This window comes from Nerophis ophidion, unplaced genomic scaffold (genome assembly GCF_033978795.1).
Source record: "Nerophis ophidion isolate RoL-2023_Sa unplaced genomic scaffold, RoL_Noph_v1.0 HiC_scaffold_175, whole genome shotgun sequence".
NCBI classification, from domain to species: domain Eukaryota; kingdom Metazoa; phylum Chordata; class Actinopteri; order Syngnathiformes; family Syngnathidae; genus Nerophis; species Nerophis ophidion.
Window position 1 is genome coordinate 553 of NW_026907097.1, and position 144,179 is coordinate 144,731.

Genomic DNA, 144,179 nt, shown 5'->3' on the forward strand with positions numbered 1-144,179 from the left:
TTGCTTCACGTGGTCACCTGCACATGTAATTGTTGTATCGTCAGCAAAGAGGATGAACTCCAGCAGTGTTGATACTTGACATATTTTGTTGATATATATAATGAATAGTGTGGGTCCCAGTATGGACCCCTGGGGGACTCCACAGTTATGTTCATGAGTGTAGATTGATGTTGGTCCATCTGAACAATCTGCTGTCTCTCATTTAAGTCGCTCTCCAGCCATTTCCCTGCCAATCCCCTTATGCCGTAGTTTTCCAGTTTATTTACCAAAATCTGGTGGTCAATGGTATCGAAAGCCTTTTGCAGGTCAATAAAAATTCCTATAACAAATGTGTTCTTCTCCATGCCATTAGTAATGTACTCTATTAAGTCAATTAGAGCTAATGAAGTTGACCTATTTTGTCGGAACTCATATTGACAATCAGATAATAATTTGTGCTTTTCAATGAAGCCACAAAGTCTATTATCGAATAATTTTTCCAATATGTTTGATAACTGTGGCAGAAGGGAGATGTGCCAGTAATTTGTGAAGTGGTGTTTGTCTCCAGATTTGAAGATGGGGATGACTTTTCAGAGTTTCATTTGTGAAGGAAATTGTCCAAGTCGAAAAGATGAATTGCAGATGTGTGTGAATGGTTTGATGATTTCTTCTGCTACGTTCCAGACCGTCCTCATGTCGAGGTCATAGATGTCACGTGATGTTTTGTTCTTGTTTTTCTGAATAACCTCCAAGACTTCCTTTTCGACAGTCGGAGTAAGGAACATCGAATAAGGATTTTTTTCAATAAATTCCATGGGCTGTTCATCATTAATTGGGATTTTTTTTTGCCAGCTTAGGCCCAATATTAACAAAAAACATATTGAAGCCGTCAGCAATCATCTTCTTGTCACTTATGATTTGGTCGTTCTCAACAAAAAACTCGGGATAACAAGGACTGTTTGAACCATGCCCAATAATTGTATTTAATACCTTCCAAATTCCCTTTATATCATTTTTCTTTTGGATTAATAGTTTGGTGGTGTATTCTTTCCTGCTTGCTCTTAATATGCTGGTTAATTTATTTTTATATGTTTTGTACTTTTCTTCAGTTTCTATGGTTTGATGCCTAAAAAAAGTCCTAAATAAATAATTGTTCTTTTTGCAAGCGTTCGCAAGCCCTTTGGTTATCCATGGAGTTTTTTTGGAGTTAGTTATAGTGCATTTTTTGATGGGGCAGTGTGTATCATAAAGTCAGAAAAAAATGTCATGAAATAAATTACAAGCTGCATTTATATCTGACGTTTGAAAAACAGAATCCAAGTTTTGTTTCGCTAAATCATTTTTAAGTGCTGGTAATGATCGTTCAGTTGTGGCTCTTTGATAATATTCACTATTTCCAGGTTTGGATGTTTTGCAGTTATTATTGTACACCATGAACACTGGTAAATGATGACTGAGGTCACTCACTAACAAGCCTCCAGTTACAGTCTGATCCACAATGTTACAGAATATGTTGTCAATAAGTGTGGTGCTGTGTGTTGGGATTCCTGTGGCTGGTGTAATCAGTGGGAATAAGCCCATGCAGAACATGCTGTCAATAAATTCTGCGCTGTGTTTGTGTTTATTAGGATTCAAAAGGTTGATATTTAAGTCACCGCATACTATATATTTTTTGTTCCTTTTAAATAATTTTTCCATCCATTCATTAAATATTTTCAAGTCGGATTCTGGTGTTCTATAAACGCAGCTTACAATAATGTGTTTCCTATTTGAAAATGATAATTCCACAGTGACGCATTCAAAGAGTTCCTCAACAGCTAAACACATATCATTTACAATACTACAGTTGATATTTTTGTCCACATACAGAGCCACACCTCCTCCTCTCTTAGTTTTACGGTTGGTGCAAAACATTTCATACCCATTTAATTCAAACTCATTACATGTCTTCTCATTCATCCACGTCTCTGAAATACCTATAATATTAAATGGAGATTTGAATTGACTCAAGTAGTCCTGGATATCATCAAAATGAGAGTATAGACTCCTGCTATTAAAATGTACTAGAGATATGTTATCATCTTGCATAAATGTTTTATCAAATGTGACATCAGTATAATATAAACAATCATTGATGGTCTTTTGAGGAGCATTTCTATCTGGATCCATTCCTCTCATAAATCTTTGTGATTTGCAGTTGATGTGGTCAGAAAAATGGATTGATTCCAAATTTTGGGAGTTCATCAAATCTTCATTCTCCTCTATTTCAGAGGGGAATTCACTATCAGAACTATACATATCGAGTTATTTCAGGAACATGAAAAAAGGAAGAGGGTGTGTGATCAAGGTCAGATAAATGATTCCTTTGTTCATGAAACAATAACAAGAGAAGAGGGCATGTGGTCAAGGACTGTGGGCCACAGACACACAACACAAACATGCACACAACAACTGGACCATTCAAACAAAAACATAAACAAAATCTCATCCACACACAGAGAAAAATACACTCACACATTGCAGGCAATACATAAACACGGAAAAATATATGACTCTTGGCTATATATATATGTAGGTGTGGGAAAAATCACAAGACTACTTCATCTCTACAGAAGTGTTTCATGAGGGGTTCCCTCAATCATCAGGAGATTTTAATGGAAGCATTCACATACAATGGTTTGTATAGGGCACAGAGTGGGTGGGTACAGGCAGGCGTAGGGGCGTGGTGATTGGCTCATGTGTTACCTAGGAGGTGTTTCCGTCTATGGCGGCACGTTGAAATGATTTCACTGCGCTTGTTGAGGGATGACCGATCTGTATGATATATAATAAACAGTTTCTCTTTTAAGCATAGGTTGCATCTTTTATTACCACTGTTGTAAGGTGTGCTGGATGCAAGAATTTGCCATGTTGTTGAATATTCAACATTATTGTCTTTGAGGTTCCAAATGTGCTTGCTGAGTTCTGGAGAATTCCGCAAAGTCTGGTTTCTAAAGGAGGCCTTTTGAATATTCCATCTGGTTTTAAACGCTCCTTCGGTTAATCCTACGTACGTGTCGGATGTGTTAATGTCCTTGCGTGTTACCTTTGCTTGGTAAACCAATGATGTTTGTAAGCACCCTCCGTTGAGAGGGCAATCAGGTTTCTTGCGACAGTTACATTCCTAGGAATGTAACTGTCGCAAGAAACCTGATTACATTCCTAGGAATGTAACTGTTGCAAGAAACCTGATTATTAACTTATTATTATTGCGCTCTATCACGGTATCGAGCACTATCCTCTGGATAATCCAATCAAGATCTATATATATATATATATATATATATATATATTTATATAAACATACATATACACACATATCATATATATATATATATATATATAAACATACATATACACACATATCATATATATATATATATATATATATATATATATAAACATACATATACACACATATCATATATATATATAAACATACATATACACACATATCATATATATATGTATATATTTATATGTATATATATATAACATATGTATGAGGCATAGTAAGTATCACATATTAAATATAGAACAACTTCAAAATGCAAAAATAGTTTTCTAACTAATTCCCTAATCTGCTGGATTGTCAAAAAAGTGTTGTTGGGAGCCTTTGGAGAGTTTGATAGTTGCTCAATAGATGAGAAAGGCTTCAAAGACAGCTTTTCGAGCACTGTACATCGTGGAGAGCAGGGTCGTCTCAGCTTGGCCGTCGCGTCACTGTAGTCACTGTAGTCACTGTAGTCCCTGTAGCCACTGTAATCACTGTAGTCACTGTAGTCACTGTAGTCACTGTAGTCACTGTAATCACTTCAATCACTGTAGTCACTGTGATCACTGTAGTCACTGTAGTCACTGAAATCACTTTAATCACTGTGGTCACTGTAGTCACTGTAGTCACTGTAGTCACTGTAGTCCCTGTAGTCACTGTAATCACTGTAGTCACTGTAGTCACTGTAATCACTTTAATCACTGTAGTCACTGTAATCACTGTAGTCACTGTAGTCACTGAAATCACTTCAATCACTGTAGTCCAAGTAGTCACTGCAATCGCTGTAGTCACTGTAATCACTGTAATCACTGTAGTCACTGTAGTCACTGTAATCACTGTAGTCACTGTAGTCACTGTATTCAAAGGTAATCACTGTAGTCACTGTCACTGCAGTCACTGTAATCACTGTAGTCACTGTAATCGCTGTAATCACTGTAGTCACTATAGTCACTGTGGCCACTGTGATCACTGTAATCACTGTAGTCACTGTAGTCACTGTAATCACTGTAGTCACTGTAGTCACTGTAATCACTGCAGTCACTGTGGTCACTGTAGTCACTGTAATCGCTGTAGTCACTGTCACTGCAGTCACTGTAATCACTGTAGTCACTGTAATCACTGTAATCACTGTAGTCATTGTAGTCACTGCAGTCACTGTAATCACTGTAGTCACTGTAATCACTGTAATCACTGTAGTCACTGTAGTCACTGTGGCCACTGTGATCACTGTAATCACTGTAGTCACTGTAGTCACTGTAATCACTGTGGGCACTGTAATCGCTTTAATCACTGTAGTCACTGTAGTCACTGTAGTCACTGTAGTCACTGTAGTCACTGTAATCACTGTAGGCACTGCAGTCACTGTAGTCACTGTAATCACTGTGGTCACTGTAGTCACTGTAATCACTGCAGTCACTGTAGTCACTGTAGTCACTGTAATCACTGTAGTCACTGTAGTTACTGTAGTCACTGTAATCACTGCAGTCACTGTAGTCACTGTGATCACTGTAGTCACTGTAGTCACTGTGATCACTGCAGTCACTGTAGTCATTGTAGTCACTGCAGTCACTGTAATCACTGTAGTCACTGTAATCACTGTAATCACTGTAGTCACTGTAGTCACTGTAATCACTGCAGTCACTGTAGTCACTGTAGTCACTGTAATCACTGTAGTCACTGTAGTCACTGTAGTCACTGTAATCACTGCAGTCACTGTAGTCACTGTAATCACTGTAGTCACTGTAGTCACTGTGATCACTGCAGTCACTGTAGTCACTGTGATCACTGTAATCACTGTAGTCGCTGTAGTCGCTGTAGTCACTGTAATCACTGTAATCGCTTTAATCACTGTAGTCGCTGTAGTCACTCTAGTCACTATAGTCACTGTAGTCACTGTAGTCACTGTAATCACTGTAGGCACTGCAGTCACTGTAGTCACTGTAATCACTGTAGTCACTGTAGTCACTGTAATCACTGCAGTCACTGTAGTCACTGTAATCACTGTGGTCACTGTGGTCACTGTAGTCACTGTAATCACTGCAGTCACTGTAGTCACTGTAATCACTGTAATCACTGTAGTCACTGTAATCACTGCAGTCACTGTAGTCACTGTAGTCACTGTAATCACTGCAGTCACTGTAATCACTGTAATCACTGTAGTCACTGTAGTCACTGTAGTCATCCAAGATGGTGGCGCCCGGACGGGCTGCGTCCTCGCGGAGCTCCTGCTAAAGATGAAACATTTGGCAGAAATACCGGACAATTCCACAGACTTTATGGCTGGCTCACATCGTGGTCACTCCGTGATCACGTACGACCGCCAGACACTTCTGGATGTGGACATATCGGGCCGTTTTGGACTGATAGACGCGTGCATGCTAAACATGCTAACTAGCATGGGAATACGTCGGCGGCTACATCCAGCGGCCTGTGAAGCAGGGGAGTCTAGTAGCAGCGGGGGCCGTCTACGGAGCAGACGCCAGCGGTGTGATCGGAAACGGGGATGCCGAGCGGGGCTAAAAACAAAGCAGAAGGCTAATCCCCACAGAACACCACTTTCCTCCATCCTGCAGCCAGATTTAAATGGAAAATGCGAGACTACTGGTCTGGGTAAGGAGTCAGTTAAATTAGAACAAGTTTTTTCTGCTTTGAGTGTTTCAGAGTTGGACATGTGTTTTACTGAGGTGGCTAACTATCATGCGTGCAGTTTATCAAAGCAACAAACAAACAATCGGAAAATCCCCGTTACTGAGGTGGCTAACCATGATGCGTGCAGTTTATCAAAGCAACAAACAAACAATCGGAAAATTCCTGTCGTATCAATTCCTAGATATGGTCGTAACTATACTAAATGCACTGGGCATAATAAACACAACATTATTAATATTGCTACTACGGATAATTTGATCAAAAACTCCCTAAAACAGCCCACTACCTATAATATAGGTTTTTTAAACATAAGATCATTGTCTCCTAAAACGTTGTTAGTTAATGATATTATCAGAGACAACAATCTTAACGTCATCGGTCTCAGCGAAACCTGGCTTAAACCAAACGACTTTTTTGCGCTAAATGAGGCATGTCCTCCTAACTTTACACATGCGCATATTGCCCGTCCGCTCAAAAGGGGTGGGGGGGTCGCACTAATATACAACGAAAACTTTAACCTTAGTCCTAACATAAATAATAAATATAAATCGTTTGAGGTGCTTACTATGAGGTCTGTCACACCGCTGCCTCTACACCTGGCTGTTATCTACCGCCCCCCAGGGCCCTATTCGGACTTTATCAATGAATTCTCAGAGTTCGTTGCTGATCTAGTGACACACGCCGATAATATAATCATAATGGGGGACTTTAATATCCATATGAATACCCCATCGGACCCACCGTGCGTAGCGCTCCAGACTGTAATTGATAGCTGTGGTCTCACACAAATAATAAATGAACCCACGCATCGCAACGGTAATACGATAGACCTAGTGCTTGTCAGGGGTATCACCGTCTCCAAAGTTACGATACTCCCGTATACTAAAGTATTGTCCGATCATTACCTTATAAAATTTGAGGTTCAGACGCATGTTTGTCAAACTAATAATAATAATAACTGCTATAGCAGCCGCAACATTAATACGGCCACAACGACAACTCTTGCTGACCTACTGCCCTCGGTTATGGCACCATTCCCAAAATATGTGGGCTCTATTGATAACCTCACTAACAACTTTAACGACACTCTCCGCGAAACCATTGATAACATAGCACCGCTAAAGTTAAAAAAGGCTCCAAAAAAGCGCACCCCGTGGTTTACAGAAGAAACTAGAGCTCAGAAATTATTATGTAGAGAGCTGGAACGCAAATGGCGCACGACTAAACTTGAGGTGCACCATCAAGCATGGAGTGATGGTTTAATAACTTATAAACGCATGCTTACCTTAGCTAAAGTTAATTATTACTCAAATCTCATCCACCGTAATAAAAACGATCCTAAATTTTTGTTTAGTACGGTAGCATCGCTAACCCAACAAGGGACTCCTTCCAGTAGCTCAACCCACTCAGCTGATGACTTTATGCAATTCTTTAGTAAGAAAATTGAAGTCATTAGAAAGGAGATTAAAGACAATGCGTCCTAGCTACAACGGGGTTCTATTAACATTGATACGATGGTATATATGGCGGATACTGCCCTCCAAAATAGTTTCTCTCTTTTTGAGGAAATAACATTAGAGGAATTGTTACAACGTGTAAATGGAATAAAACAGACAACATGCTTACTTGACCCTCTTCCTGGGAAACTGATCAAGGAGCTCTTTGTATTATTAGGTCCATCAGTGCTAAATATTATAAACTTATCACTCTCCTCGGGCACTGTTCCCCTAGCATTCAAAAAAGCGGTTATTCATCCTCTTCTTAAAAGACCTAACCTCGATCCTGACCTCATGGTAAACTACCGACCAGTGTCTCACCTTCCCTTTATTTCAAAAAATTGTTGCGGAGCAGTTAAATGAACACTTAGCGTCTAACAATCTATGTGAAACCTTTCAATCCGGTTTCAGGGCAAATCACTCCACGGAGACAGCCCTCGCAAAAATGACTAATGATCTATTGCTAACGATGGATTCTGATGCGTCATCTATGTTGCTGCTCCTCGATCTTAGCGCTGCTTTCGATACCGTCGATCATAATATTTTATTAGAACGTATCAAAACACGAATTGGTATGTCAGACTTAGCCCTGTCTTGGTTTAACTCTTATCTTACTGATAGGATGCAGTGTGTCTCCCATAACAATGTGACCTCGGACTACGTTAAGGTAACGTGTGGAGTTCCCAAGGGTTCGGTCCTTGGCCCTGCACTCTTCAGCATCTACATGCTGCCGCTAGGTGACATCATACGCAAATACGGTGTTAGCTTTCACTGTTATGCTGATGACACCCAACTCTACATGCCCCTAAAGCTGACCAACACGCCGGATTGTAGTCAGCTGGAGGCGTGTCTTAATGAAATTAAACAATCCGCTAACTTTTTGCAACTCAACGCCAAAAAAATGGAAATGCTGATTATCGGTCCTGCTAGACACCGAACTCTATTTAATAATACAACTCTAACATTTGACAACCAAACAATTAAACAAGGCGACACGGTAAAGAATCTGGGTATTATCTTCGACCCAACTCTCTCCTTTGAGTCACACATTAAAAGCGTTACTAAAACGGCCTTCTTTCATCTCCGTAATATCGCTAAAATTCGCTCCATTCTGTCCACTAAAGACGCTGAGATCATTATCCATGCGTTTGTTACGTCTCGCCTCGACTACTGTAACGTATTATTTTCGGGTCTCCCCATGTCTAGCATTAAAAGATTACAGTTGGTACAAAATGCGGCTGCTAGACTTTTGACAAGAACAAGAAAGTTTGATCACATTACGCCTGTACTGTATATACCTTTATATACATATATACATACATATATACCTATACTGGCTCACCTGCACTGGCTTCCTGTGCACTTAAGATGTGACTTTAAGGTTTTACTACTTACGTATAAAATACTACACGGTCTAGCTCCATCCTATCTTGCCGATTGTATTGTACCATATGTCCCGGCAAGAAATCTGCGTTCAAAGTACTCCGGCTTGTTAGTGATTCCCAAAGCCCAAAAAAAGTCTGCGGGCTATAGAGCGTTTTCCGTTCGGGCTCCAGTACTCTGGAATGCCCTCCCGGTAACAGTTCGAGATGCCACCTCAGTAGAAGCATTTAAGTCTCACCTTAAAACTCATTTGTATACTCTAGCCTTTAAATAGACTCCCTTTTTAGACCAGTTGATCTGCTGTTTCTTTTCTTTTTCTTCTATGTCCCACTCTCCCCTGTGGAGGGGGTCCGGTCCGATCCGATGGCCATGTACTGCTTGCCTGTGTATCGGCTGGGGACATCTCTGCGCTGCTGATCCGCCTCCGCTTGGGATGGTTTCCTGCTGGCTCCGCTGTGAACGGGACTCTCGCTGCTGTGTTGGATCCGCTTTGGACTGGACTCTTGCGACTGTGTTGGATCCATTGTGGATTGAACTTTCACAGTATCATGTTAGACCCGCTCCACATCCATTGCTTTCCTCCTCTCTAAGGTTCTCATAGTCATTATTGTCACCGACGTCCCACTGGGTCATTATTGTCACCGATGTCCCACTGGGTGTGAGTTTTCCTTGCCCTTATGTGGGCCTACCGAGGATGTCGTGGTGGTTTGTGCAGCCCTTTGAGACACTAGTGATTTAGGGCTATATAAGTAAACATTGATTGATTGATTGATAGTAAAAATTTTAATCAAAGGGACCATTTGAAAACACACATGAGAATACACACTGGAGAAAAACCTTTTTCCTGCTCAGAATGTGGTAAAAGTTTCATATTAAATCAAAGTTTAAAAGTACACATGAGAGTACACACTAGAGAAAAACCTTTTTCCTGCTCAGAATGTGGTAAAAGTTTTGTCATAAATCAAAGTTTAAAAGTACACATAAGAACACACACTGGAGAAAAACCTTTTCCCTGCTCAGAATGTGGTAAAAGTTTTGCAATAAATCAAAGTTTAAAAGTACACATGAGAACACACACTAGAGAAAAACCTTTTTCATGTTCAATCTGCGGTAAGGATTTTACTCAAAGGCCGCATTTCAAAGCACACATGAGAATACACACTGTAGAAAACCCTTTTTCATGTTCAATCTGCAGTAAAGATTTTAATCGAAAGGACCATTTCAAAACACACATGAGAATACACACTGGAGAAAAACCTTTTTCCTGCTCAGAATGTGGTAAATGTTTTGTAATAAATCAAAGTTTAAAAGTACATATGAGAACACACACTGGTGAAAAACCTTTTATATGTTCAGTTTGTGGTAAAAGTTGTATAGAAAGACAGCAATTAAAATTACATATGAGAACGCACTCTGGTGAAAAACCTTTTATATGTTCAGTTTGTGGTAAAAGTTGTATAGAAAGACAGCAATTAAAATTACATATGAGAACGCACTCTGGTGAAAAACCATACTCCTGTACAAGCTGCAACAAAAGTTTTCGTCACCTAAAATCTTGTACAGTACACATGAGAAGACACCCAGGAGAGAAAGTGTTGAGTTGCAGTGTGTGTGGTGAAAGATTGTCTTCTAAGTAGCAGTGTAAGAAACACAAGTGTGCTGGTGAGAACAGCAGCAGCAAATGAAACTGCAGGATTTGAAATAAACTGTCCAGACTTTCATTTTGACTTTCTAACAACATCAGCACATATAACATGTGTGACATTGTTGTTTGTGTAACACAATCTTGTTAATATGATTCTAACATTTATAGATTAGACACTTCAGTTTAGTGCTTTTATTTCAGTCAAGTACATGAGTTAATATACACATTTGTGTATTTTAAAATAAACAATAATTTGACTGAAAGGGTGAAAATAAACTACATAAAATATGTTACATACAATAAACATTTTAAGTGTAGATATTTATAATTCAGTTTTGTACTTATTCATAAGTGTTTTATTTAAGTTTTTTTAAACAATGAACTGTTTCATATTTTATTTTGTAATTGTAGATGATTCCATAGATGAACTCCTTTATATGATGTACATATTTGTTTTACATGTGTTCATACCTTTGCTTTTGAGTACACATAAATCCCTCTTAGTTCATATTTACTGGTTCACATCTGAAACGTCTTCTGGACCACTTCTGGAAGCATATTATTATTTACTTTATACATCATTTAAACAATTGTCCCTACTACAATTTAAAAATGTGTGACTTTATGAATCATTTGTTGGGTCTCTATAATCCATTCTATTAACTGTCTTTATTACTCTCTTGTGTAATATGAATATTGTTGTGTGATTGTTTTATATGTATGTCCCCAGACTTCTATGCAATAAACAATGTATGCTTCCACTAAAGTTGGGTACAATAAATGTAGTTAATATTTGCGGGTATGTATTTTGTTCTATTTGTTATCGCAGTCAATTTTGTAAATGTTTTCTTTGTATGTCTTACATGTAGTTTCCAGCTTACTTCATCATGTAGACTAACTCAGCCTGGAGGATGTGTGTAATGTTGAGATGTTTTGGAGATGACTTGGTTTGTTTGGGTGTTGTCAACCTGTCAATTGTTCTATTTAAACTATTAATGTTGTCAGATCTCGCTAGAGAAACAAGCAACCACCTCTATTACTTCTTCTTCTTACTGGCAGTTTGCAGCCATGACTTGAAAGGTTCATTCTGCTATACCTTCAAGGTACTCAAAGGGCTTTGACACTATTTCCACATTCACCCATTCACACACACATTCACACACTGATGGCAGGAGCTGCCATGCAAGGCAATAACCACGACTCATCAGGAGCAAGGGTGAAGTGTCTTGCCCAAGGACACAACGGACGTGACGAGGTTGGTAGAAGGTGGGGATCGAACCAGGAACCCTCAGGTTGCTGGCACGGCCACTCTCCCAACCACGGCAATCCCTTTCAGTGTTTTGTGGAACTAACTGACTTTGTCTTACTTCTCTATTTTTGGAGGTAAAACTCTGGAGCTTTTGAAGTGTATTTCTGGTCTTGTCATCCTGGTCCGGACAGAAGGGCGACACGGCAGAGCGACTGGATCCAAACAGACGTCGGAGACGCTTTACTGAACCAAAACTGGCCTTATTACCAGCGAGCGTCATTTACATAGGACTGCAGTTCCTGGGAGGAGGTCAGGTCAAATATGGAGGACTCCTCTCCCGGAGAAGCCAAAGCATCGTTTTATAAAGAAGCATCAAAGTGCGCTCAGACTAATACAACCGGATGCAAACAGTTATTAACGATGTTCACTCTATTTAATACAGTCTAATAAAGGACACATATGTGTACATGGAGGCACAGATTATGTGATGTAACATTATTCGGTATTAAGAAGGAACCTTTATTTTGAAGGCGAGTTGCTTCTTCCTCTTGTTTCCGGATGTCTGCGTGTGGCAGTCTGACGCTCACTTGTTTACACACGAGACGTATTTACGTGATTCAGCGCTTAAAGTTTGTTGTTTCTTCCACGAAGTGCCTTGGAAACATTGTATGTAAGTCTTGTGTCTTTTATGAGTAACATGAAGACGTTGTGTGTGCGCGTAAATGTAAAAAAATAGTACTGTGTGAAGATAGCTTGTTCTCCTGTTTTAGCTTGTTGCTACTTAGCATTTAGCTTCTTTGCTCGCTAGCTCACTCCTCTAAAGAATGTTTGTGTCTCTCCTCTTCAGTATATCATCTATATTATCCTGTGTTGTTTACAAGCATTCCATATGTACATCTCATTCATTGAGTGTTAGGACTATTTACATACATTTATGAGCACTGTTTACATGCTATTGTATGGGCTGTGTGTGTGTGTGTGTGTGTGTGTGTGTGTGTGTGTGTGTGTGTGTGTGTGTGTGTGTGTGTGTGTGTGTGTGTGTGTGTGTGTGTGTGTGAGTGTGTGTGTGTGTGTGTGTGTGTGAGTGAAAACTTGTTATGCAGCAAAAATGTATGGATATGTTGTTACTTAGTAGTGTTTATTTGACATATATTTTGTGTCTCTTTATACAGTTTTACAAACAAAAAAGATAACCAAAACGAAAACAAAATCAATACAAGAAAAAGAGAAAACAAAGAAAGAAATGACCAATTAGACAAGAAGAAAGGAAAAGTGCATTCTCTGTGAAAATCACTAAAGCTTCTTAAAGATAAAAGGCCTGGACTCTTTCTTCCATTTCCTTGGGATCTTCATGTTAACTATCTGTCAACTTGTTTACGTCACGGACACAGACACGTAGGACGGAATACAGTTGTTTAATTAATACTTATACACTAAACATGTAAAGGAGGAATTGGAAGTCTGGGACACTAAATAAGGCACACTTGGAAGTAATGAAGTTCTTTGTGTGTGCAGTTGCAGCAGAAGTCCACAGGAGGGCGCACGTTCCCTCTTCATTAGTCTGGTTCTCTCTCTCTTTCTCTCTCTCTCTCTCTTTCTCTCTCTTTCTCTCTCTCTCGCTCCCCTCCTCAGTCCTTGTCTAGTTTTATCAGCCAGCCCTATTGGCCATTTTCCTACTTTTTTAACATCAGTCATGTGTCTATCATTATATATATTGTATTGTTTTACAGCCCAGCCCTGTTTTTTTTTTCAAATGACTGTTTTTTAATTGGTTTCGATTTTATGTCTTTTATGTCTAGTGACATTGTTTAATCGCCCAGCTCTATCGTCTTTTTTCCATTTTTTTCTATTTTTTCTATCTATGTGTGATGCTATTAAATTGATATATCGGTGTCAGCCAGCGATCCTTGGTCTGCTTCCGATGGTGCGGAGGCTTGGAGGCGTGTGTGGACTAATGGAGGGGGTGTTTCCACCAGGCGTGTATGGAGGCCTATTTCATTCAGGGGAGGAGCCAGAAATGATGACGTAAGAAGCCCCGTGACCGCTTCGGGAAGCAGTACAGATTTGCCGGGAAATTCGACAAGTTATAAACCGCCCAAGCTCCATCGAAAATGTTGTCTTTTGAGTCTTGTGGTCAGTTGGGAATATGGAGAGAGAATAGAAACAGTTTTTTAAATGCCACTAGAATCAAAGAAGGATGACAAACTGAATCAAAACAACAAACTTGATGTCCATTTCATAAACATTAGATTACTGATTGTTGTTGGTAACGTCAACAAAACTTTGATAGCACAAAGGCTTGCGCGTTGGCCTTTTATTCTACAAGACGTGAGTTCCATTCTTGGCAACGTCAGTTCCCAATTGTGTTTATCAATGGAAAACAATACACTTATTAAAGTAAAGCTTTCCGTATTAATTATTTTTAAGCAGCTACCAGAAATCCATAGCTGAATAATAGAGAGGTTTTGTGAAAAAATAATAATACAAAAGAATTGCCTAAAAGCAAAAATAAAAATGAAATACATCTCCTCTGTTCTGTACATCATTGTCCAAGTGACATTATATTGTCATCTTCCTCTTTATGCCATTTCCTCAAGGTGACAGAAAAACATGATACAACCTGCCTATCATGTGATTCTACCATGTTGGCAAAATACAAACACACAATATATTGACATATATAACACATAAAACATGGAATTAGAAGTGAACAGTACCCATCCCTACCAGCAAGTGTTGTTGTACTGGAAACTAATTTACAAACACAACTTCATCACACACAATACTCCACTATGGAATTGTTCTTATATTAAAATGAGAAACAAATCCATCTTTGAACAGCAATTGTTTGAAAAAGGCATTTGGTCACTGATGCACTTTTTGAATGATAAAAGTATTTTATTATTTGAAGATTTCATTAAGTACGACCTGCAAACAGACAAAATATTTTAAACAATTATAAAGGCATTTGTTCAAAATATTGTAATTCCAGTAAATATATATATATATATATATATATATATATATATATATATTTAAATTCTTTACCATTTCTTCTTTATTGTATTTTCTCTGGAACAAAAAAAAACAAACATAATTTGAAAGTTTCCATTCTTCCAAACGCCAAAGAGTTAATTTAAGTAAAAAAGCCCCGGATTCACAACTTAAAATAATTTTTAAGATATTTTGCAATTGAAGACAACACTTGTTTGTTCTGTGACAGGGAAACAAATTAAACTTTTTTTTTTCATGAATGTATGCAAAGTAAAGCTCTGTGAGATGATGTACAATATTGGCTTTTGCCTGACATTCCAAACTTTGACTGATATTGTTTTGGGGATGTTAAAAAAGAAAGAAAGAAAAAAAAAGGTAAAGAATGTTTAAAACACAATAATGGGGATTTTTTTTTTAACCCACAAATGTATGTTAGTAAAAACAAAACATCCTTCCACAAACAACTCAGCCATTTTCTCTCACTTTTTATTGCATAAACGTACAAGTACATACATATTAAGTTAAAGTATAAAACAATCACAACACAATCATCATATTACAAAAGAGAGTAGTAAAGATGATTAATAAAATGGATTACAGAGACCCAACAAATGATTCATAAAGTCACACATTTTAAAATTGTATAAAAGACAACTGTTCAAATGATGTATAAAGTAAATAATAATATGCTTCCTGAAGTGGTCCAGAAGATGTTTCAGATGTGAACCAGTACATATGTATATCATATAAAAGTGATAATCTATGGGATGATTAATAATTACAAATACAAATATGTCACACTTCAATATTTCATACTATCCAATCTATAAATGTAGAAACATATTAAACAGATTGTTGGACAAACAACAATGTCACACATGTTCGTCAAACTAATAATAATAATAACTGCTATAGCAGCCGCAACATTAATACGGCCACAACGACAACTCTTGCTGACCAACTGCCCTCGGTAATGGCACCATTCCCAAAGTATGTGGGCTCTATTGATAACCTCACTAACAACTTTAACGACGCCCTGCGCGAAACCATTGATAACATAGCACCGCTAAAGTTAAAAAAGGCTCCAAAAAAGCGCACCCCGTGGTTTACAGAAGAAACTAGAGCTCAGAAATTATTATGTAGAAAGCTGGAACGCAAATGGCGCACGACTAAACTTGAAGTGCACCATCAAGCATGGAGTGATGGTTTAATAACTTATAAACGCATGCTTACCTTAGCTAAAGCTAAATATTACTCAAATCTCATCCACCGTAATAAAAACGATCCTAAATTTTTGTTTAGTACGGTAGCATCGCTAACCCAACAAGGGACTCCTTCCAGTAGCTCCACCCACTCAGCTGATGACTTTATGCAATTCTTTAGTAAGAAAATTGAAGTCATTAGAAAGGAGATTAAAGACAATGCGTCCCAGCTACAACGGGGTTCTATTAACACTGACACGATTGTATATACGGCGGATACTGCCCTCCAAAATAGTTTCTCTCGTTTTGAGGAAATAACATTAGAGGAATTGTTACAACGTGTAAATGGAATAAAACAGACAACATGTTTACTTGACCCTCTTCCTGGGAAACTGATCAAGGAGCCTTTTGTATTATTAGGTCCATCAGTGCTAAATATTATAAACTTATCACTCTCCTCGGGCACTGTTCCCCTAGCATTCAAAAAAGCGGTTATTCATCCTCTTCTTAAAAGACCTAACCTCGATCCTGACCTCATGATAAACTACCGACCGGTGTCTCACCTTCCCTTTATTTCAAAAATCCTCGAAAAAATTGTTGCGGAGCAGTTAAATGAACACTTAGCGTCTAACAATCTATGTGAAACCTTTCAATCCGGTTTCAGGGCAAATCACTCTACGGAGACAGCCCTGACAAAAATGACTAATGATCTATTGCTAACGATGGATTCTGATGCATCATCTATGTTGCTGCTCCTCGATCTTAGCGCTGCTTTCGATACTGTCGATCATAATATTTTATTAGAGCGTATCAAAACACGAATTGGTATGTCAGACTTAGCCCTGTCTTGGTTTAACTCTTATCTTACTGATAGGATGCAGTGTGTCTCCCATAACAATGTGACCTCGGACTATGTTAAGGTAACGTGTGGAGTTCCCCAGGGTTCGGTCCTTGGCCCTGCACTCTTCATCATCTACATGCTGCCGCTAGGTGACATCATACGCAAATACGGTATTAGCTTTCACTGCTATGCCCCTAAAGCTGACCAACACGCCGGATTGTAGTCAGCTGGAGGCGTGTCTTAATGAAATTAAACAATGGATGTCCGCTAACTTTTTGCAAAACATAACGCCAAAAAAACGGAAATGCTGATTATCGGTCCTGCTAGACACCGACCTCTATTTAATAATACAACTCTAACATTTGACAACCAAAGAATTAAACAATGCGACTCGGTGAAGTATCTGGGTATTATCTTCGACCCAACTCTCTCCTTTGAGGCACACATTAAAAGCGTTACTAAAACGGCCTTCTTTCATCTCCGTAATATCGCTAAAATTCGCTCCATTCTGTCCACTAAAGACGCTGAGATCATTATCCATGCATTTGTTACGTCTCGCCTCGACTACTGTAACGTACTATTTTGGGGTCTCCCCATGTCTAGCATTAAAAGATTACAGTTGGTACAAAATGCGGCTGCTAGACTTTTGACAAGAACAAGAAAGTTTGATCACATTACGCCTGTACTGTATATACCTTTATATACATATATACATACATATATACCTATACTGTATATACCTTTTTATACATATATACATACATATATACCTATACTGGCTCACCTGCACTGGCTTCCTGTGCACTTAAGATGTGACTTTAAGGTTTTACTACTTACGTATAAAATACTACACGGTCTAGCTCCATCCTATCTTGCCGATTGTATTGTACCATATGTCCCGGCAAGAAATCTGCGTTCAAAAGACTCCGGCTTATTAGTGATTCCCAGAGCCCAAAAAACGTCTGCGGGCTATAGAGCGTTTTCCGTTCGGGCTCCAGTACTCTGGAATGCCCTCCCGGTAACAGTTCGCGATGCCACCTCAGTAGAAGCATTTAAGTCTCACCTTAAAACTCATCTGTATACTCTAGCCTTTAAATAGACTCCCTTTTTAGACCAGTTGATCTGCCGTTTCTTTTCTTTTTCTCCTATGTCCCACTCTCCCTTGTGGAGGGGGTCCGGTCCGATCCGGTGGCCATATACTGCTTGCCTGTGTATCGGCTGGGGACATCTCTGCGCTGCTGACCCGCCTCCGCTTGGGATGTTTTCCTGCTGGCTCCCCTGTGAACGGGACTCTCGCTGCTGTGTTGGATCCGCTTTGGACTGGACTCTTGCGACTGTGTTGGATCCATTATGGATTGAACTTTCACAGTATCATGTTAGACCCGCTCCACATCCATTGCTTTCCTCCTCTCCAAGGTTCTCATAGTCATCATTGTCACCGACGTCCCACTGGGTGTGAGTTTTCCTTGATCGAGAATGTCGTAGTGGTTTCTGTTGTGGTTTGAGACACTAGTGATTTAGGGCTATATAAGTAAACATTGATTGATTGATGTTATATGTGCTGATGTTGTTAGAAAGTCAAAATGAAAGTCTGGACAGTTTATTTCAAATCCTGCAGTTTCATTTGCTGCTGCTGTTCTCACCAGCACACTTGTGTTTCTTACACTGGTACTTAGAAGACAATCTTTCACCACACACAATGCAACTCAACACTTTCTCTCCTGGGTGTCTTCTCATGTGTGCTACAAGGCTTGATCGTCAACAAAAGTTTCTGTTGCAGATTGAACAGGAAAAAGGTTTTTCCCCAGTGTGTGTTCTCATGTGTCCTTTCACATCTGTACTTCTTGTAAAACCTTTACCACATTCTGAGCAAGAAAAAGGTTTTTCCTCCAGTGTGTGTTCTCATGTGTGATTTTAGACGACAATGGTATTTAAAAGTTTTGTGAGAGAGAGAAGATGTGAAGTGAGTGTTGTCAGTGTGACATGTCTTATCATCTTTAGAGTCTTCATCATCAGTGTCAGGAGAGTGTGACGTTGTGTCCTCACTATCTGATAGTGGAGCTAAGAGCTTGTCTGCTTGTGATCCTCCACAGTGGTCTCCATCAGCTTCTGTTGTCATGTGTTGTGTTGAGCTGCTGCTTGGAGGCTCCCCCCCTCCCCTCTCCTCACTTTCACCTTTCACCTCATCATCTTCACTCTTCACAGGGACACCAGTCACTGGGAACTCCTCCAACCATTTAGGCTGACTGATGCCCTCTTCCTCCTCTTCCTCTTTAATGTGCGGCGCCTCTTGGTCCTCTTCTTCCTCTTTAAAGTGAGGGGTCAGTGGGTTCTCTTGCTCCTTAAAGTAAGGAGTCAGTGGGTCCTCCTTGTTATTTTTGATGTGTAAGTTCAGTGGGTCCTCCGCTTGCCCTTTAATGTGAAGGGTCAGTTTAACATTATGGGTCTGTGGCGCCTCATGTTCCTCTTTAATGTGGGGGGGATGTGGCTCCTCTCCTCCCTCTTTGATATGTTGGTAATGTGGTACCTCTTCTTCCTTGTGTATTTGGGGAGACTGTGGTTCCTCCTCCTGCTCACGAGGAAGATGTTCTTCATCGATGTCTGCGGGACAGGAGAAAACAAACATTCTTGAGAAAAGTCCAGCTTTGCTCAGTCACATGAGACATTGTCCTGCACCAACATATGATCTCACAATCTCATCAGTTTCCCCTCACAGCAGTCAGGGTACTTCCAGCTGACACATGAAGAAGACCTTCAGGGGAATGTCTTCCCAGGCCAACATCCAATCCACCTTATTCATATAAAAACATCCTAAGATTCATTCCTGCAATCCATACTAATGTGCTGTTCTCCCTCTGAATAAGTCATACACACACAGGAAATAATGTACCACATGCCAGCCTCCATGCTGTAGTACTAGTGATGAGCTCCCCCTGCTGGTGGACAATAATTTGTGATTTTCACATTCATCTTTAGAGACATGTCTGTTCTAAAAATAGCATGAGCATAGTCAAAATCCATCCATCCATGTATACATTTTCTACCGCTTGTCTCGTTCGGGGTCATGCATGTTGGCCAAAAAAGATGACATCTGTTTTACTTTCATTTAGATAGTGTCACCACAGTTAAACTGGGAAGAAGTAATCAGATTACTGACTACTCCTTCAAAAGATAACTTGTTTACCTTATTAATAATAGTTATATTGAATGAATTTAGTGTGTTTCCAGACACTCAAATTGTGTTACAGTGAGAACTGAGAAGCTACATTTAATTATTATAATAATATTAAGTAGATGAAGAAATTCCTGAAAGAATTGTGTGTGAATGCTCCAATGCTGAAGTTGAACTGAAAGGTTGACAGAATGTAGTATGAATGTAAGAATAGTTTGAATGTTGAAGAGTTTGAATTTCGGGAAAACTGGGATTTTTTAAAGTTCTTAAACCAACATGCTTTTTTGTCCTGACTCAGAGGAATGTTTTGACAATGGACCGGTTGAAATGGGTTGAACAATGTGAAAGGAGTCATTGCACTAAAGAAGGTTGGAAATAAGGTTAGGAAAAAATGTGAATTCCTGGAAATTTGTTGAACGTGGAAAAATGTTTTTTTGAATTTCCAGGATGAATTGAATGTGTTGAAGGAGGAATGGTTTAAAACCAGTGGGAATTGTGGAAATTTGAAAAATGGATAATTAATTTTGAAAGGGAAAATGTCCCTAAAAATGGGGAATTCCAGAAAATACGGGAATATATGAAAGGGAGCACACAATTCTTGAACACACTGAATATTTTGAAGTTGGAACGGTTCTAATCAGATGAAAAATGTGGGCGTTGTGGAACTTTCATTTTATTCCTTTCAATGGGAATTTCATGGAATTTTTTGAGAATTTCGGGGAAAGCGTAAATTTTTTTTAAAATGCTAAAAAAAATGTGAATGTTCTGAATGAGTTAAAATGGTTGGTGTTGGAATTTTTCAAACCGGTTCAGAAATGTTGAAGTCGTAACATTTTTAATTGAGAAATGGTATTATGGAATTCCTGGAACCGGGAATTTTTCTAGTTCAAAAAACAACTTTGTTTTCTGTCCTGATTTAAAGGAATGATTTGACGTTGGAACAGTTGAGGTGGGTTGAAAAGTGTTTTAATTTCAATTTCCAGATTTAGTGGAATATTTTGAAGGTGGAATGGTTTGACTCGGTTGAAAAATGTGGAAATGGTGGAATTTTGAAAAATGGCTGATTCATTTTGAATGGGGAAAAATGTCCCTGAAAACTTAGAATTCTGGGAATTTTTGGAATTGGTCAAGGGAAAGCCCGTGATTAACAAAAAGGCTGGACAGTTTGAAGTTGGAACAGTTTGAATCAGACTTCCTGGAATATTGGGAAAACCTGGAATTTTTTTGTCCTAATTAAGTTGAATGATTTTTCAGGTGGATGGGTTGAAGTGGGTTGAAAAATGTGGTCGACAGAAAAAAGGGTGAAAAAAGGGTTGATTGTTATGAAATAATGATAAAGGTGAATCCACTGTGTACTTAGCCCATTACATACATACACAATCTCCTGGAAAAATACATTTCAGTCTATGCCTGGGCCCCTGGAGACTGAGGCCATATCTATTCCAAATATAATGTTATTGTTATTAATCAAATATAAAGTTAGTAAAGATGTGAGAGTAAAAAGTCAACCAACCTGTTCTGTGTAACACAACTTGATGTTTCTTGAAAACAGCGTCCAGTAGTTGATTGTAATCCTCTTTTGTTCTAGAAAGTTCCGCCTCATATTCTGCTATCGTTCTTTCTAACACTACAAATATGTTTTCAACGGCAGCAGTTAGTCGCTGATCCACCAACGCTCTCAACATTTGTAATGTAGACATTTTCACACAATCACAACACTTTACTCTCACACTTGATCTCTACTTAGCGATGTGTTGATAACTTCTGTGTCTTCTGTTAGCAGCTAACAAGCTAAGCTAACTAGCGAGCTAAGCTAACTAACAAGCAAAGATAGCACGAGAAGCGGCACAGTGCTTCTAGCGCATCGAGACCACTTTATCCTTTACTAAACAATAGTGATGGGTCCGGCAACACAGATGCATCGGCTCATGCGTCGAGCTCGTAGAGCGAAACCTTGTGTCGGTGTGCGTGCCGCCTTTAGAAAGTCACGTGACCAATCATGAGCTGTTTTGGTCACGTGACCGATACGCGAACTGTGTCGCACTGGCACCTGCGCGCCAAACTGTGTTTATAAGGAAGTGCATCTGTCAAGGAGATGCTGCTGCCAACAGAATCGCCGCACTTCTGTCCTTGTTTTTTTTTTTGTCATTTATCGTCGTCGGAGATCATTTCCGCCGTCTGGGAATATTTTGATCATATATCGGAAAAAAAGGTATTTGTGTTCATTTTCTTGTCGTTTCATTAAGTCTCCACTGGAGACTCTCCGGTATTGTCCCGCCCACACAACCATCCTATTAATTACATTAAAACACAACAGTAACTGATTTCTCCGGTAGCTGAGTTGGTAGAGTGAAGGACCACAAGTGTTCATATTGATTCCCATAGGGCGGTTGTTCGAGTCCAGCTCGGCCCCACCTACTTTTTACCATGAATTGCTTAACGTGGACCCCGATTTAAACAAGTTGAAAAACTTATTGGGGTGTTACTATTTAGTGGTAAATGGTACGGAATATGTACTGAACTGTGCAATCTACTAATACATAAAAGTTTCAATCAATCAATCAACAGTGCGTATTCAGAGCGCATGTTAAAAAAAAAATCCCAGTCCACAAGTAGATAGATAGATAGATAGATAGATAGATAGATAGATAGATAGATAGATAGATAGATAGATAGATAGATAGATAGATAGATAGATAGATAGTACTTCATTGATTCCTTCAGGAGAGTTCCTTCAGGAAAATTAAAATTCCAGCAGCAGTGTACAGAGTTGAGATCAATTTAAATATAAGTAAAAAGTAAATAATGGGGGTTTAAATGGAAACAAAAAAGAGAAATATTACAATGAGAATAAAAACTAAAAAGCAACAATGGGAATAACAATATAACAGTAAAATAAGAATATAACAAGACAAAGTAGGCAGTAGTGAGCATGTTATGAAAACGTATTGCACTGTTATTGTTTTGCATCCCCTGTCATATTAGTGCCCCCCGCCCCCCGCCCCAGAGAGGAGTTGTACAGTCTAATGGCGTGTGGGACAAAGGAGTTCTTGAGTCTATTAGTCCTGCACTTGGGATGAAGCAGTCTAGAACTGAACAGGCTCCTCTGGCTGCTGATAACACTATGCAGAGGGTGACTGGCATCATCCAGGATGCTCACTAGTTTGTCCACAGTCCTCTTCTCTGCCACCCTCACCAGTGAGTCCAGTTATATTCCCATTGTAGAACCGGCCCGCCTGATCAGTTTCTCAAGTCTGGAGCTGTCCTTCTTAAGACAGTACAAAACAGCGCCAGGGGGTTGTAAATTCAAAATAACAAAAATAGAATACAAACAAATATATATATATATATAATAAACAAAGTGCAAAGCCATAGGTTCATTCAGATTCATTAAATAACTTAAATGTGGAACACAGCATCATCGTTTTCACAGCTTTTTTGTTGTTAGAGGTAGAGAGTGTTTTAATGTAAAGTTCCAGATCTTTTTTAAAGGCACAAAAGATAGGACGGGTATTAAGAAACTTACATTTATGAATATAAAACTTAGCCAATAAAATAATGAGGTTGCAAAGGTAAAATTCCTTTTCAAATTTGTGTTCATACAGTGTAAAACCAAAAATCACATCTTTAAAGTAAAGCACAAATTTGTCATAAATATTGTCCAGGATGAAGCGACAGATGCCTGCCATAGTGATGGAGTGTTTTCACAAGTATAAAACAAGTGGTTAACAGTCTCTGGGTGCATGTTACAAAACATCAATGTCCTTCTTCTATCTAACCATCACAGTCTTTACAGGGTAATAACCAGGAATGATTTTAAATGATATCTCTTTGACTTTGTTGGGAAGTAAATACCTGTTAGGAAGGGACCACGTTTTGGTCCAACAGATGTCATTTACAACATTATTCCAGAGGGAAATTACATAGGAGACAGACACACAATCATTTTGGAATAAGCTGAGGATTTTTCTGTTATTTTTTTGATCAAAGCAAAGTTTCCCCACAGGAGTGTCAAGTGGATCATTCACAATGTTTACAGCAGAAAGAGGAGGTGTGTAAGCCATGTACAACATAATAATACCTGTTGGAATGTACAACATAATAACACCTGTTGGGATGTACAACATAATAACAGGTGTTGGAATGTACAACATAATAACACCTGTTGGAATGTACAACATAATAACACCTGTTGGAATGTACAACATAATAACAGGTGTTGGAATGTACAACATAATAACACCTGTTGGAATGTACAACATAATAACACCTGTTGGAATGTACAACATAATAACACCTGTTGGAATGTACAACATAATAACAGGTGTTGCAATGTACAACATAATAACACCTGTTGGAATGTACAACATAATAACACCTGTTGGAATGTACAACATAATAACAGGTGTTGGAATGTACAACATAATAACACCTGTTGGAATGTACAACATAATAACACCTGTTGGAATGTACAACATAATAACACCTGTTGGAATGTACAACATAATAACACCTGTTGGAATGTACAACATAATAAAACCTGTTGGAATGTACAACATAATAACACCTGTTGGAATGTACAACATAATAACACCTGTTGGAATGTACAACGTAATAACAGGTGTTGCAATGTACAACATAATAACACCTGTTGGAATGTACAACATAATAGCACCTGTTGGAATGTACAACAAAATAACACCTGTTGGAATGTACAACATAATAACACCTGTTGGAATGTACAAAATAATAACACCTGTTGGAATGTACAACATAATAACACCTGTTGGAATGTACAACATAATAACACCTGTTGGAATGTACAACATAATAACACCTGTTGGAATGTACAACATAACAACACCTGTTGGAATGTACAACATAATAACAGGTGTTGGAATGTACAACATAATAACAGGTGTTGGAATGTACAACATAATAACACCTGTTGGAATGTACAACATAATAACACCTGTTGGAATGTACAACATAACAACACCTGTTGGAATGTACAACATAATAACAGGTGTTGGAATGTACAACATAATAACAGGTGTTGGAATGTACAACATAATAACACCTGTTGGAATGTACAACATAATAACACCTGTTGGAATGTGCAACATAATAACACCTGTTGGAATGTACAACATAATAACACCTGTTGGAATGTACAACATAATAACACCTGTTGGAATGTACAACATAATAACAGGTGTTGGAATGTACAACATAATAACAGGTGTTGGAATGTACAACATAATAACAGGTGTTGGAATGTACAACATAATAACAGGTGTTGGAATGTACAACATAATAACACCTGTTGGAATGTACAACATAATAACACCTGTTGGAATGTACAACATAATAACAGGTGTTGCAATGTACAACATAATAACACCTGTTGGAATGTACAACATAATAACACCTGTTGGAATGTACAACATAATAACATCTGTTGGAATGTACAACATAATAACACCTGTTGGAATGTACAACATAATAACACCTGTTGGAATGTACAACATAATAACACCTGTTGGAATGTACAACATAATAACACCTGTTGGAATGTGCAACATAATAACACCTGTTGGAATGTACAACATAACAACACCTGTTGGAATGTACAACATAATAACAGGTGTTGGAATGTACAACATAATAACAGGTGTTGGAATGTACAACATAATAACACCTGTTGGAATGTACAACATAATAACACCTGTTGGAATGTACAACATAATAACACCTGTTGGAATGTACAACATAATAACACCTGTTGGAATGTACAACATAATAACAGGTGTTGGAATGTACAACATAATAACAGATGTTGGAATGTACAACATAATAACAGGTGTTGGAATGTACAACATAATAACAGGTGTTGGAATGTACAACATAATAACAGGTGTTGGAATGTACAACATAATAACAGGTGTTGGAATGTACAACATAATAACACCTGTTGGAATGTACAACATAATAACAACTGTTGGAATGTACAACATAATAACACCTGTTGGAATGTACAACATAATAACACCTGTTGGAATGTACAACATAATAACACCTGTTGGAATGTACAACATAATAACAGGTGTTGGAATGTACAACATAATAACAGGTGTTGGAATGTACAACATAATAACAGGTGTTGGAATGTACAACATAATAACAGGTGTTGGAATGTACAACATAATAACAGGTGTTGGAATGTACAACATAATAACAGGTGTTGGAATGTACAACATAATAACAGGTGTTGGAATGTACAACATAATAACAGGTGTTGGAATGTACAACATAATAACAGGTGTTGGAATGTACAACATAATAACACCTGTTGGAATGTACAACATAATAACAGGTGTTGGAATGTACAACATAATAACACCTGTTGGAATGTACAACATAATAACACCTGTTGGAATGTACAACATAATAACAGGTGTTGCAATGTACAACATAATAACACCTGTTGGAATGTACAACATAATAACACCTGTTGGAATGTACAACATAATAACAGGTGTTGGAATGTACAACATAATAACAGGTGTTGGAATGTACAACATAATAACAGGTGTTGGAATGTACAACATAATAACAGGTGTTGGAATGTACAACATAATAACAGGTGTTGGAATGTACAACATAATAACAGGTGTTGGAATGTACAACATAATAACACCTGTTGGAATGTACAACATAATAACAGGTGTTGCAATGTACAACATAATAACACCTGTTGGAATGTACAACATAATAACAGGTGTTGGAATGTACAACATAATAACACCTGTTGGAATGTACAACATAATAACACCTGTTGGAATGTACAACATAATAACACCTGTTGGAATGCACAACATAATAACACCTGTTGGAATGTACAACATAATAACACGTGTTGGAATGTACAACATAATAACAGGTGTTGGAATGTACAACATAATAACAGGTGTTGGAATGTACAACATAATAACAGGTGTTGGAATGTACAACATAATAACAGGTGTTGGAATGTACAACATAATAACAGGTGTTGGAATGTACAACATAATAACACCTGTTGGAATGTACAACATAATAACAGGTGTTGGAATGTACAACATGATAACACCTGTTGGAATGTACAACATAATAACAGGTGTTGCAATGTACAACATAATAATACCTGTTGGAATGTACAACATAATAACAGGTGTTGGAATGTACAACATAATAACACCTGTTGGAATGTACAACATAATAACACCTGTTGGAATGTACAACATAATAACAGGTGTTGGAATGTACAACATAATAACACCTATTGGAATGTACAACATAATAACAGGTGTTGGAATGTACAACATAATAACACCTGTTGGAATGTACAACATAATAACAGGTGTTGCAATGTGCAACATAACAGGTGTTGGAATGTACAACATAATAACACCTGTTGGAATGTACAACATAATAACAGGTGTTGGAATGTACAACATAATAACACCTGTTGGAATGTACAACATAATAACACCTGTTGGAATGTACAACATAATAACAGGTGTTGGAATGTACAACATAATAACAGGTGTTGGAATGTACAACATAATAACAGGTGTTGGAATGTACAACATAATAACACCTGTTGGAATGTACAACATAATAACAGGTGTTGCAATGTACAACATAATAACACCTGTTGGAATGTACAACATAATAACAGGTGTTGCAATGTACAACATAATAACAGGTGTTGCAATGTACAACATAATAACAGGTGTTGGAATGTACAACATAATAACACCTGTTGGAATGTACAACATAATAACAGGTGTTGCAATGTACAACATAATAACAGGTGTTGGAATGTACAACATAATAACACCTGTTGGAATGTACAACATAATAACAGGTGTTGCAATGTACAACATAATAACAGGTGTTGGAATGTACAACATAATAACAGGTGTTGCAATGTACAACATGATAACACCTGTTGGAATGTACAACATAATAACAGGTGTTGGAATGTACAACATAATAACACCTGTTGGAATGTACAACATAATAACAGGTGTTGGAATGTACAACATAATAACAGGTGTTGGAATGTACAACATAATAACAGGTGTTGGAATGTACAACATAATAACAGGTGTTGGAATGTACAACATAATAACACCTGTTGGAATGTACAACATAATAACAGGTGTTGGAATGTACAACATAATAACACCTGTTGGAATGTACAACATAATAACAGGTGTTGGAATGTACAACATAATAACAGGTGTTGGAATGTACAACATAATAACAGGTGTTGGAATGTACAACATAATAACACCTGTTGGAATGTACAACATAATAACAGGTGTTGGAATGTACAACATAATAACACCTGTTGGAATGTACAACATAATAACACCTGTTGGAATGTACAACATAATAACAGGTGCTGGAATGTACAACATAATAACAGGTGTTGGAATGTACAACATAATAACAGGTGTTGGAATGTACAACATAATAACAGGTGTTGGAATGTACAACATGATAACACCTGTTGGAATGTACAACATAATAACAGGTGTTGCAATGTACAACATAATAACAGGTGTTGGAATGTACAACATAATAACACCTGTTGGAATGTACAACATAATAACAGGTGTTGCAATGTACAACATAATAACAGGTGTTGGAATGTACAACATAATAACACCTGTTGGAATGTACAACATAATAACAGGTGTTGGAATGTACAACATAATAACACCTGTTGGAATGTACAACATAATAACAGGTGTTGGAATGTACAACATAATAACACCTGTTGGAATGTACAACATAATAACAGGTGTTGCAATGTTTAACATAATAACAGGTATTGGAATGTACAACATAATAACACCTGTTGGAATGTACAACATAATAACAGGTGTTGGAATGTACAACATAATAACACCTGTTGGAATGTACAACATAATAACAGGTGTTGGAATGTACAACATAATAACAGGTGTTGGAATGTACAACATAATAACAGGTGTTGGAATGTACAACATAATAACAGGTGTTGGAATGTACAACATAATAACAGGTGTTGGAATGTACAACATAATAACACCTGTTGGAATGTACAACATAATAACAGGTGTTGCAATGTACAACATAATAACACCTGTTGGAATGTACAACATAATAACAGGTGTTGCAATGTACAACATAATAACAGGTGTTGGAATGTACAACATAATAACACCTGTTGGAATGTACAACATAATAACAGGTGTTGGAATGTACAACATAATAACAGGTGTTGGAATGTACAACATAATAACAGGTGTTGGGATGTACAACATAATAACAGGTGTTGGAATGTACAACATAATAACACCTGTTGGAATGTACAACATAATAACAGGTGTTGGAATGTACAACATAATAACAGGTGTTGGAATGTACAACATAATAACAGGTGTTGGAATGTACAACATAATAACAGGTGTTGGGATGTACAACATAATAACAGGTGTTGGAATGTACAACATAATAACACCTGTTGGAATGTACAACATAATAACAGGTGTTGGAATGTACAACATAATAACAGGTGTTGGAATGTACAACATAATAACACCTGTTGGAATGTACAACATAATAACAGGTGTTGGAATGTACAACATAATAACAGGTGTTGGAATGTACAACATAATAACAGGTGTTGGAATGTACAACATAATAACAGGTGTTGGAATGTACAACATAATAACACGTGTTGGAATGTACAACATAATAACAGGTGTTGGAATGTACAACATAATAACAGGTGTTGGAATGTACAACATAATAACAGGTGTTGGAATGTACAACATAATAACAGGTGATGGAATGGCATCAAATACAATAGCAAATTGTTTGGGAGTCACAGGTATCTTAAATTGGTTGAGAAATTCTTGGTAATTAAAAAGTTGACCTTCCTTATTGAAAAGCTGACTCACTAAAATAATGTTATTGTTAAACCAATTGTTGAGGAAAAGAGATTTCCTTTTGTAACATATGTCTTTATTGTTCCAGATGAAATATTTGGTAGGTGAGAAGTGGTGCTTGTATAAAAGAGAGCATGCTAGAAGGGCTTGTTTGTGGAAGTTTGAGAGTGCAACAGGAATCCTGTCAATGTTAGAATTACACAATAGCAAAAATGTTAGGCCTCCAAGGTTAGAGAATACATGATGAGAAATAAAGTTCCAAATTGAGGTAGGGTCTTTCAGGTAGTGTCTTATCCAATTAATTTTAAAGGTGTTGTTTAGTGTAGTGAAGTCAAGAAAGTTTAGACCACCCTGATTGTAATTGTTCATTATAACTGATTTATTTATATAATGAATTGTGTTTTTCCAAATAAAGTCAACCAGTATTAGTAAATAGCTGCATACGTAAGCCTGGAGATACTTTCTGCTTTGGAAAGAAAGGTTCTGCCTTCTAACGATTTTCTGCTGCCTTCCGTTTACACCGGAAGCTGGGAATGACGTCACAGCCGAGTGGACGAAGAGGCAAAATATTGCCTGCTGTCACAGTTACCATGCTTTTATAACCTGTAATATGTATTTGAACAACAATGTGACATAAAAGAATGTCTTGTTTTTCAAAAATAAATTCAAAGTATATCAAACAAAGCTTTAATGTTGGGGTTCAGTGGCGCCCCCGTGCGACATTCATTGCAATGACAAGAGTGAAAGTGCTAGAAATTGTAGCGATATTACTGCCTGATTCCACGTGTTTTTATTGTTGTTCCTTTTTACTCCTAGATAATCTATTTTCATACAAAACATTAATAAAACATTCAAACATCACAGAACGTGATGTCGCAGGAACTCTGTCATAAAACCAATTGTAAGTCCAGGAAGTGACGTACTCTTCACGCATGCGCGGATCGATCGTTTCGTGAATTTATATCCATTTTTAAAAAGTGTGAAACATTTGCTCTCATACACAAAAGTGTCTTTCTTGAAGTGAAATCCAAATTCTAACATTGTGCTAATGATTTGAATTTATTAATTCAATCTAGGAAGATTGTAAAAAATAAAAAAATACCTTATTATATTTACTGAAATGATTTATGTTTATCATTTATTTATATATATTTTATTGTAATCTTATTCGAAGGGTCTCTCATATTTACTTTTACTTTCTTTAACGGGTTTTGTTTGTAAGAGGATTGGATTTAATGTGATGTTTTTTTTATATTGCTGAGTAAAATATTGAAAAAACATTGACTCATTGTCACACCTATGGATCATGTTTTGTTTTGTCATGTTATGTTTTTGATTTTGGACAATCAGTCACGTTTTGCACTTCCTGGTTTTGTTTGTTTCCATGCCAACCTCATGAGTTTTCACCTGTCACATCCCTGTTCTCAGCCTCACACCTGTTTTCACTAATAGTCACAGCTATTTAAGTCACTCTTTTTCTTGTCTTCGTCCTGGGATCTTCACACTCACACGCACCCTACCCATGCTGTCCAAACCTTTACGCCCTGTCCACAGTTCCATGCCGAGTAAGTTTATATATTTATGCCACAGTGCACTCTTTTGTTTCATGTCTTTAGTCTTGCCATCGTGCTGTTTAAGTTTATAGTTAAATTTTCTTTCATGCCCTTGAGCAGGTGTTTTTGTTTCACGTTTGTACTGTTTAGCCAAGTTTCTGCCTCTTTGTGAGCGCCCTTGGTTTGATTATTTTTGATTAGAGTGTTTAAATAAAAACATGTACCTGAATTCACGCCTGGCTCGTCCTGTAATCCCGCTGCGTCGAAGGAGCACACTCAATCCACGTCAAGGCCTGACACTCATATTGTATTGAAAGTACCTTAATGTGTCTAAACATTGTTTATGTGTGTTTAATTGTTCAATAACAAAATAAAATAAATACTCAGAAGTAGAACTGGTTAGCAAATAAACTCTTATTTTAACAAAAATAATGTTGAAGTCATATTACATGACATTATATAAACATGTATATTAAATATAATTTGAATAGTTGGCAAGTAAACAAAATGCATTTGCCATACCTAATTGTATTATATCAATTATAACTCAACCCCACACTTTACAACATGTATTCACACTTTGTTGTGTGAAAATATTTTACACAAACTTACATTCAATTATAGTAATGATTATAATATAATAAGATATATAACAATGTGTGTTCTGGATGTAAATTAATTCATGGAAAATAAATTGATAAACAATCTTTTTTACCTGGAAACTTATCTCTTTAAGTGTGCAAATAAAGTCTTACGTATTACTTGTATTACATTTGAATAGAACCTTATTGAGCATATTAACAAGATTCTGTTAGAAAATGTGCTGAGTATGAAAAATGTCATTTTGAATTTGCGTACAGGATGTAGAATGACGATGATCTTCACCCACCATAAAACAAAACAGGAAGATTGGAGCATGTGGAAGGAAGTTATGACTGTTATAATTTCCCACCACAAGGGGGCGATGTTGGTGTCGATATCAATGACTAGTCATGATCAGACCCCGACCTAAAGGCCTACTGAAAGCCACTACTAGCCACCACGCAGTCTGATAGTTTATATATCAATGATGAAATATTAACATTGCAACACATGCTAATACAGCCTTTTTAGTTTACTAAATTGCAATTTAAATTTCCCGGGTGTTTTTTCTTGAAAACGTCGCGTAATGATGACGTGTACGCTTGACGTCACAGGCTGTTAGGAAATATGAGCACTGCACACACACACACACACAGCTAAAAGTCGTCCGCTTTAACGGCATAATTACACAGTATTTTGGAGATCTGTGTTGCTGAATCTTTTGCAATTTGTTCAATTGATAATGGAGAAGTCAAAGTAGAAAGATGGAGTTGGGAAGCTTTAGCTTTTAGCCACACAAACACACGGTGATTCCTTGTTTAAAATTCACAGAGGTGAAACTTTACTATGGATCACAGCGAACATGGATCCCGACCCAATGTCAACCAGCAGGTTTCGGTGAGAAAATTGTGGTAAAAAGTCTCTTCTTAGGTCAGCTTGTGCCGCCCATAAAGCAGCCGTCGACTTCCCTGAGACACTGGCGTCAACACACCCGTGAACACACACGTCTGACTATCAGGTACTGTTAGACTCACTAAAACACTAGCAACACAATAGAAAGATAAGGGATTTCCCAGAATTATCCAAGTACATGTGTTTAAAAACATCTGAATCCGTCCCAATGCAATCGCTTTTTTTTTTTTTAACTTATTTTTATTTTTCTTGTCCTTGGTTATTAATATACTCAAACACGAATCTTTCATCATCGCTCAAATTAATGGGGAAATTGTAATTTTCTCGGTCCGAATAGCTATTTTTGTTGGAGGCTCCCATTAAAATCAATGTGAGGATGTGAGGAGCCATCAACATGTGACGTCATCGTCTGCGACTTCCGGTAGTGGCAAGGCTTTTCTCTTAGCAAGCAAAAGTTGCGAACTTTATCGTGGATGTTCTCTACTAAATCCTTTCAGCAAAAATATGGCAATATCGCGAAATGATCAAGTATGACACATCGTTTAGATAAGAAAATCTCATTTCAGTAGGCCTTTAAATATAAATATAAATATATATATATATATAATCCTCCATATTGGCAGCCATAGTGATTCATTTATTCAGCAGAGCAATACAACTTGGATCTGACAAAAAAGTAAACACAAATGCTGTCTTCCTCGCTGATAAAACAGGATAGCAACATTCATCTGCTAGCTCAGGATCGCCCCCACTTCTCAGTGTGGCGAGTTGGAGTACTACAAGAGGCACTCTAATACAGTACTTAAATCTGTATTTTGATAATGATAACGATGATGATGATGTATCTGTGCAAGTGAACAAATGGATCCACAAGGGACAACAACACTTTCCACAGACTACACACACATCATAAACATCAATATTAGAAGCCCAGAACAATATATTTGAAGAAGACTTTAGGAATAAAAGTGAAGATGTGAGGTGAAATAAGTACAAATGCAGCAATAAAAACAAGCAACTCCACTCACGATGGCTCTAAAGTTCAGTGATGTGTTGCTAACTTCAGCCTTTTTCTTCTTTGTTGATGTTTTTCTGTAGTTAACATCCATGATGTAACAATGCTGCTCATCTACTAGAGTCCACATTTTGTTAAATATTTTATTCATTCATACTTTTAATTGGATAATAACATCAATAAAAATACATAGGAAGAAAATGTGTGAAAAAAAACCCCAAGTGAAAATAAAGATGTCCTCTCTTTAACAATGAGAAAATCAAATAAAATAGTAGCATGATACATGATATTCAATACATGCACACAACTTAAAAACTCCAGGATAACATAACAGTAGAAGATGAGAATCACTACATACAACATCAAATATACATTCATATTAAAGGGGCCATTATCACAATTTCAGAAGAGTTAAAACCAATAAAAATCAGTTCCCAGTGGCTTATTTTATTTTTCAAATTTTTTTTCAAAATTTTACCAATCATGGAATATCCCAAAAAAAGGCTTTAGAGTGCCTGATTTTCGCTATCTGTAAATCCACCGTCCATTTTCCTGTGACGTCACATAGTGATGCCAATACAATCAAACTTGGCGGATAGACCAGCAAGATATAGCGACATTAGCTCGGATTCAGATTCGGATTTCAGCGGCTTAAGCGATTCAACAGATTACGCATGTATTGAAACGGAGGGTTGGAGTGTGGAGGCAGATAGCGAAAACAAAATTGAAGAAGAAACTGAAGCTTTTGAGTGAATAGCTATTGAAGCTATTCGGCGATCGCCTTCTAACCAAAGATTGCATCTTTTGACCACTGGAGCAACTTAAATCCGTCGATTGGTAAGTGTTTGTTTGGCATTAAATGTGGGTGGAGGGAAAGGCTGGATGCAAATATAGCCACAAATGTAGATACAGCTAGCCTAAATAGCATGTTAGCATCGATTAGCTGGCAGTCATGCCGCGACCAAATATGTCTGATTAGCACATAAGTCAATAACATCAACAAAACTCACCGTTGTGATTTCATTGACTTTATCGTTGGAAATGCATCTGCTTTGAGTGTTGCAGGATATCCACACATCTCTGTGCCATGTCTGTCATAGCATCGCCGGTAAAATGTGCAGAACAAACGAGGGACTTTCGCATCTTTTGACAATGGTGCAACTTGAATCTGTCGATTGGTATGTGTTTGTTTGGCCTTAAATTTGGGTGGAGAGAAAGGCTGGATGCAAATATAGGTGCAAATGAGGCACAGCGATGCGATATGTACCTACAGCTAGCCTAAATAGCATGTTAGCATCGATTAGCATGCCGTTCTTATCGATGCACATTCCAACTTGAATCCATCCCTGATCGTGTTGTTACACCCTCCGACCACCCACCGACGAGGCATGATGTCTCCAAGGTACGGAAAACAGTCGAAAAAACGGAAAATAACAGAGCTGACTTGACTTGTGTGTTTAATGTGTTTAAGGAAATGGCGGATTGCTTCCCATTGTGATGTCACGGGTGAAAGATCATCGCTCCGACAGCGAATAATTGAAAGGTCTTTAAATCGCCAAATTCGCCCTTTTAGATGTTTGGAAATCAGTTAAAAAAACGTGGTCTTTTTTCTGCAACATCAAGGTATTTATAGACGCTTACATAGGTCTGGTGATAATGTTCCCCTTTAAACATGCTGTGTTATTAGAGTACATTTGGCACAATCACTGTTTAAGTGTTTTTAAATCCCTGCAGCTTCCATGACTGTTACACACTTGTGTTTACTGACCTGATACTTATACCTGAACCTTTTAGCACACACAGTGCAACTAAACGGGTTCTCTCCAGTGTGTGTTCTCATGTGTGGTGTCATGTATTGCTTTCTGGAGAAACTCTTCTTACAAACAGAGCAAGTAAAAGGTTTCTCTCCAGTATGTGTTCTCATGTGTGTGGTCATGACAAGCTTTGTGGAGAAACTCTTCTTACAAACAGAGCAAGTAAAAGGTTTCTCTCCAGTGTGTGTTCTCATGTGTGTGGTCATTTCAAACTTTGTGGAGAAACTCTTCTTACAAACAGAGCAAGTAAAAGGTTTCTCTCCGGTATGTATCCTCATGTGTCTTGTATAAATACTCTTCTGTCTAAATGATTTCCCACATTGAGAGCAGTCAAAGTGAATGTTGTTAGTGTGATGTCTCGTATCACCTTTAGAGTCATTTTTACTCTCCAAAGGTTGTTGGATGTGATCACTGTGATCAGAAGAGTGTGACATCGTGTGGTCCATGTCTGACAGTGGAGCAAAGATGCTGTCTGGTTGTGACTTTATATCTTCACAATGCTCTCCATCAGCTTCTGTGATGTGTTGACTTACAAGCTCCGCCCCTCTGTTCTCCTCACTTTGACTGTGATGAAGCTGTAAGGACTGAGCTTCATCTTCATCATTATCCTCCACCAACATTTGAAGCTGCTTCCACAGTTCCTCCTCTTCTTCTTTAATGTGGGAGGGGGCCTGTAGCTCCTTCTGTCCCACACTGGAGCTCCACTCCTGCTGCTTGGAGGGAATCTCTTCTTGACTCTCTGCTGACACCTGCTGGACGTCTGCAGAACATAGAACACAAATGAGGTGTTACTGTATAGAAGTTTGCAGTATTCAAACTATTCAAATGTGAGCTAGGCCAAATAGACAGTGATGGGCAAGCGACCTGGAAAATGTATTAAGCTAAGCTACAAGTTACTCTCCATTAAATGTAGCTAAGCTATCCTCAGAGAATTGTAGCAAGCTACACTACACGCTACACTGCAAAAGTAGCTTGCCACATCAAAGCTACATTTAAAGGGGAACATTATCACCAGACCTATGTAAGCGTCAATATATACCTTGATGTTGCAGAAAAAAGACCATATATTTTTTTTACCGATTTCCGAACTCTAAATGGGTGAATTTTGGCGAATGAAATGCCTTTCTGTTTATCCCTCTCGGAGCGACGACGTCAGAATGTGACGTCACATCGGTGCTCAACGCCATTTTTCCCAAACACATCACACGCATCGAGTCAAATCAGCTCTGTTATTTTCCGTTTTTTCGACTGTTTTCCGGTACCTTGGAGACATCATGCCTCGTCGGTGTGTTGTCGGAGGGTGTAACAACACAATCAGGGACAGATTCAAATTGATTTACGTAGAATGTGCATCGATTAGCACGGCATGCTAATCAATGCTAACATGCTATTTAGGCTAGCTGTGTGTACATATTGCAGCATTACGCCTCATTTGTAGCTATATTTACATCCAGCCTTACGATTCCTTCCACATTTAATGCCAAACAAACACTTAGCAATCGACGGGTTTAAGTTACTCCAGTGTCAAGATTAGCGAAAGTCCCTCGTTTGGTTTCTACCGGCGATGCTACGGCAGAGATGGCACAGAGATGACAAGAATGTCTGGATATCCTGCGACATTCAAAGCAGATGGATTCCCAACGATAAAGTCAACAAAATCACAAAGGTGAGTTTTGTTGATGTTATTGACTTATGTGCTAATCAGACATATTTGGTTGCGGCATGACTGCCAGCTAATCGATGTTAACATGCTATTTAGGCTACCTGTATGTACATTTGAAACTATATTTACATCCAGCGTTTCCTTCCACCCACATTTAATGCGAAACAAACACTTACCAATCGATGGATTTAAGTTGGTCTAGTGTCAATGCCAAAGTCCTGATCTGTTGTTCTGCACATTTTACCGGCGATGCTAACGCAGAAATGCATGGCCGAATAGCGTCAATAGCTATTCGTTCAATAGCTTCAGTTTCTTCTTCAATTTTGTTTTCGCTATCTGCCTCCATACTCCAGCCATCTATTTTAATTAATGCGTAATCTGTTGAATTGCTTAAGCCGCTAAAATCCGAGTCTGAATCTGAGCTAATATCGCTATATCTTGCTGTGCTATTCGCCATTGTTTGTATGGGAATCGCTATGTGACGTCACAGGGAAATGGACAGTGGCTTAAGCAAATAGCGAAAATCAAGCACTTTAAAGCTTTTTTTAGGAATATTCCGGGACGGGTAAAAATTTGAAAAAAACTTCGAAAAATAAAATAAGACACTGGGAACTGATTTCTATTGGTTTTAACCCTTCTGAAATTGTGATAATGTTCCCCTTTAACAGCATTTCTATCTATTGGCCCACATGTATAATATCAGTGTTAATGTAACTGAGAGTGTACACATGGACCCAGTGAGAGAACTACATGTCTTCAACTCATCACTGAGCTTGTTCCACCATTTAACTCCTAAAACAGTGATACATTTGCATTTTATATTCCTTCTTACTTTACCTTTTTCAAAAATCAATGTCCCCCGTAAATTATAGTTTTTTTTCTTCTTAATTGAAATAACCGAATAATACAAGCTGGAAGACTGTTGCTTTACTTGAAATATAATTTCCAAGTTTTTAAAAAAACAATATATGAACATTTTGACACAGTAGAACTCATAATAATAGATTTGTATGTCCATAGTAGCAGCTTTGTGTATTATTCTGATGACCCTTGTTTGAAGTTGAATAATTGGGTCTATATTTGTTTTATAAACTTTCTCCAAACTTCAACACAATCTGTTAAATGTGGAAAAACAATAGAATATATAACATATGCAGACATGTCTTATTCAGCATGTTTTACATTATAAAGAGTAGCAATGGATTTGGATATGTTTCCCTTTACCGTATTTTTCGGATTTTAAATCGCTCCGGGGAATAAATCGCACCGGCCGAAAATGCATAATAAAGAAGGAAAAAAAACATATAGGTCGCACTAAAGTATAAGTCGCATTTTTGGGGGAATTTTTTTGCTAAAACCCAACACCAAGAATAGACATTTGAAAGGCAATTTGAATAAATTACAGAATAGTGACATTAAGCGATAAGTGTACGTTTTTGACGCATGAATAACCAACTCAGAAGGTGCCACCTATGTTAACGTAACATATTATGCTAAGAGTCATCCAAATAACTATAACTTATAGATCATGCTATACCTTTACCAAAAAATCTGTCACTCCAAATCGCTAAATCCCATGAAATCTCTTCCTCGGTGTCGCTTCTAAAACAACTCTGCCAAGGTCCAAAGTAGACAATGTGCCGCTTCATCTTCTATCGGTACGTCTAGGCACTTATGTGAATAAGATAAATATTTTTTGATATTTTACAGTAATGTGTTAATAATTTCACACATAAATCTTCCAGAGTATAAATCGCGCCCCCTGGCCAAACTATGAAAATAAATGTGATTTTTTGATCCGAAAAATAAGGTATATATTCAGCATGCTTTATTATCAATTATTCTTCCCAATAATTTTGTTTCATATACTCTTATCAATTTCCACTTGATTACTTTTAATTTTGCTTCACATTTGTCCTTGCACACTAAACACCACAAATGTAGTTTTCTTATTATTTAATAACTTATAAATATCAAAACATTTTTTTAGCTGAATCAACTCAACCACTATTAACCTCAAACACTTCCTTTAAATCTTCTCCTGAACAATATACATGTGTATCATCTGCAAACATAATACATTTCAATGTATTAGACAATGAACAAACATATTGAAATAAAGTATAAATAACTTAGGTCCAATACAGAGCCTTGTGGAACTCCACATATATTATATATATATATATTATAATATATATATATATATATATATATATATATATATATATTATATATAATATTATATATATATATAGATATATATTATATATATATATAATACACCCACACTATATATATATATATATATACACACTACATACATACTTACTATATATTATATATATATATATATACATATATAATATATACATATATATATATATAATATATACATATAATACATATATATACATATACATATATATATATATATATATATATATACATATATATATATGCCAGCAACGAAACTCATGTGTCAGGACGAGATGCGGAAGCAAATTTGGACAACACATTTCTGCATAAAATTTAAACATATCATATTGTGGTTGTTTATAACACTTTGCATTCACATTTTGCTGCTTGTTACATTTTTGTTGTGTTTTTGCTTGATTGTAAAAGATGTCTGTCGTTTGAGAAGTAAAATAGGAGCGATGTATATATGTTAGTATTCAGCGTTTTATTGTTCATAGCTAATATTGTTAAGCTCTACATAAAACAAGAATGGGAAAGAATTCCACTTTGAAAGCTTCAACAATTATTTTCCTTATTCCCAACGTTTATTGAGTGTTGTTAAAAGAAAAGGTGATGTAACAAATTGGTGAACATGCCCTTTCCAATTACTTTGACACGTGTTGCAGCAATGAAATTCTAAGTGAATTATTTTTTGCAAAAAAAAAAATAAAGTTTATCCGTTTGAACATCAAATATCTTGTCTTTGTAGCATATTCAACTGAATATGGGTTGAAAAGGATTTGCAAATCATTGTATTCCGTTTATATTTACATCTAGCACAATTTCCAACTCATATGAAACAGGGTTTGTATATATATATATAATATATATATATATATATATATATATATATTTATATATATATATATATATATCCATATACCGTATTTCCTTGAATTGCCATCGGGGCGCTAATTAATTTAAAACCTCTTCTCACTCTGCGCTTACCAAAGGCATGCGTAAAGGAAGCATGCGCTAATTATTTTAAAACCTCTCTCTCACTCGGGCACTTACCAAAGCATGCAGTAAAAATTTTAGTGTGATGTAAGCTTGGACTTAAATCCTACTGAATAGCTCTTAATCTTCTTCCCTTTATGCGATTTCAAATTACCGGTATTGAAATCAGCCTCCTCCATTTTGAAAATGATGACAGGGGAAGTGTCACTCGTGACGTCACAAATTTAACCAGGCGGTAATACTAAGTATGGGCTAATTATTTTGCGAAGCGAATTTGACCCGGCAGTAATTTAAGACAGGCACATACTATATGCCCTGAGCAATTCAAGGAAATACGGTATATACCAGGGGTCACCAACGCGGTGACCGCGGGCACCAGGTAGCCAGTAAGGACCAGATGAGTCGCCCGCTGGCCTGTTCTAAAAATAGCTCAAGTAGCAGCACTTACCAGTCAGCTGCCTCTATTTTTAGGGTCCGCACTGCCAGCAAAGGACTCTGTCCTTTGCCATGCAAGGACCCTATTGAATCTGCTGCGTTTTATTCTTTCTTTATTATTAGGGTCCGCCCTGCAATGGCAAAGGACATCCATGTCCTTTGCCATGCAAGGACCCTATTGTTCCTGCTGCGTTTTATTATTCTTTATATTATTATTCGCACCTATACGCCCCTATTTCACCCCCTTACATGCTCAAAACTCACCAAAGTTGACACACACGTCAGTCTACCGACACCACAACATATTAAGCAACCAAACCCAAAAATGAAAATTGCGCTCTAGCGCCCCCTAAAATCAAAACAAAAACAGACTGCTTGTAACTTCCGTTAGGGAATGTCGTAGAGACATTGAAACAAAAACCTCTGTGTAGGGATGACTTAGACCTAAATTCCATAATTGTATCTTCTGGGGCCAAAATCAACAAAAAATTTTCAAAAACCCATTCAAAGCCAAATTTTCACAAAAAAATGCAATTTTTGCCTCTTTGAGCTGTAATTGCCCCCCTTAAATGCTTCAAAACTCACCAAACTTGGCAGACACATCAGGACTGGCAGAAATTGCGATCTTATGAAAAAAAAAAAAAAAAAAACTCAAAATTGCGCTGTAGCGCAATTTTTCAATAAAACACAGAAAAAACTGCTTCCAGGAAGAAAACACAGACAAAACTGCTTGTAACTTCGGGTAGGAATGCCGGAAAGACATGAAACAAAAACTTCTATGTAGGTCTCATTAAGAACTACATTTTAGTAATTGACAGCTAGCAGAAATAATCAACAGGAAGTTGGCAATTACCCCTTCAAAAAAAAGTTTTGTAAAAACCCGTCACCTTTTTCAAATCGAAACTCCTCCAGTGCGTTTGTCGTTTCGGCTTCAAACTCGCACAGGAGAGAGATTGGACCCTTTTAAAAAAAGTGGTCGGACAAAGTTGTGATAAGTTTTATGGTTTTGATTTTATGCGCCTTCAAAGAACCCCTGCGCAAATTTTCCGAAAAAATGTCATTTTTGCCTATTTGAGCTGTAATTTGACCCCCTTAAAATGCTTCAAACACACCCAACTTGGCACACACATCAGGACTGGCAACAATTGCGACCTAGTGAAAAAACCAAACCCCAAACTCAAAATTGTGCTCTAGCGCCCCCTAGGATTACAACACAGACAACTACTCCTAGGAAGAAAACAAAGACAAAACTGCTTGTAACTTCCGGTAGGAATGTCGTAGAGACATGAAACAAAAACCACTATGTAGGTCTGACCTAGACCTACATTTGAATAATTAACATACTTTGGCAAAAATCAACAGGAAGCTTGATATTTTCACTTCAATACAACAACTGCATTACTTTCACAATGCATTAAATAGTGGCAGCAAGGCTTCTCCTGCCCTGGGGCTCGGGACAGCAACCCAAGGCGCGCTCGCACCTTCGCACCCTAATTTGACACCCTTAACATGCTTCAAAACTCACCAAAATTGAACACACGTCGGTATGGAGCGGCAGACCAACTTATTAAGCAACCAAACCCCAAAATTAAAATTGCAAGCTAGCGCCCCATAGGAAGAGACAAAAAACAGACTGCTTGTAACTTCCGTTAGGAATGTCGTAGAGACATGAAACAAAAACCTCTGTGTAGGTCTGACTAAGACCTACATTTCCAATAAAAAGGTCTATACCCAAAATCAACAGAAATTTTGCAAAAACTCATTCAAAGCAACATTTTCGCAAAAAACGCTATTTTGCCTCTTTGAGCTTTAATGTGACCCCCTAAAATGCTTCAAAACTCACCAAACTTGGCACACACATCAGGACTGGCAGAAATTGCGATCTAGTGAAAAAACCAAACCTTAAAACTCAAAATTGCGCTCTATTGCAATTTTTGAAAAAAACACAGAAAAACTGCTCCTAGGAAGAGGAAACGGATAAAACTGCTTGTAACTTCTGGTAGGAACGTCGGACTGACATGAAACAAAAACCTCTGTGTAGGTCTCACTTAGACCTACATTTTGATAGGTGGCATCTGTCAGTTAAAATCAACAGGAAGTTGGCAATACCCCTTCAAAATAAAAGTTTTGTAAAAAGCCGTCACCTTTTTCCAGACAAAACTGCTTGTAACTTCTGTTAGGAATGTCGTAGAGACATGAACAAAGACCTCTATGTTGGTCTGGTTAAGATCGGGACTCGGGACACGGCGGCGGCGGTGGCGGCGGCCAACGGCGACCCGACCAACGCTGCTTGCAGCTTTAATTAGGGTCCGCACTGCCAGCAAAGGACTCTGTCCTTTGCCATGGCAAGGACCCTATTGTTCCTGCTGCGTTTTATTCTTTCTTTATATTATAAGGGTCGCCCTGCAATGGCAAAGGACATCCATGTCCTTTGCCATGCAAGGACCCTATTGAATCTGTAACGTTTTCTTATTATTAGGGTCCGCCTGCCAGCAAGGACTCCATGTCCTTTGCCATGGCAAGGACCCTATTGAATCTGTAGCGTTTTATTATTATTATTGTTTATTCCGCTCCTTCGCACCCTAATTTGACCCCCTGAACATGCTTCAAAACTCACCAAATTGACACACACGTTGGTACGGTGGGCCTTCCCAACTTATTAAGCAACCAAACCCCAAAAATAAAAATTGCGCGCTAGCGCCCCCTAGGAAGAAAAAAAAAACAGACAGCTTGTACTTCCGCTAGCAATGTCGTAGAGACATGAAACAAAAACCTCTATGTAGGGCTGACTTAGACCTAGATTTCATAATTGTACCTTCTGGGCAAAAATCAACAAAAATTTTGCAAAAACCCATTCAAAGCAAATTTTTCGCAAAAAAATGCTATTTCTGCCTCTTTGAGCTGTAATTTGACCCCCTTAAAATGCTTCAAACTCACCAAACTTGGCACACACATCTGGACTGGCAGAAATTGCGTTCTAATGAAAAAAAAAAAAAAAAAAATCAAAAAATGCGCTCTAGCGCAATTTTTTAATAAAACACAGAAAAAACTGCTCCGAGGAAGAATACACAAACAAAATTGCTTGTAACTTCCAGTAGGAATGCCGGAAAGACATGAAACAAAAACTTCTATGAAGGTCTCACTTAGACCTACATTTTAATAATTGACAGCCTGCAGAAAAAATCAACAGGAAGTTGTCAATTACCCTTCAAATAAAAGTTTTGTGGAAACCCGTCACCTTTCTTCAAAAGTTATCTCCTCTGAGCGCGTTTGTCGTTTCGGCTTCAAACTCGCACAGGAGAGAGTTTGAACCCTTCTGATTAAAAGTATAGATCAAAATTTTGATAAGTTTTAAGGTTTGATTTTACGCGCCTTCAAAGATCCCCTGCGCAAATTTTCCTAAAAAAGATAATTTTTACCTCTTTGAGCTGTAATTTGACCCCCTTAAAATGCTTCAAAACTCACCAAACTTGGCACACACTCAGGACTGGCAGAAATTGCGATCTAGTGGAAAACCAAACCCCAAACTCAAAATTGTGCTCTAGCGCCCCCTAGGAATACAACACAGACAAACTGCTCCTAGGAAGAAAACAAAGACAAAACTGCTTGTAACTTCCGGTAGGAAATGTCGTAGAGACATGAAACAAAAACCACTATGTAGGTCTGACTTAGACCTACATTTGAATAATTAACATACTTTGCCAAAAATCAACAGGAAGCTTGATATTTTCACTTCAATACAACAACTGCATTACTTTCACAATGCATTAAATAGTGGCACGAAGGCTTCTCCTGCCATGGGGCTCGGGGACAGCAACCCAAGGCGCGCTCGCACCTTCGCACCCTAATTTGACCCCCTTAACATGCTTCAAAACTCACCAAAATTGACACACACATCGGTATGGAGCGGCAGACCAACTTATTAAGCAACCAAACCCCAAAAATGAAATTGCAAGCTAGCGCCCCCTAGGAAGAGACAAAAAACAGACTGCTTGTAACTTCCGTTAGGAATGTCGTAGAGATATGAAACAAAAACCTCTATGTAGGTCTGACTTAGACCTACATTTCCAATAAAATATTTCTATAACAAAAATCAACAGGAAGTTGGCAAAAACCCCTTCAAAACAAAATTTTTGCAAAAAATTCCTTTTTTGCCTCTTTGAACTGATATTTGACCCCCTTAAATGCTTCAAAGTGCAAGTTAAAGCTATACTATGCCAAGCGAAACCCATTTATCAACAACATCCAGAAACGCCAATCTGTAATTTGACCCCTTAACATGCTTCAAAACTCCCCAAATTTGACACACACGTCAGTATGGAGCGGCAGACCAACTTATTAAGCAACCAAACCCCAAAAATGAAAATTGCGTGCTAGCGCCCCTAGGGAGAGACAAAAAACAGACTACTTGTAACTTCCGTTAGGAATGTCGTAGAGGACATGAAACAAAAACCTCTATGTAGGTCTGACTTACACCTACATTTCCAATGAAAAACTTCTGTACCTAAAATCAACAGGAAGTTGGCAAAAACCCCTTCAAAACAAAATTTTGCCAAAAAATGCCTTTTTTGCTCTTTGAACTGATATTCGACCCCCTTAAAATGCTTCAAAGTGCAAGTTAAAGCTATGCTATGCCAAGCGAAAGCCTTTATCAACAACATCCAGAACTCCAATCACTAATTTGACCCCCTTAACATGCTTCAAAACACACCAAATTTTACACACACATCAGGAATGGTGAAAATTGCCATCCAATAAAAAACCAAACCCCAAAAATGAAAATTGTGCTCTAGCTCCCCCTAGGAAAAAAAAAATGACAAAACTGCTTGTAAATTCTGTTAGGAATGTCGTAGAGTGATGAAATAAAAACTTCTATGCAGGTCTGACTAAAATCGGACTCGGGACACGGCGGCGGCGGCCAACGGCGACCCGACCAACGCTGCTTGCAGCTTTAATTAGGGTCCGCCCTGCAATGGCAAAGGACATCCATGTCCTTTGCCATGCAAGGACCCTATTGAATCTGTAACGTTTCTTATTATTAGGGTCCGCCCTGCCAGCAAAGGACATCCATGTCCTTTGCCATGGCAAGGACCCTATTGAATCTGCTGCGTTTTATTATTATTCTTTATTATTATTCCGCACCGTCGCACCCCAATTTCACCCCTTAACATGCTTCAAAACTCACCAAACTTGACACACACGTCGGTCTACCGTGACACCACAACATATTAAGCAACCAAACCCCAAAAATGAAAATTGCGCGCTAGCGCCCCCTAGAAAGAGAAAAAAAACAGACTGCTTGTAACTTTCGTTAGGAATGTCGTAGAGACATGAAACAAAAACCTCTATGTAGGGCTGACTTAGACCTAAATTCCATAATTGTATCTTCTGGGGCCAAAATCAACAGAAATTTTGCAAAACCCTTTCAAAGCAAAATTTTTGCAAAAAATGCTATTTTTGCCTCTTTGAGCTGTAATTTGACCCCCTTAAAATGCTTCAAAACTCACCAAACTTGGCACACACATCAGAACTGGCAGAAATTGTGATCTAATGAAAAAAAAAAAAAAAAAAAACTCAAAATTGCGCTCTAGCGCAATTTTTGAATAAAACACAGACAAAACTGCTTCTAGGAAGAAAACACAGACAAAACTGCTTGTAACTTCCGGTAGGAATACATGAAACAAAAACTTCTATGTAGGTCTCACTTAGACCTACATTTTAATAATTGACAGCTAGCAGAAAAAATCAACAGGAAGTTGGCAATTACCCCTTCAAAATAAAAGTTTTGTAAAAACCCGTCAACTTTTTCAAATCGATACTTCTCCCAGTGCGTTTGTTGTTTCGGCTTCAAACTCGCACAGGAGAGAGTTTGAACCCTTCTGATTAAAAGTATAGATCAAAGTTTTGATAAGTTTTAAGGTTTTGATTTTACGCGCCTTCAAAGATCCCCTGCGCAAAGTTTCCTAAAAAATGTCATTTTCGCTTCTTTGAGCTGTAATTTGACCCCCTTAAAATGCTTCAAAACTCACCAAACTTGGCACACACATCAGGACTGGCAACAATTGCGAGCTGATAAAAAAACCACACCCCAAAACTCAAAATTGTGCTCTAGCGCCCCCTAGGAATACAACACAGACAAACTGCTCCTAGGAAGAAAACAAAGACAAAACTGCTTGTAACTTCCGGTAGGAATGTCGTAGAGACATGAAACAAAAACCACTATGTAGGTCTGACTTAGACCTACATTTGAATAATTGACATGCTTTGGCAAAAATCAACAGGAAGCTAGATATTTTCACTTCAATACAACAACTGCATTACTTTCACAATGCATTAAATAGTGGGACGAAGGCGTCTTAAGCCCTGGGGCTCGGGGGCAGCAACCCAAGGCGCGCTCGCACCTTCGCACCCTAATTTGACCCCCTTAACATGCTTCAAAACTCACCAAAATTGACACACACATCGGTATGGAGCGGCAGACCAAGCTATTAAGCAACCAAACCCCAAAAATTAAAATTGCGCGCTAGCGCCCCCTAGGAAGAGACAAAAACCAGACTGCTTGTAACTTACGTTAGGAATGTCGTAGAGACATGAAACAAAAACCTCTGTGTAGGTCTGACTTAGACCTACATTTCCAATAAAAAATGTCTATACCCAAAATCAACAGAAATTTTGCAAAAACTAATTTAAAGCAACATTTTCGCAAAAAACGCTATTTTTGCCTCTTTGAGCTGTAATTTGACCCCCTTAAAATGCTTCAAAACTCACCAAACTTGGCACACACATCAGGACTGGCAGAAATTGCGATCTAGTGAAAAAACCAAACCTTAAAACTCAAAATTGCGCTCTATTGCAATTTTTGAATAAAACACAGAAAAAACTGCTCCTAGGAAGAGGAAACAGATAAAACTGCTTGTAACTTCTGGTAGGAACGTCGGACAGACATGAAACAAAAACCTCAATGTAGGTCTCACTTAAACCTACATTTTGATAGGTGGCATCTTTCAGTTAAAATCAACAGGAAGTTGGCAATTACCCCTTCAAAATGAAAGTTTTGTAAAAAGCCGTCGCCTTTTTCCAGACAAAACTGCTTGTAACTTCTGTTAGGAATGTCGTAGAGACATGAAACAAAGACCTCTATGTTGGTCTGACTAAGATCGGGACTCGGGACTCGGGACACGGCGGCGGCGGCGGCGGCGGACCCGACCAACGCTGCTTGCAGCTTTAATTATTATTATTATTCTTCCGCAACTTTGAACCCTAATTTGACCCACTGACCATGCTCCAAAACTCACCAAATTTGGCACACACATCGGTAAGGCTTGGCAAAAACACATATTAAGCAACCAAACCCCAAAAATGAAAAATGCGCGCTAGCGCCCCCTACGAAAAAAAAAAAACAGACTGCTTGTAACTTCCGTTAGGAATGTCGTAAAGACATGGAACAAAAACCTCTATGTAGGTCTGAGTTAGACCTAGATTCCCCATTAGAAATGCCTATACCTAAAATCAACAGAAATTTGGCAAAAACCCATTCAAAGCAAAATTTTCGCTAAAAAATGCTATTTTTGCCCCTTTGAGCTGTAATTTGACCCCCTTAACATGCTTCAAAACTCACCAAACTTGGAAGACACATCAGGACTGGCAGAAATTGCAATCTAATGAAAAAAAAAAAAAAAAAAACTCAAAATTGCGCTTTAGCGCAATTTTTCAATAAAACACAGAAAAAACTGCTTCCAGGAAGAAAACACAGACAAAACTGCTTGTAACTTCGGGTAGGAATGCCGGAAAGACATGAAACAAAACTTCTATGTAGGTCTCACTTAGACCTACATTTTAATAATTGACAGCTAGCAGAAAAAATCAACAGGAAGTTGGCAATTACCCCTTCAAAATAAAAGTTTTGTGAATACCCGTCACCTTTCTTCAAAAGTTATCTCCTCTGAGCGCGTTTGTCGTTTCGGCTTCAAACTCGCTCAGGAGAGAGTTTGGACCCTTCTGATTAAAAGTATAGATCAAAGTTGTGATAAGTTTTCAGGTTTTGATTTTACGCGCCTTCAAAGAACCCCTGCGCAAATTTTCCTAAAAAATTTACTTTTTTCCTCTTTGAGCTGTAATTTGACCCCCTTAAAATGCTTCAAAACTCACCAAACTTGGCACACACATCAGGACTGGCAACAATTGTGAGCTAATGAAAAAACCAAACCCCAAAACTCAAAATTGTGCTCTAGCGCCCCCTATGAATACAACACAGACAATACCCTAATTTGACCCCCTTAACATGCTTCAAAACTCACCAAATTTGACACACACATCGGTATGGAGCGGCAGACCAACATATTAGGTAACCAAACCCCAAAAATGAAAATTGCGCGCTAGCGCCCCCTAGGAAGATACAAAAAACAGACTGCTTGTAACTTCCGTTAGGAATGTCGTAGAGACATGAAACAAAAACCTCTGTGTAGGTCTGACTTAGACCTACATTTTGATAATTGGCATCTTTCAGTTAAAATCAACAGGAAGTTGCCAATTACCCCTTCAAAATAAAAGTTTTGTAAAAAGCCGTCACCTTTTTCCAGACAAAACTGCTTGTAACTTCTGTTAGGAATGTCGTAGAGACATGAAACAAAAACCTCTGTGTAGGTCTGACTTAGACCTACATTTTGATAATTGGCATCTTTCAGTTAAAATCAACAGGAAGTTGCCAATTACCCCTTCAAAATAAAAGTTTTGTAAAAAGCCGTCACCTTTTTCCAGACAAAACTGCTTGTAACTTCTGTTAGGAATGTCGTAGAGTGATGAAACAAAAACTTCTATGTAGGTCTGACTAAGATCGGGACTCGGGACACGGCGGCGGCGGCGGCGGCGGACCCGACCAACGCTGCTTGCAGCTTTAATTAGGGTCCGCACTGCCAGCAAAGGACTCTGTCCTTTGCCATGGCAAGGACCCTATTGTTCCTGCTGCGTTTTATTCTTTCTTTATTATTAGGGTCCGCCCTGCAATGGCAAAGGACATCCATGTCCTTTGCCATGCAAGGACCCTATTGAATCTGTAACGTTTTCTTATTATTAGGGTCCGCCCTGCCAGCAAAGGACTCCATGTCCTTTGCCATGGCAAGGACCCTATTGAATCTGTAGCGTTTTATTATTATTATTGTTTATTCCGCTCCTTCGCACCCTAATTTGACCCCCTGAACATGCTTCAAAACTCACCAAATTTGACACACACGTTGGTACGGTGGGCCTTCCCAACTTATTAAGCAACCAAACCCCAAAAATAAAAATTGCGCGCTAGCGCCCCCTAGGAAGAAAAAAAAAACAGACAGCTTGTAACTTCCGCTAGCAATGTCGTAGAGACATGAAACAAAAACCTCTATGTAGGGCTGACTTAGACCTAGATTTCATAATTGTACCTTCTGGGGCAAAAATCAACAAAAATTTTGCAAAAACCCATTCAAAGCAAATTTTTCGCAAAAAAATGCTATTTCTGCCTCTTTGAGCTGTAATTTGACCCCCTTAAAATGCTTCAAAACTCACCAAACTTGGCACACACATCTGGACTGGCAGAAATTGCGTTCTAATGAAAAAAAAAAAAAAAAAAATCAAAAAATGCGCTCTAGCGCAATTTTTTAATAAAACACAGAAAAAACTGCTCCGAGGAAGAATACACAAACAAAATTGCTTGTAACTTCCAGTAGGAATGCCGGAAAGACATGAAACAAAAACTTCTATGAAGGTCTCACTTAGACCTACATTTTAATAATTGACAGCCTGCAGAAAAAATCAACAGGAAGTTGTCAATTACCCCTTCAAAATAAAAGTTTTGTGGAAACCCGTCACCTTTCTTCAAAAGTTATCTCCTCTGAGCGCGTTTGTCGTTTCGGCTTCAAACTCGCACAGGAGAGAGTTTGAACCCTTCTGATTAAAAGTATAGATCAAAATTTTGATAAGTTTTAAGGTTTTGATTTTACGCGCCTTCAAAGATCCCCTGCGCAAATTTTCCTAAAAAAGATAATTTTTACCTCTTTGAGCTGTAATTTGACCCCCTTAAAATGCTTCAAAACTCACCAAACTTGGCACACACATCAGGACTGGCAGAAATTGCGATCTAGTGGAAAAACCAAACCCCAAAACTCAAAATTGTGCTCTAGCGCCCCCTAGGAATACAACACAGACAAACTGCTCCTAGGAAGAAAACAAAGACAAAACTGCTTGTAACTTCCGGTAGGAATGTCGTAGAGACATGAAACAAAAACCACTATGTAGGTCTGACTTAGACCTACATTTGAATAATTAACATACTTTGCCAAAAATCAACAGGAAGCTTGATATTTTCACTTCAATACAACAACTGCATTACTTTCACAATGCATTAAATAGTGGCACGAAGGCTTCTCCTGCCATGGGGCTCGGGGACAGCAACCCAAGGCGCGCTCGCACCTTCGCACCCTAATTTGACCCCCTTAACATGCTTCAAAACTCACCAAAATTGACACACACATCGGTATGGAGCGGCAGACCAACTTATTAAGCAACCAAACCCCAAAAATGAAAATTGCAAGCTAGCGCCCCCTAGGAAGAGACAAAAAACAGACTGCTTGTAACTTCCGTTAGGAATGTCGTAGAGATATGAAACAAAAACCTCTATGTAGGTCTGACTTAGACCTACATTTCCAATAAAATATTTCTATAACAAAAATCAACAGGAAGTTGGCAAAAACCCCTTCAAAACAAAATTTTTGCAAAAAATTCCTTTTTTGCCTCTTTGAACTGATATTTGACCCCCTTAAAATGCTTCAAAGTGCAAGTTAAAGCTATACTATGCCAAGCGAAACCCATTTATCAACAACATCCAGAAACGCCAATCTGTAATTTGACCCCCTTAACATGCTTCAAAACTCCCCAAATTTGACACACACGTCAGTATGGAGCGGCAGACCAACTTATTAAGCAACCAAACCCCAAAAATGAAAATTGCGTGCTAGCGCCCCCTAGGGAGAGACAAAAAACAGACTACTTGTAACTTCCGTTAGGAATGTCGTAGAGACATGAAACAAAAACCTCTATGTAGGTCTGACTTACACCTACATTTCCAATGAAAAACTTCTGTACCTAAAATCAACAGGAAGTTGGCAAAAACCCCTTCAAAACAAAATTTTGCCAAAAAATGCCTTTTTTGCCTCTTTGAACTGATATTCGACCCCCTTAAAATGCTTCAAAGTGCAAGTTAAAGCTATGCTATGCCAAGCGAAAGCCATTTATCAACAACATCCAGAAACTCCAATCACTAATTTGACCCCCTTAACATGCTTCAAAACACACCAAATTTTACACACACATCAGGAATGGTGAAAATTGCCATCCAATAAAAAACCAAACCCCAAAAATGAAAATTGTGCTCTAGCTCCCCCTAGGAAAAAAAAATGACAAAACTGCTTGTAAATTCTGTTAGGAATGTCGTAGAGTGATGAAATAAAAACTTCTATGCAGGTCTGACTAAAATCGGGACTCGGGACACGGCGGCGGCGGCCAACGGCGGACCCGACCAACGCTGCTTGCAGCTTTAATTAGGGTCCGCCCTGCAATGGCAAAGGACATCCATGTCCTTTGCCATGCAAGGACCCTATTGAATCTGTAACGTTTCTTATTATTAGGGTCCGCCCTGCCAGCAAAGGACATCCATGTCCTTTGCCATGGCAAGGACCCTATTGAATCTGCTGCGTTTTATTATTATTCTTTATTATTATTCCGCACCGTCGCACCCCAATTTCACCCCCTTAACATGCTTCAAAACTCACCAAACTTGACACACACGTCGGTCTACCGTGACACCACAACATATTAAGCAACCAAACCCCAAAAATGAAAATTGCGCGCTAGCGCCCCCTAGAAAGAGAAAAAAAACAGACTGCTTGTAACTTTCGTTAGGAATGTCGTAGAGACATGAAACAAAAACCTCTATGTAGGGCTGACTTAGACCTAAATTCCATAATTGTATCTTCTGGGGCCAAAATCAACAGAAATTTTGCAAAAACCCTTTCAAAGCAAAATTTTTGCAAAAAATGCTATTTTTGCCTCTTTGAGCTGTAATTTGACCCCCTTAAAATGCTTCAAAACTCACCAAACTTGGCACACACATCAGAACTGGCAGAAATTGTGATCTAATGAAAAAAAAAAAAAAAAAAACTCAAAATTGCGCTCTAGCGCAATTTTTGAATAAAACACAGACAAAACTGCTTCTAGGAAGAAAACACAGACAAAACTGCTTGTAACTTCCGGTAGGAATGTCGGAAAGACATGAAACAAAAACTTCTATGTAGGTCTCACTTAGACCTACATTTTAATAATTGACAGCTAGCAGAAAAAATCAACAGGAAGTTGGCAATTACCCCTTCAAAATAAAAGTTTTGTAAAAACCCGTCAACTTTTTCAAATCGATACTTCTCCCAGTGCGTTTGTTGTTTCGGCTTCAAACTCGCACAGGAGAGAGTTTGAACCCTTCTGATTAAAAGTATAGATCAAAGTTTTGATAAGTTTTAAGGTTTTGATTTTACGCGCCTTCAAAGATCCCCTGCGCAAAGTTTCCTAAAAAATGTCATTTTCGCTTCTTTGAGCTGTAATTTGACCCCCTTAAAATGCTTCAAAACTCACCAAACTTGGCACACACATCAGGACTGGCAACAATTGCGAGCTGATAAAAAAACCACACCCCAAAACTCAAAATTGTGCTCTAGCGCCCCCTAGGAATACAACACAGACAAACTGCTCCTAGGAAGAAAACAAAGACAAAACTGCTTGTAACTTCCGGTAGGAATGTCGTAGAGACATGAAACAAAAACCACTATGTAGGTCTGACTTAGACCTACATTTGAATAATTGACATGCTTTGGCAAAAATCAACAGGAAGCTAGATATTTTCACTTCAATACAACAACTGCATTACTTTCACAATGCATTAAATAGTGGGACGAAGGCGTCTTAAGCCCTGGGGCTCGGGGGCAGCAACCCAAGGCGCGCTCGCACCTTCGCACCCTAATTTGACCCCCTTAACATGCTTCAAAACTCACCAAAATTGACACACACATCGGTATGGAGCGGCAGACCAAGCTATTAAGCAACCAAACCCCAAAAATTAAAATTGCGCGCTAGCGCCCCCTAGGAAGAGACAAAAACCAGACTGCTTGTAACTTACGTTAGGAATGTCGTAGAGACATGAAACAAAAACCTCTGTGTAGGTCTGACTTAGACCTACATTTCCAATAAAAAATGTCTATACCCAAAATCAACAGAAATTTTGCAAAAACTAATTTAAAGCAACATTTTCGCAAAAAACGCTATTTTTGCCTCTTTGAGCTGTAATTTGACCCCCTTAAAATGCTTCAAAACTCACCAAACTTGGCACACACATCAGGACTGGCAGAAATTGCGATCTAGTGAAAAAACCAAACCTTAAAACTCAAAATTGCGCTCTATTGCAATTTTTGAATAAAACACAGAAAAAACTGCTCCTAGGAAGAGGAAACAGATAAAACTGCTTGTAACTTCTGGTAGGAACGTCGGACAGACATGAAACAAAAACCTCAATGTAGGTCTCACTTAAACCTACATTTTGATAGGTGGCATCTTTCAGTTAAAATCAACAGGAAGTTGGCAATTACCCCTTCAAAATGAAAGTTTTGTAAAAAGCCGTCGCCTTTTTCCAGACAAAACTGCTTGTAACTTCTGTTAGGAATGTCGTAGAGACATGAAACAAAGACCTCTATGTTGGTCTGACTAAGATCGGGACTCGGGACTCGGGACACGGCGGCGGCGGCGGCGGCGGACCCGACCAACGCTGCTTGCAGCTTTAATTATTATTATTCTTCCGCAACTTCGAACCATAATTTGACCCACTGACCATGCTCCAAAACTCACCAAATTTGGCACACACATCGGTAAGGCTTGGCAAAAACACATATTAAGCAACCAAACCCCAAAAATGAAAAATGCGCGCTAGCGCCCCCTACGAAAAAAAAAAAACAGACTGCTTGTAACTTCCGTTAGGAATGTCGTAAAGACATGGAACAAAAACCTCTATGTAGGTCTGCCTTAGGCCTAGATTCCCCATCAGAAACGCCTATACCTAAAATCAACAGAAATTTGGCAAAAACCCATTCAAAGCAAAATTTTCGCTAAAAAATGCTATTTTTGCCTCTTTGAGCTGTAATTTCACCCCCTTAAAATGCTTCAAAACTCACCAAACTTGGCAGACACATCAGGACTTGCAGAAATTGCAATCTAATGAAAAAAAAAAATAATAAAACTCAAAATTGCGCTCTAGCGCAATTTTTCAATAAAACACAGAAAAAACTGCTGCCGGGAAGAAACCACGGACAAAACTGCTTGTAACTTCCGGTAGGAATGCCGGAAAGACATGAAACAAAAACTTCTATGTAGGTCTCACTTAGACCTACATTTTAATAATTGACAGCTAGCAGAAAAAATAAACAGGAAGTTGGCAATTACCCCTTCAAAATAAAAGTTTTGTAAAAACCCGTCACCTTTTTCAAATCGACACTTCTCCCAGTGCGTTTGTCGTTTCGGCTTCAAACTCGCACAGGAGAGAGTTTGAACCCTTCTGATTAAAAGTATAGATCAAAGTTTTGATAAGTTTTCAGGTTTTGATTTTACGCGCCTTCAAAGAACCCCTGCGCAAATTTGCCTAAAAAATTTCATTTTTGCCTCTTTGAGCTGTAATTTGACCCCCTTAAAATGCTTCAAAACTCACCAAACTTGGCACACACATCAGGACTGGCAACAATTGCGAGTTAATGAAAAAACCAAACCCAAAAACTCAAAATTGTGCTCTAGCGCCCCCTAGGAAAACAACACAAACAATACCCTAATTTGACCCCCTTAACATGCTTCAAAACTCACCAAATTTGACACACACATCGGTATGGAGCGGCAGACCAACTTATTAGGTAACCAAACCCCAAAAATTAAAATTGCGCGCTAGCGCCCCCTAGGAAGAGACAAAAAACAGACTGCTTGTAACTTCCGTTGGGAATGTCGTAGAGACATGGAACAAACACCTCTATGTAGATCAGACTTAGACCTACATTTCCAATGAAGCACTTCTATAGCAAAAATCAACAGGAAGTTGGCAAAAACCCCTTCAAAACAAAATTTTCGCAAAAAAGTCAATTTCTGCCTCTTTGAACTGAAGTTTGACCCCCTTAAAATGCTTCAAAACTCACCAAACTTGGCACACACATCAGGACTGGCAAACTTTGCGATCTAGTGAAAAAAACAAACCTTTGAACTCAAAATTGCGCTCTATTGCAATTTTTGAATAAAACACAGAAAAAACTGCTCCTAGGAAGAGGAAACAGATCAAACTGCTTGTAACTTCTGGTAGGAATGTCGGACAGACATGAAACAAAAACCTCAATGTAGGTCTCACTTGGACCTACATTTTGATAATTGGCATCTTTCAGTTAATATCAACAGGAAGTTGGCAATTACCCCTTCAAAATAAAAGTTTTGTAAAAAGCCGTCACCTTTTTCCAGACAAAACTGCTTGTAACTTCCGTTTGGAATGTCGTAGGGACATGAAACAAAAACCTCTATGTAGGTCTGACTTAGACCTACATTTCCATTAAACACTTCTATACCTAAAATCAACAGGAAGTTGACAAAAACCCCTTCAAAACTAAATATTTGCAAAAAATGCCTTTTTTGCCTCTTTGAACTGATATTTGACCCCCTTAAAATGCTTCAAAGTGCCAGTTAAAGCTATACTATGCCAAGCGAAAGCCATTTATCAACAACATCCAGAAACACCAATCTGTAATTTGACCCCCTTAACATGCTTCAAAACTCACCAAATTTTACACACACATCAGGACTGGTGAAAATTGCCATCCAATAAAATAACAAACCCCAAAAATGAAAATTGTGCTCTAGCTCCCCCTAGGAAAAATAACTGACAAAACTGCTTGTAAATTCTGTTAGGAATGTCATAGAGTGATGAAACAAAAACTTCTATGGAGGTCTGACTAAGATCGGGACTCGGGACACGGCGGCGGCGGCCAACGGCGGACCCGACCAACGCTGCTTGCAGCTTTAATTCTTATTATTCCGCCGCCTCTTTGAACCTTAATTTGACCCACTGACCATGCTCCAAAACTCACCAAATTTCACACACTCATCAGAACTGGCGAAAATTGCCATCTAATAAAAAAACCAAACTCCAAAAATGAAAAATGCGCGCTAGCGCCCCCTAGGAAAAAAAAAAACAGACTGCTTGTAACTTCCGGTAGGAATGTCGTAGAGACATGAAACAAAATCCTCTATGTAGAACTGACCTAGACCTAAATTCCCCATCAGAAACTCCTATACCTAAAATCAACAGAAATTTTGCAAAACCCTTTCAAAGCAAAATTTTCGCCAAAAAACGCTATTTTTGCCTCTTTGAGCTGCAATTTGACCCCCTTAAAATGCTTCAAAACTCACCAAACTTGGCAGACACATCAGAACTGGCAGAAATTGTGATCTAATGAAAAAAAAAAAAAAAAAATCTCAAAATTGTGCTTTAGCGCAATTTTTCAATAAAACACAGAAAAAACTGCTTCCAGGAAGAAACCACAGACAAAACTGCTTGTAACTTCGGGTAGGAATGCCGGAAGGACATGAAACAAAAACTTCTATGTAGGTCTCACTTAGACCTACATTTTAATAATTGACAGCTAGCAGAAAAAATCAACAGGAAGTTGACAATTACCCCTTCAAAATAAAAGTTTTTGTAAAAACCCGTCACCTTTTTCAAATCGATACTCCTCCCAGTGCGTTTGTCGTTTCGGCTTCAAACTCGCACAGGAGAGAGTTTGAACCCTTCTGACTAAAAGTATAGATCAAAGTTGTGATAAGTTTTAAGGTTTTGATTTTACGCGCCTTCAAAGATCCCCTGCGCAAAGTTTCCTAAAAAATTTCATTTTTGCCTCTTTGAGCTGTAATTTGACCCCCTTAAAATGCTTCAAAACACACCAAACTTGGCACACACATCAGGACTGGCAACAATTGCGAGCTGATAAAAAAACTAAACCCCAAAACTCAAAATTGTGCTCTAGCGCCCCCTAGGAATACAACACAGACAAACTACTCCTAGGAAGAAAACAAAGACAAAACTGCTTGTACCTTCCGGTAGGAATGTCGTAGAGACATGAAACAAAAAACACTATGTAGGTCTGACTTAGACCTACATTTGAATAATTAACATACTTTGGCAAAAATCAACAGGGAGCTTGATATTTTCACTTCAATACAACAACTGCATTACTTTCACAATGCATTAAATAGTGGCAGCAAGGCTTCTCCTGCCGTGGGGCTCGGGGACAGCAACCCAAGGCGCGCTCGCACCTTCGCACCCTAATTTGACCCCCTTAACATGCTTCAAAACTCACCAAAATTGACACACACATCGGTATGGAGCGGCAGACCAACTTATTAAGCAACCAAACCCCAAAAATTAAAATTGCAAGCTAGCGCCCCCTAGGAAGAGACAAAAAACAGACTGCTTGTAACTTCCGTTAGGAATGTCGTAGAGACATGAAACAAAAACCTCTGTGTAGGTCTGACTTAGACCTACATTTCCAATAAACACTTCTATACCTACAATCAACAGGAAGTTAGCAAAAACCCCTTCAAAACAAAATCTTCGCAAAATATGCCTTTTTTGCCTCTTTGAACTGAAATTTGACTCCCTTAAAATGCTTCAAAGTGCAAGTTAAAGCTATACAATGCCAAGCGAAAGCCATTTATCAACAACATCCAGAAAGGCAAAACTATAATTTGACCCCCTTAACATGCTTCAAAACTCACCAAATTTTACACACACATCAGGACTGGTGAAAATTGCCATCCAATAAAAAAACCAAACCCCAAAAATGAAAATTGTGCTCTAGCGCCCCCTAGGAAAATAAACTGATAAAACTGCTTGTAAATTCTCTTAGGAATGTCGTAGAGACATGAAACAAAAACTTCTATGTTGGTCTGACTAAGATCGGGACTCGGGACACGGCGGCGGCGGCGGCGGACCCGACCAACGCTGCTTGCAGCTTTAATTAGGGTCCGCCCTGCAATGGCAAAGGACATCCATGTCCTTTGCCATGCAAGGACCCTATTGAATCTGTAACGTTTTCTTATTATTAGGGTCCGCCCTGCAATGGCAAAGGACATCCATGTCCTTTGCCATGCAAGGACCCTATTGAATCTGCTGCGTTTTATTATTATTATTGTTTATTCCGCTCCTTCGCACCCTAATTTGACCCCCTGAACATGCTTCAAAACTCACCAAATTTGACACACACGTTGGTACGGTGGGCCTTCCCAACTTATTAAGCAACCAAACCCCAAAAATAAAAATTGCGCGCTAGCGCCCCCTAGGAAGAAAAAAAAAACAGACAGCTTGTAACTTCCGCTAGCAATGTCGTAGAGACATGAAACAAAAACCTCTATGTAGGGCTGACTTAGACCTAGATTTCATAATTGTACCTTCTGGGGCAAAAATCAACAAAAATTTTGCAAAAACCCATTCAAAGCAAATTTTTCGCAAAAAAATGCTATTTTTGCCTCTTTGAGCTGTAATTTGACCCCCTTAAAATGCTTCAAAACTCACCAAACTTGGCACACACATCTGGACTGGCAGAAATTGCGTTCTAATGAAAAAAAAAAAAAAAAGAATCAAAAAATGCGCTCTAGCGCAATTTTTTAATAAAACACAGAAAAAACTGCTTCCAGGAAGAAAACACAGACAAAACTGCTTGTAACTTCGGGTAGGAATGCCGGAAAGACATGAAACAAAAACTTCTATGTAGGTCTCACTTAAACCTACATTTTAGTAATTGACAGCTAGCAGAAATAATCAACAGGAAGTTGGCAATTACCCCTTCAAAATAAAAGTTTTGTGAAAACCCGTCACCTTTCTTCAAAAGTTATCTCCTCTGAGCGCGTTTGTTGTTTCGGCTTCAAACTCGCACAGGAGAGAGTTTGAACCCTTCTGATTAAAAGTATAGATCAAAATTTTGATAAGTTTTAAGGTTTTGATTTTACGCGCCTTCAAAGATCCCCTGCGCAAATTTTCCTAAAAAAGATAATTTTTACCTCTTTGAGCTGTAATTTGACCCCCTTAAAATGCTTCAAAACTCACCAAACTTGGCACACACATCAGGACTGGCAACAATTGCGAGCTGATGAAAAAACCAAACCCCAAAACTCAAAATTGTGCTCTAGCGCCCCCTAGGAATACAACACAGACAAACTACTCCTAGGAAGAAAACAAAGACAAAACTGCTTGTAACTTCCGGTAGGAATGTCAGAGAGACATGAAACAAAAACCACTATGTAGGTCTGACTTAGACCTACATTTGAATAATTAACATACTTTGGCAAAAATCAACAGGGAGCTTGATATTTTCACTTCAATACAACAACTGCATTACTTTCACAATGCATTAAATAGTGGCAGCAAGGCTTCTTCGACCATGGGGCTCGGGGACAGCAACCCAAGGCGCGCTCGCACCTTCGCACCCTAATTTGACCCCCTTAACATGCTTCAAAACTCCCCAAATTTGACAAACACGTCGGTATGGAGCGGCAGACCAACTTATTAAGCAACCAAACCCCAAAAATGAAAATTGCGCGCTAGCGCCCCCTACGAAAAAACAAAAACAGACTGCTTGTAACTTCTGTTAGGAATGTCGTAGAGACATGAAACAAAAACCTCTGTGTAGGTCTGACTTAGACCTACATTTCCAATAAACACTTCTGTACCTAAAATCAACAGGAAGTTGGCAAAACCCCTTCAAAACAAAATTTTCGCAAAATATGCCTTTTTTGCCTCTTTGAACTGAAATTTGACCCCCTTAAAATGCTTCAAAGTGCAAGTTAAAGCTATACAATGCCAAGCGAAAGCCATTTATCAACAACATCCAGAAACGCAAATCTATAATTTGACCCCCTTAACATGCTTCAAAACTCACCAAATTTTACACACACATCAGGACTGGTGAAAATTGCCATCCAATAAAAAAACCAAACCCCAAAAATGAAAATTGTGCTCTAGCGCCCCCTAGGAAAATAAACTGATAAAACTGCTTGTAAATTCTGTTAGGAATGTCGTAGAGTGATGAAACAAAAACTTCTATGGAGGTCTGACTAAGATAGGGACTCGGGACACGGCGGCGGCGGCGGCGGCGGACCCGACCAACGCTGCTTGCAGCTTTAATTATTATTATTCTTCCGCAACTTTGAACCCTAATTTGACCCACTGACCATGCTCCAAAACTCACCAAATTTGGCACACACATCGGTAAGGCTTGGCAAAAACACATATTAAGCAACCAAACCCCAAAAATGAAAAATGCGCGCTAGCGCCCCCTACGAAAAAAAAAACCTAGACTGCTTGTAACTTCCGGTAGGAATGTCGTAGAGACATGAAACAAAATCCTCTATGTAGAACTGACCTAGACCTAAATTCCCCATCAGAAACTCCTATACCTAAAATCAACAGAAATTTTGCAAAACCCTTTCAAAGCAAAATTTTCGCCAAAAAACGCTATTTTTGCCTCTTAGAGCTGCAATTTGACCCCCTTAACATGCTTCAAAACTCACTAAACTTGGAACACACATCAGGACTGGCAGAAATTGTGATCTAATGAAAAAAAAAAAAAAAAAATCTCAAAATTGGGCTCTAGCTCAATTTTTCAATAAAACACAGAAAAAACTGCTTCCAGGAAGAAACCACAGACAAAACTGCTTGTAACTTCGGGTTAGAATGCCGGAAAGACATGAAACAAAAACTTCTATGTAGGTCTCACTTAAACCTACATTTTAGTAATTGACAGCTAGCAGAAATAATGAACAGGAAGTTGGCAATTACCCCTTCAAAATAAAAGTTTTGTGAAAACCCGTCACCTTTCTTCAAAAGTTATCTCCTCTGAGCGCGTTTGTCGTTTCGGCTTCAAACTCGCTCAGGAGAGAGTTTGAACCCTTCTGATTAAAAGTATAGATCAAAGTTTTGATAAGTTTTAAGGTTTTGATTTTACGCGCCTTCAAAGATCCGCTGCGCAAAGTTTCCTAAAAAATTTCATTTTCGCCTCTTTGAGCTGTAATTTGACCCCCTTAAAATGCTTCAAAACTCACCAAACTTGGCACACACATCAGGACTGGCAACCATTGCGAACTGATGAAAAAACCAAACTCCAAAACTCAAAATTGCGCTCTAGCGCCCCCTAGGAATACAACACAGACAATACCATAATTTGACCCCCTTAACATGCTTCAAAACTCACCAAATTTGACACACACATTGGTATGGAGGGGCAGACCAACTTATTAGGTAACCAAACCCCAAAAATTAAAATTGCGCGCTAGCGCCCCCTAGGAAGAGACAAAAAACAGACTGCTTGTAACTTCCGTTAGGAATGTCGTAGAGAGATGAAACAAAAACTTCTGTGTAGGTCTGACTTAGACCTACATTTCCAATAAAAAACGTCTATACCCAAAATCAACAGAAATTTTGCAAAAACTCATTCAAAGCAAAATTTTCGTAAAAAATGCTATTTTTGGCTCTTTCAGCTGTAATTTGACCCCCTTAAAATGCTTCAAAACTCACCAAACTTGGCACACACATCAGGACTGGCAGAAATTGTGATCTAGTGAAAAAAACAAACCTTAAAACTCAAAATTGCACTCTATTGCAATTTTTGAATAAAACACAGAAAAAACTGCTCCTAGGAAGAGGAAACAGATCAAACTGCTTGTAACTTCTGGTAGGAACGTCAGACAGACATGAAACAAAAACCTCAATGTAGGTCTCACTTAGAACTACATTTTGATGATTGATATATTTCAGTTGAAATCAACAGGAAGTTGGCAATTACCCCTTCAAAATAAAAGTTTTGTAAAAAGCCGTCACCTTTTTCCAGACAAAACTGCTTGTAACTTCTGTTAGGAATGTCGTAGAGACATGAAACAAATACCTCTATGTTGGTCTGACTAAGATCGGGACTCGGGACACGGCGGCGGCGGCGGCGGCCAACGGCGGACCCGACCAACGCTGCTTGCAGCTTTAATTAGGGTCCGCCCTGCAATGGCAAAGGACATCCATGTCCTTTGCCATGCAAGGACCCTATTGTTCCTGCTGCGTTTTATTATTCTTTATTATTATTCCGCACCGTCGCACCCCAATTTCACCCCCTTATCATGCTTCAAAACTCACCAAAGTTGACACACACGTCGGTCTACCGTGACACCACAACATATTAAGCAACCAAACCCCAAAAATGAAAATTGCTCGCTAGCGCCCCCTAGGAAGAGATTAAAAACAGACTGCTTGTAACTTCCGTTAGGAATGTCGTAGAGACATGAAACAAAATCCTCTATGTAGGTCTGACCTAGACCTAAATTCCCCATCAGAAACTCCTATACCCAAAATCAACAGAAATTTTGCAAAAACTCGTTCAAAGCAAAATTTTCCTTAAAAAATGCTATTTTTGCCTATTTGAGCTGTAATTTGACCCCCTTAAAATGCTTCAAAACTCACCAAACTTGGCAGACACATCAGAACTAATAGAAATTTCGATCTAATGAAAAAAAAAATTAATAAAAGTCAAAATTGCGCTCTAGGGCAATTTTTGAATAAAACACAGAAAAAACTGCTTCCAGGAGGAAAACACAGACAAAACTGCTTGTAACTTCCAGTAGGAATGTCGGAAGGACATGAAACAAAAACTTCTATGTAGGTCTCACTTAGACCTACATTTTAATAATTGACAGCTAGCAGAAAAAATCAACAGGAAGTTGACAATTACCCCTTCAAAATAAAAGTTTTTGTAAAAACCCATCACCTTTTTCAAATCGATACTCCTCCCAGTGCGTTTGTCGTTTCGGCTTCAAACTCGCACAGGAGAGAGTTTGAACCCTTCTGAATAAAAGTATAGATCAAAGTTTTGATTAGTTTTAAGGTTTTGATTTTACGCGCCTTCAAAGATCCCCTGCGCAAAGTTTCCTAAAAAATGTCATTTTTGCCTCTTTGAGCTGTAATTTGACCCCCTTAAAATGCTTCAAAACTCACCAAACTTGGCACACACATCAGGACTGGCAACAGTTGCGATCTAGTGAAAAAACTAAACCCCAAAACTCAAAATTGTGCTCTAGCGCCCCCTAGGAATACAACACAGACAAACTGCTCCTAGGAAGAAAACAAAGACAAAACTGCTTGTAACTTCCGGTAGGAATGTCAGAGAGACATGAAACAAAAACCACTATGTAGGTCTGACTTAGACCTACATTTGAATAATTAACATACTTTGGCAAAAATCAACAGGAAGCTTGATATTTTCACTTCAATACAACAACTGCATTACTTTCACAATGCATTAAATAGTGTCACCAAGGCATCTCCGACAGTGGGGCTTGGGGGCAGCAGCCCAAGGTGCGCTCGCACCTTCGCACCCTAATTTGACCCCCTTAACATGCTTCAAAACTCACCAAAATTGACAAACACATCGGTATGGAGCGGCAGACCAACTTATTAAGCAACCAAACCCCAAAAATTAAAATTGCGCGCTAGCGCCCCCTAGGAAAAGACAAAAAACAGACTGCTTGTAACTTCCGTTAGGAATGTCGTAGAGACATGAAACAAAAACCTCTGTGTAGGTCTGACTTAGACCTACATTTCCAATAAAAAAAGTCTATACCCAAAATCAAAAGAAATTTTGCAAAAACTCATTTAAAGCAACATTTTCGCAAAAAACGCTATTTTTGCCTCTTTGAGCTGTAATTTGACCCCCTTAAAATGCTTCAAAACTCACCAAACTTGGCACACACATCAGGACTGGCAGAAATTGCGATCTAGTGAAAAAACCAAACCTTAAAACTCAAAATTGCGCTCTATTGCAATTTTTGAATAAAACACAGAAAAAACTGCTCCTAGGAAGAGGAAACAGATAAAACTGCTTGTAACTTCTGGTAGGAATGTCGGACAGACATGAAACAAAAACCTCAATGTAGGTCTCACTTAGACCTACATTTTGATAGGTGGCATCTTTCAGTTAAAATCAACAGCAAGTTGGCAATTACCCCTTCTAAATAAAAGTTTTGTAAAAAGCCGTCACCTTTTTCCAGACAAAACTGCTTGTAACTTCTGTTAGGAATGTCGTAGAGACATGAAACAAAGACCTCTATGTTGGTCTGACTAAGATCGGGACTCGGGACACGGCGGCGGCGGCCAACGGCGGACCCGACCAACGCTGCTTGCAGCTTTAATTATTATTATTCTTTATTATACCGCACCGTCGCACCCCAATTTCACCCCCTCAACATGCTCCAAAACTCACCAAATTTGACACACACATCGGTGCGGTGGACCTTCCCAACCTATTAAGCAACCAAACCCCAAAAATGAAAATTGCGCGCTAGCGCCCCCTAGGAAGAGAAAAAAAACGGACTGCTTGTAACTTCCGTTAGGAATGTCGTAGAGACATGAAACAAAAACCTCTACGTAGGTCTGACTTAGATCTACATTTCCAATTAGAAATGCCTATACCTAAAATCAACAGAAATTTAGCAAAAACTCATTCAAAGCAAAATTTTCGCAAAAAATGCTATTTTTGCCTCTTTGAGCTGCAATTTGACCCCCTTAACATGCTTCAAAACTCACCAAACTTGGCACACACATCAGGACTGGCAGAATTTTTGATCTAATGAAAAAACCAAACCCGAAAATTAAAAAATGTGCTCTAGGGCAATTTTTGAATAAAACACAGAAAAAACTGCTCCTAGGAAGAGAAAATGGACAAAACTGCTTGTAACTTCCAGTAGGAATGTCGGACAGACATGAAACAAAAACCTCTATGTAGGTCTCACTTAGACCTACAATTTGATATTTGAAATCCTGCAGAAAAATCAACAGGAAGTTAAAAATTACCCCTTCAAAATAAAAGTTTTGTAAAAACCCGTCACCTTTTTCAAATAAAAACTCCTCCCAGTGCGTTTGTCGTTTCGGCTTCAAACTCGCACAGGAGAGAGTTTGAACCCTTCTGATTAAAAGTATAGATCAAAGTTTTGATAACTGTTCAGGTTTTAATTTTACGCGCCTTCAAAGAACCCCTGCGCACATTTTTGTAAAAAATGTCATTTTTGCCTCTTTGAGCTGTAATTTGACCCCCTTAAAATGTTTCAAAACTCACCAAACTTGGCACACACATCAGGACTGGCAGAAATTGCGAGCTAATAAAAAAACCAAACCCCAAAACTCAAAATTGTGCTCTAGCGCCCCCTAGGAATACAACACAGACAAACTACTTCCAGGAGGAAAACGCAGACAAAACTGCTTGTAACTTCCGGTAGGAATGTCAGAGAGACATGAAACAAAAACCACTATGTAGGTCTGACTTAGACCTACATTCGAATAATTAACATACTTTGGCAAAAATTAACAGGAAGCTTGATATTTTCACTTCAATACAACAACTGCATTACTTTCACAATGCATTAAATAGTGTCACCAAGGCTTCTCCTGCCGTGGGGCTCGGGGGCAGCAACCCAAGGCGCGCTCGCACTTTCGCACCCTAATTTGACCCCCTTAACTTGCTTCAAAACTCACCAAAATTGATACACACATCGGTATGGAGCGGCAGACCAACTTATTAAGCAACCAAATACCAAAAATGAAAATTGCGCGCTAGCGCCACCTAGGAAGAGACAAAAAACAGACTGCTTGTAACTTCCGTTAGGAATGTCGTAGGGCCATGAAACAAAAACCTCTATGTAGGTCTGACTTAGACCTACATTTCCGTTAAACACTTCTATACCTAAAATCAACAGGAAGTTGACAAAAACCCCTTCAAAACAAATTTTTGGCAAAAAATGCCTTTTTTGCCTCTTTGAACTGATATTTGACCCCCTTAAAATGCTTCAAAGTGCAAGTTAAAGCTATACAATGCCAAGTGAAAGCCATTTATCAACAACATCCAGAAACGCAGATCTGTAATTTGACCCCCTTAACATGCTTCAAAACTCACCAAATTTTACACACACATCAGGACTGGTGAAAATTGCCATCCAATAAAAAAAGCAAACCCCAAAAATGAAAATTGTGCTCTAGCGCCCCCTAGGAAAATAAACTGATAAAACTGCTTGTAAATTCTGTTAGGAATGTCGTAGAGTGATGAAACAAAAACTTCTATGGAGGTCTGACTAAGATCAGGACTCGGGACACGGCGGCGGCGGCCAACGGCGGACCCGACCAACGCTGCTTGCAGCTTTAATTAGGGTCCGCCCTGCAATGGCAAAGGACATCCATGTCCTTTGCCATGCAAGGACCCTATTGAATCTGCTGCGTTTTATTCTTTCTTTCTTTCTTTCTTTCTTTCTTTCTTCCGCACCGTCGCGCCCCAATTTCACCCTCTTAACATATTTCAAAACTCACCAAATTTGACACACACGTCGGTCTTTCATGCCTTCCCAACATATTAGGCTGCCAAATCATAAAAATCAAAATTGCGCAATAGCGCCCCCTAGGAAGAAAAAAAAAAGAGACTGCTTGTAACTTCCGTTAGGAATGTCGTAGAGACATGAAACAAAAACCTCTATGTAGGTCTGACTTCGACCTAAATTTCATAATTGTATCTTCTGGGGCAAAAATTTACGGACATTTTGCAAAAACCCATTCAAAGCAAAATTTACACAAAAAATGCCATTTTTGCCTCTTTGAGCTGTAATTTGAGCCCCTTAAAATGCTTCAAAACTCACCAAACTTGGCAGACACATCAGGAATGGCAGAAATTGGGATCTAATGAAAAATTTTTTTTTAAAAACTCAAAATTGCGCTCTAGCGCAATTTTTGAGTAAAACACAGAAAAAACTGCTTCTAGGAAGAAAACACAGACAAAACTGCTTGTAACTTCCGGTAGGAATGTCGGAAAGACATGAAACAAAAACTTCTATGTAGGTCTGACTTAGACCTACATTTTAGTAATTGACAGCTAGCAGAAAAAATCAACAAGAAGTTGACAATTACCCCTTCAAAATAAAAGTTTTTGTAAAAACCCGTCACCTTTTTCAAATCGATACTCCTCCCAGTGCGATTGTCGTTTCGGCTTCAAACTCGCACAGGAGAGAGTTTGAACCCTTCTGATTAAAAGTATAGATCAAAGTTTTGATAAGTTTTAAGGTTTTGATTTTACGCGCCTTTAAAGATCCCCTGCGCAAAGTTTCCTAAAAAAATTCATTTTTGCCTCTTTGAGCTGTAATTTGACCCCCTTAAAATGCTTCAAAACTCACCAAACTTGGCACACACATCAGGACTGGCAGAAATTGCGATCTAGTGAAAAAACCAAACCTTAAAACTCAAAATTGTGCTCTAGCGCCCCCTAGGAATACAACACAGACAAACTGCTCCTAGGAAGAAAACAAAGACAAAACTGCTTTTAACTTCCGGTAGGAATGTCGTAGAGACATGAAACAAAAACCACTATGTAGGTCTGACTTAGACCTACATTTGAATAATTAACATACTTTGGCAAAAATGAACAGGGAGCTTGATATTTTCACTTAGATACAACAACTGCATTACTTTCACAATGCATTAAATAGTGGCACCAAGGCTTCTCCTGCCGTGGGGCTCGGGGACAGCAACCCAAGGCGCGCTCGCACCTTCGCACCCTAATTTGACCTCCTTAACATGCTTCAAAACTCACCAAAATTGACACACACATCGGTATGGAGCGGCAGACCAACTTATTAAGCAACCAAACCCCGAAAATGAAAATTGCCCGCTAGCGCCCCCTAGGAAGAGACAAAAAACAGACTGCTTGTAACTTCCGTTAGGAATGTCGTAGAGACATGAAACAAAAACCTCTGTGTAGGTCTGACTTAGACCTACATTTTCAATAAACACTTCTGTACCTAAAATCAACAGGAAGTTGGCAAAAACCCCTTCAAAACAAAATTTTCGCAAAATATGCCTTTTTTGCCTCTTTGAACTGAAATTTGACCCCCTTAAAATGCTTCAAAGTGCAAGTTAGAGCTATACAATGCCAAGCGAAAGCCATTTATCAACAACATCCAGAAACGCAAATCTATAATTTGACCCCCTTAACATGCTTCAAAACTCACCAAATTTTACACACACATCAGGACTGGTGAAAATTGCCATCCAATAAAAAAACCAAACCCCAAAAATGAAAATTGTGCTCTAGCGCCCCCTAGGAAAATAAACTGATAAAACTGCTTGTAAATTCTGTTAGGAATGTCGTAGAGTGATGAAACAAAAACTTCTATGGAGGTCTGACTAAGATCGGGACTCGGGACACGGCGGCGGCGGCGGCGGCCAACGGCGGACCCGACCAACGCTGCTTGCAGCTTTAATTCTTATTATTATTCTTTCTTTCTTCCGCACCGATACTCGCAAAAGCGCTGTATTTTGACCCACTGACCATGCCTCAAAGCACACCAAATTTTACACACGCGTCGGTGAGGAGTTTCTTCCCAACATATTAGGGAGCCAAACCAGAAAAATCAAAATTGCGCGATAGCGCCCCCTAGGAAAAGACAAAAAATGGATTGCTTGTAACTTCCCGTAGGAATGTCGTAGAGACATGAAACAAAATCCGCTATGTAGAACTGACCTAGACCTAAATTCCCCATTAGAAAGTCCTATACCTAAAATCAAAAGAAATTTTGCAAAACCCTTTCAAAGCAAAATTTTCACCAAAAATGCTATTTTTGCCTCTTTGAGCTGTAATTTGACCCCCTTAAAATGCTTCAAAACTCACCAAACTTGGCAGACACATCAGGACTGGCAGAAATTGTGATCTAATGAAAAAAAAAAAATCTAAAACTCAAAATTGGGCTCTACAAAATTTTTGGAATGAAACACAGAAAAAACTGCTTCTAGGAAGAAAACACAGACAAAACTGCTTGTAACTTCCGGTAGGAATGTCGGAAAGACATGAAACAAAAACTTCTATGTAGGTCTCGCTTAGACCTACATTTTAATAATTGACAGCTAGCAGAAAAAATCAACAAGAAGTTGGCAATTACCCCTTCAAAATAAAAGTTTTGTGAAAACCCGTCACCTTTTTTCAAAAGTTATCTCCTCTGAGCGAGTTTGTCGTTTCGGCTTCAAACTCGCACAGGAGAGAGTTTGAACCCTTCTGATTAAAAGTATAGATCAAAATTTTGATACGTTTTAAGGGTTGGATTTTACGCGCCTTCAAAGATCCCCTGCGCAAATTTTCCTAAAAAAGATAATTTTTACCTCTTTGAGCTGTAATTTGACCCCCTTAAAATGCTTCAAAACACATCAAACTTGGCACACACATCAGGACTGGCAACCATTGCGAGCTGATGAAAAAACCAAACCCCAAAACTCAAAATTGTGCTCTAGCGCCCCCTAGGAATACAACACAGACAAACTACTCCTAGGAAGAAAACAAAGACAAAACTGCTTGTAACTTCCGATAGGAATGTCGTAGAGACATGAAACAAAAACCACTATGTAGGTCTGACTTAGACCTACATTTGAATAATTAACATACTTTGGCAAAAATCAACAGGGAGCTTGATATTTTCACTTCAATACAACAACTGCATTACTTTCACAATGCATTAAATAGTGGCACCAAAGCTTCTCCTGCCGTGGGGCTCGGGGACAGCAACCCAAGGCGCGCTCGCACCTTCGCACCCTAATTTGACCCCCTTAACATGCTTCAAAACTCACCAAAATTGACACACACATCGGTATGGAGCAGCAGACCAACTTATTAAGCAACCAAACCCCAAAAATTAAAATTGCGCGCTAGCGCCCCCTAGGAAGAGACAAAAAACAGACTGCTTGTAACTTCCGTTAGGAATGTCGTAGAGACATGAAACAAAAACCTCTGTGTAGGTCTGACTTAGACCTACATTTCCAATAAACACTTCTGTACCTAAAACCAACAGGAAGTTGGCAAAAACCCCTTCAAAATTAAATTTTCACAAAATATGCCTTTTTTGCCTCTTTGAACTGAAATTTGACCCCCTTAAAATGCTTCAAAGTGCTAGTTAGAGCTATACAATGCCAAGCGAAAGCCATTTATCAACAACATCCAGAAACGCAAATCTATAATTTGACCCCCTTAACATGCTTCAAAACTCACCAAATTTTACACACACATCAGGACTGGTGAAAATTGCCATCCAATAAAAAAAAACAAACCCAAAAAATGAAAATTGTGCTCTAGCGCCCCCTAGGAAAATAAACTGATAAAACTGCTTGGAAATTCTGTTAGGAATGTCGTAGAGTGATGAAACAAAAACTTCTATGGAGGTCTGACTAAGATCGGGACTCGGGACATGGCGGCGGCGGCCAACGGCGGACCCGACCAACGCTGCTTGCAGCTTTAATTAGGGTCCGCCCTGCAATGGCAAAGGACATCCATGTCCTTTGCCATGCAAGGACCCTATTGAATCTGCTGCGTTTTATTATTATTATTGTTTATTCCGCTCCTTCGCACCCTAATTTGACCCCCTTAACATGCTTCAAAACTCACCAAAGTTGACACACACGTCGGTACGGTGGGCCTTCCCAACTTATTAAGCAACCAAACCCCAAAAATCAAAATTGCGCTCTAGCGCCCCCTAAAACGAAAAAAAAAACAGACTGCTTGTAACTTCCGTTAGGAATGTCGTAGAGACATGAAACAAAAACCTCTATGTAGGTCTGACTTAGACCTAAATTCCATAATTGTATCTTCTGGGGCCAAAATCAACAAAACATTTTCAAAAACCCATTCAAAGCCAAATTTTCACAAAAAAATGCAATTTTTGCCTCTTTGAGCTGTAATTTGACCCCCTTAAAATGCTTCAAAACTCACCAAACTTGGCACACACATCAGGACTGGCAGAAATTGCGATCTAATGAAAAAAAAAAAAAAAAAAAATCAAAATTGCGCTCTAGCGCAATTTTTGAATAAAACACAGAAAAAACTGCTTCCAGGAAGAAAACATAGACAAAACTGCTTGTAACTTCCGGTAGGAATGTCGGAAAGACATGAAACAAAAACTTCTATGTAGGTCTTACTTAGACCTACATTTTAATAATTGACAGCTAGCAGAAAAAATCAACAGGAAGTTGTCAATTACCCCTTCAAAATAAAAGTTTTGTGAAAACCCGTCACCTTTCTTCAAAAGTTATCTCCTCTGAGCGCGTTTGTCGTTTCGGCTTCAAACTCGCACAGGAGAGAGTTTGGACCCTTCTGAATAAAAGTATAGATCAAAGTTTTGATAAGTTTTAAGGTTTTGATTTTACGCGCCTTCAAAGACGCCTTGCGCAAAGTTTCATAAAAAATGTAATTTTTGTCTCTTTGAGCTGTAATTTGACCCCCTTAAAATGCTTCAAAACTCACCAAACTTGGCACACACATCAGGACTGGCAACAATTACGAGCTAATAAAAAAACCAAAGCCCAAAACTCAAAATTGTGCTCTAGCGCCCCCTAGGAATACAACACAGACAAACTGCTCCTAGGAAGAAAACAAAGACAAAACTGCTTGTAACTTCCGGTAGGAATGTCGTAGAGACATGAAACAAAAACCACTATGTAGGTCTGACTTAGACCTACATTTGAATAATTAACATACTTTGGCAAAAATCAACAGGAAGCTTGATATTTTCACTTCAATACAACAACTGCATTACTTTCACAATGCATTAAATAGTGGCAGCAAGGCTTCTCCTGCCGTGGGGCTCGGGGACAGCAACCCAAGGCGCGCTCGCACGTTCGCACCCTAATTTGACCCCCTTAACATGCTTCAAAACTCACCAAATTTGACACACACATCGGTATGGAGCGGCAGACCAACTTATTAAGTAACCAAACCCCAAAAATGAAAATTGCGCGCTAGCGCCCCCTAGGAAGGGACAAAAAACAGACTGCGTGTAACTTCCGTTAGGAATGTCGTAGAGACATGAAACAAAAACCTCTGTGTAGGTCTGACTTAGACCTACATTTCCAATAAACACTTCTGTACCTAAAATCAACAGGAAGTTGGCAAAACCCCTTCAAAACAAAATTTTCGCAAAATATGCCTTTTTTGCCTCTTTGAACTGAAATTTGACCCCCTTAAAATGCTTCAAAGTGCAAGTTAAAGCTATACAATGCCAAGCGAAAGCCATTTATCAACAACATCCAGAAACGCAAATCTATAATTTGACCCCCTTAACATGCTTCAAAACTCACCAAATTTTACACACACATCAGGACTGGTGAAAATTGCCATCCAATTAAAAAACCAAACCCCAAAAATTAAAATTGTGCTCTAGCGCCCCCTAGGAAAATAAACTGATAAAACTGATTGTATTTTCTGTTAGGAATGTCGTAGAGTGATGAAATAAAAACTTCTATGGAGGTCTGACTAAGATCGGGACTCGGGACACGGCGGCGGCGGCGGCCAACGGCGGACCCGACCAACGCTGCTTGCAGCTTTAATTATTATTATTCTTCCGCAACTTTGAACCCTAATTTGACCCACTGACCATGCTCCAAAACTCACCAAATTTTAAACACACATCGGTAAGGCTTGGCAAAAACACATATTAAGCAACCAAACCCCAAAAATGAAAAATGCGTGCTAGCGCCCCCTACGAAAAAAAAAAAACAGACTGCTTGTAACTTCCGTTAGGAATGTCGTAAAGACATGGAACAAAAACCTCTATGTAGGTCTGACTTAGACTTAGATTCCCCATTAGAAATGCCTATACCTAAAATCAACAGAAATTTGGCAAAAACCCATTCAAAGCAAAATTTTCGCAAAAAAATGCTATTTTTGCCCCTTTGAGCTGTAATTTGACCCCCTTAACATGCTTCAAAACTCACCAAACTTGGAAGACACATCAGGACTGGCAGAAATTGCAATCTAATGAAAAAAAAAAAAAAAAAAACTCAAAATTGCGCTTTAGCGCAATTTTTCAATAAAACACAGAAAAAACTGCTTCCAGGAAGAAAACACAGACAAAACTGCTTGTAACTTCGGGTAGGAATGCCGGAAAGACATGAAACAAAAACTTCTATGTAGGTCTCACTTAGACCTACATTTTAATAATTGACAGCTAGCAGAAAAAATCAACAGGAAGTTGGCAATTACCCCTTCAAAATAAAAGTTTTGTGAAAACCCGTCACCTTTCTTCAAAAGTTATCTCCTCTGAGCGCGTTTGTCGTTTCGGCTTCAAACTCGCTCAGGAGAGAGTTTGGACCCTTCTGATTAAAAGTATAGATCAAAGTTGTGATAAGTTTTCAGGTTTTGATTTTACGCGCCTTCAAAGAACCCCTGCGCAAATTTTCCAAAAAAATATCATTTTTACCTCTTTGAGCTGTAATTTGACCCCCTTAAAATGCTTCAAAACTCACCAAACTTGGCACACACATCAGGACTGGCAACAATTGCGAGCTAATGAAAAAACCAAACCCCAAAACTCAAAATTGTGCTCTAGCGCCCCCTAGGAATACAACACAGACAATACCCTAATTTGACCCCCTTAACATGCTTCAAAACTCACCAAAATTGACACACACGTCGGTACGGTGTCCTTCCCCAACATATTAAGCAACCAAACCCCAAAAATGAAAATTGCGCGCTAGCGCCCCCTAGCAGAAAACAAAAACAAATCGCTTGTAACTTCCGTCAGGAATGTCGTAGAGACATGAAACAAAAACCTCTGTGTAGGTCTGACTAAGACCTACATTTCCAATAAAAATGTCTATAACCAAAATCAACAGAAATCTTGCAAAAACTCATTCAAAGCAAAAATTACGCAAAAAAATGCTATTTTTGCCTCTTTGAGCTGCAATTTGACCCCCTTAAAATGCTTCAAAACTCACCAAACTTGGCACACACATCAGGACTGGCAGAAATTGCGATCTAGTGAAAAAACCAAACCTTAAAACTCAAAATTGCGCTCTATTGCAATTTTTGAAAAAAAACACAGAAAAACTGCTCCTAGGAAGAGCAAACGGATAAAACTGCTTGTAACTTCTGGTAGGAACGTCGGACAGACATGAAACAAAAACCTCTATGTAGGTCTCACTTAGACCTACATTTTGATGATTGGCATCTTTCAGTTGAAATCAACAGGAAGTTGGCAATTACCCCTTCAAAATAAAAGTTTTGTAAAAAGCCGTCACCTTTTTCCAGACAAAACTGCTTGTAACTTCTGTTAGGAATGTCGTAGAGACATGAAACAAAGACCTCTATGTTGGTCTGACTAAGATCGGGACTCGGGACACGGCGGCGGCGGCGGCGGCCAACGGCGGACCCGACCAACGCTGCTTGCAGCTTTAATTATTATTATTCTTCCGCAGCTTTGAACCCTAATTTGACCCACTGACCATGCTTCAAAACTCACCAAATTTGGCACACACATCGGTAAGGCTTGGCAAAAACACATATTAAGCAACCAAACCCCAAAAATGAAAAATGCGCGCTAGCGCCCCCTACGAAAAAAAAAAACCAGACTGCTTGTAACTTCCGGTAGGAATGTCGTAGAGACATGAAACAAAATCCTCTATGTAGAACTGACCTAGACCTAAATTCCCCATCAGAAACTCCTATACCTAAAATCAACAGAAATTTTGCAAAACCCTTTCAAAGCAAAATTTTCGCCAAAAAACGCTATTTTTGCCTCTTAGAGCTGCAATTTGACCCCCTTAAAATGCTTCAAAACTCACTAAACTTGGAACACACATCAGGACTGGCAGAAATTGTGATCTAATGAAAAAAAAAAAAAAAAAATCTCAAAATTGGGCTCTAGCGCAATTTTTCAATAAAACACAGAAAAAACTGCTTCCAGGAAGAAACCACAGACAAAACTGCTTGTAACTTCGGGTTAGAATGCCGGAAAGACATGAAACAAAAACTTCTATGTAGGTCTCACTTAAACCTACATTTTAGTAATTGACAGCTAGCAGAAATAATGAACAGGAAGTTGGCAATTACCCCTTCAAAATAAAAGTTTTGTGAAAACCCGTCACCTTTCTTCAAAAGTTATCTCCTCTGAGCGCGTTTGTCGTTTCGGCTTCAAACTCGCTCAGGAGAGAGTTTGGACCCTTCTGATTAAAAGTATAGATCAAAGTTTTGATAAGTTTTAAGGTTTTGATTTTACGCGCCTTCAAAGATCCGCTGCGCAAAGTTTCCTAAAAAATTTCATTTTCGCCTCTTTGAGCTGTAATTTGACCCCCTTAAAATGCTTCAAAACTCACCAAACTTGGCACACACATCAGGACTGGCAACCATTGTGAGCTGATGAAAAAACCAAACTCCAAAACTCAAAATTGCGCTCTAGCGCCCCCTAGGAATACAACACAGACAATACCATAATTTGACCCCCTTAACATGCTTCAAAACTCACCAAATTTGACACACACATCGGTATGGAGCGGCAGACCAACTTATTAAGCAACCAAACCCCAAAAATTAAAATTGCGCGCTAGCGCCCCCTAGGAAGAGACAAAAAACAGACTGCTTGTAACTTCCGTTAGGAATGTCGTAGAGAGATGAAACAAAAACTTCTGTGTAGGTCTGACTTAGACCTACATTTCCAATAAAAAACGTCTATACCCAAAATCAACAGAAATTTTGCAAAAACTCATTCAAAGCAAAATTTTCGTAAAAAATGCTATTTTTGCCTCTTTCAGCTGTAATTTGACCCCCTTAAAATGCTTCAAAACTCACCAAACTTGGCACACACATCAGGACTGGCAGAAATTGTGATCTAGTGAAAAAAACATACCTTAAAACTCAAAATTGCACTCTATTGCAATTTTTGAATAAAACACAGAAAAAACTGCTCCTAGGAAGAGGAAACAGATCAAACTGCTTGTAACTTCTGGTAGGAACGTCAGACAGACATGAAACAAAAACCTCAATGTAGGTCTCACTTAGACCTACATTTTGATGATTGATATATTTCAGTTGAAATCAACAGGAAGTTGGCAATTACCCCTTCAAAATAAAAGTTTTGTAAAAAGCCGTCACCTTTTTCCAGACAAAACTGCTTGTAACTTCTGTTAGGAATGTCGTAGAGACATGAAACAAATACCTCTATGTTGGTCTGACTAAGATCGGGACTCGGGACACGGCGGCGGCGGCGGCGGCCAACGGCGGACCCGACCAACGCTGCTTGCAGCTTTAATTATTATTATTCTTTCTTTCTTTCTTCCGCACCGTCGCGCCCCAATTTCACCCTCTTAACATATTTCAAAACTCACCAAATTTGACACACACGTCGGTCTTTCATGCCTTCCCAACATATTAGGCAGCCAAATCATAAAAATCAAAATTGCGCAATAGCGCCCCCTAGGAAGAAAAAAAAAAGAGACTGCTTGTAACTTCCGTTAGGAATGTCGTAGAGACATGAAACAAAAACCTCTATGTAGGTCTGACTTCGACCTAAATTTCATAGTTATATCTTCTGGGGCAAAAATTTACAGAAATTTTGCAAAAACCCATTCTAAGCAAAATTTTCTCAAAAAATACTATTTTTGCCTCTTTGAGCTGTAATTTGACCCCCTTAAAATGCTTCAAAACTCACCAAACTTGGCAGACACATTAGGACTGGCAGAAATTGTGATCTAATGAAAAAAAAAAATTCTAAAACTCAAAATTGCGCTCTACAAAATTTTTGGAATGAAACACAGAAAAAACTGCTTCTAGGAAGAAAACACAGACAAAACTGCTTGTAACTTCGGGTAGGAATGTCGGAAAGACATGAAACAAAAACTTATATGTAGGTCTTACTTAGACCTACATTTTAATAATAGACAGCTAGCAGAAAAAATCAACAGGAAGTTGGCAATTACCCCTTCAAAATAAAAGTTTTGTGAAAACCCGTCACCTTTTTGCAAAAGTTATCTCCTCCGAGCGAGTTTGTCGTTTCGGCTTCAAACTCGCACAGGAGAGAGTTTGAACCCTTCTGATTAAAAGTATAGATCAAAATTTTTATAAGTTTTAAGGTTTTGATTTTACGCGCCTTCAAAGATCCCCTGCGCAAATTTTCCTAAAAAAGATCATTTTTACCTCTTTGAGCTGTAATTTGACCCCCTTAAAATGCTTCAAAACTCACCAAACTTGGCACACACATCAGGACTGGCAACCATTGCGAGCTGATAAAAAAACCAAAGCCCAAAACTCAAAATTGTGCTCTAGCGCCCCCTATGAATACAACACAGACAAACTACTCCTAGGAAGAAAACAAAGACAAAACTGCTTGTAACTTCCGGTAGGAATGTCGTAGAGACATGAAACAAAAACCACTATGTAGGTCTGACTTAGACCTACATTTGAATAATTAACATACTTTGGCAAAAATCAACAAGGAGCTTGATATTTTCACTTCAATACAACAACTGCATTACTTTCACAATGCATTAAATAGTGTCACCAAGGCTTCTCCTGCTGTGGGGCTCGGGGACAGCAACCCAAGGCGCGCTCGCACCTTCGCACCCTAATTTGACCCCCTTAACATGCTTCAAAACTCACCAAAATTGACACACACATCGGTATGGAGCGGCAGACCAACTTATTAAGCAACCAAACCCCAAAAATGAAAATTGCGCGCTAGCGCCCCCTAGTAAGAGACAAAACACAGACTGCTTGTAACTTCCGTTAGGAATGTCGTAGAGACATGAAACAAAAACTTCTGTGTAGGTCTGACTAAGACCTACATTTCCAATAAAAAAGGTCTATACCCAAAATCAACAGAAATTTTGCAAAAACTCATTCAAAGCAACATTTACGCAAAAAATGCTATTTTTGCCTCTTTGAGCTGTAATTTGACCCCCTTAAAATGCTTCAAAACTCACCAAAGTTGGCACACACAACAGGACTGGCAGAAATTGTGATCTAGTGAAAAAACCAAACCTTAAAACTCAAAATTGCGCTCTATTGCAATTTTTGAAAAAAACACAGAAAAACTGCTCCTAGGAAGAGGAAACGGATAAAACTGCTTGTAACTTCTGGTAGGAACGTCGGACAGACATGAAACAAAAACCTCTATGTAGGTCTCCCTTAGACCTACATTTTGATAGGTGGCATCTTTCAGTTAAAATCAACAGGAAGTTGGCAATTACCCCTTCAAAATAAAAGTTTTGTAAAAAGCCGTCACCTTTTTCCAGACAAAACTGCTTGTAACTTCTGTTAGGAATGTCGTAGAGACATGAAACAAAGACCTCTATGTTGGTCTGACTAAGATCGGGACTCGGGACACGGCGGCGGCGGCGGCGGCGGACCCGACCAACGCTGCTTGCAGCTTTAATTAGGGTCCGCCCTGCAATGGCAAAGGACATCCATGTCCTTTGCCATGGCAAGGACCCTATTGTTCCTGCTGCGTTTTATTATTCTTTATTAGGGTCCGCCCTGCAATGGCAAAGGACATCCATGTCCTTTGCCATGCAAGGACCCTATTGAATCTGTAACGTTTTCTTATTATTAGGGTCCGCCCTGCAATGGCAAAGGACATCCATGTCCTTTGCCATGCAAGGACCCTATTGAATCTGCTGCGTTTTATTATTATTATTGTTTATTCCGCTCCTTCGCACCCTAATTTGACCCCCTGAACATGCTTCAAAACTCACCAAATTTGACACACACGTTGGTACGGTGGGCCTTCCCAACTTATTAAGCAACCAAACCCCAAAAATAAAAATTGCGCGCTAGCGCCCCCTAGGAAGAAAAAAAAAACAGACAGCTTGTAACTTCCGCTAGCAATGTCGTAGAGACATGAAACAAAAACCTCTATGTAGGGCTGACTTAGACCTAGATTTCATAATTGTACCTTCTGGGGCAAAAATCAACAAAAATTTTGCAAAAACCCATTCAAAGCAAATTTTTCGCAAAAAAATGCTATTTTTGCCTCTTTGAGCTGTAATTTGACCCCCTTAAAATGCTTCAAAACTCACCAAACTTGGCACACACATCTGGACTGGCAGAAATTGCGTTCTAATGAAAAAAAAAAAAAAAAGAATCAAAAAATGCGCTCTAGCGCAATTTTTTAATAAAACACAGAAAAAACTGCTTCCAGGAAGAAAACACAGACAAAACTGCTTGTAACTTCGGGTAGGAATGCCGGAAAGACATGAAACAAAAACTTCTATGTAGGTCTCACTTAAACCTACATTTTAGTAATTGACAGCTAGCAGAAATAATCAACAGGAAGTTGGCAATTACCCCTTCAAAATAAAAGTTTTGTGAAAACCCGTCACCTTTCTTCAAAAGTTATCTCCTCTGAGCGCGTTTGTTGTTTCGGCTTCAAACTCGCACAGGAGAGAGTTTGAACCCTTCTGATTAAAAGTATAGATCAAAATTTTGATAAGTTTTAAGGTTTTGATTTTACGCGCCTTCAAAGATCCCCTGCGCAAATTTTCCTAAAAAAGATAATTTTTACCTCTTTGAGCTGTAATTTGACCCCCTTAAAATGCTTCAAAACTCACCAAACTTGGCACACACATCAGGACTGGCAACAATTGCGAGCTGATGAAAAAACCAAACCCCAAAACTCAAAATTGTGCTCTAGCGCCCCCTAGGAATACAACACAGACAAACTACTCCTAGGAAGAAAACAAAGACAAAACTGCTTGTAACTTCCGGTAGGAATGTCAGAGAGACATGAAACAAAAACCACTATGTAGGTCTGACTTAGACCTACATTTGAATAATTAACATACTTTGGCAAAAATCAACAGGGAGCTTGATATTTTCACTTCAATACAACAACTGCATTACTTTCACAATGCATTAAATAGTGGCAGCAAGGCTTCTTCGACCATGGGGCTCGGGGACAGCAACCCAAGGCGCGCTCGCACCTTCGCACCCTAATTTGACCCCCTTAACATGCTTCAAAACTCCCCAAATTTGACAAACACGTCGGTATGGAGCGGCAGACCAACTTATTAAGCAACCAAACCCCAAAAATGAAAATTGCGCGCTAGCGCCCCCTACGAAAAAACAAAAACAGACTGCTTGTAACTTCTGTTAGGAATGTCGTAGAGACATGAAACAAAAACCTCTGTGTAGGTCTGACTTAGACCTACATTTCCAATAAACACTTCTGTACCTAAAATCAACAGGAAGTTGGCAAAACCCCTTCAAAACAAAATTTTCGCAAAATATGCCTTTTTTGCCTCTTTGAACTGAAATTTGACCCCCTTAAAATGCTTCAAAGTGCAAGTTAAAGCTATACAATGCCAAGCGAAAGCCATTTATCAACAACATCCAGAAACGCAAATCTATAATTTGACCCCCTTAACATGCTTCAAAACTCACCAAATTTTACACACACATCAGGACTGGTGAAAATTGCCATCCAATAAAAAAACCAAACCCCAAAAATGAAAATTGTGCTCTAGCGCCCCCTAGGAAAATAAACTGATAAAACTGCTTGTAAATTCTGTTAGGAATGTCGTAGAGTGATGAAACAAAAACTTCTATGGAGGTCTGACTAAGATAGGGACTCGGGACACGGCGGCGGCGGCGGCGGCGGACCCGACCAACGCTGCTTGCAGCTTTAATTATTATTATTATTCTTCCGCAACTTTGAACCCTAATTTGACCCACTGACCATGCTTCAAAACTCACCAAATTTGGCACACACATCGGTAAGGCTTGGCAAAAACACATATTAAGCAACCAAACCCCAAAAATGAAAAATGCGCGCTAGCGCCCCCTACGAAAAAAAAAAAACAGACTGCTTGTAACTTCCGGTAGGAATGTCGTAAAGACATCGAACAAAAACCTCTATGTAGGTCTGACTTAGACCTAGATTCCCCATTAGAAATGCCTATACCTAAAATCAACAGAAATTTGGCAAAAACCCATTGAAAGCAAAATTTTCGCTAAAAAATGCTATTTTTGCCCCTTTGAGCTGTAATTTGACCCCCTTAACATGCTTCAAAACTCACCAAACTTGGAAGACACATCAGGACTGGCAGAAATTGCAATCTAATGAAAAAAAAAAATTATAAAACTCAAAATTGCGCTTTAGCGCAATTTTTCAATAAAACACAGAAAAAACTGCTTCCAGGAAGAAAACACAGACAAAACTGCTTGTAACTTCGGGTAGGAATGCCGGAAAGACATGAAACAAAAACTTCTATGTAGGTCTCACTTAGACCTACATTTTAATAATTGACAGCTAGCAGAAAAAATCAACAGGAAGTTGGCAATTACCCCTTCAAAATAAAAGTTTTGTGAAAACCCGTCACCTTTCTTCAAAAGTTATCTCCTCTGAGCGCGTTTGTCGTTTCGGCTTCAAACTCGCTCAGGAGAGAGTTTGGACCCTTCTGATTAAAAGTATAGATCAAAGTTGTGATAAGTTTTCAGGTTTTGATTTTACGCGCCTTCAAAGAACCCCTGCGCAAATTTTCCCAAAAAATATCATTTTTACCTCTTTGAGCTGTAATTTGACCCCCTTAAAATGCTTCAAAACTCACCAAACTTGGCACACACATCAGGACTGGCAACAATTGCGAGTTAATGAAAAAACCAAACCCAAAAACTCAAAATTGTGCTCTAGCGCCCCCTAGGAATACAACACAAACAATACCCTAATTTGACCCCCTTAACATGCTTCAAAACTCACCAAAGTTGACACACACGTCGGTACGGTGTCCCTCCCCAACATATTAAGCAACCAAACCCCAAAAATGAAAATTGCGCGCTAGCGCCCCCTAGCAAAAAACAAAAACAAATCGCTTGTAACTTCCGTCAGGAATGTCGTAGAGACATGAAACAAAAACCTCTGTGTAGGTCTGACTTAGACCTACATTTCCAATAAAAAATGTCTGTACCCAAAATCAACAGAAATCTTGCAAAAACTCATTCAAAGCAAAATTTTCGCAAAAAAATGCTATTTTTGCCTCTTTGAGCTGCAATTTGACCCCCTTAAAATGCTTCAAAACTCACCAAACTTGGCACACACATCAGGACTGGCAGAAATTGCGATCTAGTGAAAAAACCAAACCTTAAAACTCAAAATTGCGCTCTATTGCAATTTTTGAAAAAAACACAGAAAAACTGCTCCTAGGAAGAGGAAACGGATAAAACTGCTTGTAACTTCTGGTAGGAACGTCGGACAGACATGAAACAAAAAACTCTATGTAGGTCTCACTTACACCTACATTTTGATGATTGGCAGCTTTCAGTTGAAATCAACAGGAAGTTGGCAATTACCCCTTCAAAATAAAAGTTTTGTAAAAAGCCGTCACCTTTTTCCAGACAAAACTGCTTGTAACTTCTGTTAGGAATGTCGTAGAGACATGAAACAAAGACCTCTATGTTGGTCTGACTAAGATCGGGACTCGGGACACGGCGGCGGCGGCGGCGGCCAACGGCGGACCCGACCAACGCTGCTTGCAGCTTTAATTATTATTATTCCGCACCTATACGCCCCTATTTCACCCCCTTAACATGCTTCAAAACTCACCAAAGTTGACACACACGTCGGTCTACCGTGACACCACAACATATTAAGCAACCAAACCCCAAAAATGAAAATTGCGCTCTAGCGCCCCCTAAAATCAAAACAAAAACAGACTGCTTGTAACTTCTGTTAGGAATGTCGTAGAGACATGAAACAAAAACCTCTGTGTAGGGATGACTTAGACCTAAATTCTATAATTGTATCTTCTGGGGCCAAAATCAACAAAAAATTTTCAAAAACCCATTCAAAGCCAAATTTTCACAAAAAATGCAATTTTTGCCTCTTTGAGCTGTAATTTGCCCCCCTTAAAATGCTTCAAAACTCACCAAACTTGGCAGACACATCAGGACTGGCAGAAATTGCGATCTAATGAAAAAAAAAAAAAAAAAAACTCAAAATTGCGCTGTAGCGCAATTTTTCAATAAAACACAGAAAAAACTGCTTCCAGGAAGAAAACACAGATAAAACTGGTTGTAACTTCGGGTAGGAATGCCGGAAAGACATGAAACAAAAACTTCTATGTAGGTCTCACTTAAACCTACATTTTAGTAATTGACAGCTAGCAGAAAAAATCAACAGGAAGTTGGCAATTACCCCTTCAAAATAAAAGTTTTGTGAAAACCCGTCACCTTTCTTCAAAAGTTATCTCCTCTGAGCGCGTTTGTCGTTTCGGCTTCAAACTCGCTCAGGAGAGAGTTTGGACCCTTCTGATTAAAAGTATAGATCAAAGTTTTGATAAGTTTTAAGGTTTTGATTTTACGCGCCTTCAAAGACGCCTTGCGCAAAGTTTCCTAAAAAATGTAATTTTTGCCTCTTTGAGCTGTAATTTGACACCCTTAAAATGCTTCAAAACTCACCAAACTTGGCACACACATCAGGACTGGCAACAATTGCGAGCTGATAAAAAAACCAAACCCCAAAACTCAAAATTGTGCTCTAGCGCCCCCTAGGAATACAACACAGACAAACTGCTCCTAGGAAGAAAACAAAGACAAAACTGCTTGTAACTTCCAGTAGGAATATCAGAGAGACATGAAACAAAAACCACTATGTAGGTCTGACCTAGACCTACATTTGAATAATTGACATACTTTGGCAAAAATCAACAGGAAGCTAGATATTTTCACTTCAATACAACAACTGCATTACTTTCACAATGCATTAAATAGTGGGACGAAGGCGTCTTAAGCCCTGGGGCTCGGGGGCAGCAACCCAAGGCGCGCTCGCACCTTCGCACCCTAATTTGACCCCCTTAACATGCTTCAAAACTCACCAAATTTGACACACACATCGGTATGGAGCGGCAGACCAACTTATTAAGCAACCAAACCCCAAAAATGAAAATTGCGCGCTAGCGCCCCCTAGTAAGAGACAAAACACAGACTGCTTGTAACTTCCGTTAGGAATGTCGTAGAGACATGAAAGAAAAACTTCTGTGTAGGTCTGACTAAGACCTACATTTCCAATAAAAAACGTCTATACCCAAAATCAACAGAAATTTTGCTAAAACTCATTCAAAGCAACATTTATGCAAAAAATGCTATTTTTGCCTCTTTGAGCTGTAATTTGACCCCCTTAAAATGCTTCAAAACTCACCAAACTTGGCACACACATCAGGACTGGCAGAAATTGCGATCTAGTGAAAAAAACAAACGTTAAAACTCAGAATTGCGCTCTATTGCAATTTTTGAAAAAAACACAGAAAAAACTGCTCCTAGGAAGAGGAAACGGATAAAACTGCTTGTAACGTCTGGTAGGAATGTGGGACAGACATGAAACAAAAACCTCTATATAGGTCTCACTTAGACCTACATTTTGATAGGTGGCATCTTTCAGTTAAAATCAACAGGAAGTTGGCAATTACCCCTTCAAAATAAAAGTTTTGTAAAAAGCCGTCACCTTTTTCCAGACAAAACTGCTTGTAACTTCTGTTAGGAATGTCGTAGAGACATGAAACAAAGACCTCTATGTTGGTCTGACTAAGATCGGGACTCGGGACACGGCGGCGGCGGCGGCGGCCAACGGCGGACCCGACCAACGCTGCTTGCAGCTTTAATTTTCAATTGTATTTATTAACTAGCAAGCTGGTGTCGCTTTGCTCGACATTTTTAATTCTAAGAGAGACAAAACTCAATTAGAATTTGAAAATCCAAGAAAATATTTCAAAGACCTGGTTTTCACTTGTTTAAATAAATTCATTTATTTTTTTACTTTGCTTCTTATACATTTCAGAAAGACACTTTTAGAGAAAAAATACAACCTTAAAAATGATTTTAGGATTTTTAAACACATATACCTTTTTACCTTTTAAATTCCTTCCTCTTCTTTCCTGACAATTTGAATCAATGTTCGAGTAATTTATTTATTTTTATTGTAAACAATAATAAATACATTTAAATTTAATTCTTCATTTTAGCTAATGTTTTTTCGACGAAGAATATTTGTTAAATATTTCTTCAAACTTATTATAATTAAAATTTAAAAAAAAATAATTCTGGCAAATCTACAAAATCTGTAGAATCAAATTTAAATCTTATTTCAAAGTCTTTTGAATTTATTTTCAAATTTTTGTTTGTCTTTGTTAGAAATATAGCTTGGTCCAATTTTTCATGTATTCTAACAAAGTGCAGATTGGATTTTAACCTATTTAAAATATGTCATCAAAATTCTAATATTAATCTTAATCAGGAAAAATTACTCATGATGTTCCATAAATTATTTTTTTTATTGTTTCAAAAGTATTCGAATTTGCAGTCAGGAGACATAGTCTTCCCAACGTGTCCTGGGTCTTCCCCGTGGCCTCCTACCGGTTGGACGTGCCCTAAACACCTCCCTAGGGAGGCGTTCGGGTGGCATCCTGACCAGATGCCCGAAACACCTCATCCGGCTCCTCTCCATGTGAAGGAGCAGTGGCTTTACTTTGAGTTCCTCCCGGATGGCAGAGCTTCTCACCCTATCTCTAAGGGAGAAACCCGCCACCCGGCGGAGGAAACTCATTTGGGCCGCTTGTACCCGTAATCTTGTCTTTTCGGTTATAACACAAAGCTCATGACCATAGGTGAGGATCGGAATGTAGATCGGCCGGAAAATTGAGAGCTTTGCCTTCCGGCTCAGCTCCTTTGTCACCACAACGGATCGATACAGCGTCCCCATTACTGAAGACGCCGCAACGATCCGCCTGTCGATCTCACGATCCACTCTTCCCTCACTCATGAACAAGACTCAGAGGTACTTGAACTCCTCCACTTGGGGCAGGGTCTCCTCTCCAACCCGGAGATGGTACTCCACCCTTTTCCAGGCGAGAACCATGGACTCGGATTTGGAGGTGCTGATTCTCATCCCAGTCGCTTCACACTCGGCTGCAAACCGATCCAGTGAGAGCTGAAGATATTGGCCAGATGAAGCCATTAGGGCCACATCATCTGCAAAAAGCAGAGACCTAATCCTGCAGCCACCAAACCGGATCCCCTCAATGCCTTGACTGCGTCAAGGTTTCTCATAGTCATCATTGCCACTGTCAGCGACGTCCCATTGGATGTGAGTTTTTCCTTGCCCTTATGAGGGCTGTACCGAGGATGTCGTTGTGGTTTGTGCAGCCCTTTGAGACACTTGTGATTTAGGGCTATATAAATAAACATTGATTGATTGATTGATTGATTCTGCCTACAAAGAACTTAAAAAGTATCCAAACACCTCCATTAAGGTTTTATGTACATGCAGTAGGTATATATGTCATTTAGTAACAGGTACTTTTTTAAAAAGATGGAATATTTACATATTTTAGCTTATTAGCGCATTACTTTCAAAAAAGCATCACTACATTTGCTTTTTTTTTAACATCACTGAATATTACACACTGCATACTTACTGAGAGCCAACCTACTTTCTAAAATACCACTTACTGTACAAGGTCTGCTGTCACTATGACGCAGATTGATTGACTCTTGTTATATTCCCGTTTGGATGAAGACTCATAATCGTCGCACGGTATGGGGGGTGAAGCCAAGCCTCTTTTCGGGCCTAAATTAGCTGTCAAAGGGTACCAATTTGTCAGGTAAGAGGCACAATTCATAATCTGGAATAATCTTTCACCAGCACCGAGGCGAGGAAGGAGCTCACCAGCCGGTGATGTCAAAATAAACACACAAGCTATAAATAGTTTGTTTGTGTTAGCACTTATAATAACAATATCACTAATACTTGGTTGGTATCCAAACCACAAAATGCAAATGTAGTATTGTTGGCGCTTTTTGGATGGTTATGGAGGACCTCTCATTGGCTCCATTGGATGTGGACTTTTATTTACATTTATGAGTTAGAATGTGATCTAAAAATATATATATATATATATATATATATATATATGTCTTGATTGGATTATCCAGAGAATAGTGCTCGATACCGTGGTAGAGCGCAATATATAGGTGTGGGAAAAAAGTAGAAGAGATGAAGTAGTCTTGTGATTTTTTCCCACACCTACACACATATACATATACATATATATATATATATATATATATATATATATATATATATATATATATATATATATATATATATATCGTCATGTCTTTCATATTGATTGTGAACTATAGAAAAATTCCCCCAAAAAGTGCAGTTCTCCTCTAAATTCCAATGATTAGATTTAAGACTTGAAGTGTATGAGCATGAAGTGATGAAGCCTACTTGGATGAGAGGACAAAGGTCTTGTAAGACAACGTGAAGAGTCCAGTTGTGATGGATTGAATGCCCTGAGAATAAAATGTTGTGCTTACTTGGACTGTGATGAAGCTGTGAGGACTCAGGTGGTTTGTCTTCATGCTCTTCAGTCTTCACAGAGACAACAGTCAGTGGAAACTTGCTGACATCAGCCTCCTCCTGCCCTACAGGACACTCTCCCTCCTGACTCATCCACACTTCCTCCTCTTCCTCTTTCATGTGGGGGGGCTGTGGATCCTCCTCTTCCTCTTTAATGTGGGGTGGATGCTGGACATCTGTTGGGTAAATAAGTAAAAACAATTAATAGAGAATAAAAATATTTTTGAACTGACAGTGTTAACACAATTACATTTTTTGTGTTCATTTGTGTGTTGTGTTAAAATTGTGTAGCAAAACAACCAATAAAAACACAGGAAATACCCATTTGTTTCCTAAAATAATTCAAAAGTGGTACAGTGAGTACAAAAAAACGACTTTGAAATCTGATGAGGGGCAATTTGAAAAGTTTTTATAAGTACAAGGCAGCATTGATTGGGTCACTGAGGCAAAGTGTGTAAATATTTTATTCTCTATACAGTCTATTACACCTAATCTTTATCTCTAAACTTAACCATAATATTATAATGACATTGTCATTACCATCATTTCAATATCATGGAAATAAAAAAAAATCTAAACCACAAAAAAAACAAAACATTCGTGGTATGTTTTTTTTATCATGCAAAATACGTTTTGGTGGTCATTTTGTTAGCTGGGCCAAAAGGAACTTTTACGAAAAGCATGTTTTAATATGTGCTGTTTCATGGAGTATCTTCATCAACAATTCCACTTTAGGAATTGGAGACCATCTACGAAACGCTGAAGGAAAGTCAGTCACCTTTATGTTCTTTTAATAATTCAAATGTTGACTACTTTGGTTATTGAAATTAAATGTTTACTTTCACTTATTGATGCATGTAGGTCAGAGTCAGGAACTGAAATTATTAGATTTGATTACAGTATAAAATGTATTTGGTGAGTGTGTGAGTTTTGTGTAAACATGTTGATACAGGTTTACATCTTCTTGGGGACTGGAACACAGATATGTCCTGAAAGGATGCACCCATTTTTAAAACCTTCACTAAACTGTGCCACCAACATTGTCTCACTTAGCTCATTAGGCAAACTACCAGGGTGCGTGAGTCCTTTTAAACCTTCATAAACCTCCTTGTTACTTCTGACCAGTCTCAGATCACCACAAGTGGAACTACTGTGTGCGGCTTAAAGGCCTACTGAAAAGAGATTTTCTTATTTAAACGGGGATAGCAGGTCCATTCTATGTGTCATACTTGATCATTTTGCGATATTGCCATATTTTTGCTGAAATTATTTAGTAGAGAACATCCACGATAAAGTTCGCAACTTTCGGTGCTAAGAGAAAAGCCCTGCCTTTACCGGAAGTCGCATACGATGACATCACATGTTTGATGGATAGCAGGTCCATTCTATGTGTCATACTTGATCATTTTGCGATATTGCCATATTTTTGCTGAAATTATTTAGTAGAGAACATCCACGATAAAGTTCGCAACTTTCGGTGCTAAGAGAAAAGCCCTGCCTTTACCGGAAGTCGCATACGATGACATCACATGTTTGATGGCTCCTCACATATTCACATTGTATTTAATGGGAGCCTCCAACAAAAAGTGCTATTCGGACCGAAAAAACAACAATTTCCCCTTTAATTTGAGCGAGGATGAAAGATTTGTGTATGAGGATATTGATAGTGACGGACTAGAGAAAAAAGAAAAAAAGTTAAAAAAAAAAAAAACACGATTGCATCAGGACGGATTCCGATGTTTTTAGACACATTTACTAGGATAATTCTGGTAAATCCCTTATCTTTCTATTGTGTTGCTAGTGTTTTAGTGCGTTAAATAGTACCTAATAGTCGGAGGTGTGTGTCCACAGGTGTGTTGACGCCAATGTCTCAGGGGAGTCGACGGCAGCTATGGACGGCACAAGCTCAGCTTTTCTCCGGTAAGAACTGACTTTTTAACCACAATTTTCTCACCGAAACCTGCTGGGTGACATTTGGTAGGGATCTGTGTTGGCTTGACCGCGCTCTGATCCATAGGAAAGTTTCACCTCCAGGAATTTTAAACAAGGAATCACTGTGTGTTTGTGTGGCTAAAGGCTAAAGCTTCCCAACTCCATCTTTCTACTTTGACTTCTCCAATATTAATTGAACAAATTGCAAAAGTTTCAGCAACACAGATGTCCAAAATACTGTATAATTATGCCGTTAAAGCAGACGACTTTTAGCTGTGTGTGTGTGCAGCGCTCATACTTCCTATAAACCCGTGACGTCTTGCGTACACGTCATCATTACACAACGTTTCCAAGACGAAACTCCCGGGAAATTTATAATTGTAATTTAGTAAACTAAAAAGGCCGTATTGACATGTGTTGCAATGTTAATATTTCATCATTGATATATAAACTATCAGACTGCGTGGTGGATAGTAGTGGCTTTCAGTAGGCCTTTAAGTGACCATTCCATCATTTTCTGTACCCATAAAGAACCGAGCCTGACGGCCACAAAATAAGCGAAGCTACAATCCTCAAGACCTAGACTAGCAAGGCTTTCAATGACAAACTGCCGAAATAAGACTCGCCCCGGTACTTGCAAATACACAGGTCTTTGGGTCAATTCCTAACCTCAAAAAAGTAAATAACTTCACAGTCAAAGTGGGTAACAATATTATAACAAACAAAAATGAGATTACCTATCTTGGCTGCATTGTAGAGACTAATCCCTCCAGTGAAAATAAGACTACTAAATTAGTCAAAGAATCGACCGACGAGTTCCGTTCTTACTAGAGTTGTCCCGATAACAATATTTTGGTACAGGGACCTGTACCAAAATGTATTTCGATAATTTTCTAAATTAAAGTGACCACAAAGTGCTGCATTATTGGCTTTATTTTAACAAAAAAAAAATCTTAGGGTACATTAAACATATGTTTCTTATTGCAAGTTTGTCCTTAAATAAAATAGTGAACATACAAGACAACTTGTCTTCTAGTAGTACAGTAAGTAAACAAACAAAAGCTCCTAATTTAGTCTGCTCACATATGCAGTAACATATTGTGACAAAGGACAGCCTTGGCGGAGTCCAACCCTCACTGGAAATGTGTTCGACTTACTGCCGGCAATGCGGACTAAGCTCTGGCACTGATCGTACAGGGAACGGACCGCCACAATAGGACAGTCCGATACCCCATACTCTCTGAGCACTCCCCACAGGACTTCCCGAGGGACACGGTCGAATGCCTTCTCCAAGTCCACAATGAACATGTAGACTGGTTGGGCAAACTCCCATGCACCCTCAAGAACCCTGCCGAGAGTATAGAGCTGGTCCACAGTTCCACGACCAGGACGAAAACCACACTGTTCCTCCTGAATCCGAGGTTCGACTATCCGGCGTAGCCTCCTCTCCAGTACACCTGAATAAACCTTACCGGGAAGGCTGAGGAGTGTGATCCCACCATAGTTGGAACACACCCTCCGGTCCCCCTTCTTAAAGAGAGGAACCAAAATCCCGGTCTGCCAATCCAGAGGTACCGCCCCCGATGTCCACGCCATGCTGCAAAGTCTTGTCAACCAAGACAGCCCCACAGCATCCAGAGCCTTAAGGAACTCCGGGCGGGTCTCGTCCACCCCTGGGGCCTTGCCACCGAGGAGCTTTTTAACTACCTCAGCGACCTCAGCCCCAGAAATAGGAGAGTCCACCACAGATTCCCCAGGCACTGCTTCCTCATAGGAAGACGTGTTGGTGGGATTGAGGAGGTCTTCGAAGTATTCCTTCCACCTATCCACAACATCCGCAGTTGAGGTCAGCAGAACACCACCCGCACCATACACGGTGTTGATAGTGCACTGCTTCCCCTTCCTGAGGCGGCGGGCGGTGGTCCAGAATCGCTTCGAAGCCGTCCGGAAGTCGTTTTCCATGGCTTCCCCGAACTCCTCCCATGTCCGAGTTTTTGCCTCCGCGACCGCTGAAGCTGCACACCGCTTGGCCTGTCGGTACCTGTCCACTGCCTCCGGAGTCCTATGAGCCAAAAGGACCCGATAGGACTCCTTCTTCAGCTTGACGGCATCCCTCACCGCTGGTGTCCACCAAGGGGTTTTAGGATTGCCGCCCCGACAGGCACCAACTGCCTTGCGGCCACAGCTCCAATCTTCCGCCTCGACAATAGAGGTGCGGAACATGGTCCACTCGGACTCAATGTCCAGCACCTCCCTCGTGACATGTTCAAAGTTCTTCCGGAGGTGGGAATTGAAACTTTGTCTGACAGGAGACTCTGCCAGACGTTCCCAGCAGACCCTCAAAATGTGTTTGGGCCTCCCAGGTCCGTCCGGCATCCTCCCCCACCATCGCAGCCAACTCACCACCAGGTGGTGATTGGTAGAAAGCTCCGCCCCTCTCTTCACCCGAGTGTCCAAAACATAAGGCCGCAAATCCGATGACACAACTACAAAGTCGACCATGGAACTGCGGCCTAGGGTGTCCTGGTGCCAAGTGCACATATGGACACCCTTATGTTTGAACATGGTGTTTGTTATGGACAAACTGTGACGAGCACAAAAGTCCAATAAAAAAACACCACTCGGGTTCAGATCCGGGCGGCCATTCTTCCCAATCACGCCTCTCCAGGTTTCACTGTCGTTGCCAACGTGAGCGTTGAAGTCCCCCAGTAGGACAAGGGAATCACCCGGGGGGCCACGTTCCGGTACTCCCTCAAGTCTTCCCAAAAAGGGTGGGTACTCTGAACTGCTGTTTGGTGCATAAGCACAAACAACCATCAGGACCCGTCCCCCCACCCGAAGGCGGAGGGAGGCTACCCTTTCGTCCACCGGGTTGAACTCCAACGTGCAGGTTTTGAGCCGGGGGGAAACAAGAATTGCCACCCCAGCCTGTCGCCTCTCACTGCCGTCAACGCCAGAGTGGAAGAGGGTCCAATCCCTCTTGAGAGAAGTGGTTCCAGAACCCTTGCTGTGCGTCGAAGTGAGTCCGACTAAATCCAGCCGGAATTTCTCGACTTTGCGCACTAGCTCAGGCTCTTTACCCCCCAGTGACGTGACGTTCCACGTCCCAAGAGCTAGCTTCTGTAGCCGAGGATCGGACCGGCAAGTGCCCTGCCTTCGGCTTCCGCCCAGATCAAATTGCACCCGACCTCTATGGCCCCTGCTATGGGTGGTGACCCATGTTGCCTCACCTCCGGGCCTGGCTCCAGAGGGGGGCCCCGGTGACCCGCGTCCGGGCGAGGGAAATCTGGGTCCATGTTTTTCTTCTTCATAAAGGTCTTCGAGCTGCTCTTTGTCTGATCCCTCACCTAGAACCTGTTTGCCTTGGGAGACCCTACCAGGGGGATTTATGCCCCCGGACAACATAGTTCCTAGAATCATTGGGACACGCAAACTCTTCTACCACGATAAGGTTGCAGCTCAGAATTTCTAGGCGCAGTCAAGGCGTTGAGGGGTTCCGGTTTGGTAACCGCAGGATTAGGTCTCTACTTTTTGCAGATGATGTGGTCCTGATGGCTTCATCTGACCGGGATCTTCAGCTCTCGCTGGATCGGTTCGCAGCCGAGTGTGAAGCGACCGGAATGAGAATCAGCACCTCCAAGTCCGAGTCCATGGTTCTCGCCCGGAAAAGGGTGGGATGCCATCTCCGGGTTGGGGAGGAGACCCTGCCCCAAGTGGAGGAGTTCAAGTACCTACGAGTCTTGTTCACGAGTGAGGGAAGAGTGGATCGTGAGATCGACAGGCGGATCGGTGCGGCGTCTTCAGTAATGCGGACGTTGTACCGATCCGTTGTGGTGAAGAAGGAGCTGAGCCGGAAGGCAAAGCTCTCAATTTACCGGTTGATCTACATTCCCATCCTCACCTATGGTCATGAGCTTTGGGTCATGACCGAAAGGACAAGATCACGGGTACAAGCCGGGTGGCGGGGCTCTCCCTTAGAGATAGGGTGAGAAGCTCTGCCATCCGGGAGGAACTCAAAGTAAAGCCGCTGCTCCTTCACATCGAGAGGAGCCAGATGAGGTGGTTCGGGCATCTGGTCAGGATGCCACCCGAACGCCTCCCTGGGGAGGTGTTTAGGGCACGTCCAACCGGTAGGAGGCCACGGGGAAGAACCAGGACACGTTGGGAAGACTATGTCTCCCGGCTGGCCTGGGAACGCCTCGGGAACCCCCGGGAAGAGCTAGACGAAGTGGCTGGGGAGAGGGAAGTCTGGGTTTCCCTGCTTAGGCTGTTGCCCCCGCGACCCGACCTCGGATAAGCGGAAGATGATGGATGGATGGATGGATGGATATTGTGTCATTTATATTCTATTTTTATGTCAAAATTACAAAAGACAAGTGATAGAAAATGGATTATTAATCTACTTGTTCATTTACTGTTAATATCTTCTTATTTTCTGTTACAACATGTTCCATCTACACTTCTGTTAAAATTTAATAATCACTTATTCTTCTGTTGTTTGGATACTTTACAGTAGTTTTGGATGATACCACAAATATGGGTATCAATCTGATACAAGGTAGTTACATGATCATACATCGGTCATATTCAAGTGTTCATGTGTCCAGAGACATATTTTCTGAGTTTATAAACATAATATTCTTTTTTTTTTTTAAATGAAAGAAGATGTGATGCCTAAAAACATTGCTGTACTCATAGAAGTAGTACTTTTTAGAGGTGGTATAGTACCCAATATGATTAATTAGTATCGTGGTACTATACTAATACCAGTATACCGTACAACCCTAGTTCTTACATAGTAGGATCACCCTGCTGGTGGGTAGAAATACCTGGACACCTGTGAAATATAAATTTATCATTGTGATAAGTATTTTAATCGTACTATTTCCCATCTCCGGTATCATGAGTATTCCACAGCGTACTCGAACATTAATTGTTACCTTTAGACTTCACATCAGGGTATATCTGAACTCCAATATGCGCTCTTGAAAAAGTTTGATAATCATCCTCTTCAGTGGAATGTCGATAAGAGTTCGAAAAAATGTCCTGTAACACCTGTAACAAAATAATGGGGAGACTTCACTCAGGTTAACCATACCTAAATAGACACAAAATACTGCATTACACAAGACTACCCGAATGTACTCGAATGATTGAAAAAAATAAATGTTTTTAAGCTAAATTATTGGTAAACACAGTTTAAGTATATTTATTTACGTAAAACCGCGAGTAATGAATAAAGTTTTCATCAATTAATATATTCTGTAGACATACCCTCATCCGCTCTCTTTTCCTGAAAGCTGATCTGTCCAGTTTTGGAGTTGATGTCAGCAGGCCAGGGAAACTAGGGCCCATATTTTTCACTTGATCATCTTCGGTAGAAGCGGTGTGAGCCAAGACATCAAGGGGGTTTAGCTCGCTCATCTGCCGGAACAAACTGCTTGCCGTGCTATCGAGGTCCTTTGTCCCTGAATAGCTCACACACTTCGGCACGTTCAATGGGGGTCTGGCGGCAGATTTATTTGACTTTATAGTTGGAAATGCATCTGCTTTGAGTGTCAGTGGATATCCAAACATTCTTGCCATCTCTGTCGTAGCATAGCTTTCGTCGGTAAAGTGTGCGGAACAAACCACTGACCATTTCGTCGGCTTTCCCCACACCCTCGTATTTTGAACAAATTTCGTCCAATTTCTTGCCACTTTGGCATCTTTGGGCCAGTGGTGCAACTTGAATCCCTCCCTGTTAGTGTTGTTACACCCTCCGACAACACACTGACGAGGCATGATGTCTCAAAGGTACGGAAAACTGTCGAAGAAATGGAAAATAACAGAGCTGATTTGACTCGGTGTTTGTAATGCGATTGAGAAAATTGCAGATTGATTCCCTCTATTATTGACTCCGAGAGCGAATAATAAAAAGGCGTTTAATTCAGCAAAATTCACCCATCTAGAGTTTGGAAATCGGTTAAAAAAATATATGGTCTTTTTCCTGCAACATCAAGGTATATATTGACGCCTACATAGGTCTGGTGATAATGTTCCCCTTTAAGACTCTAACACAAGCACTCATTTAACTTCACTTTGACTACGGAGTTCATGTTTGGTACCGTGACGCCTTAAAAGCCCTGAAAAAGTAACTCCAGACAGCCCAAAACCAAATGATTAGGCTTCTACTCAACCGTCCATCTCGGGCTCACCTTGCAGCCAACCATTTCCTTAACGTGGGGAGGCTCTTGGTATCTGACAGAGTACATCTTCTTGCAGTTGGTCTGGTGTACAAGATACACCATACCACTAAAATACCCATGTACCTGTCTAGATACTTCAAAATATATTCACCATTATAACACCAAAGGTAGTTGTAAAAATCACATTCAACCCAGATTTCACTCAATAAAAGGTTCTAATTTGTTTGCCTGCTATACCACCAATATGTGGAAGTCCTTATCCAAAAGAAAATATACAGGTTGCGGCTACTTATAACTAAGAATATACATAGCCTTTTACCCATTTGAAATTATATTTTCATTTATTTTCCTGCAGTATTTTTGTACTTTAAATGCTACTTTCTACATAGTACTGTGTGAGTTCCTCCTCATACTTTGCTATGGTTCTTTGGCACATTTTCACACAATCACAACACTTTACTCACACTTACCATGAATTGATTAACGTGGACCCAGACTTAAACAAGTTGAAAAACTTATTGGGGTGTTACCATTTAGTGGTCAATTGTACGGAATATGTACTGTACTGTGCAATCTACTAATACAAGTATCAATCAATCAATCACTTGATCTCTACTTAGCGATGTGTTGATAACGTGCGCGTCTCTTTGTTAGCAGCTAACAAGCTAAGCTAACTAGCGAGCTAAGCTAACTAACAAGCAAAGATAGCACGAGAAGCGGCACAGTGCATCTAGCACTTTATCCTTAAATAAAGAATCAAAGATGTATTTTATACGACGTAAATATTTCAAACTGGAGAACAAATAATAAGACTGACTTATTAGCGTCTTTCTCCTTCGATGTTCTCTTTCTGATGTCTTCTGTTTTCCCCGGAAGCTGGGAATGACGTCACAGCCGAGTGGACGAAGAGGTAGCTCTATATAAGATATTGCCTGCTGTCACTGTTACCATGCTTTTATAACCTGTAATATGTATTTGAACAACAATGTGACATAAAAGAGTGTCTTGTTTTTCAAAAATAAATTCAAAGTATATCAAACAAAGCTTTAATGTTGGGGTTCAGTGGCGCCCCCCTGCGACATTTATTGCAATGACAAGAGTGAAAGTGCTAGAAAATGTAGCGATATTACTGCCTGATTTATTTAAATGTACCCTTCCACGTGTTTTTATTGTTATTCCCGTTTACTCCTAGATAATCTATTTCTATACAAAACATTAATAAAACCAATTGTAAGTCCAGGAAGTGACGTGATCTTCGCGCATGCGTGAATCGTGTCGTGAATTAATTTCAATGTTTATAAAGTGTGAAACATTTGCTCTCATAAACAAAAGTCTCTTTCTTAAAGTGAAATACAAATTCTAACATTGTGTTAATGATTTCAATTTATTAATTCAGTCTTGGAAGATTGTACAAAATAGAAAAAACACTTAAATTATTATATTTACTGAAATAATTTAAGTGGTTTTAAGTAAGTATGTTCAAGCACCAGTTTATTATTTATTTATATTTTTAAATTGAATTTTATTGGTATGGTCTCTCATATTTACTTTTACTTTCTTTGACGGGTTTTGTTTGTCGGAGGATTGGATTTAATGTGATGTTTATTATATTGCTGAGTAAAATATTAAAAAAACATTGACTCATATTGTATTGAAAGTACCTTAATGTGTCTAAACATTGTTTATGTATTTTTAATTGTTCAATAAAAAAAAAAAGATAATCAGAAGTAGAACTGGTTAGCAAATAAACTATTTCATTAACATAAATAATGTTGAAGTCCTATTACATGACATTATTTAAATATGTATATTAAATATAATTTGAATAGTTGGCAAGTAAACAAAATGCATTTGCCATACCTAATTGTATTATATCAATTATAACTCAACCGCACACATTACAACATGTATTCACACTTTGTTGTGTGAAAATATTTTACATACACTTACATTCAATTATAGTAATGATTATAATATAATAAGATATATAACAATGTTTGTTCTGGATCTAAATTGATGCATGGAAAATAAATAGTTAAACAATAATCTTTTTAGTGAGGTGGCATCTTTTTCACCTGAAAACAAATTTACTTAAGTGTGCAAATAAAGTCTTACGTATTACTTGTATTACATTTGAATAGAACATTATTGAGCATATTAACAAGATTATGTTAGAAAATGTGCCAAGTATGAAAAAGTCATTTTGAATTTGCGTACAGGATGTAGAATGACGATGATCTCGACCCACCATAAATAAAATAAAAAGGAAGATTGGAGAATGTGGAAGGAAGTTATGACTGTTATAATTTTCCACCACAAGGGGGCGATGTTGGTGTCGATATCAATGACTAGTCATGATCAGACCCCGACCTAAAGGCCTCATATCAGTTTGCAAGGAGATCCCATCATCTAAAGAGAAGTAAAGACAACTTGATGGTTGATGGCGAGGGGCAGTTTTGGCCGCCAGGCTCCGCCCACCACCAATGGGTACCAACAGGTACTGACCCATTTTGCACGACAGGGTGTCATCATCATCATTTGTACCAACTCTGAGTACAATCTCAGTTTGTGGAGCCGAGTTATAAATGTGTCAAGTTGTGTGGCGAGCCATCAGGTCAAAGTTTGGTCAAAGTCCCGAGGAGGAGTTTGTTCAAGTACCACCCCTTTTTGACTTCAACATGGCTGATGAAACCAAAATGGCCGACTTCATTTTGGCTTTCAAATATGGCTTCTTGAGACTTTTACGTTCCTCCTGTCATGATAGACGCCGCTGGTGATGTTGGTGGCGATACGTGAATCTGGGGCGAGGGGCACAATCATTCACATTTTCAAGAGTTAATATTTGATGTTTGGCTTCGGGGCTCCTAAACTATTTCATTTTTTGCTTGCAAGATTTGGAGAGTTTTGGTGCCAAGTAAGGTCCTGAAAAATGTGATCCAAGAGGATCATTTTTTTTCAAGCCTTATACATCTTTACCTCCATTCTTTCCATCTTTACCTTCATTCTCCCTTTCCTCCTTTTCTCTCTATCTTTATCTTCATTATTGCCTCTTCTCTCCATAATACCCTCCATTCTCTCCTTTTCTCTTTCTTTTTACTTCTATTCTCTCCTTTTTTCTCTATCTTAACTGCATTTTCTCCTTCTTTTCCTTTTATTTGCTCCATCCTTACCTTCATTCTCACCTTTTCTCTCCATCTTTACCTCCGTTTTCTCCTTTTTTCTCCATCTTTACCTTTATTCGCTTCTATTCTCTACATCTATTCCTCCATTCTCTCCATTTCTCTCCATCTTTACCTCCATCTTCTCTCCACGTCATCCTCCATTCACACGTGACTTCCTGGGCAGAGCTTCCAAAGGTGTTCCTCCTCCAGAAGAGTCCATCCTCTCCGGTCAGCTGCACGGCAACAGGTTTCTACCCCGACCGAGCCCACTTGTTTTGGAGGAAAGATGGCGAGCAGATGGAGGAGGTGGAGCACGGAGAGCTGCTCCTCAACCACGACGGAACCTTCCAGATGTGGGTGGAGGTGGAGGGCAAGTAGGAATGTGTGTTCCAGCTGTCTGGCGTGAAGGAGGACCTGGTCACCAAGCTGGAGAGAAGAAGCAAGCCATGAAGGTGAGAAAGACACATCTAGGACATGTTGAATAGTGTCAATGGAAGCACCTGATGTTCCTTCATGTGACTTGTCAAACAAATCAATCATACCATACCAACAGGCAACGTGAGCGTCACTGCCACGCTGGCTGTGGTGCTCCTCCTGGCGGCCCCCACCCCCATCATCATCTTCATCTTCATCATCAAGCGTCGCCCAAGCAGACAAGGTGAGGGACACAAAAGTATCTGCTGTCATTCATGAGATGTGAATTTCACCTGCTTTCTCTTTCATTTCAGCCCAATACCATCCAGCTGCTAAGTAAAACATCTTCTCTTTCTTGGAAACCAGAACAATAAAGCAGTGGTGAAGAAGCATCACTCACACTCTTTGTAAGTTGAAGTTATTAATATCATGTATTCATCTTTGTTATACACCTTTTATGTCAGCTATATTCAATATAATATTGACCTTCTGTTACATTCTGGATTGTTGTTATCTTTGTAAGGGTCAACTTGCAAACTTGCTGTTTGAAGGTGTGATGTAGACACCTGTTACAAGTTTAGCAGGGAAATAAAAGCTTCCCTCCTTGATACTGGTGTAAGCCCACGCAATAGAAAGTATCACAGCCAACTTTTGATGAGTGCTCATGATAAAGAACATCAAGGGCCTGATCTACAAACCCCCTTTCCATATGAGTTGGGAAATTGTGTTAGATGTAAATATAAACAGAATACAATGATTGGCAAATCATTTTCAACCCATATTCAGTTGAATGCACTACAAAGACAACATATTTGATGTTCAAACTCATAAACTTTGTTTTTTTGGGGGAAAAAATAATTAACTTATAATTTCATGGTTTCAACACGTGCCAAAGTAGTTGGGCAAGGGCATGTTCACTTCTGTGTTACATCACCTTTTCTTTTAACAACACTCAATAAACCTTTGGGAACTGAGGAAATTAATTGTTGAAGCTTTGAAAGTGGAATTCTTTCCCATTCAGTTACCCATGCCTTGGGCACTAATACACCCCCATACCATCACACATGTGTAAGTTACCCATGCCTTGGGCACTAATACACCCCCATACCATCACAGATGTGTAAGTTACCCATGTCTTGGGCACTAATACACCCCCATACCATCACACATGTGTAAGTTACCCATGCCTTGGGCACTAATACACCCCCATACCATCACACATGTGTAAGTTACCCATGCCTTGGGCACTAATACACCCCCATACCATCACACATGCTGGCTTTTCAACTTTGCGCCTATAACAATCCAGATGGTTCTTTTCCTCTTTGTTCTGGAGGACAACACGTCCACAGTTTCCAAATATAATTTGAAATGTGGACTCGTCAGACCACAGAACACTTTTCCACTTTGCATCAATCCATCTTAGGTGAGCTCGGGGCCAGCCAAGCCTGTGGCATTTCAGGATATTGTTGATAAATGGGTTTGGCTTTGCATAGTAGAGTTTTAACTTGCACTTACAGATGTAGCGACCAACTGTAGTTACTAACAGTACTTTTATGAAGTGTTCCTGAGCCCATCTGGTTATATCCTTTACACACTGATGTCGTTTTTTGATGCAGTACCGCCTGAGGGATCAAAAGTCCGTAATATCATCGCTTACGTGCAGTGATTTCTCCAAATTTTCTGAACTTTTTGATAATTTTACAGACCGTAGATGGTAAAATCCCTAAATTCCTGGCATTAGCTCGTTGAAAAATGTTGTTCTAAAACTGTTCGACAATTTGCTTACAAATTGGTGACCCTCACCCCATCCTTGTTTGTGAATTACTTAGCATTTCATGGAAGCTGCTTTTATACTCAATCATGGCACCCACCTGTTCCCAATTAGCCTGCAAATCTGTGGGATGTTCCAAATAAGTGTTTGATGAGCATTCCTCAACTTTATCAGTGTTTATTGCCACCTTTCCCAACTTCTTTGTCACGTGTTGCTGGCATCAAATTCTAAAGTTAATGATTATTTGCAACAAAAAAACAAAGTTTATGAGTTTGAACATCAAATATGTTGTCTTTGTAGCATATTCAACTAAATATGGCTTGAAAATGATTTGCAAATCATTGTATTCCGTTTATATTTACATCGAACACAATTTCCCAACTCATATGGAAACGGGGTTTGTACTAAAGATTTGTGTGTATTAAAACATGTGCAAACCTCATCTACTTAACTTATGCCCAGAGTCTCTGAAATGAGCAAAATAGAGAGCGCAATCCATTTAGTGTGTCTGTCTTCATGTACAGTCGTGCTCAAAAGTTTACATACACTTGTAAAGAACATCATGTCATGGCTGACTTCAGTTTCCAATCATTTCTACAACCCTTATGTGTTTGTGATGTAGTGATTGGAGCACATACTTGTTGCTCACTAAAAACTTTCATGGAGTTTGCTTCTTTTATGAATTTATTATGGGTCTACTGTACATGTGAGCAAATGTGCTGGGTCAAAAGTGTACATACAGCAATGTTAATATTTGCTTACATGACCCTTGGCAAATTTCACTGCAATACGGCGCTTTTGGTAGCCATCCACAAGCTTCTGCTTGAATTTTTGACCACTTCTCTTGACAAGATTGGTGCAGTTCAGCTAAATGTGTTGGGTTTCTGACATGGACTTGTTTCTTTAGCATTGTCCACACGTTTAAGTCAGGACTTTGGGAAGGCCATTCTAAAACCTTAATTCTAGTCTGATTTAGCCATTCCTTTACTACTTTTGACGTGTGTTTGGGGTCATTGTCCTGTTGGAACACCCAACTGCACCCAAGACCCAACCTCTGGGCTGATGATTATAGCTTGTCCTGAAGAATTTGGAGCAAATCCTCTTTTTTTAATTTTCCCATTCACTCGATGTAAAGCAGCAGTTCCATTGGCAGCAAAACAGGCCCAGAGCATAACAATACCACCATCACGCTTGATGACAGGAATCCTGGGATTAAAGGCCTCACCTTTTCGCCTCCAAACATATTCCTGGGTATTGTGGCCAAACAGTTCACTTTTTGTTTCATCTGACCACAGAAATTTCCTCCAGAAAGTCTTATCTTTGTCCTTGTGATGTCAGATGGAACAAAAAATTGAGCTGTTTGGCCTAAATATCAAGCAATATATTTGGAGGAAAAAAGGTGAGGCCTTTAATCCCAGGAACACCAACCTACCGTCAAGCATGGTGGTGGTAGTATTGTACTCTGGGCCTGTTTTGCTGTTAATTGAACTGGTGCTTCAAATGGGACAAAGAAAAAGGAGGATTACCTCCACATTCTTCAGGAAAAACTAAAATCATCAGCCCAGACTTTGTGTCTTGGGCGCAGTTGGGTGTTCCAACTGGACAATGACCCCAAACACACGTCAAAAGTGGTGAAGGAATGGCTAAATCAGGCTAGAATTAAGGTTTTACAATGGCCTTGCCAAAGTCCTGACTTAAAGGCCTACTGAAAGCCACTACTAGCCACCACGCAGTCTGATAGTTTATATATCAATGATGAAATATTAACATTGCAACACATGCAAATACGGCCGCTTTAGTTTACTAATTTACAATTTTAAATTTCCTGGGAGTTTCGTCTTCGAAACGTCGTGTAATGATGACGTGTACGCAAGACGTCACAGGTTTTTAGGAAGTATGAGCGCTGCACACACACACAGCTAAAAGTCGCCTGCTTTAACGGCATAATTACACAGTATTTTGGAGATCTGTGTTGCTGAATCTTTTGCAATGTGTTCAATTAATATTGGAGAAGTCACAGTAGAAAGATGGAGTGGGAAGCTTTAGCCTTTAGCCACACAAACACACGGTGATTCCTTGTTTAAAATTCCTGAAGGTGAAACTTTCCTATGGATCAGAGCGCGGTCAAGAGAACATGGATCCCGACCACATGTCAACCAGCAGGTTTCGGTGAGAAAATTGTGGCTAAAAAGTCGCCTCTTACCGGAGAAAAGCTGAGCTTGTGCCGTCCATAGCTGCCGTCGACTCCCCTGAGACACTGCGCGTCAACACCCGGCCGTTGACACACCCTTCCGACTATCAGGTAATATTTAACTCACTAAAACACTAGCAACACAACAGAAAGATAAGGGTTTTCCCAGAATTAACCTAGCAAATGTGTCTAAAAACATCGGAATCCGTCCCAATGCAATCGCGTTTTGTTTTTTTTTCTAGTCCGTCGCTATCAATATCCTCAAACACAAATCTTTCATCCTCGCTGAATTTAATGGGGAAATTGTCGTTTTCTTAGTTCGAATAGCACTTTTTGTTGGAGGCTCCCATTAAAATCAATGCAAATATGTGAAGAGCCATCAAAAATGTGACGTCATCGTCTGCGACATCCGGTAGAGGCAGGGCTTTTCTCTTAGCACCGAAAGTTGCGAACTTTATCGTGGATGTTCTCTACTAAATCCTTTCAGCAAAAATATGGCAATATCGCGAAATGATCAAGTATGACACATAGAATGGACCTGCTATCCCTGTTTAAATAAGAAAATCAAATTTCAGTAGGCCTTTAAATGTGTGGACAATGCTGAAGAAACAAGTCCATGTCAGAATACCAACACATTTAGCTGAACTGCACCAATTTTGTCAAGAGGAGGGGTCAAAAACCACAAGCGCCCTATTGCAGGTAAACTTGCCAAGGGACATGTAAGCAAATATTAACATTGCTGTATGTATACTTTTGACCCAGCACATTTTCAGTAGACCCATAATAAATTCATAAAAGAAGCAAACTTCATGAATGTTTTTTGTGAGCAACAAGTATGTGCTCCAATCACTCCATCACAAAAAAATAAGAGTTGTAGAAATAATTGGAAACTGAAGTCAGCCATGACATGATGTTCTTTACAGGTGTATGTAAACTTTGGACCATAACCGTACCTGACTAAGACACTGGAGGGCTGCTTGCACATGAGCCTTGAAGCCAAGCTGAACCTGTTTGGAGACTTAGTCTTAGACTAGTCAGGAAGTAGAAGAGCAGAATTCCCAGCTGCAAAGATGTGATATGAGTGAAGATGGACTTCCTTCACCAGAGTGAGGTGTGGGCTTAGCATGAGCAGCGTAAGCAGCTCACGGTGCGTTTTTTGCTCCGCCAGCTGGTGACGGTGGTAACCAGCTCTCAGAGAGACGTGAAGGCTGAAGGCTGAGTGACACACGGCACAGTGAGGACTTTGCTTTTTCACGCACCTCCAAATGTTCTTCTGACTTTGTGTGAAGATGATGTTCACTCTGCCACATGCTAACATCTGCACCTGCTTTTGTTGGGAATGTGCTGAGTCATCTTCTTCCTCCAGGATGCTTTGTGCACTGGAACACAGAGAGATGTCTCCATCGCTGAGGGACCTCATCACACTTGGACTTTTCTTTCACATCTGCACAATTTACATGATGTCTTCTTTGGCTGTTTAAGGCTGAGAAAACACCTTCAATCTGCATCTTTCAACAATATTTTGCCAGTGAATCATGTTGATGTTGATCTTTGTGTCCATGTAGTTGTGATGTCATCATTTGGGGCTCATGTGTCATCACATTGACAAGGATTTCTTCTTTCCTTTTCAAACCAATAGACAGCTGCTTATCAGTGAATATCACCTTGTGTCACATCTCATCATTATTTTTAACAATATTTTGCAACATTAGTACCATTTTTTCAGTACTGTTGTATGTTAATGTTAATTGTTTTTGATGTAACATTTAAGAATGTTGATTATGAGAACTGCTGTCCAGTTGTTATATCTTCTTTTTTGATGTACGGTTTTGTGTAATGAGAACTATTCTTAAAGTATTGACACTTTGTAGGGCGCAACCTAACTAATTATTCTTCCTGGAAAAAAAGCTAGTTTCTAGTTTGACAACATACCATAAATAGCTATACAGTGCTGCCATCTAATGGTCTTGGAAGTGCAAGTGCACTGCAAATGAGACTAATGTCATTGATTGATTGATTGATTGATTGATATTTTTATTAATAGATTGCACAGTTCAGTACATATTCTGTACAATTGACCACTAAATGGTAACACCCCAATAAGTTTTTCATATACCATGAATTGATTAACTTGGACCCCGACTTAAACAAGTTGAAAAACTTATTGAGGTGTTACCATTTAGTGGTCAATGGTACGGAATATGTACTGTACTGTGCAATCTACTAATAAAAGTATCAATCAATCAATCAATCAATGACATTAGTCTCATTTGAAATGCACTTGCACTTAGATAAATAACCATAACCCAACTTTAGGAAGTTGACATTGTTAGGGACCGAATGTCCCTTTGGGAAAAAGGACCCTATGGAATTTCTAGCGTTTTATTCTTTCTTTCTTTCTTTATTAGTATTCCACAGCTTTGAGTTGTAATTTGACCCCCTTAACATGCTTCAAAAATCACCAAATTTGACACACACATCAGGACTGGCGAACATTGCGATTTAATCAAAAAACCTAACCCCAAAACTAAAAATTGCGCTCTAGCGCCCCCTAGGAAGAAAACATAGACAAAACTGCCTGTATATGCACATTTAGATGTATATATATATATATATATATATATATATATATATATATATATATATATATATATATATATATATATATATATAAATATATATGTGTGTAAAAAAAAAAATATATGTATATATATATATACATATATTATTTTTTTTCGAAGACCTTTATGAAGAAGAAAAAACATAGACCCAGATTTCCCTCGCCCGGACGCGGGTCACCGGGGCCTCCCTCTGGAGCCAGGCCCGGAGGTGGGGCACGATGGCGAGCGCCTGGTGGTCGGGCCTGTCCCCATGGGGCCCGGCCGGGCACAGCCCGAAGAGGCAACGTGGGTCACCCCTCCAATGGGCTCACCACCCATAGCAGGGGCCATAGAGGTCGGGTGCATTGTGAGCTGGGCGGCAGCCGAAGGCAGGGCACTTGGCGGTCTGATCCTCGGCTACAGAAGCTAGCTCTTGGGACGTGGAACGTCACCTCACTGGGGGAGAAAGAGCCTGAGCTAGTCCGCGAGGTAGAGAAGTTCCGGCTGGATATAGTTGGACTCACCTCGACGCACAGCAAGGGCTCTGGAACCAGTTCTCTCGAGAGGGACTGGACCCTCTTCCACTCTGGCGTTGCCGACAGTGAGAGGCGACGGGCTGGGGTGGCAATTCTTGTTGCCCCCCCGGCTCAAAGAAGCCTGTACGTTGGAGTTCAACCCAGTGGACAAAAGGGTAGCCTCCCTCCGCCTTCGGGTGGGGGGACGGGTCCTGACTGTTGTTTGTGCTTATGCACCAAACAGCAGTTCAGAGTACCCACCCGTTTTGGGAACACTCGAGGGAGTACTGGAAAGTGCTCCTCCGGGTGATTCCCTTGTCCTACTGGGGGACTTCAACGCTCACGTTGGCAACGACAGTGAAACCTGGAGAGGCGTGATTGGGAAGAATGGCCGCCCGGATCTGAACCCGAGTGGTGTTTTGTTATTGGACTTTTGTGCTCGTCACAGTTTGTCCATTACAAACACCATGTTCAAACATAAGGGTGTCCATATGTGCACTTGGCACCAGGACACCCTAGGCCGCAGTTCCATGGTCGACTTTGTAGTTGTGTCATCGGATTTGCGGCCTTATGTTTTGGACACTCGGGTGAAGAGAGGGGCGGAGCTTTCTACCGATCACCACCTGGTGGTGAGTTGGCTGCGATGGTGGGGGAGGATGCCGGACAGACCTGGGAGGCCCAAACGCATTGTGAGGGTCTGCTGGGAACGTCTGGCAGAGTCTCCTGTCAGAGAGAGTTTAAATTCACACCTCCGGAAGAACTTCGAACATGTCACGAGGGAGGTGCTGGACATTGAGTCCGAGTGGACCATGTTCCGCACCTCTATTGTCGAGGCGGCTGATCGAAGCTGTGGCCGCAAGGTAGTTGGTGCCTGTCGTGGCGGTAATCCTAAAACCCCTTGGTGGACACCAGCGGTGAGGGATGCCGTCAAGCTGAAGAAGGAGTCCTATCGGGTCCTTTTGGCTCATAGGACTACGGAGGCAGTGGACAGGTACCGACAGGCCAAGCGGTGTGCGGCTTCGGTGGTCGCGGAGGCAAAAACTAGGACATGGAGGAGTTCGGGGAAGCCATGGAAAACGACTTCCGGACGGCTTCGAAGCGATTCTGGACCACCGTCCGCCGCCTCAGGAAGGGGAAGCAGTGCACTATCAACACCGTGTATGGTGTGGATGGTGTTCTGCTGACCTCAACTGCGGATGTTGTGGATAGGTGGAAGGAATACTTCGAAGACCTCCTCAATCCCACCAACACGTCTTCCTATGAGGAAGCAGTGCCTGGGGAATCTGTGGTGGACTCTCCTATTTCTGGGGATGAGGTCGCTGAGGTAGTTAAAAAGCTCCTCGGTGGCAAGGCCCCAGGGGTAGATGAGGTCCGCCCGGAGTTCCTTAAGGCTCTGGATGCTGTGGGGCGCATCGCGTGGACATCGGGGGCGGTACCTCTGGATTGGCAGACCGGGGTGGTGGTTCCTCTCTTTAAGAAGGGGGACCGGAGGGTGTGTTCCAACTATCGTGGGATCACACTCCTCAGCCTTCCCGGTAAGGTTTATTCAGGTGTACTGGAGAGGAGGCTACGCCGGATAGTCGAACCTCGGATTCAGGAGGAACAGTGTGGTTTTTGTCCTGGTCGTGGAACTGTGGACCAGCTCTATACTCTCCGCAGGGTTGTTGAGGGTGCATGGGAGTTTGCCCAACCAGTCTACATGTGTTTTGTGGACTTGGAGAAGGCATTCGACCGTGTCCCTCGGGTAGTCCTGTGGGGAGTGCTCAGAGAGTATGGGGTATCGGACTGTCTTATTGTGGCGGTCCGTTCCCTGTACGATCTGTGTCAGAGCTTGGTCCGCATTGCCGGCAGTAAGTCAAACACTTTTCCAGTGAGGGTTGGACTCCGCCAAGGCTGTCCTTTGTCACCGATTCTGTTCATAACTTTTATGGACAGAATTTCTAGGCGCAGCCAAGGAGTTGAGGGGTTCCGGTTTGGTGACCGCAGGATTAGGTCTCTGCTTTTTGCAGATGATGTGGTCCTGATGGCTTCATCTGACCGGGATCTTCAGCTCTCGCTGGATCGGTTCGCAGCCGAGTGTGAAGCGACCGGAATGAGAATCAGCACCTCCAAGTCCGAGTCCATGGTTCTCGCCCGGAAAAGGGTGGAATGCCATCTCCGGGTTAGAGAGGAGACCCTGCCCCAAGTGGAGGAGTTCAAGTACCTAGGAGTCTTGTTCACGAGTGGGGGAAGAGTGGATCGTGAGATCGACAGGCGGATCGGTGCGGCGTCTTCAGTAATGCGGACGTTGTACCGATCAGTTGTGGTGAAGAAGGAACTGAGCCGGAGGGCAAAGCTCTCAATTTACCGGTCGAACTACGTTCCCATCCTCACCTATGGTCATGAGCTTTGGGTCATGACCGAAAGGATAAGATCACGGGTACAAGCGGCCGAAATGAGTTTCCTCCGCCGGGTGGCAGGTCTCTCCCTTAGAGATAGGGTGAGAAGCTCTGCCATCCGGGAGGGACTCAAAGTAAAGCCGCTGCTCCTTCACATCGAGAGGAGCCAGATGAGGTGGTTCGGGCATCTGGTCAGGATGCCACCCGAACGCCTCCCTAGGGAGGTGTTTTGGGCACGTCCAACCTTTAGTAGGCCACGGGGAAGACCCAGGACACGTTGGGAAGACTATGTCTCCCGGCTGGCCTGGGAACGCCTCGGGATCCCCCGGGAAGAGCTAGACGAAGTGGCTGGGGAGAGGGAAGTCTGGGTTTCCCTGCTTAGGCTGTTTCCCCCGCGACCCGACCTCGGATAAGCGGAAGACGATGGATGGATGGATGGATAGAGCGGCCATGCCAGCAACTTGAGGGTTCCAGGTTCAATCCCAGCTTCTGCCATCTGAGCCATTGTGTCCTTGGGCAAGACACTTTACCCACCTGCTCCCAGTGCCACCCACATTGGTTTAAATGTACACTTTCACGTGATGTAGAACAGTAGTACTACATTTTAAACATACACACACATCCAAAGAATATACAAATGAAATATATTTGGTGGGCCAAACAAAATGACTCGGGGAAACAATGTTTGGTATGGGCCATACGACTTAAAATCTATATCTTAATAACAATATCTGTCACGATATATCATTTGGTATATGATTGCTAATAGAAGAATTTCAAAACGGGTTACAAAGGCTCCTAATTTGGCAGCTGACATATGCAGTAACATATTGTGTCATTTCTAATTGTATTATTTTGTCAAAATAATTATTATTAATGTACTTGTGTATTTACTGTTAATATCTGGTTACTTTATTTGAGAAAATACTACTAGAAATGATTAAATATTTTACTGCATATTTCATCAACTAAATTAGGAGCCTGTGTAGCCTGTTTTAAAACAGTTTTATTAATAATTCTATTCAAAATAATATATCACAAAATCGATTATAAACCATCAACCGTCTATCCATAGTATAAAGTCTTGTTGTCCTGGTTTGTTTTTCTTTTCCTGTGAATAATGTTGTACAGAGCAGCGTGTTTGTGCGTCACTGAGATTTAAAGAAAGTACATACAATAACTTGTTTTTCCTAAGTGCATGTAAAAGTACTGAATGCTTTGTGTGACTGAGCAGACATGGATGTTTCTAAAACGTGTTTGTCTTCTTGTGGCCTGCAGATGTCTGTGAAGAACATCTTCTCCCTGAGCAACAGATGTTGAGCTTTAGGATGAAGCCACAGCCCTCCGACATTAAAAAGGAAGAGGAACACCCACTAATCCCCCATTTTAAAGCAGAAGAGGATGACCCACTGACCACTCACATCAAAGAGGAAGAGGAGGACCCATTGACCCCCCATTTTAAAAAGAAAGAGGAGGAGCCACTGATAAGCCATTTTAAAGAGAAAGAGGGGGACCCACTGACACCCCATTTTGAAAAGGAAGCGGTGGATCCACTGAGCCCTCATATTAAGGAGGAAGAGGAGGACCCACTGAGCCCTCAAATTAAAGAGGAAGAGCCACTGACCCCTCACATTAAAAAGGAAGAGGAGGACCCACTGACCCCTCACTTTAAGGAGGAAGAGGAGGAACACAGCATCAGTCAAGAGGGAGGACATCTTGAAGGACTGGAGGAGGTTGATGTCACCAAGATGCCAGTGACTGGTGTCCCTGTGAAGAGTGAAGATGATGAGGTGAAAGGTGAAAGTGAGGAGAGGGGAGGGGGGGAGCCTCCAAGCAGCAGCTCAACACAACACATGACAACAGAAGCTGATGGAGACCACTGTGGAGGATCACAAGCAGACAAGCTCTTAGCTCCACTATCAGATAGTGAGGACACAACGTCACACTCTCCTGACACTGATGATGAAGACTCTAAAGATGATAAGACATGTCACACTGACAACACTCGCTTCACATGTTCTCACTGTCACAAAACTTTTAAATACCATTGTAGTCTGAAAAGACTCATGAGAACACACACTGGAGAAAAACCTTTTTCTTGTTCACTCTGTAGTAAAGGTTTTGCACAAAGTCACCATTTGAAAAGACACATGAGAACACACACTGGAGAAAAACCTTTTTCTTGTTCAATCTGTGGTAAAGGTTTTACTCAAAGGGACCATTTCAAGGCACACATGAGAAGACACACTGGAGAAAAACCTTTTTCCTGCTCAGAATGTGGTAAAAGTTTTGTATTAAATCAAAGTTTAAAATTACACATTAGAATACACACTGGAGAAAGACCTTTTTCATGTTCAATCTGCGGTAAAAATTCTGTTCAAAAGGATTATTTCAAGGCACACATGAGAAGATACACTGGAGAAAAACCTTGTTTCTTGTTCAATCTGTAGTGAAGGTTTTGTTGTAAGTCAACAGTTGAAAGTACTCATGAGAAGACACACTGGAGAAAAACCTTTTTCCTGCTCGGAATGTGGTAAAAGTTTTGTACTAAATCAAAGTTTAAAAGAACACATGAGAATACACACTACAGAAAAAACTTTTTCCTGTTTAGAATGTGGTAAAAATTTTGTAAGAAATCACAATTTAAAAGTACACATGAGAACACACACTGGAGAAAAACCTTTTTCCTGCTCAGAATGTGGTAAAAGTTTTGTACTAAATCAAAATTTAAAAGAACACATGAGAATACATACTAAAGAAAAAACTTTCTCCTGTTTAGAATGTGGTAAAAGTTTTGTAAGAAATCACAGTTTGAAAGTACACATGAGAACACACACTGGAGAAAAAGCATTTTCATGTTCAATCTGCGGTAAAGATTTTACTCGAAGGAACAATTTGAAAAAACACATGAGAGTACACTCTGGAGAAAAAACTTTTTCCTGCTAAGATTGTGGTAAACGTGCTGTATAAATTGTAGTTTAAAAGTACACATGAGAACACACACTGGTGAAAAACCTTTTATATGTTCAGTATGTGGTAAAAGTTAAATAGAAAGTCAGCAATTAAAATCACACATGAGAACGCACTCCGGTGAAAAACCATACTTCTGTTCAATCTGCAATAAACGCTTATCTCACCTAAGATCTATTAAAGTACACATGAGAAGACACCCAGGAGAGAAAGTGTTGAGTTGCAGTGTGTGTGGTGAAAGATTGTCTTCTAAGTACCAGTGTAAGAAACACAAGTGTGCTGGTGAGAACAGCAGCAGCAAATGAAACTGCAGGATTTGAAATAAACTGTCCAGACTTTCATTTTGACTTTCTAACAACATCAGCACATATAACATGTGTGACATTGTTGTTTGTCTAACAATCTGGTTAATATGATTCTAACATTTATAGATTAGACACTTCAGATTAGCGATTTTATTACAGTCAAATACATGATTTAATATACACATTTGTGTACTTTGAAATGAACAGAACAATTTGACTGAAAGGGTGCGAATAAACAGTACATAAAATTATGTTACATACAATAAACATTCTGCGATGAGGTGGCGACTTGTCCAGGGTGTACCCTGCCTTCCGCCCGATTGTAGCTGAGATAGGCGAAAGGGAATAAGCGGTAAAAAATGGATGGATGGATGGACAATAAACATTGTATGTGTAAATATCCATAATTTACCTTTATACTTATTCATAATAGTGTTTTGTATGTTTTTTGAAGAATGACGTGTTACATATTTTATTTTGTAATTCTAGATGATTCCATAGATGAACTCCTTTATATGATGTACATATTTGTTTTACATGTGTTCATACCTTTGCTTTTGAGTACACATAATCAATCAATCATCAATCAATGTTTGCTTATATAGCCCTAAATCACTAGTGTCTCAAAGGGCTGCACAAACCACCACGACATCCTCGGTAGGCCCACATAAGGGCAAGGAAAACTCACACCCAGTGGGACATTGGTGACAATGATGACTATGAGAACCTTAGAGAGGAGGAAAGCAATGGCTGTCGAGCGGATCTAACATGATACTGTGAAAGTTCAATCCACAATGGATCCAACACAGTCGCGAGAGTCCAGTCCAAAGAGGATCCAAGACACAGCAGCGAGAGTCCCGTTCACAGCGGAGCCAGCAGGAAACCATCCCAAGCGTAGGCGGACCAGCAGCGCAGAGATGTCCCCAGCCGATACACAGGCGAGCAGTACATGGCCACCGGATCGGACCGGACCCCCTCCACACGGGAGAGTGGGACATAGAAGAAAAAGAAAAGAAACGGCAGATCAACTGGTCTAAAAAGGGAGTCTATTTAAAGGCTAGAGTATACAAATGAGTTTTAAGGTGAGACTTAAATGCTTCTACTGAGGTGGCATCTCGAACTGTTACCGGGAGGGCATTCCAGAGTACTGGAGCCCGAACGGAAAATGCTCTATAGCCCGCAGACTTTTTTTGGGCTTTGGGAATCACTAATAAGCCGGAGTCCTTTGAACGCAGATTTCTTGCCGGGACATATGGTACAATACAATCGGCAAGATAAGATGGAGCTAGACCGTGTAGTATTTTATACGTAAGTAGTAAAACCTTAAAGTCACATCTTAAGTGCACAGGAAGCCAGTGCAGGTGAGCCAGTATAGGTATATATGTATGTATATATGTATATAAAGGTATATACAGTATAGGTATATATGTTTGTATATATGTATATTAAGGTATATACAGTATAGGTATATATGTTTGTATATATGTATATAAAGGTATATACAGTACAGGCGTAATGTGATCAAACTTTCTTGTTCTGGTCAAAAGTCTAGCAGCCGCATTTTGTACCAACTGTAATCTTTTAATGCTAGACATGGGGAGACCCGAAAATAATACGTTACAGTAGTCGAGGCGAGACGTAACAAACCGCATGGATAATGATCTCAGCGTCTTTAGTGGACAGAATGGAGCGAATTTTAGCGATATTACGGAGATGAAAGAAGGCCGTTTTAGTAACGCTTTTAATGTGTGCCTCAAAGGAGAGAGTTGGGTCGAAGATAATACCCAGATTCTTTACCGTGTCGCCTTGTTTAATTGTTTGGTTGTCAAATGTTAGAGTTGTATTATTAAATAGAGTTCGGTGTCTAGCAGGACCGATAATCAGCATTTCCGTTTTTTTGGCGTTGAGTTGCAAAAAGTTAGCGGACATCCATTGTTTAATTTCATTAAGACACGCCTCCAGCTGACTACAATCCGGCGTGTTGGTCAGCTTTAGGGGCATGTAGAGTTGGGTGTCATCAGCATAACAGTGAAAGCTAATACCGTATTTGCGTATGATGTCACCTAGCGGCAGCATGTAGATGCTGAAGAGTGCAGGGCCAAGGACCGAACCCTGGGGAACTCCACACGTTACCTTAACGTAGTCCGAGGTCACATTGTTATGGGAGACACACTGCATCCTATCAGTAAGATAAGAGTTAAACCAAGACAGGGCTAAGTCTGACATACCAATTCGTGTTTTGATACGTTCTAATAAAATATTATGATCGACGGTATCGAAAGCAGCGCTAAGATCGAGGAGCAGCAACATAGATGACGCATCAGAATCCATCGTTAGCAATAGATCATTAGTCATTTTTGCGAGGGCTGTCTCCGTGGAGTGATTTGCCCTGAAACCGGATTGAAAGGTTCACATAGCTTGTTAGACGCTAAGTGTTCATTTAAACTGCTCCGCAACAATTTTTTCAAGGATTTTTGAAATAAAGGGAAGGTGAGACACCGGTCGGTAATTTACCATGAGGTCAGGATCGAGGTTAGGTCTTTTAAGGAGAGGATGAATAACCGCTTTTTTGAATGCTAGGGGAACAGTGCCCGAGGAGAGTGATAAGTTTATAATATTTAGCACTGATGGACCTAATAATACAAAGAGCTCCTTGATCAGTTTCCCAGGAAGAGGGTCAAGTAAACATGTTGTCTGTTTTATTCCATTTACACGTTGTAACAATTCCTCTAATGTTATTTCCTCAAAACGAGAGAAACTATTTTGGAGGGCAGTATCCGCCGTATATACAATCGTGTCAGTGTTAATAGAACCCCGTTGTAGCTGGGACGCATTGTCTTTAATCTCCTTTCTAATGACTTCAATTTTCTTACTAAAGAATTGCATAAAGTCATCAGCTGAGTGGGTTGAGCTACTGGAAGGAGTCCCTTGTTGGGTTAGCGATGCTACCGTACTAAACAAAAATTTAGGATCGTTTTTATTACGGTGGATGAGATTTGAGTAATATTTAGCTTTAGCTAAGGTAAGCATGTGTTTATAAGTTATTAAACCATCACTCCATGCTTGATGGTGCACCTCAAGTTTAGTCGTGCGCCATTTGCGTTCCAGCTTTCTACATAATAATTTCTGAGCTCTAGTTTCTTCTGTAAACCACGGGGTGCGCTTTTTTGGAGCCTTTTTTAACTTTAGCGGTGCTATGTTATCAATGGTTTCGCGCAGGGCGTCGTTAAAGTTGTTAGTGAGGTTATCAATAGAGCCCACATACTTTGGGAATGGTGCCATTACCGAGGGCAGTAGGTCAGCAAGAGTTGTCGTTGTGGCTGTATTAATGTTGCGGCTGCTATAGCAGTTATTATTATTATTAGTTTGACGAACATGCGTCTGAACCTCGAATTTTATAAGGTAATGATCAGACAATACTTTAGTATACGGGAGTATCGTAACTTTGGAAACGGTGATGCCCCTGACAAGCACTAGGTCTATCGTATTACCGTTGCGATGCGTGGGTTCATTTATTATTTGTGTGAGACCACAGCTATCAATTACAGTCTGGAGCGCTACGCACGGTGGGTCCGATGGGGTATTCATATGGATATTAAAGTCCCCCATTATGATTATATTATCGGCGTGTGTCACTAGATCAGCAAAGAACTCTGAGAATTCATTAATAAAGTCCGAATAGGGCCCTGGGGGGCGGTAGATAACAGCCAGGTGTAGAGGCAGCGGTGTGACAGACCTCATAGTAAGCACCTCAAACGATTTATATTTATTATTTATGTTAGGACTAAGGTTAAAGTTTTCGTTGTATATTAGTGCAACCCCCCCACCCCTTTTGAGCGGACGGGCAATATGCGCATGTGTAAAGTTAGGAGGACATGCCTCATTTAGCGCAAAAAAGTCGTTTGGTTTAAGCCAGGTTTCGCTGAGACCGATGACGTTAAGATTGTTGTCTCTGATAATATCATTAACTTACAACGTTTTAGGAGACAATGATCTTATGTTTAAAAAACCTATATTATAGGTAGTGGGCTGTTTTAGGGAGTTTTTGATCAAATTATCCGTAGTAGCAATATTAATAATGTTGTGTTTATTATGCCCGGTGCATTTAGTATAGTTACGACCATATCTAGGAATTGATACGACAGGAATTTTCCGATTGTTTGATTGTTGCTTTGATAAACTGCACGCATCATGGTTAGCCACCTCAGTAACGGGGATTTTCCGATTGTTTGTTTGTTGCTTTGATAAACTGCACGCATCATAGTTAGCCACCTCAGTAAAACACATGTCCAACTCTGAAACACTCAAAGCAGAAAAAACTTGTTCTAATTTAACAGACTCCTTACCCAGACCAGTAGTCTCGCATCCTTTATTTAAATCCGTCTTCAGGGTGGAGGGAAGTGGTGTTCTGTGGGGATTAGCCTTCTGCTTTGTTTTAAGCCCCGCTCGACATCCGCGTTTCCGATCACACCGCTGGCGTCTGCTCCGTAGACGGCCCCCGCTGCTACTAGACTCCCCTGCTTCACAGGCCGCTGGATGTAGCCGCCGATGTATTCCCATGCTAGTTAGCAAGTCTAGCACGCAAGTGTCTATCGGTCCAAAACGGCCCGATGTGTCCACATCCAGAAGTGTCTGGCGGTCGTACGTGATCACGGAGTGACCACGATGTGAGCCAGCCATAAAGTTTGTGGAATTGTCCGGTATTTCTGCCAAATGTTCCATCTTTAGCAGCAGCTCCGCAATGTTGCAGCCCGTTCGGGCGCCGCCATCTTGGAATGGAATAATAATAATAATAATAATAATAAATCCCTCTTAGTTCATATTTACTGGTTCACATCTGAAACATCTTCTGGACCACTTCTGGAAGCATATTATTATTTACTTTATACATCATTTAAACAATTGTCTTTTATATAAGATCATTTAATTTTAAAATGTGTGACTTTATGAATCATTTGTTGGGTCTCTATAATCCATTCTATTAATTGTCTTTATTACTCTCTTTTGTAATATGAATATTGATGTGTGATTGTTTTATATGTATGTCCCCACACTTTTATGCAATAAACAATGTATGACTCAACTAAAGTTGGGTACAATAATTCTAGTTAATATTTGTAAGTATGTATTTTATTCTATTTCGTATTGCACTCCATTGTTTTATTGTTTTCTTTATATGACTTACATGTAGTGTCCAGCTTACTTCATCATCTATATTAACTCAGAAAAATGCGATTACCTTAATTCCTTTAATTTCAATATTATCCATCATAATTTGTGTTTTACATTTTTACAAACTCCAAATATGATAATATTTAGTTGTATTGAAGTTTAGTGACAGTTTATTGATGTGCAGACATCTTTTTATGGTCAAGTTCTCTCTGGATAAAATAAGATGAGAGTTAAATCAAGCGGTAATGAAGGTGAAGAATGGAAGATTATTATATACATAATTATATATAGTTACACTCAGTAGTGACAATTAAAGACACTTTCATCCTGTTCATTTGAGCAAAGAAAAAGAGTAGCGAGTAATATTCTAAACAATAGAAAAATAATATCAGCAGTCAATATTCCAACATGGTGAAGCTGACCTATGGTAAAAAACATATTCAGCATTAAAGGCTTTATGAGAGTGATGTAATTATCAGAATCAGAAATACTTTATTAATCCCCACAGGGAATTTAAATTGTCAGCACTGTTATGACCATGTGTATATTAAATGTAATATTATATGAATACCATAATAAAATGGTACGTTTGGGGATGTGTAATATTGTTTGTATGAACATCCTGAATGTTTTCATGCTAGAATAGTTTTAATTAGTAGAGAGTGAAAACAAATGAGGTAGTAATGATAATAATGGTTTGTTTTAAGCCTGTTTATGAATAATTAAAGATAATTAAGATACCAAAATGTAGCTTACATCCTCAGTGAGCTGAACTCCAGCAGTAAAGATGAGAGAAATAATGTGGAAAGGTCAGAAGTCAAATGTTTCTTCAGGTGATACATGGAGCCTCTGCTGCCACCCAGCGGCCGTTAGAAAGAATGCATACATTTTGTTTTGACCTCCTTAAAGCTGCTTTTTACATTCTGTCCTGTTTGTGTCCAAGTCTGTAGTGTGGGCCATAGGACAGAAGGAGGACATTTTGTTAATAGACTGTGGAGGGCAGCAATACACCTAAGATGTTCTACTAGTCTGCTGGAAATAGAAAGAAGAAGGAGAAAGCAAGATGGCGTTTGATGGAGAAAGTCTAAACGTGGGCATTATTGTTCTGTATTTTTAATCAGTGCATACATGTGCACATATGTGTCCTTTAATAGAGTAAAGATCAAAAATAATTGTTTGTATCTGAATGCACTTTGTATTTAACACCACCATTCTTAATGTAAGAATGTGGGTGTTGTTGAGAAGATGATGCAGGTGTTCTGTCCAATTTAGCTACCTGTAAAAATGTTATAGTTATTCTAGTTTATTTGTAAAATAAATTGTTTTCCTATATTATATTCTCCTCACTTTATCCAGACAGTCTTTAGGACAAAAGACCCTGCAAGGACTTTGCCCTTTCAAAGGGAAACCTATTCACTGTGGCAGGACAGTATCAAGATGAATCCATCACATTTGTATAATCGGCTATGAGGCATTTTATTCTCATTGTACAGCACTTATCTTTGGGCTGATACTGTTGACCAGTTTGACGCGTGCTGAAAGGGAAACTCAGCATGAACTGAAGCCAGCAATCAATCAGAGAAAACAAAATAAAAACAATATAAACAAATAAGGAAATTTGGTTCCAACAGTCAGTTTTCCTCTTTTGGTGCAGTTGACCTTGTTCTTACATTTCTCCTTCCTCCTAAAGTTCCTGTGTTGCCTTTGTGGGCGGAGTTGTGGGACATGCACAGCTGCTTCCAATTGACCCTGGTGCTACTTAAGCAGCACCTTGACAGCTGGATGGCACTCGGCGATTCCATTACACGGGGGACAAGTATGTGATTAAAGGCTATACATATAAAATGAAAGAGACAAGTGGTAGAACAAATGGATGGATGTACAGTAAAGTTCTGTGGGATGATGTACATAATTAACTTTTCCCAAACGTTCCCATGTTTTCTGAAATTGATAATGTTTGAGGAATTCTAAACAAGGGGGATAAATCATGAGCAACTTTAAAAAACACTTGTCATGTGTAGTTTTATAATAAGAAAAGTAGATCATTAAAAACAAAACTATCCTTCATAACCTCACACATATAATGTTGCCATTTTCTCTAATCTACGTATTGCATAAAGGGGACATGCATATATAACAATATTCATTTACAAAAGAGAGTAATAAAGATCATTTAAAGAATGGATTATTGAGACACAAAAAAGGATTCATAGTCACACATTTTAAAATTGTATAAAAGACAATTGTTCGTATGATGTATAAAGTAAATAATAATATGCTTCCAGAAGTGGTCCAGAAGATGTTTCAGATGTGAACCAGTAAATATGAACTAAGAGGGATTTATGTGTACTCAAAAGCAAAGGTATGAACACATGTAAAACAAATATATACATCATATAAAGGAGTTCTTTATAACATCATTAATAATGAAAAATAATTTCTGAATACCTCTATACACAAAAAGTATTTGCAACATGTTTTGTCCTGTTTATTCTCACCTTTACAGTCAAAGTGTTGTGTTCACAATGTTGTATATTAAAACATGTACTTGACTGAAAAAAGGAAATAATCTAAAATAGCTCATCTATAAATGTTAGAAACTATGTGCTGATGTTGTTAGAAAGTCAAAATGAAAGTCTGGACAGTTTATTTCAAATCCTGCAGTTTCATTTGCTGCTGCTGTTCTCACCAGCACACTTGTGTTTCTTACACTGGTACTTAGAAGACAATCTTTCACCACACACACTGCAACTCAACACTTTCTCTCCTGGGTGTCTTCTCATGTGTCTTTTCAAATGCTGACTTTGTAAAAAACTTTTACAACATACTGAACATGTAAAAGGTTTTTCTCCAGTGTGTTCTCACGTGTTCTTTCAAATAGTGCCGTTGCGCAAAATATTTACTGCAGATTGAACAGGAAAAAGGTTTTTCTGTAGTGTGTATTCTCATATGCTTTTTGAAATTTTCCCTTCGAGTAAAATCTTTACCGCAGATTGAACATGAAAAGGGTTTTTCTCCAGTGTGTGTTCTCATGTGTACCTTCAAATGTGGCCTCTGGGTAAAATCTTTACCACAGATAGAACATGAAAAAGTTTTTTTTTCCAGTGTGTGTTTTCATGTGTACTTTCAGACTACAATGGTATTTAAAAGTTTTGTGAGAGTGAGAAGATGTGAAGTGAGTGTTGTCAGTGTGACATGTCTTATCATCTTTAGAGTCTTCATCATCAGTGTCAGGAGAGTGTGACGTTGTGTCCTCACTATCTGATAGTGGAGCTAAGAGCTTGTCTGCTTGTGATCCTCCACAGTGGTCTCCATCAGCTTCTGTTGTCATGTGTTGTGTTGAGCTGCTGCTTGGAGGCTCCCCCCCTCCCCTCTCCTCACTTTCACCTTTCACCTCATCATCTTCACTCTTCACAGGGACACCAGTCACTGGGAACTCCTCCAACCATTTAGGCTGACTGATGCCCTCTTCCTCCTCTTCCTCTTTAATGTGCGGTGGCTCTTGCTCCTCCTCTTCCTCTTTAATGTGAGGGTTCAGTGGGTCCTCCTCTGCATTTTTGATGTGTAAGATCAGTGGGTCCTCCGCTTGCCCTTTAATGTGAAGGGTCAGTTTAACATTATGGGTCTGTGGCGTCTCGTCTTCCTCTTTAATGTGGGGGGTTGTGGCTCCTCTCCTCCCTCTTTGATATGTTGGGAATGTGGTACCTCTTCTTCCTCGTGTATGTTGGAGGACTTTGGTTCATCCTCCTGCTCACGAGGACGATGTGCTTCATTGAGGTCTGCGGGACAGGAGAAAACAAACATTCTTTAGAAAAGTCCAGTTTTGCTCAGTCACATGAGACATTGTCCTGCACCAACATATGATCTCACAATCTCATCAATTTCCCCTCACAGCAGTCAGGGTACTTCCAGCTGACACATGAAGAAGACTTTCAGGGGAATGCCTTCCCAGGCCAACATCCAATCCACCTTATTCATATAAAAACATCCTAAAAGTCATTCCTGCAATCCTTAATGGTAGACACCATACGTGAAAGTGTGCTGTTCTCCCTCTGAATAAGTCATACACACACAGGAAATAATGTACCACATGCCAGCCTCCACACAGTAGTACTAGTGATGAGCTCCCCCTGCTGGTGGACAATAATTACAGTCATTTTCACATTCATCTTTAGAGACATGTCTGTTATAAAAGAAGCATGAGCACAGTCAACATGTTGGCCAAGAAAGATGACATCTGTTTTGCTTTCATTTAGATAGTGTCACCACAGTTAAACTGGGAAGAAGTTTTTAAATTACTGACTACACCTTCAAAAGATAACTTGTTTACCTTATTAATATTAGTAATTGAGCCGCAGTTATAACAATCCAAGATGGCGCCAGTGTGTGCTGTGGCCTGTCGTCTCTCGCTGTCAGTTCTGTTTGTTTTTGTGCTGTTCACGTTTTTTGTTGTCCCTGTCAACTCACTGTTTGTGTATGATCGCCAAACACTGTTGGATCTGTGTCCCTCTCACACGGACATGATCAACTTCGACGTTGGTTTTTCGACGACCAAGTCAGCGTTCTCACCTGGCCGGATTCCTCCTTTCCTTTTCCGCCCACTGGCTCCTCCCCCCCGGCGAAAGCGCCACCGGCGCCGCGGCAAACGTGGCGGCCAGCTGGTGAGAGTTAGGGCACTCCTGGCCAGCCTTTCCGTGGCTTCCCGAAGGAGGTATGGTCCGGTACCTGGTCTCTTCCTGCACCCGCGTTAATTTAGTTGTTGAAATATGCAGTAAAATATTACATAATTTCCAGTATTATTTTCCCAAATAAAGTAACCAGATATTAACAGTAAATAAACAAGTACATTAAAAATATTTTTTTCAACAAAATAATACAATTATGAATGATACAATATGTTACTGCATATGTCAGCTGCCAAATTAGGAGCTTTTGTAACCCACTTTAAAATTCTTCTAGTATCAATTATACACCAAATTATATATCGTGACATGTATTGTTATTAGGATATAGATTTGAGGTCATATCGCCCATACCAAACATTGGTTTGCCGAGTCATTTTGTTTGGCCCACCAAATATATTTATTTTTTTATATTCTTCAGATGTGTGTGTATGTCTAAAATGTGGGACTCCTGTTCTACATCACGTGGAAGTGTCATGTCATGGGGATGGTGTGCTTTCAACTAAGGGTGTGACGATACGGTCAGCTCACCTAAGGATACTCGATATTGGCTTTAGGAGAACAAGACAATATTTTGGTGGTTAACATGATTCTTACACATGTGTACATTATGTGTATATGAATGTACTTTCCCTTGTGTGCTTAGTTTGACTGTAACTTCATAGTGGATAATATCTATAAACAACCTCAATTGTTTTACATCTTTAATTTGAAGGACTGTTTACTTATCTGACAAATTCAAAGGAAACTGCACTTTTTTAAAATGTTGCCTATCGTTCACAATCCTTATGTAAGACATTTGTTTCAAACTTTTATGAATGTAATTATTAAATAAACGTGAGCAAAAATCAGTTAACATTGGAGTCAATGGGAGTTCCTCTATTTGACCCACAAAGTCCTCCAAAAAAATTGCCAACAATACACCATTTACATTTTGTGACCTGAATATTAACCAAGTATTAGTGATATTGTTATTATAAGCGCTAACGCTAAGGACCTACTTTTAGCGGCGCATTGATCACAGAAGTAACTAGCTTATGCTGCTATATTGACATACTGAGCTGCTTCCTCACCTCTAAGATGGTGAAAGCTAATTCTAGAATATAAATCATGCTTCTCACTTATTTAGTAGAAGGTTGTGGACATAAACCGAGAACTTGGTCAACACTGACATCCAACTTAGACAGATGGCTAGAAAGATTAAGTAATATGCTCTTTTGCACCCACCCTTTTTAACCGTTTGCGATGATTAATTCTTCATCTAAACGGGAAGATATGAACATCCCATCAGTCGGCATCCCAGTGAAAGCAGACATTGTATGTGTGGAGAGACACAGCCGACGGGCCGACAATGGGCGGAAAGCAGCAGCGCGGGCCCACCTGGAGGCCAGGAGGCGGGGCATGTGGCGGCGAGGAGAGGCATGACACACGCGAAGCGACACTGCAGCGGCAATCTGAGCCAGGTACGTATATTACACACCTGCTAGAGTACAAAAAGGGCGAGGGAGGAACGAGCGGGAGAGCAGCACGGAGGAGGAAACAACGGCCAGCAGACGAAGAGCACAACGACCCACACCGAGAGAGCGATGACGCACCCCCGCAGTGGACGCAAGCCCCGGACGCTGTTTAATATAGATTAGAATAGGCCGTGCAACTAATCATATGTCCTGAGTTCCAGTTGAAAGTGGGTGCAAGTTCATGCCCACGCACACACACTCTTATCGCCCACATTCTTCACACTGTTTACGTGGCTTCTTGGCCGAGGTCTGAGGGACAACACCAGATATGAAGTCGGAGTCCAGGGAGAAAAAAAGCACCGGTGAATGTCGCACAGAAGGAACCTTCCTGGTGTTACCTGACGGCACGACCACTGAGCTGCGACACCACTACAAAGGCACCTCCGTGCTCGTGCTCGTACCACCTGGCTTGGTAGCCTCGTACCCGCCTACCAAGCCAAAGACTTAGGTCCAATAGGGACGGCGTGGCGCAGTGGGAGAGTGGCTGTGCGCAACCCGAGGGTCACTGGTTCAAATCCCACCTAGAACCAACCTCGTCATGTCCGTTGTGTCCTGAGCAAGACACTTCACCCTTGCTCCTGATGGGTGCTGGTTGGCGCCTTGCATGGCAGCTCCCTCCATCAGTGTGTGAATGTGTGTGTGAATGGGTAAATGTGGAAGTAGTGTCAAAGCGCTTTGAGTACCTTGAAGGTAGAAAAGCGCTATACAAGTACAACCCATTTAATGATGAAACAGGGCGTAACTGCTGCTGATTGGACCGACACGCAAATACCACATTTTCAAAACTCCCCGTTGTCAATTAAAAACATAGTTATGGGCTGCACTTTGGACACACCTGCTGTAAGCTACAAGGAGCGAGCAGCTACACAACAGCTAAGCTAAAACAGCACTTTTAAGCATATCAAATAATTATAGTTGCTTAATACGTACACAAAGTCTCCAAAACAAAAGTCTGATAGAAAGTATCCAGTAACAAACAAGTCTGCGTTAGCCAACATTCTGCGCCATGAGCTTGACTTCATGAATTATTGTGGCCACCAGGTGTTGTGAAAGATCAAATAAAACAATTGCAAAAGCATCCGTCATAAGGTTAGTGTTTTTTATATATTTGTGTCAATATGTAGAAGCATCCTCAGCCTTCCCGGGAAGGTCTATTCAGAAGTACTGGAGAGGAGTTTATGCCGCATAGTCGAACCTCAGATTTAGGAGGAACAGTGTGGTTTTCGTCCTGGTCGTGGAACTGTGGACCAGCTCTATACTCTGGGCAGGGTTCTTGAGGGTGCATGGGAGGTTGCCCAACCAGTCTACATGTGCTTTGTGGACTTGGAGAAGGCATTCAACCGTGTCCCTCGGGAAGTCCTGTGGGGAGTGCTCAGAGAGTATGGGGTATTGGACTGTCTTATTGTGGCGGTCCGCTCCCTGTATGATCAGTGTCAGAGCTTAGTCCGCATTGCCGGCAGTAAGTCGGACCCGTTTCCAGTGAGGATTGGACTCCGCCAAAGCGCCGATTCTGTTCAAAACTTTTATGGACAGAATTTCTAGGCGCAGTCAAGGCGTTGAGGGGATCCGGTTTGGTGGCTGCACGATTAGGTCTCTTCATCTGGCTAGGAACTTTAGCTCTAACTGGATCGGTTTGCAACAGAGTGTGAAGCGACTGGGATGGAGAATCAGCACCTCCAAATCCGAGTCCAAGGTTCTCGTACAGAAAAGGGTGGGGTGCCATCTCCGGGTTGGGGAGGAGACCCTGCCCCAAGTGGAGGAGTTCAAGTACCTAGGAGTCTTGTTCACAAGCGAGGGAAGAGTGGATCGTGAGATCGACAGGCGGATCGGTGCGGCGTCTTCAGTAATGGGGACGCTGTATCGATCCGTTGTGGTGAAGAAGGAGCTGAGCCGGAAGGCAAAGCTCTCAATTTACCGGTCGATATACGTTCCCATCCTCACCGATGGTCATGAGCTTTGGGTCATGACCGAAAGGATAAGATCACGGGTACAAGTGGCCGAAGCGGTCTGTTTATTTCAAGTGTTAGTTTTCCCTTATTAGCTCTTGTGTTATTTATTTGACCCTATATTTGTTCCCCCCTAACGCACCTTTAGTCTTTGATCTAGTTATACGCAAATATAATGACAATCAAGTCTATTCTATTCTATTTTAAATGAGTTTCCTCTGCCGTGTGGCTGGTCTCTCCCTTAGAGATAGGGTGAGAAGCTCTGTCATCCGGGAGGAACTCAAAGTAAAGCTGCTGCTCCTCCACATCGAGAACAGCCAGATAAGGTGGTCCAGGCATCTAGTCAGGATGCCACCCGAACGCCTCCCTAGGGAGGTGTTTAGGGCACATCCGACCGGTAGGAGGCCCCGGGGAAGACCAAGGAAACGTTGGGTAGACTATGTCTCCCAGCTGGCCTGGGAACGCCTTGGGATCCCCCGGGAAGAGCTGGACGAAGCGACTGGGGAGAGGAAAGTCTGGGCTTCCCTGCTTAGGCTGCTGCCCCCGCGACCCGACCTCAGATAAGCAGAAGAAGAGGGATGGAAGGCTGGATGTGTAACACAACTTGATGTTTCTTGAAAACAGCGTCCAGTAGTTGATGTTGTCGCTCCTTCTCCTCTTTTGTTGGACAAAGTTCCTCCTTGTACTCTGCTATCGTTTTTTTTTTTTTTTCTAACATCACAAATATTTCTTCAACAGCAGCAGTTAGTCGCTGATTCAGCAACACTCACATCATTTGTAATGTAGACATGTTCACACAATAAAAACACTTTACACTTACATTGGATCTCTGCTTTGATGTGTCGATCACTTCCGCCTCTCTTTGTTAGCAGCTAACAAGCTAAGCTAACCAGCAGGCTAGGCTAGCACGTCAAAGTGCACTCAGACTAATGTATCCGCATACAAACAATTAATAACGACGTTTACTCTGTTAAACGACACAAATGTGCACATGTACGTTGTAATTAAGACCTAGAAACCATAATAACCAATACAACGTATTCTCCGCCAGACGCCATCTTGTTTTGTGCTTCCTCCTGTGTGACGTCATCGAGGTGTTCTCAACCGCGGAACAAATGTTGGCCAAAACACGTGTTTCACCGGGACAATAGTGAGTGGTGCACACTTCCTTCAAACACGTGTTTAACTGGGACAATAGTGAGGGGTGCACACTTCCTTCAAACACGTGTTTAACTGGGACAATAGTGAGTGGTGCACTTTTCCTTCAAACGCGTGTTTCACTAGGACAATAGTGAGTGGTGCACACTTCCTTCAAACACGTGTTTCACTGGGACAATAGTGAGTGGTACACACTTCCTTCAAACACGTGTTTCACTGGGACAATAGTGAGTGGTGCACACTTCCTTCAAACACGTGTTTCACTGGGACAATAGTGAGTGGTGCACACTTCCTTCAAACACGTGTTTCACTGAGACAATAGTGAGTGGTGCACACTTCCTTCAAACACGTGTTTCACTGGGACAATAGTGAGTGGTACACACTTCCTTCAAACACGTGTTTCACTGAGACAATAGTGAGTGGTGCACACTTCCTTCAAACACGTGTTTCACTGAGACAATAGTGAGTGGTGCACACTTCCTTCAAACACGTGTTTCACTGGGACAATAGTGAGTGGTGCACACTTCCTTCAAACACGTGTTTCACTGAGACAATAGTGAGTGGTGCACACTTCCTTCAAACACGTGTTTAACTGGGACAATAGTGAGTGGTGCACTTTTCCTTCAAACGCGTGTTTCACTAGGACAATAGTGAGTGGTGCACACTTCCTTCAAACACGTGTTTCACTGGGACAATAGTGAGTGGTACACACTTCCTTCAAACACGTGTTTCACTGGGACAATAGTGAGTGGTGCACACTTCCTTCAAACACGTGTTTCACTGGGACAATAGTGAGGGGTGCACACTTCCTTCAAACACGTGTTTCACTGGGACAATAGTGAGTGGTGCACACTTCCTTCAAACAGGTGTTTCACTGGGACAATAGTGAGTGGTGCACACTTCCTTCAAACACGTGTTTCACTGGGACAATAGTGAGTGGTGCACACTTCCTTCAAACACGTGTTTCACTGGGACAATAGTGAGTGGTGCACACTTCCTTCAAACACGTGTTTCACTGGGACAATAGTGAGTGGTGCACACTTCCTTCGCCCGGCCACAGAAGACAAAAAAGAGTTGCTGGTGTAACAATAGGAAGAATATATTCCACTCCTCTCTTGTACACGCGGCTTATGAGGTAATATACATGATATATTTTCATATTATTTATCTTATTTACCTCATATGTTGTTCGAAGCTAACGTGCTAGCTTTAGCCCGCTAGCAGGCCTTTGTAGCAAATGCGAGCGTTTTTTTTTTTGGAGGAGTGTATTTTATATGTTCTCTATGAGAATTATATTGACTTATTTAATACTTTAACTTTTTTTTTTTTGTTGTATATTACAGTCACGCTTAACATCATTAAATATTTGTTATTAGAAAGAAACAAACGTCTCGTAATTTAAGTCTGGAATAAGTCACATGGTATAATAATAATAATAATAATACATTTTATTTGGTATAGCGCTTTTCAGTGTACTCAAAGATGCTTTACAGGATGAAAAAAAATATTATTGTTATTGTAATGACAGTGTAATATAATGTATCATTGCAGTGGTCTGCTTTATGTTGGTGTCAACTTTATTAGCTAGAAATACAAATGATGTTTGCACGCACTTCTATTACCTTGATAACATCCATCCATCCATTTTCTACCGCTTGTCCCTATTTGGTGTTGCGGGGGGGGAGTTGGAGCCTATCTCAGCTGCATTGGGTGGACATATCATGGAAATTAAATCGACTGATGTTATTATGAATACACTATTTGCACAATTGTAAGCGAGTAATGCTTATTCAGTCGGACTAAAATTAATATTTAATTAAATAAATGTTAAATATTAAAAATAGCTTTAATATACTGCACACAAAATGAATTTGCATCAATATTTTGTATGTAGTCGAAACATGAGGTACCCAAATATTCTAAATATTTGTTTACATTTATGAATTTGTATATATATATATATGTATATATATATATATATATATATATACATATATGTATATATTTATATATATACTCGCTGGCACTTGTTCCACGTGCTTCGCTGCACTTCTGTTTGTTTTCTGTTGGGTTAAAAATGTTGCTTTCGCAGAAGAAAGTTAAAGTAGCAATGATTGTCACACACACACTAGGTGTGGTGAAATGTGTCCTCTGCATTTGACCCATCCCCTTGATCATCCCTTGGGAGGTGAGGGGAGCAGTGGGCAGCAGCAGTGCTGCGCCCGGGAATCATTTATGGTGATTTAACCCCCAATTCCAACCCTTGATGCTGAGTGCCAAGCAGGGAGGTAATGGAGAACAAGGAGAGGATATTGCGCGTAAAAGTAAAGCCAACGGACCACAGCTCTGTAGTCCTGGTCACCGTTGACGTGAGGTGGGACTATTTTGGAGGTGCACGTCAAGGTTGGCTGGTAGGTTGGTAGTGGGAGGAGCCAGTTGGCGTCACTTGATGCTGCAGCACAATGAAACTTTTATACGTGCAGACTGACTTCATGCAGTCATGACGGTATTAAAATCCCAGCAGGAGGTTTTCTATAAGTTGTTACTTTTTATCAATAATTAATGTAAATGCAGAAAACAGGATCAATAACACAATTCATAATAATCAATAACTGATGATTATTCCATGTGTAGAAGAACATCACCACAAAGTGGTGTCAGTCCACTTGGAAAATATTATATTTGATAGATTAAAAAATATTTGACACATCTGAGCTGAAGTTTGTTTGTGTTGTCTTGCGGACGTCCAACAGATGAACGCTCGTCAAGAAGAACGTCCCCTTCAGCAGCAGGAGGATCCACAGCCCCCCCACATTAAAGAGGAAGAGGAGGAAGTGTGGATCAGTCAGGAGGGAGAGTGTCCTGTAGGGCAGGAGGAGGCTGATGTCAGCAAGTTTCCACTGACTGTTGTCTCTGTGAAGACTGAAGAGCATGAAGACAAACCACCTGAGTCCTCACAGCTTCATCACAGTCCAAGTAAGCACAACATCCACATATCATCTAATACAATGTTTGTGACACATGTTCATCCGGGGGACACATTTATCACTAAAGATGGAGATATATTTGCTTTTTAACACCACCATTTAAAAATGAATGCTCATCAATCGTGTGAATAAGTGAAGTGAATTATATTTATATAGCACTTTTCTCTAGTGACTCAAAGCGCTTTTACATCGTAAAACCAATATCTAAGTTACATTTAAACCAGTGTGGGTGGCACTGGGAGCAGGTGGGTAAAGTGTCTTGCCCAAAGACACAACGGCAGTGACTAGGATGGTGGAAGCGGGAATCGAACCTGGAACCCTCAAGTTCCTGGCACGGCCACTCTACCAACCGACAGCGCGCTTGCTTCCGCTGACGTGGCGGTCCTCAAGTGATGGCGGGATAAGAGCGCACCGTCACAATACACAAAACATCGGCAGAAAGCAATAATCTATAAAAAAATCAAGCAAACTGGAGTTTTGACCCAGAGAAGGCAGGTCGGTTATAAAACCAAAAACTCTGCATCCCAGGCACCCGCGGACTTAAGGAAATGCACGTTCTTTTTGATTTCAATGCGTATAAAGACATAAAAAGTGTATTAATGCCAACACTGGTTATTCATGTGATTATCAGACAGCAGTCATTTCCATTAGACAATATTCAAATATAGCTGGGAGTGTTGGAACCATACCAATATTTTGCTACCGGTACTAAAATTATTTTGGTACTTTTCTCAATAAAGGGGACCACAAAAATGGCATTATTGGTTTTATTTTAACAAAAAAACTTAAGATACATTAAACATATGTTTCTAATTGCAGTTAAGTCTTTAATTGAAATAGTGAACATATTAGACAACTTGTTCTTTAGCAGTAAGTAAACAAACAAATACTCCTAATTATTTAGCTGACGTAAGCAGTAACATGAGGAGTCAGATGAGGTGGTTCGGGCATCTGGTCAGGATGCCACCCGAAGGCCTCCCTAGGGAGGTGTTTAGGGCACGTCCAACCGGTAGGAGGCCACGGGGAAGACCCAGGACACGTTGGGAAGACTATGTCTCCCGGCTGGCCTGGGAACGCCTCGCGATCCCCCGGGAAGAGCTAGACGAAGTGGCTGGGGAGAGGGAAGTCTGGGTTTCCCTGCTTAGGCTGTTGCCCCCGCGACCCGACCTCGGATAAGCGGAAGATGATGGATGGATGGATGGATGGAAGCAGTAACATATTGTGTCATTTATACACCTATTATTTTGTCAACATTATTAAGGACAAGTGGTAGAAAATGAACTATTAATCAACTTGTTCATTTACTGTTAGTATCTGCTTATTTTCTCTTTTAAAGGGGAACATTATCACAATTTCTGAAGGGTTAAAACCAATAAAAATCAGTTCCCAGTGGCTTATTTTATTTTTTGAAGTTTTTCTCAAAATTGTACCCATCACGCCATATCCCGAAAAACAGCTTCAAAGTTCCTGATTTTAACCGTCGTTATATCCCCCCGTCCATTATCCTGTGACGTTACAGCGTGATCACACAGAAACAAACATGGCGGATAGCACAGAAAGGTATAGCGATATTAGCTAGGATTCAGACTAGGATTTCAGCGCCGTGAGCGATTCAACAGATTACGCATTTATTGAAATGGATGGTTGGAGTGTGGAGGCAGGTAGTGAAAACGAAATTGAAGAAGAAACTGAAGCTATTGAGCCATATCATGACAGACAGCAGCAACGAGGACGAATTTGACGATCGCCTTCTAACCAACGTTTGGTAAGTGTTTGTTTGGCATTAAATGTGGGTGGAGGGAAAGGCTGGATGCAAATGTAGCTACAAATGAGGCATAATGATGCAATATGTACATACAGCTAGCCTAAAAAGCATGTTAGCATCGATTAGCTTGCAGTCATGCTGTGACCAAATATGTCTGATTAGCACATAAGTCAATAACATCAACAAAACTCACCTTTGTGCATTCAAGCACAACCTTATAAGTTTGGTGGACAAAATGAGACAGAAAAAGAAGTGGCATAAATCATATCCAGGGGCTTTACCTCGCTCGTCTGCGGGAAGAGACTGCCGTCCTCCCTGAATAGCTCGCACTCGGGCACATTCAGTAGTTGTCTATTTAACAATTTTGCAGATTTTGTTGACTTTATCGTTGGAAATGCATCTGCTTTGAGTGTCGCAGGATATCCACACATTCTTGTGTGGATATCAGAAAAATAACAGAGTTGATTTGACTTGGTGCGTGTAGTAAGATTGAGAAAATGGCGGATGGCTTCATGTTGTGACGTCACGGGTGAAAGGTCATCGCTCGACAGGCTATCAATTGAAAGGCGTTTAAATCGCCAAATTCACTCATTTAGAGTTCGGAAATCGGTTAAAAAAACATATGGTCTTTTTTCTGCAACATCAAGGTATATGTTGACGCTTACATAGGTCTGCTGATAATGTTCCCCTTTAACATTTTCTGTCTACACTTCTGTTAAAATGTAATAATCACTTATTCTTCTGTTGTTGGATGCTTTACATTACTATGTGGATGATACCACAAATGTGGGTATCAATCCGATACCAAGTAGTTACAGGATCATACATTGGTCATCTGCAAAGTCTTCATGTGTTCAGGGACATATTTCCTGAGTTTATAAACATAATATACATTTTAAAAAAACGAAAGAAAATGTTGTGATGCCAAAAAATATCGACGTAATCATAGTAGTATCGACTAGATACTGCCAAAGGTGGATGGACGTTAGCCGCTAGCTAGCTAGCATGTCTTAAAGCACCTCTTCCTGAGGGAGTTTCAGTGTTATAACTTCACCTTTATCTTTACTTTTTACACCAAAATGCGTCAATTCTCCCTTTTCTGTCTCCACACTGTGTCTGCTTGTAAGTACTCCATGATTGTGTGCCGCCGAGCATGCTCGTCTGCTTATAAACCTCCAATGTCACAACGTGACTTCGACGCATGAAGCGTGGGATAACGTGAACAGTTGTGGAACTTTCTAACAAACAGTATTGTGGCCAAACAGCTCCATTTTTGTTTCATCTGACATCACATGGACAAAGATAAGACCTTCTGGAGGAAAGTTCTGTAGTCAGATGAAACAAAAATGGAGCTGTTTGGCCACAAAACCCAGCAATATGTTTGGAGGACAAAAGGTGAGGCCTTTAATCCTAGGAACATCATCCCTACCGTCAAGCATGGTGGTGGTAGTATTATGCTCTGGGTCTGTTTTGCTTCCAATGGAACTGCTGCTTTAAATGAGACAATGAAAAAGGAGGATTACCTCCAAATTCTTCAGGACAAGCTAAAATCATCAGCCTGGAGGTTGGGTCTTGGACGCAGTTGGGTGTTCCAACAGGACAATGACCCCAAACACACCTCAAAAGTGGTAAAGGAATGGCTAAATCAGGCTCGAATTTAGGTTTTAGAATTTTCTTCCCAAAGTCCTGACTTAAATGTGTGGACAATGCTGAAGAAGCAAGTCTATGTCTGAAAACCAACACATTTAGTTGACTTGCACCAATTTTGTCAAGAGTGGTCAAAAATTCAAGCAGAAGCTTGTGGATGGCTACCAAAAGTGCTTTATTGCAGTGAAACTTGCCAAGGGTCATGTAAGCAAGTATTAACATTGCTGTATGTACACTTTTGACCCAGCACATTTGCTCACATGTACAGTAGACCCATAATAAATTCATAAAAGAAGCAAACTTCATGAATGTTTTTAGTGAGCAACAAGTATGTGCTCCAATCACTACATCACAAATAAATAAGAGTTGTAGAAATGATTGGAAACTCAAGACAGCCATGACATGATGTTTTTTACAGGTGTATGGAAACTTTTGATTGCGACTCTATATATGCATGTGTATATGTATATATATATCCATCCATTTTCTACCGCTTATCCCTTTCGTAGTCGCAGGGTGCTGGAGCCTATCTTAGTTACAATTGGGTATATATATATATATGTATATATATGTATATGTAATACATATATATATATATATATATATATGTGTGTATGTATAAATATATATATGTGTAAATATATATATATATGTATATTTACGCATATATACATACATATATATACACATATATATATATATATATATATATATATATATATATATATATATATATATATATATATGCATGCATGCATGTATATATATATTAGGGGTGTGGGAAAAATCAATTCGAATTTGAATTGTGATGCTCACGTTGTGCGATTCAGAATCGATTCTCATTTTTAAAAAATCAATGTTTTGTTTCTTTTAATCAATGCAACAAAACAATACACAGCAATACCATAACAATGCAATCCAATTCCAAAACCAAACCTCACCCAGCAACACTCAGAACTACAATAAACAGATTAATTGAGAGGAGACACAAACACCACACAGAACAAACCAAAAGTAGTGAAACAAAAATGAATATTATCAACAACAGCATCATTATTAGTTATAATTTCAGCTGAAATTCTATGTATTGAATGAATACAGAATCATTTTGAATCGGAAAAAAAACGTTTTTGAATCGAGAATCGTGTTGAATCGAAAAAATCGATTAATAATCGAAGCGCGACCCTAAGAATCGATATTGAATCGAATCGTGGGACACTCAAAGATTCTCAGCCCTAATATATATATATATATATATATATATATATATATATATATATATATACATACACATATATATACCTTTTTTTATTTTTTTATATACTGTATATTTATGTATAATATGTTCAGTTTAACAGTCCTGTTGTGATTGATTGAATGCCCTGAGAATTATACTGGATATTCTTTTGTAATTGCCACAAAATAACGTGTAGTATTTTGTTAATTTCTTGCCAAAAATATTTTTATTTTATAGATATTTTCATACCAGAATATTGTCCTTAGGGCCCTCTGGCCCCCCATGGATGACCCCTAAAATCTGTGCCTTTTAAGACCTCACTGTTGGCTTTGTAGGCTCATGTTACTTCTCAACTAGTCAAAGTTAAAGCAGAATCGAAAATTAAATCTGAATTGGTGAAATCTTATCTATTTCCATCCCAGCATGTGTTTGTCTTCTTGTGTCCTGCAGACGTCTGTGAAAAATATCGTCCACCTGAGCAGCAGGAGGGGTCCTCCAGTATGGAGCAGAGGAGGTCACAGTACCTCCACGTGAAAGAAGAGGAGCCACAGCCCCCTCACTTTGAAGATGAAGAAAAACAGCGGCTGTCCCCCCACTTTATAGAGGAAGACAAGAGACACCTCATCAGTGTGAAGAGTCAAGGTGATGAGGTCAAAGGTGAACGTGAGGAGAAGAGAGAGGCAGAGCCTCCAAGCAGCAGTTTAGCAGAAGCTGATGGAGACCACTGTGGAGGATCACAAGCAGACAAGCTCTTAGCTCCACTATCAGATAGTGAGGACACAACGTCACACTCTCCTGACACTGATGATGAAGACTCTAAAGATGATAAGACATGTCACACTGACAACACTCACTTCACTTGTTCTCTCTGTCACAAAACTTTTAAAGACCATAGTAATCTGAAAAGGCACATGAGTACACACACCGGAGAGAAACCTTTTTCCTGCTCAAAATGTGGGAGAGATTTTAGACTAAAACACATGCTGAAAGTACACATGAGAACACACACTGGAGAAAAACCTTTTTTATGTTCAATCTGCGGTAAAGATTTTACTCAAAAGCACCATTTGAAAACACACATGAGAATACACACTGGAAAAAAACCTTTTTCCTGTTCAATCTGCGGTAAAGATTTTACTCATAGGAACTATTTGAAAATACACATAAGAATACACACTGGAGAAAAACCTTTTTCATGCTCAGAATGTGGTAAAAGTTTTGTAATAAATCAAAGTTTAAAAGTACATATGAGAACACACACTGGAGAAAAACCTTTTTCATGTTCAATCTGTGGTAAGGTTTTTACTCAAAGGGACCATTTAAAAAAACACATGAGAATACACACTGGAGAAAAAACTTTTTCCTGCTCATAATGTGGTAAAAGTTTTGTCATAATACAAATTTTAAAAGTAAATATGAGAACACATATTGGTGAAAAACCTTTTATATGTTCAGTATGTGGTAAAAGTCTGAATAGAAAGACAGCAATTAAAATTATACATGAGAATGCAATCAGGTGAAAAACCATACTCCTGTTCAATCTGCAACAAAAGCTTTGGTCACCTAAACACTCTTACAGTGCATATGAGAAGACACGCAGGAGAGAAAGTGTTGAGTTGCAGTGTGTGTGGTGAAAGATTGTCTTCTAAGTAGCAGTGTAAGAAACACAAGTGTGCTGGTGAGAACAGCAGCAGCAAATGAAACTGCAGGATTTGAAATAAACTGTCCAGACTTTCATTTTGACTTTCTAACAACATCAGCACATATAACATGTGTGACATCATTGTTGTTTGTCTAACACAATCCTGTTAATATGATTCGAACATTTATAGATTAGACACTTCAGATTAGTGCTTTTATTTCAGTCAAGTACATGAGTTAATATACACATTTGTGTATTTTAAAATAAACAACAATTTGACTGAAAGGGTGAAAATAAACTACATAAAATATGTTACATACAATAAACATTTTAAGTGTAGATATTTATAATTCAGTTTTATACTTATTCATAATAGTGTTTTATATAAGTTTTTTTGAACAATGAAGTGTTACATATTTTATTTTCTAATTGTAGATGATTCCATAGATGAACTCCTTTATATGATGTACATATTTGTTTTACATGTGTTCATACCTTTGCTTTTGAGTACACATAAATCCCTCTTAGTTCATATTTACTGCTTCACATCTGAAACATCTTCTGGACCACTTCTGGAAGCATATAATTATTTACTTTATACATCATTTGAACAGTTGTCTTTTATACAAGATCATTTACTTTTAAAATGTGTGACTTTATGAATCATTTGTTGGGTCTCTAGAATCCATTCTATTAGTTGTCTTTATTACTTTTTGTGTAATATGATGATTGATGTGTGATTGTTTTATATGTATGTCCCCAGACTTTTATGCAATAAACAATGTATGTTTCAACTGAAGTTGGCTACAATAATTCTAGTTAATATTTGTATGTATTTTATTCTATTCAGTACTGCACTCAATTGTTTTTTTTACTTTTTTTTGTATGATTTACAAGTAGTGTCCAGCTTACTTCATCATCTATATTAACTCCTAAAAATGTGACTAACTTTATTATTTTTATTTCAATATTATCCATAATAATTTGTGTTTTACATTTTTACAATCTCCAAATATGATATATTTAGTTTTATTGAAGTTTAGTGACAGTTTATTGATGTGCAGACAACATTTTTTGATAAAGTTCTCACTGGATAAAATGAGATGAGAGATAAATCAAGCAGTAATGAAGGCGAAGAATGTATAGTTACACTCAGTAGTGACAATTAAAGACACTTTCATCCTGTTGATTTAAGCAAAAAAAAGAGTAAAGTGTAATATTCCAAAAATAGAAGAATATTAATATCAGCAGTCAATATTCCAACATTGTGACGCTGACCTATGGTAAAAAACATATTTATTTTTAAAGGCTTTATGAGAGTGATGTAATTTTCAGAAACAGAAATACTTTATTAATCCCCGAGGGGAAATAAAAAAAAGAGTGGGGGAAGAGTGGATGGTGAGATCGACAGGCGGATCGGTGCGGCGTCTTCAGTAATGCGGACGTTGTATCAATCCGTTGTGGTGAAGAAGGAGCTGAGCCTGAAGGCAAAGCTCTCAATTTACCGGTCGATCTACGTTCCCATCCTCACCTATGGTCATGAGCTTTGGGTCATGACCGAAAAGATAAGATCACGGGTACAAGCGACCCAAATGAGTTTCCTCCGCCGTGTGGCGGGTCTCTCCCTTAGAGATAGGGTGAGAAGCTCTGCCATCCGGGAGGAACTCAAAGTAAAGCCGCTGCTCCTTCACATGGAGAGGAGCCGGATGAGGTGGTTCGGGCATCTGGTGAGGATGCCACCCGAACGCCTCCCTAGGGAGGTGTTTAGGGCACGTCCAGCTGGTAGGAGGCCACGGGGAAGACCCAGGACACGTTGGGAAGACTATGTCTCCCGGCTGGCCTGGGAACGCCTGGGGATCCCCCGGGAAGAGCTAGACGAAGTGGCTGGAGAGAGGGAAGTCTGGGCTTCCCTGCTTAGGCTGCTGCCCCCCCGACCCGACCTCAGATAAGTGGAAGATGATGGATGGATGGATGGATGGATGGGAAATAAAAAATGTCAGCACTGTTATAAACATGTGATTATTAAGTGTAATAATGTATGTGTGGAGAGACGCAGCCGACGGGCCGACAGCGGGCTGAGAAACATGATTGTCCTGACAAAGATGGAGGCCAGGAGGCGGGGCATGCAGCAGAGGGGAGAGGCGTGACGCACGCAGGGCGGCAGGACAACAGCAATCAGCGCAAGGTGCGTACACCACAGCTGCGCTCAATCACATCATCTGCTCCTGCAGCATAAAAAGGGGGAAGGAGGAACATTCAGGGGGAAGTAGGAGAAGGAACCCGCTGACGAGACCGACCACGAGCAACGAACGATCAGACCTGAGAGACGATGAGTCCCCGCCACGGACGCAAACCCCGGACACCGCGAACAGAAGCAGGAAACGCCCGCGCACTGCAAGGTGCGGCGACAAGAAGGCAGGAGAATGACATGATGATTGAAGCAATAAATCAGAGTCAAACCTGTTATGATGCGTCATGTGTTGGATGGCACTGCAACTCACACCAGGACGGCAGGAAGCCCGTCACAGTATATTAATACAATAATAAAATGCTACGTTTGGGGATGTGTAATATTGTTTTGAAGAACATCCTGAATGTTTTCATGCTAGAATAGTTTTAAGAGTGGAAAAAAAAAATGAGGCAGTAATGATAATGGTTTGTTTTAAGCCTGTTTATGAATAATTAAAGATAATTAAAATACCAAAAATGTAGCTTACATCCTCAGTGAGCTGAACTCCAGCAGTAAAGATGAGAGAAATAATGTGGAAAGGTCAGAAGTCAAATGTTTCTTCAGGTGATACATGGAGCCTCTGCTGCCACCCAGCGGCCGTCGGAAAGAATGCATACATTTTGTTTTGACCTCCTTAAAACTGCTTTTTACTTTCTGTCAACGCGGATTAAGAACAAAACATTAGTGATCAAAACACATCGCTTAGTTTGGATCAAGTGTGAGTGTAAAGTGTTGTGATTGTGTCAAAATGTGCGAAGGAACGAGAGCAGAGTACGAGGATGAACTTTGTCCAACAAAAGAGGAGAAGGAGTGTTAGTTGTGTTACACAGAACGTTTGTTTACTTCTTACTCCCACATATTTACTAACTTTATATTCATTTGTTACCACCATTCTTAAATATGTTTGTAAGAATGTGGGTGTTGTTGAGAAGATGTAAAAATGGGTTCTAGTTTATTAGTAAAATAAATTGTTTTCCTGAATTATATTCTCCTCACTTTATCCAGACAGTCATTAGGACAAAAGACCCTGGGAGGAATTTGCCCTTTTAAAAAGGGAAACCTATTCACTGTGGCAGGACAATATCTAGATGAATTGATCACATTTGTATAATCGGCTACGAGGCATTTTATTCTCATTGTACAGCACTTATCTTTGGGCTGATACTGATACTGATACTGTGTTGACCAGTTTGATGATTGAATGTCCAGTACTGTAGAAATGTGTTTGGATATGACAATCCCTTTATTCCAAGCTATCAAAATGAAATGAAAAGTAGGTTCTAGAACATTATGTATGCTGACCTTGAATGGCACATTGTCACAGCAGTGAGACCTGACCACACACCACACCACACGCTCCAAAACGGTTTGTCCTCCATGTAATCACCCCCGAGTGTTTCCAGCTGAACCTAATTAAAGGAGGCTACTATGACAACCACACCACGGCAACAGTCCCATCCCTGTCAACACTTCCTGGTTCTCAAGAGGAAGTGGGCAGAGCAATCTGCTGAAAGGGAAACTCAGCATGAACTGAGGCCAGCAATCAATCAGAGAAAACAAAATAAAAACAATACAAACAAATAAGGAAATTTGGCTCCAACATATCCCTTTAATTCCTGTCCGTTTGCTATTAGACTTCTGGCATTCCACTGAACAATCAACATGGCGTTGGATTGTGGTCACATGACTCCGTTTCGTCTCCTCTCTGTAGTTCACCTTGCACCTGTTCCCAAGATAGTTCTTTTACATTTAAAAACTTTGCTACTGCTTTGACGATTATTTTTGATCTTCTCACTCTTATTTCTTGCCTGTTCTGTACAGTTTATTACGTATGTCTTCTTTCTATTTCCAGCAGACTAGTAGAACATCTTAGGTGTATTGCTGCCCTCCACAGTCTATAAACAAAATGTCCTCCTTCTGTCCTATGGCCCACACTACAGACTTGGACACAAACAGGACAGAAAGTAAAAAGCAGCTTTAAGGACGTCAAAACAAAATGTATGCATTCTTTCCAACGGCCGCTGGGTGGCAGCAGAGGCTCCATGTATTACCTGAAGAAACATTTGACTTCTGACCTTTCCACATTATTTCTCTCATCTTTACTGCTGGAGTTCAGCTCACTGAGGATGTAAGCTACATTTGGCATTTTTTATTTAATTAATTATTCATAAACAGGCTTAAAACAAAACATTATTATCATTACTGCCTCATTTTGTTTCACTCCCTACTAATTAAATCTATTCTAGCATGAAAACATTCAGGATGTTCATACAAACAATATTACACATCCCCAAACGTACCATTTTATTATGGTATTATCATACATTATTACTTTGAATATTCACATGTTTATAACAGTTATTACATCACTCCCATAAAGCTTCTAAAGCTGAATATGTTTTTACCATAGCTCAGCTTCACAATGTTGGAATATTGACTGCTGATATTAATATTCTTCTATTGTTTGGAATATTACTTTACTCTTTTTCTTTGCTCAAATGAACAGGATGAAAGTGTCTTTAATTGTCACTACTATCTATATATAATTATGTATATAATAATATTCCATTCTTCACCTTCATTACCGCTTGATTTAACTCTCATCTTATTTTATCCAGAGGGAACTTGACCATAAAATAGATGGCTGCACGTCAATAAACTGTCACTAAACTTCAATAAAACTAAATATATCATATTTGGGGGTTGTAAAATTGTAAAAAACAAATTATGATGGATAATATCACATTTTTAGGAGTTAATATAGATGAAGTAAGCTGGACACTACATGTAAGTCATATAAAGAAAACATTAAAAAATGGAGTGCGTTACTAAATAGAACAAAATACATACTTACAAATATTAACTACAATTATTGTACCCAACTTTAGTTGAAGCATACATTGTTTATTGCATAAAAGTCTGGGGACATACATATAAAACAATCACACATCAATCATCATATTACACAAGAAAGTAATAAAGACAATTAATAGAATGGATTCTAGAGACCCAACAAATTATTCACAAAGTCATACATTTTAAAAGTAAATGATCTTATATAAAACACAACTGCTCAAATGTTGTATAAAGTAAATAATTATATGCTTCCAGAAGTGGTCCAGAAGATGTTTCAGATGTGAACCAGTAAATATGAACTAAGAGGGATTTATGTGTACTCAAAAGCAAAGGTATGAACACATGTAAAACAAATATGTACATCATATATAAGAGTTCATCTATGGAATCATCTACAATTAGAAAATAAAATATGTAACACTTCATTATTTAAAAAAACATATATAAAACACTATTATGAATACGTATAATAGTGAATTATGAATATCTACACTTAAAATGTTAATTGTATGTAACATATTTTATGTACTGTTTATTCTCACCTTTTCAGTCAAACTGTTGTGTTCATTTTAAAGTACACAAATGTGTGTATTAACTCATGTACTTGACTGAAATAAAAGCACTAATCTGAAGTCTCTAATCTATAAATGTTAGAATCATATTAAAAAGATTGTGTTGCACACACACAACAATGTCAGACATGTTATATGTGCTGATGTTGCTAGAAAATCAAAGTTAAAGTCTTGACAGTTTATTTCAAATTCTGCAGTTTCATTTGCTGCTGCTGTTCTCACCAGCACACTAGTGTTTTAGTGAGATTGTAAAAACATACCTCGAGGTCGGATGGCTGCGGTGAACACGCCAGTGTCTCAGAGAGAAGCCAAGGAGCCAAGCTCACAGCTGCTGCAGGACGACGAATAATCCAATGATTTCTCCGGTAAGATATATATCACAATTTCCCCATCCAAAAACATGCTGGTTGACGTAGAGAAAACATGTTCGCTTGACCGCTCTGTGTTAAAAACAAACAAAGAAACACCGGCTGTGTTTCGGTGCTAAAGGCAGCTGCAATCCACCGCTTTCCACCAACAGCATTCTTCTTTATAGTCTCCATTATTGAATGAACAAATTGCAAAAGATTCAGCAACACAGGTGTCCAAAATACTTTGTAATTGCGCGATGAAAAGAGACGACTTTTAGCCGTGTTTGGTGCTACGCTAATATGTCCCCTCCAACAGGTGACGTCACGCGTATGCGTCATCATTCCGCGACGTTTTTAACAAGTAACTCGAGAGAAATTTAAAGGGTAACATTATCACAATTTCAGAAGGGTTAAAACCAATAAAAATCAGTTCCCAATGGTTTATTTTATTTTTTGAAGCTTTTTTCAAAATGTTATCCATCATGGATTATCCCGAAAAAAGGTTTTAAAGTGCCTGATTTTCGCTATCTGTAAATCCACCGTCCATTTTCCTGTGACGTCACATATTGACGCCAATACAAACAAACATGGCGGATAGAACAGGAAGATATAGCGACATTAGCACGGATTCAGACGTGGATTTCAGCAGATTCAACAGATTACGAATGTTTTGAAACGGATGGTTGGAGTGTGGAGGCAGATAGCGAAAGCGAAATTGAAGAAGAAACTGAAGCTATTGAGCGAATAGCTATTGAAGCTATTCGGCGATCGCCTTCTAACCAACGATTGCATCTTTTGACCACTGGAGCAATTTAAATCCATCGATTGGTAAATGTTTGTTTGGCATAACATGTGGGTGGAGGGAAAGGCTGGAGGCAAATATAGCTACAAATGTACATACAGCTAGCCTAAATAGCATGTTAACATCGATTAGCTACCAGTCAGGCCGTGACCAAATATGTCCGATTAGCACATAAGTCAATAACATCAACAAAACTCACCTTTGTGATTTCGTAGACTTTATCGTTGGAAATGCATCTGCTTTGAGTGTCGCAGGATAGCCACACATCTCTGTGCCATGTCTGTCATAGCATCGCCGGTAAAATGTGCAGAACAAACAAGGGACTTTCGCATCTTTTGACCACTGGTGTACTTGAATCCGTCGATTGGTGTGTGTTTGTTTGGCATTAAATGTGGGTGGAGGGAAAGGCTGGATGCAAATATAGTTACAAATGAGGCATAACGATGCAATATGTACATACAGCTAGCCTAAATAGCATGTTAGCGTCGATTAGCACGCCATGCTAATCGATGCACACTCCACGTAAGTCACCTTTAATCCGTCCCTGTTCATGTTGTTACACCCTCCAACAACACACCGACGAGGCATGATGTCTCCAAGGTACGGAAAACAGTCGAAAAAACGGAAAATAACAGAGCTGATTTGACTTGTGTGTGTAATGTGTTTGAAAAAATGGCGGATTGCTTCCCATTGTAACGTCACAGGTGAAAGGTCATTGCTCCGACAGCAAACAATTGAAAGGCGTTTAAATCGCCAAATTCACCCTTTTAGAGTTCCGAAATGGGTTAAAAAAACAT

The 144,179-nt window shown here is 39.7% G+C and overlaps 4 protein-coding genes and 1 long non-coding RNA gene across 6 annotated transcripts in view; 2 read left to right on the top strand and 3 right to left on the bottom strand.

Moving 5' to 3' along the window:
* Window positions 1–18,335: 18,335 nt before the first annotated feature.
* On the bottom strand, window positions 18,336–21,876 carry LOC133547754 (uncharacterized). Its single transcript, XM_061893304.1, has 2 exons — window positions 21,437–21,876; window positions 18,336–19,352 (listed from the first exon to the last, which is right to left on the bottom strand). Exons 1-2 carry the CDS (start codon window positions 21,621–21,623, stop codon window positions 18,607–18,609), a joined length of 933 nt encoding a protein of 310 aa, XP_061749288.1. The 5' UTR covers window positions 21,624–21,876; the 3' UTR covers window positions 18,336–18,606.
* Window positions 21,877–34,103: 12,227 nt separating this feature from the next.
* LOC133547752 (zinc finger protein 568-like) lies at window positions 34,104–97,377 on the bottom strand. The gene is made up of 5 exons (XM_061893302.1): window positions 97,329–97,377; window positions 95,598–95,829; window positions 95,264–95,378; window positions 88,349–88,567; window positions 34,104–36,548 (listed from the first exon to the last, which is right to left on the bottom strand). The coding sequence occupies exons 2-5, from the start codon at window positions 95,745–95,747 to the stop codon at window positions 35,695–35,697; spliced, it is 1,338 nt and encodes a 445-aa protein (XP_061749286.1). The 5' UTR covers window positions 95,748–95,829; window positions 97,329–97,377; the 3' UTR covers window positions 34,104–35,694.
* Window positions 97,378–105,009: 7,632 nt separating this feature from the next.
* Window positions 105,010–105,839, top strand: LOC133547749 (uncharacterized). Its single transcript, XR_009805594.1, has 2 exons — window positions 105,010–105,285; window positions 105,418–105,839. It is a non-coding gene; the product is annotated as an uncharacterized LOC133547749 (long non-coding RNA).
* A 22,464-nt stretch (window positions 105,840–128,303) lies between these two features.
* Window positions 128,304–137,349, top strand: LOC133547753 (oocyte zinc finger protein XlCOF8.4-like). Its single transcript, XM_061893303.1, has 3 exons — window positions 128,304–128,429; window positions 130,048–130,270; window positions 135,381–137,349. The coding sequence occupies exons 2-3, from the start codon at window positions 130,048–130,050 to the stop codon at window positions 136,301–136,303; spliced, it is 1,146 nt and encodes a 381-aa protein (XP_061749287.1). The 5' UTR covers window positions 128,304–128,429; the 3' UTR covers window positions 136,304–137,349.
* A 4,336-nt stretch (window positions 137,350–141,685) lies between these two features.
* LOC133547750 (gastrula zinc finger protein XlCGF28.1-like) overlaps window positions 141,686–144,179 on the bottom strand; it is a 20,881-nt gene continuing 18,387 nt past the window's right edge. For both annotated transcript variants that reach the window (XM_061893300.1, XM_061893301.1), the window contains exon 3: window positions 141,686–144,179. This exon is cut by the window's right edge and continues 1,725 nt beyond it. The gene's annotated coding sequence lies outside the window, so the exon portion shown is untranslated.

Excerpts from the sequence above, each read along its gene's own strand:
- LOC133547754 (XM_061893304.1), bottom strand. The coding sequence starts at position 21,623 with ATGTCTACATTACAAATGTTGAGAGCGTTGGTGGATCAGCGACTAACT. Across the intron at positions 19,353-21,436 it reads AGTTGTGTTACACAGAACAG|ACATCGATGAAGAACATCTT; the intron begins GTTGGTTGACTT and ends CCTGTCCCGCAG.
- LOC133547752 (XM_061893302.1), bottom strand. The coding sequence starts at position 95,747 with ATGAGCGAGCTAAACCCCCTTGATGTCTTGGCTCACACCGCTTCTACC. Across the intron at positions 95,379-95,597 it reads GGAAAAGAGAGCGGATGAGG|GTGTTACAGGACATTTTTTC; the intron begins GTATGTCTACAG and ends ATTTTGTTACAG. Across the intron at positions 88,568-95,263 it reads CCCTGATGTGAAGTCTAAAG|ATGTCCAGCATCCACCCCAC; the intron begins GTAACAATTAAT and ends TTTACCCAACAG.
- LOC133547753 (XM_061893303.1), top strand. The coding sequence starts at position 130,048 with ATGAACGCTCGTCAAGAAGAACGTCCCCTTCAGCAGCAGGAGGATCCA. Across the intron at positions 130,271-135,380 it reads ACAGCTTCATCACAGTCCAA|ACGTCTGTGAAAAATATCGT; the intron begins GTAAGCACAACA and ends TGTGTCCTGCAG.